Below are 137,500 nucleotides of genomic sequence, written 5' to 3'. Positions count from 1 at the left end.
CGGTCTATTTATAACTGCGGCAGAGAGTACATTGACCAATTCACCCACTGGTTAATCCACGCTGGGTCAAACGCTGCATTCCTATGGAGATTACACATATAGCTACAGGCCAGAAGGCCTGTTAAATCGAGAGCACAGAGAGTCTGGAGTATTGGGGAGAGTGTGTAGAGAGTAAGGCTGTCCTGGTAGCACAATAGCAACTGTGCCCTGGGTTCATATACCGTGCGTAATTCTCATTCACTGAAAGAGACAGTCAATGGCATGACATGATTCTAATGAGATGCATCATACGTATCTCCTCAAAGTGGTACAAATGGGACAGGAGAGCTCTGAGCTCAAGGCCTTTTCCGTCTGGTTGAAATTCAGGTATTCAGGATTCAGGAAATTGTTTTGTCTCAATAATTCCCCATCCTGAATCAAGTTAAGACTTAGAACAGAGGTTGACTTAGGTTGACATAAAATAAAATCAGTCTTTAAAAAAAAAAAAAAAAAAAACAGGTATTTCATCAAAGTTTACAGGTAGAGCAGAAATCAGAGACACAAAAAATCCAGACCAAAACCATTCAGTTCTGGCATGCAATGGTGACTTTAACATGCTAAATGAATCCATATGCTCTTATATATCGTTCTGTGCTGGTAGTGTTATTCCAACTAAACAAATCAAGCACTATGCCAACAACAAGCTGTGGGTTAGCACTATGCCAACAACAAGCTGTGGGTAAAATGCCCACGCCCTGTCGCCTTTGCTGAAGACACCTTCTATGCCAGATTCAACAGACCTGATTCTGTGGAGGAATGGGTCACATAGCTTTACCAGTCTCCATTCTACGAAAGCTCCTAGATGGACTGATGGGACGGATATTGAGGGAGTGGGCAACTCAGATGGTATGATGGCACAACTCTTCCAGATTTTTCTGGATGCCTGCTCTGTTCCCAGGGCATGGAAGGAGACTACCCTCATTACTGTTGCCAAGGCCTCATGCCAAAGTCCTGAATGATTTCAGACTTGTGGCAGTGGCACTCACCTCTACTCTCTAAAATGCATGTTGCAGAAGAACTCACTACCATAGTTGGAGAGGGTCTGGATCCGCAGTCCGCTTACAAACCAAGACGGGATGTGGAGGATGCCAGTCTAACTCCCTGGACACTGTGACTGTGCCACCTTAAATCTCAACATTCCTCAGGATTTCAAATCAAATCAAATTTCATTTGTCAGGATCCCTCCCACCCCTCCACTGATGTTTTGAGCTGCTACCATTAGGCAGAAGATACAGATTGCCTCTGGCCAAAAAGTCCCTACACAAAATGTTTCATACCAATACACACACACACACGCACACACACACACACACACACACACACACACACACACACACACACACACACACACACACACACACACACACACACACACACACACACAGACATGTTCTTCAATAAAGAAGATCAAAGGACATGTTGGCAATGAACAAAACTACATGATTGACAGATACCCTTTGTGCACTTGCCATTCCTTTCACCCAGGTTTCATTCCCAGCCTCGCAGGTCCTCTACAGCGCTGTTGAAAAATAAATAGAACACACACTGGAACACTCCCCTGTTGGGTTTCTGGATCAGACAGGTAGCTGTAAAGTAAACAAGCACTATGGAACATTAAAGAATGACAATTAAACAATGAAACACAGAGCTGCAATATTTATTTGCATTTCATTTGGCCTCCCAGTCCAGTATGATAGAAGAGGGCAATTTCCCATAATTGTCTGGTGTGAGCCACACATCTGTAGCTCCGTCACAGGCAGTAGATCCCAGCACCACCCCACCTGCAGACCCGATTAGATTTGTGAGATTAGGATTAAAGTTGTGTGGTGACCCTAACAGAACAGAGAGCGGAAACCCAGTGCATCCAGTCAAAACAATAGAACAAGGACTTGAGCAGGACGTCAATATCCCAGGCTCAGCATACAATAGCAGGCTTGTCAGGCATCTGTCAAAACATGACACCAGACAAAGGACTTATTATTGCCCCAGGCGAGGTCAGGCTTAATGGTCTCCAGGGTGGATTTTGTCCACCAGAGTGGGGTATTACGCAGAATGGGGCCAACACATGCACATTTTGCCCTGGTGTTTTGACAACGTTTGTGCAGATACCCAAACAGCTTACAACATGATTTTGAGTTAGCTGATTCCACCCCCAAGCTGTATGAGTTGATCACGTGGAGAGACAGAGGCAGTGAAGCCTCCATATGGCTTTATTGACCAATTCAATGAGAAGATTTACCACCTGCAGTAGATTCATTTACTCAGATTTATCTCTAAACCATATATTCAGAAAAGTCCCTAAATAATTGAAGAGTGTAGGACTAGTTGGATACACAATTACCAATCCCCTTGCTATATACAGTAACATATAAAATGGCCTTGTCAAGTCTCTCAGTGGTGACATTTCAGTTTTGCTCTGGGGTTAACCAGGAAGTGAAGGAGTGTAGACGATTCTTCCCCTGTGATGTTAACCCTTGCCTCCTATTGACATGACTTTCAGTCGTGCGAGTGAACCCAGAGTAACTGATTAGGAAATGAGGCCATGCTGACTCCCCAACTGCTCACCTAGTTCAAAATTCAAGAAGCACTGGCTAGAATTGTCTGTGTGTATTCAGTCATAATGTAAACATGAACTGTCTGGAGAGGAACAAACATACTACGAAAGCTTGTGGTCATATCCTGAGAACAGGAAAATCAATGCATTGATATAGATATTTTACCTACGCACTTCATGCAGCTTTGTCTATGTGTGTGTTCTCTACCAGATGTTTCCACGTGGCAAACTTCACTCCTTATCTGTGCCTTGTTTTCACAGATTAGATCAGTGGACCTTCATTCACAGGAGGACATTTTTGCCTATAGAATGGAGCAAGAGACAGTCATTGGGGAGTAATTTATTCTGTCCAACAAACAGTGAATGCTGCACATGTAAAACTAAGGCTGGAGCCCCCCCCCCCCCCAAACACACACACACACACACACACACACACACACACTCTCTCTCTCTCTCTATCTCTCTCTCTCTCTCTCTCTCTCTCTTCATCTGCAGTTTTCTCCAGTCAACAACAAAACACATACTGTATGCTTCGGTAATGCTTGTAAGATGTGTACAGAAACAGTGTAGCAGCATTGTTTTAAAAATAAAAGATGTTCCTCGCACTCAAATCTGAACATTTTCTATCGTCAATGCATGCGTTTATGAACTACATATATGTCTATACATTCACAGTGCGAGAGGTTAACGGGTTCATACAGCCACCCTCCCCCCCATGGCCAGCTAACAGCTGATGTAACCGACCTCCATTGCGGATCTGTGTTCTGCCTCGTTCCTTGAGGTCAGAGAGTACAAGGCTCGCCCATCCCCCATCCTCACACACACATACAACGCATGCACACGTCCCCTCCCTCCTGCGCCAGAGCACATACCATTGCCATACATTCAACTCAGTCCTGAGACTGACTGACTCTCCACAGTCAGCAGATTTCTCAGTGAATGTTGGTCTGCTGTTTCCCTTACCCTGTTAAATCCCCCAAGAAGGCCTGGCCTCTCTAGGCACCCTGTTGATGAAGTATTGTATGCATTGTCAGGGGATAACATTAAGATGTGTTTGGAGAGAATTAGTGGACAAAACAATTATGTGTTTAGCAACTGGTGGGTATGACACTTAGTTGTTGCGTAAGGTTCACAGAAGACTCAAGTGTCGGGTCGGCAGCATATACTGAGAGCTTCACTGAAACATCTTGTTCCTTGTTGAGAACACAGAGTGTCGCTTGCACATGACACCTGGGCTTTAGAGGGCTTTTCCGAGCCCTAGGTCTTCACCATTCAGTGCTAACTCCGCCTCTCCTCAAATACAGGGACACACGTACACACGGCATGTTACACCGGTCACACACCCATCTGAGGATGCTGTTGTTACGTGACACAACAGTAGTACATTGCCTGAAGTGTTGAACTTCATGTATGCAATACAGAGCTGAAGATTATACCTGAGCTGAGGATCTGTCATGACGATCTACTGCCGTAGGGGTCACATTTTACAGCAGGATTACATGGGAAGTGACCCCTATTGTTTAGCAAAGAGGACTTGTGAGGTTAACAAGCGTGTAGAACACTGAAGCATACCGTTTTATGGGGGGCCATTACAATGGGGACTTTTCAATGGACTAATGGGGAAGTAAAAACCCTTGCTCCCACCCACTGAAGTGACTACATGCAAATCACATGCGTTTGTCTCCTGGTTTTCCGTGTTCAAAACCTCATGGACATGCTACTCCTGAAAACCATGGCAGGGTGTTTTTAAAGTTCGGCTCATTGAGAAAGGAACATTATGTTCCATTCTGTAATAACTGTATTGTGATGAAGCAAAGGGCAGGTTCCCTCCGGCTAGTTTTCTTGTTTTCAAAAGGGATGATCCTGTCAAAGCCAATAACCATGACATGCCAACTGGTGCTAGAGCGGTACCGGGCCAAATAAAACAAGTACAGACAGTGGCTCGCTGGACAGTGCCAAACCCACACTGAGAGAATGAAATTGGTCACAGCAGGCTTATCCCAGTGCACACAGAGGCATCCTCCAACGAAGCATTTCTCTCCCTTTCTCATCACATTAGCCCATGCGAGAGATTCATTCATCTCTGCCATTGTAGTACAAACACAGACAAGACCAGTGATCATGATTTCGGAGGAGTTTATTGAAAGAAAAAAATCAAAACAAAAAGTTATCCATTGCTTACAATAACGGCAACATAATTCACTGAAGGGTCTATCAGCTCAGTGAACTCTATGACAAATAACTGTACATGTCATTGAGAACAGGATATATTCACATTACTCAAAGCCATAGCCTCCCTCTCCGTGCCAAATCCAGTACAGAAGAGAAAAACAAGAGGACACGTTCTTAACAGTGAAATGCAGAAGTAGAGAAGTACTACCTGGCCAGGTGTGCAGAGTAGGTAGGGTTGCATAGAGAAGAGGTTGGTTACAAGTGTTCAAGTGGAGTGTTATTTTTTTTTTTTGTAACAACCCAATGCCAAAATGGCAGAACTCCGCCCAGAACGAAATGATTCACAGATCAAATAAAGTCACAGACGAGTCTTTCCTCTAGCTGTACTGAAGCCATTACCAAAGAAAAATGATGAACGATGTCTACCTTTAAATTGTTCATTACTGAACTGCAATAACTGAGCAGAGACACCCCCCTGACAATATACACAATCTTGTCTCACACTTAACTTAAGTGTTTTCAACAGATCCTGTTACGTTCCTTCTTAACACGTGAAAGATGGGGTACATTTAATTTTGTTGTGTTGGTGCACATTATGCAGTAATGGTGAACACGTGTTGTAAACTGTGAGGAATTGATTACCAGACTATTCATAGGGCTTTAGGTCACAACTAAAACATAACGTGTCACAAATTAAACGTCTAAAAATATTACTAAGCCACTATGCCTTACAGGGTTCATGAGTGGTTTAGATTCCAAGGTAGCTAAGACGAATTGGATTTCACTTAGCAAGAACATATAAAATACTGGGATTAAAAAACATTTAAAAAATATTTAATACAAAATAAACGTTCCACATGCATCATCCATGAAAAACCACAATGAAACACGCATAAAGCTTGTTTTTGACCATGTCCATCTGCATCACATTTCAAAAGCTTAATCCCTAAATAATAAAAATAAAAAAAAATCAATTTAATATCAAGCGCATAATTTCCACACACAAGAACTAAAGTAATGGTCCCTTCAGCTCCCAGAAACAATGGAATCGCCAGTTGAGCAAACATGTAACTTGTTTCAAAGGCTCACTGCAAACAGAATGAAAACAGGTGAAACATGAGGTACTTACAGTGTATTTGCAGCTTACTCAGTATCAACATGACAGGGAAAAAAAGAAACATCACAAGAATGTTAGCACTACATAATTATATTACATTTAAATAAAACACTAAGTGTGCTTCAACTGAAGAGTTATTGTTATTCATGTTCGACTAACCGGAACTCTACCACTCTCACTATAACGGTCTCTCCTGATCACAAACAAATCTTTAAAAATGGTGGTCAAGAACAAGAATCTGTTTTGAAATCACCATGTTCTATGGTAAAACAAAAACATACTTTCAGCACTGGTCAACCTGGTTGAGGTTCAGCGGTAAACATAACCCGAAATATAGTTCTTAACCAAAGGAAAACACTGGTGTAAAGAAAAACAACAGAGCCTTCCCCAAAGAAAAGTATAAACGACTAAAACCGTGTGAAATTCAATATGCAACAAGTTTTAGGTAGTATTTTACACAAAAAAAGGAATACTGAAGTGAAATCCACCCATTCCCTTTCCAAAGCCGTTCTGGTCCATTTCGAACACATCTACCCATCTGGTTCCAAGAACAAATCACACATGGTCACGTGCAAGTAGATCAGGAGGGCATTCCCAGAATGTGGTTTAGTGAAAGCCCTGGCTACATGAACTCAAAGTAAGTGGTAAACCCTCTAATAGCAGAACACTGACTTTGAGCTAACTTTTTTCACTAAACCAAATACTTAAAATAACCCAATGAAGTTTATGGAGACAGCAAGCAAAAACACTGAGGTAGAACTACACAGACAACTAAAACTGACTGCAGACACAGGCACTGGTCATGATTAGTGACTTACACTGATGACAATCTGCACAATGGAATTATACACCGATGTGACATGTGCACATATTTTTTGTAGATAATGTCCATATTTGTAGTTGCAACCGTCAACACTAATATGAGGTATCTATAATGGAACCTTGATGCACTAGGGCCGAAGCAAAGCCAGAGTGAAAGTAATGAGAATGGTTGTAGAAATGGTTGTAGAAAGTCTACTGGTCTAAGCTGATAGCTAAGGGGAAATTTTGTGACTCATACATCCGTGTTCACACCATAAAAGTAGTATCTATGCAACAGATGATTTTTGCGATTGAAATTGCAATTAATCAGATTTAGGATGTGAAGTGAAATACTCCTATTTAAAAACAATAATAATCACAAATATTTCAAAATTGCGGGATGAAAGGAAATTGAAAGGGAACACGATTGTAGACATTTTAGACTGACATTAGGTAGAGATAATTATCTAGTTATGGTATTTAATGATTTGGGGCTAATCTTTGGCACTATATTTGAGACTCCTATGACAAGACAACTTCCCAGGACATCTGCTCAAAAATATGAGAAAAAAGACTTCTTATGAAATTGACTAAACGTTGATTTGTGTGCAGCTGACTTGATTAATTCACTCTGCCCTGTAACACTGAACACCAGAACCAACTGATTAGATCAGTCTTGAATGACAACTGATTTCAATTGGAGATCTTTGTCTCATTTGAGGCTGATCATTGATTCTGCTAATCTCCTTCGGAGCAATGACTCAATCAGCAGGACACAGAACGGGCGCGGGGCTGGGTATACTTCAAAGAAGGGAAAAAAAGAAGTTCTACACTCATTTACAATCCTTTAAAAAAAATCTCTTTGACATTTTAATATAAGGTCAACTGGCATCATTCGAAGGGATATTTCTTTGGGTGCCGAGATGAGGGTATCTCAGCTCAGAATAATCTCGTGATATCAGCTGTGGCAACCTTTGACCAACTGCATCTAAAAAATAAAAGGGTGTCTAGGAGTAACAAAAAAATGTGAATTTTTACTGCAAAAAGTTATCTGATTGGAGAAATGAATCAAAACGGCTAATTCACTTCCAAAGCAAGGTTAAAATGCAAGGCACGCAGGCTGTACGAAAAACGGGACAATTATGTGTTGATGTTGGGCGCTGATAAGAAAACATTCTGACACTGCAATTTTTGTCTTTACTGAATTTAAGGGAGGAAGAAAGATAAAAAAGAATCTCATGCTTCCTCTGATGGAAACAGTCAAAACATAAACCATAAATGGCTAATAATCAATTATGTCTGAGTTAAAAAAGGAGCTAATTTAACGCATGTATGTTTGTGTGTGTGTGTGTGTGTGTGTGTTGGGGGTGAGGTGAGATTCGTAAAGCTGTTAATAGAGCAAACAGCAGGGCGTGAGTTCTAAGCAAGGAAGCAGGTCTGACTACACAGAACGCCGCTGGCAAAACAGCCCAACCTGACATGCACCTGGCACATTCCTATGAATTCCACCACCAAACACAGCAGCAGGTATCACACGATCAAAATTAAATGGAAAAAAGATTTACATAAGACAGCCTCCGCAAAGCATTCACTGACCGTCAGGAAAAAAAATACAACAAAACAAAAACAAAAGTCTACAAGGTAAACCTCCAAACATTCCTCGAGTCAAAGAAAGATTAAAAAAAAAAAAAAAAAACTATCTGATAGCATAACAATAAAAACGGAAAAAGAAGATCCGTGGAATCTCTCATTTCGGAGGATGCTGAACCTCTTTTCTTCACATTATATCGATGGTGGTGATGGGGCTTCACAGTTTCAAAACAATAATAGCAGTCCCTTTGAAGAACAGGGCTCAGACAGGGAGGATCTATGGAGAGAGACAAAGAGAGAGAGAAGTAGACATGAGCATACCGTAGATTAAAGCATACAGTACACAAAATGCACATAACTTGATCATATTCACAAATGTATTGGTTGGAGGCGATGTATACAAAACATCAGTGACTTCAACAAAACTCTTTTTACTCCTTCTTACGCGATTTTAACTCCTGGATAATGCTTAGGTTCTGAAACTTTGCTTAATTATGTTATAGGTTTAGGTTATGATCGTTCCTTTGAACTGTTATTTCACACGGATTTCTCAATAAATCATAAGGCTATAATGATATGCAAACCAAAACAGTAAATGTGATACAAACATTCATGATGATTCAAGACATAACCACGATACACACCCCTCTCCAACCCCAGCAAGTGTCATCCTAAAAGATAAAGCCCCTTGAGTTCTCAGTGAAACAAAACTTCTTTTCGTTTCCCTATTCGCATTATAATACATGCAATCACAAAATTCTACTGTTCTATTTCACCGCATCCCCTTTCTTATGAGCCGAACCGTGGCTCAAAAATCAAACTAAAGTGTGGGTTAGGTGTAATCACATCCCTAATAAATCATGTCAAAAACATTGCAAAGTAGGATGTCTCACTGCAACACAAATCGTTGCCTTCCAAATAGAAGTATCTCACTCTAGGGCACAGCCACTCTAGGGGCAAACTAGCAAACTAGCAAATGTGAGCAGTGTGAGTGTGTGTGAGTGAGAGAGAGAGAGACAGAGACAGACACAGAGAGAGAGAGAGAGAGAGAGAGAGAGAGAGAGAGAGAGAGAGAAAGAGAAGGCATGGCCTCTGCCACCTCCACCATTTTGTGTGCCTGGTTGTGCGAGTTCCTCCTGATTTGCAGTGGCTGTGTTTTGGGAGGCTAGCGGGTGGGGGAGGGAGGGGGAGGGTGGCTAAATAAAGAGTGCACTGATGCAGGGATGGCGTGTGAGTGAGCGCGAGTGCTGCTCTCCATTGCATAACCCAGGCCACTGCTGCTGCTGTGGCTTAGGCTCAAATGGGTCACTTTGAGATATGAGGATGACGACCACACACAGTCACACACACACACACACGCGCAAAACACACCAGCAGAGGAGCCTGGGTAATGTAAACAGTGACCCGTGTGTGAGGACAAGGCTGACAACAAGTAAACAAACAAATAAGCCACCCCTGTGGAGTGGCATGACGTAATGCTGAAGCTGCAGCGCCGAGAGCAGCACCTCAGCCCGATGCCCGCAGCAGCCCCATCATGCATCTGCAGAGAGCCGCGGGCGCTGAGCGCTGAACGCTGGCCAGGAGAGGACGGGAGAGGAGCCAGAACACAGCGGACTGATCTGTCCCGCATGAGACTTCTCCAGGACATACAGATGGAACGGGGGAGAGAGAGACACAGACAGCGAAAATACTTCAAGTATGTGCTGAGTAAGATGCAGTAGAACTCTCTCCTGCAGTCTAATAATGGCGAGCGGCTGCCTGCACCACCCCCTAAAAGGGACACAGACATACACACATACATATACGCACACACACACACACACGCTCCCTGCAGCGAAAGCAGTAGCCCAGAGTGCATCTATGTCCACAGAGCGCACCCCCACCCCCGTCCCGAGAGCCTCCTAATGGCCCTAATGGCAACTCCCTCCTCAGACTGCACTTCTGAGGGAAAAGTCCTGCGGATTCCTCTACTGCTGAACAGGGAGTACTGCAACACACCGAGCATCTGCTTATGTTAAAGGCCATATCATGTGACACAGCAAACATGACAGGGGTCAGGGAGTTCAGACGCCCCCCCCCCCCATCCCACCCACGGTGCCATCATAGAAACATATCCCCTCTGGCACACACAGTATGCACACCAAGCACACTTATGCACCCAAACAGTCAGTTTCAAAATGTTTCCTCTTTTCACACACACATCGGTGAAAGTAACGCTTGTGAATAGAAAACACAAGCGGGGGTCATTGGGTTCATCTGTCCACTAATCCCGTTCATCTGTCCACTAAAGCCTCTGGCATACATGTCTTTTCTTACCTCTTCCACACGCACATTACAAACACACCCGCACCTCATCCTGTATTTGCCCAAGCCACAGTAGCAGTAGTAGTAATAGTCATTTTGGTCTGATGCCATATTAGCATCCATGGCTAAATGACAGGAAAAAGGCCCAGGGTATATACACAGTGTCCTGACACACCCAGCGCTGCTCCAATGGAACACTGTGTGCTGAACAGCTGCGCATTGACCTCCCTCATGTGCTGACCCTGTTCTGAGGACCTCCTTGTTGTTGCCCCCTGAGGATGTGTCTGTTTCTGTACCATTCCCCAACCTACATTTTCGCTGCCCTTTCTGGGGAGCTGCACAGTCCTTCGCTGTGCGCTTTCTGCACTCTGCGCGCTTCTTGTATTTCCTGGTTTTTCGCCTGTTCAGGACAGGTTCTAGAGAGCCGTAAAATCTGGTGTGATACATTCTGAGGAATATGCCGGTTCAGTGTCCTTGGTTATGAGGATGCAATCAGCTAAAGCAACTTCTTCTTTGACACTGAACCTCACCAATGTGTAAGATGACAGTGTGTGGAGGGCTACTTTAGAGCAGTATGCTGTGATTTATTTCCAAAATGGATAAATATCAAGTTTCATATCTAAAAATAGCCAAGATAAAGACAGCTGTTGGTATGAGTAAAAAAACAACAACAAAAAACAAATACATTTTCTTGCATGTTACCCAATGATCCACAGAAATGCATGGCACTTTGCCTTTCCTAGGAAACCACCAAAAAAGAAACTGTCTTTGTGTTTATCAGACAAGTCTGACGACGCCAGACAAGCAGACAGAGGCAGAGTGGGGGGAGGACAGAGACAGACACAGAGAGCGAGCGAGCGAGCGAGCGAGCGCCTCGTCTGAGCCAGTGAGCGGGAGAAATGGGGGGATGGTTGTGGAGGACGTGAAGAGCGATTCAGGGGAGCAGGCTTCAGACAGCTGTAATGTCCTCATTAGAGGAGAGCTGCTACCCCACCCCCTGTCAAGACAAAGGCATTCCTCAAGAAAGGCGCCTTTGCCCTCTCTTTCTCCCGCTCTCCAGTCAAACACTGACCTACGCATGCACATCTATATGTGTGGACAAACCACACTTTCTGCTGGGTTATACTATGCATTCAAATTCATTAAACAGACTAACATTTGTAACATTTGACATTGTAAACACAAGCTCACTATGAATAGGTATCTCTGTCTGATACATCTGAATTCCCTGCTGACTTTGCACTCAACATTCCACTAACTCTGCTTTGTTTACCCCTCTTAGCCAAAACCACTATTTCAGAGGAATTCAGATCACACAGCTGCTAAAAAAAAAAACAGATCCTCTTGCTGCCAAGCACATGCTGATTCATGGGATCCCACTTAATCTCTATTAAGACTCTGTCCAGGTGAATGACCTAACAATAAGGGATTCCCACTGAGCCACAAGGGACATCATGGTGAGATTTGGCTGCCTAAACACCTCACCAAGACCCTGTCGTGTGGCAGATCGTGCATTCTGATTCTCCCAAAGGTTGCAGGGAACCAAGCTAGAGAAGAGGCTGGGGGATGCGGGGGAGGGGGGAGGGCAACGAGTGCAGTTGTGTAACAGCTTTCCCAGCATGCAGTCGGGTAAACAAAAGGACCTCAGCTCAGGCAGTCATGCACACAGACAAGGGGAATGAAGGAACCCTACATTTGTGTGAAGCTTTCCTTATATTCAAATATAGTTTTTTTTGCAGTTCACCTTGGATTAATAACTCTAACGGACAATTGTGCACTGACTGAAAAATATTTTTCTTAGCATATGCGGTTTCAGTGTCTTGATTGGTACAACACAAAATAAGGCTACAATAACATGTGTCTGCATAATGTGTAACGATACAGTATGATCCATATCAATACCAGTCAACATTGACATGTCAAAGATTGATAGAATTTATATCAGGTTAGAATAAAGTTCATGGTTTTTGTAAGCATGTTAGTTAGATTTATCAATTCCAGCTGCGCTGCTGTAAAGCAAATCCTGAATGGACCTGAGCTGGTCTGCGTGCTCAAAAACGACATCAAACGAACACACGCACAGAAGCAGCTAGCCGGACCGATTAACGGACTACCTTCCCAGGTTTTCCATTTCCACCCAGTGATGCTATAGCCCACATCAGTGAGCATGCCCCCAACCTTCTCTGGTGCTCCAGGAAAATGTTTAATAACTTCCGCCATGCAGATTTCAAGTCAAATTTCATGTTAATCGTAAGCTAGATAGTTCCATAGTTTCAAACACGCAAACAAACCTAAAATCAAATGTCTCTTTACAGAGCATTGTATGGCAGATCCCAGCCAGTGGTTAATTAACAACATTATTGTGCAGTATTTTCTTTATCTGCAGTGCTGCTGCTAATACACTAGGATGGTAGTCACACCAACAACACTGACATGCAGACTTGTCTGAATGTGGCTGATCTCACCGTGGGTCAAAAAGGCTAGACTACCAATAAATGAATAATACACAATCCCATAACTAAGTCCAGAGCAGTACTAAAGCCTCAGCATGTCAAAACAGTACTTTCTTTATCTGCTGTTCAATTGCAGATAAAGAAACAAGGATGGCACACAAATCAGTTACACCAGTATTACATCACCTGACTTATGCAAGTTCAGCAGCATGATCCACTCCCACAGAGCAGAGCGCTCTTACCACTGACTGACAAGCCCCAACATATAGCCCTCTTCCCTCTGACTGACAAGCCCTAACGCATATTTGACTTAGGAGTTCCAGGTGGACGCTATAAAAAAACACACTTTTGACCTTTTGACAAGCTTTAGTGCAACATGCATACCATTTGAAGCAATATTACAGTGTTGATTGTGTATAAACCTCTTGTCAAAGCAGAAAACGGACTTTCCTTCATTACACATTCAAGTGGTTAAAGCTTGACACCTGGTCCTAAATGAAGCACTACTGATATCTCTACTTTTAGAAACACAAGGACAGAAGCAGGCTCCAATTTGTGACCTTGCAAAGCGAAACCAGTCGTTTCGGTAAAGTTTCCAAAATTATGTTATTGTGCTCACGTGAACGGCCATAAACTAAGCTTTCCAACAATATGTATATCGAGGGTATTACACACCTATCGCTAAGATAACCGCATCCAAAGTTGACATGGTTTTCCTGTCACGATATACCAGAAGAGGAGAAATCACGTTTTTCCGTGAAATTAGTTCACGATATGAAACTGTAGACTGTATACTGTCGAATTATGCGAAAACGTGAAATTCAACATTTTGTTTATTGTGGATTCTCTCAAAATAACGTCGAGCGCAAAGCAACTGATTTCGCTTTGAAGAGTCACATTTGTCTTTTTTTGCTATTCTCAGAGTGGTGGACTGAACTTATGACTCGGTCACAAGTAGAAAAACAAGGCCAAAACACATCTGTGAAAAAAAGACGTTATAATAAAAGAACATTGGCAAAGCGCTGAATTTCTTTTTCTTGTCTTTCTAAGCCATGTAACTGGCCACAAGAACTAGCAGGCATCCAAGAGCACAGTTAGAGTTTTGGACACATCACTAAGGTTAGCGCAAGTACCTGAGAGAGTCTTGGGGAAAGGCTGCGTAGCTGGGTAGGGGTCAGAGGTCAAGCTGCGCAGGTGACCTGCCCCACACGGCTGTGCAGCTCGAGCGCGTCCGGCCGGTCCTGCGGGTTGACGGCGAGCATGTCGCGCAGCAGCTGCCGCACGCCGTCCGACATGTGCGAGCGCCGGCGCTGCGGGATGCTCAGCACCATCTTGGGGTTGCCCAGCAGGGCCTCGCCCACGGGCACGATCTCGCTGCCCTGCCGCACGTAGGTGCCCAGCAGCTCGCGCTTGGACTCGGCGTCGATGAACGTGATGCGCTCGACCATGGCCCAGATGATGATGCCCAGCGCAAAGATGTCCGCCTTGGCCGTGTAGTGGCCCTCCCACACCTCGGGCGCCATGTAGAAGTCGGAGCCGCACGCCGACGACAGCCAGCACTTGTTGACGTTCACGCCGCTCTTGTTGACGCAGGTGGCGGCCGTGCCCGCCTGGCGCCCGGCGCCCCCCGCAGCGTCCCTCTCGTGCCCCGCCACTGCGCCCTGTCCGGCGGCGGTCAGCCCCGCGCACACCTTGCTGAGGCCAAAGTCAGCCACCTTGAGCACGGGCGTGCCCGAGCGCTCGGAGATGAGGATGTTGTCCGGCTTGAGGTCGCGGTGCACGATGCTGTTCTGGTGGAGGAAGGCAACGGCGCTGCTCAGCTGACGCATGAAGCTGGAGTTGGTGTGCGGGTCGGGCCTCCGCGACAAGATGAACTGGTTCAAGTCGCCGCCTTCACAAAACTCCATCACAAACCACAGGTAACAGGGCTCCTCTGGATAGCCCAAGACCCGCTCTCCTATATGGAAAAGCAGGTGAATGTTTTTAAATACATCGATACATTGATTAATCTATTAAACAGTTCTTTAAAGTGACCCGTGTAACATTCTATGTATTCCTGTAAAACCTCCGAACAGAAATGCATTTTACTTTAAACACACACTTGAGATCACACAGATATACTGTACGATGAACAGACCCAATACTCAATGGCTGCCGTAACGGCAAATCCACACACAGTCTTTCACTCAGATAAGTTAGAAGAACAGTCAAGAATGAAGGACTAAATGAACCCTGTGCAATGGTGATGACAAACACACATTCATCTGAGCCAAACAGCAACAGAAAGTGAACAGGAATAAGTACAGAGAACTATTTCAAAGAAAGTGCTCAGCACTCTCTATCCTTTGCCATGAGACATGAGAATACACAGGCATGCCATTTATTGCACAGCGCCCTGGGAGATTTTGGTGAAAAACCTGCTTGGGGCTGAGCTGAACGTGTTTTCAGATGGTGTTCTCATTCCAAACAATTATAGTCCATGATGAATGTGCACCGTTCCAAATCCCTGTACCTTTACACATGAATACAGTCACGGCAAATATGTGTGCCCGATTAGACCACTGGTCAAAAAGCTAGTCTACCAAGGATACAACAGCACGGAGTTCAAATAACTAACAAAACCTGGGCACATCCAAATAAACAATAAAAGTCAAACAAATGTGCAAACATGTTGGTCACTTGTTTCACATATTCCACCTGGAAGTCCATACATCAAGGTCACAGAGACCAAGATGATTCCATGAATCCAAGGATGATCAGAGCATCCTGACTACTGATTAAGCAATGATAACTCTTACATCATATGTTTATATCTTTGAATATTCCCATGTTTCAACCATTGATTGTCAATAACCACATTGCATCATGGCTTAGTGTCACACGTTCCAAGACAGATTCATTTGATTGTTTATACCCTGATACACATCATTATGGTGCATATTTTCAGTTAAATTTAAACTGTTCAAAGACGACATGGTCTGGAAAACAGACCACTGGGATAATGCAACAGTCATGCTGTTAGCTTAAATATCAGACATATACTTGGAGACAACTTTCCATATTAACATGATCGACAGGTCACTGTATGAGAAATGCTGAGCTCAACACATTGTCATGTATCATGACAAGGGAATGCTGACACTCAATTCAAAAACTCAAACGTGTGTTGTTTCGGGGAAATAACAGCATAGAGAAGTTCCTCGTCGTGTCAAAGCCACCGGAATACTGACTTTTTCATAAAAGAAAACGAGCAAAACAGGGTCAGACAGCCATTTTAGGCGGAGAAACACCCCTCATCTCACATACCGCTGGCTATGCGTCCATCTTAAAATGTCTAAATTACACCTACAGAAAAGGCCCTGCCAGCACCCCCATCCACGACTTATTCAGTTTAGTAAAACGTGGACTTTTAGGACACATTAACGATATTCGTTGGTTATATGCATGGCTACAAAATAGTAGACATATACTATCTGACCATACATCAATGCGAAATTTCAACAAAGAAGCGTCTTCAGACAACAAAGTAGCTATTCGACCATAACAATGCGCGCACTAGTATCAAAAATACTTTGTATCTAGCCCACACAAACATAGATCACATAACGCATGTCGTACAATTAGCAATGGATAAACAACAGAAGCTCAGTTTCCAGCTATTTGGAAGAAATCCTGACGAATAGTTTCGCTAAGCTCACTGTTCCTTAGCCTGACGTCAGATACAGCTAGGACATTCCATTTTGTAATTCCCTTTCAAATCTAAACTGCATAAACTAGTACCCTATAACAATAAAGTGTAGCTAGATAATCATAGATTGCATGTACTCTTGTATTATAATAGATCCTTGCCTTTCAATGAAGTCTCCACCAGCCGCAAATATTGCTTGGAATGCTTGTTCCCATGACTCATCTTTTGGGCCATGCCATTCCTTTGAAGTACACATTCTTCCAACTGGACCACATTCTCGTGTCGTTTTTCCAAACTTGTCAGTGCCCAAAATTCGGCCAATGCAAGCTCAACATTTTCTGGGGCATCACAACGAAGTTTCTTGATGGCCACTCTCGTACCAGACCTTCTGGCTATGGCCTCGTACACCACGCCATAACTTCCCCGTCCAACCTCACGGAGTAAGCTATAGCGCGGGGACATGACTCTTCGCTCCAAGTTCCCATTTTTCAGGTGTTCCAGATCTTCCCCCATTACATCGTTGTCATTTATATTTCCAACGCTCAACGACCGAAGCACGCTGGCGCTTTCCCTTTTCGTTGTTGCATCTTGGGAACCGGTTCTTTTACAGGCTCTCCGCGTTCGCCTGGGCGCATTGTCGAATGTATCCATGATGATTGCCTTTACGTTATGAACGACGGCTTTGAAAAACCGTCTCGCTCTGCTTTCATAACTCTTCGGTGGAGGGCAGCTTTGCCTTTGCACTGAGCCTTTCCCACAATGTATAGGCCTATATTTCTTCGAGTTTGATTGACAAAACCCCGCACTACACGTTTTAGGCCTGAAGCGCATGAAGATACTGTTCCGAGTAAACACTGAATGAAGGAGAGCTCGGCTACGACGAAACCATTTGATTATCCATGGGGGTATCTCCTAAGTGTGTAGCATTTTACTAGGTTTACGTAAGGCATACATTACGGTGTGCGACCACCAACCAACCACAATTGACTTCAACATACATTGCGTTTTACATTTCAAGACCCATATAACCTATTCAGAAGACCCTAAGCACTCACAAGAAGATAATATAAGGTTATGGCTAAAGATACTCATTTCAGAACATCTACTGGGAAATGGACAGCATGTACAGAGTGGTAGCCTACCCTTAAGTACTGATTCTAAACATGCAAACATAACAAAAAAATAACATAATGGACAATTATTTAGATTTGTATTTTAATCTATTTGTGGGTTTTTTGTATTATTTTAATGTTGATGAAAACACACATAGAATTGATGTACTTAAACAAACTAAAAAGCCAAGTTGGAAACAACACTCCACCGACAGAGATAAACCCCCGTACACTTATTCCGAATGGTTTGTCCAGTTCAGCATGGGTATTCACGTGCGCGCTGTGCTCGTCGGGGGCACGTGGATGAGCACGCAGTCTTTGCTGGAACACAGTGTACACTGACTTGAGAGGGTAAAATAAGTCCTGTCAGCCTACAGACAGAGTAGGAAAATTAAATAGTAATGGCCACCCTAACAAAATGTATATCTGTCTGTCTGTCACTGTTATCCTGAAGACATTTCTTGAACTGACAAAATAAAATAAAATAAAATAGAATAAAATAAAATAACATAAAAAAAAAAAAAAAAAATAGTCATAGAGGTTGCAAAAACATAGCTCATATAGCCATGATAAACTAGATGTAGCCTACCGCAAAGCGATACAAAATATGACCACCGCTCATTCCCGCACATTCTCTCTGCAAAAATAAATCACTCTAATCAATCCCCTTGCAACTTTTGTGTAAGTAAACTGGTGCATGCATGTGAGTGCTTGCTTTGTGTATATGTGTGCCTCTCTCTGTGTGTGAGTTTTTGCTTGTGAGTGTGTGTGGGGGGGGTAATTGTGTGTGTGTGTGTGTGTGTGTGTGTGTGTGTGTGTGTGTGTGTGTGTGTGTGTGTGTGTGTGTGTGTGTGTGTGTGTGTGTGTGCTTACCTGCATTAATGTGTGTGTTTTATGTGCGTTGGTGCATGTGCGTGAGTATGCCTGCATATCTTTGTGTGTGTGTTGATACGTGTGTGTGCGTGTACCTGTGTGCGTGTGTCTGTTTATGTGTGTGTCTGTGTCTGTGCTTGAGTGTGTGTGTGCGTTTATGTGTGCGTGTGTTTATGTGTATGTGCATGTATCTGTATGTGTGGGTTCGCATGTGTGTGTGTGTGCATGAATAGTGTACAGTCACTAGATGTACATAATTATTTATTGTATGGTCCCCCATAAACCCAAATGACACAAAATTTGCCATGAATTCAAAGGGTGTCATAATGATCATATACTTCAAATTTCATGCAGTTTTGACCATGTCAGCCAGAGAAACCTGTGATTACAACACCTGGGGTTGACAGATCGAAACAAAAAACATTGGTTCCATGTCATCCTTGTGGGCTGAAAAAAGAGACATGATGTGACAGATTAAATTGATGTCAATGCGATGTCACCTTTGTGTATGTGTACTGTGTTTGAGTGTTTATGTTTATGGAAGTGAGGCGACACTTAGCATGAGATATAAGTGGGGTTTATTAGAGCTATGATGGTGTTCCAGTGCATTTAAGGATTATCTTAAACATACTGTAGCTACTACTGCAGACAGTATACAGAGTATCAATCTGAGAATGGCAACTTTATAAACGGCAATTCACAAAATCCCAGAAGTCTCTGTTAAAGCATTGTAGTATATATTTATATACTTTTAAATAGGAAAACATCTCTGTAATATAACCACTGTGCTAAAATAACTGATATAAAATATATTACTTTTATAGGCACAGTAAATAAATAAACCAGGTGGCAACTCACTCACTCACTTACTCACTCTCACACTCACTCTCTCATTCACACACACACACACACACACACACACACACGCACACAAGACTGTTTCATCCATTAAGTATGTCAAATTTATTTAATTTAGAATGTTAATGGAATATAATGTCAAGTAGTCTAGTCAGAAGGCAGCTGAGGAGTTGAGTGGTAGTAGATAGCCAGTTGCTTGGCTGTCAGTTGAAGACGATGGTGTATGGACGACTGTCCTCCTCCTCGCACTCTACCCCACTCGTCAGGTGGTCAAAGGCCCATTTAGATGTAGATGGGACAACGTCATGACAAAAAATGATGATGACAAATGTCATCACCGTTAGGTGGCCAATTATACCATTCAATGGCCACTATCAGGTATCACTATTGTAGACAATAACTCCTCCTCCGTGTCTGTGACCTCAGTCCGATAATAATTATTCTAATTATGGTTTTATGATTGTGATATATTTTTGCTATGGTGGCCATTGAATGGTGTGATTGATCACCTAACGGTGATGACATTTGTCAAAGATTGATCTAGGCTTGATGTGATTAAAGCTGTTCCAATGATCATTTCCTAGTTCTAGCAAGGTCATACTTTGGTCTCCCTCTTCCTTATTTGCTGATGACTTCAGATTCTCCATGAGGTGTTCAAGGGTCCAGTCAGATGGGTCGGGGTAACTGGAGTCAGGGCCAGCTGAGACAATTACAACAACACTCAAGTCAAATGACATTCAATAGTCACTATTGTCTATCAATCACTATCAATGTCGGTTTCTGTTTGCAATTTAAGCACAATTAATAACAATGGCAGATGATCAAAGACTTGGTTTCCTTTACATAGCAGGTTGATCTGACTCGTACACTTGATCTCCATTGGAAATTGAGCCTTTAGTGCAAAACAACAACCAAATAGGCCTAGCCGCTACAATTTATTCAGTTTACTGAGTTTACTGCTAATTTTCATCCGCTGTCCCAGGCAAGTGACACAAACATAGCTTATCCACACACACACACACACACATATTACAACTATACATTTACTAGGACCAGAAAAAAAAGGGGAAAAGTAATTAGACACTTAAGAGATTATGTAGGAGGTGTTGCATATTAGAGGTGATTGCAGTTCAGCAGGGTTGAGATCCTCTCCAGCATGAGTGTTCTCCATCTTTGCCTCTGCCTGATAGCGACTGTTATTAATAGCAAGGATTTAAAATGCATTAGAATGATTAACATCTGCTGGCATTATCCCTATACCACAGCTACTGCCAAATCCTGCAACTTATGTGAATATCTTAAAACCTTATTGATAATACTCTTCTCCTCTTCTACCAAGTTTTTGTTTTGTTAACTTCATTCATCATCAGTCATTGATTCACGATTTTACAGAGAAATTTGGAATCTGAGACCAGACATTCGATTAGATGTTCACAGTGGGAAACAAAAAATGTCTTCCATGAGACTTGTGCAGTTGGCTAAACGTTTCTTCTATGTAGCTGAGAGACTTGCTTCTACCCTCCATATTTGTGTTTCATGTTGCTGTCGGCCTGTTCAATGGAAACAGGTACGATTTCATATGGAAGGGCATGAAATACATACAGTATTGGGGAACATTAATCCACTTGCTCCCTCTAGTGGTGACTGTATATTTGTTGTTGCTGTTAGCACACAACTGGCTTGCCGCTGATAGTTGTGTATTTGTGTGTATGTGTGTAAATGATTAAACCAAATTGAAGCAGAATAAGCTATTCATATTGATTCAGAATTAGTTATTCAAATACCATTGCCCTCATAAGTCTTAATCTGGGTGGACAAAATATGTAAAGATAATAGTTTTGCCTAATTCTGAAGGTATAACAAAGTTTAAAAGCACATTTGGATATCACCCCATCACAATAACTGAGCCTTTCAAGTTATACTTAGTGTCTATTTATCGTCCTCCATGCAGGAACACGGCTGCTTGGTCCTGGAGTAGGACATTCTTGTCTCTACACACTTTACACTTCTTCCTACTTGCAAAGCAGTAGCTTGGGTGAGCCCAGACGAACCTGGAAAGGAAAGGATCCCATTGATGCACATTTTGAACTTTCCATTTTTTACAGGTGTGCAACCGGCTGTAAAAGTAAACATAATTTGGTGCATTAAATTATTACCAAATCATTTTTAAATGCAGCAAACACATAAATCTTGTGTCTAGCCGTCATCATCAGCGTGACAGTGATTAGATCCTGTTTTTTGGTGATTTGGAAACGAGCGTCAATGGGACCCTATCCAGACTGACCTGCAGAGCAATTTCAATTTGCTGGGTTCACCCAGACTATTAAAGAAAATTGTATGGTTAAGCTATGTATCTGATCATTAATTTTGTCGATTTTCTGAGCGCCTGAAGGAAAATCCAGCTGTTTCTCATGGAGGACTCTTTACATCCAGGCTCCGCCCTCTTCCAAATGCTCCCCTCTGGGAGAAGGCTACAGCTCCCGAGAGCAGTGAAGTCCAGGCATCGCCTGAGCTTCTTCCCTGCAGCTGCCAGGCTTTTCAATCACAGCTCAAACTCTCTCTAGGACTGAATGCACTGTTTGCACCTTTACGGTTTGTCCACTGCACTTTACTTTACTTAACTGCTCTCTGCCTGCATATCATCAGCACTTTCAACATTACTACCTCAGCTTCTATTGTCACTATTGTCATGTCTATGTCTATTTTATGTCTGTTGCTGTCAACCATATTTATACGTGAATGGCTGTAAAACATTCCTATTGTGTATCTTCACCATATGGCAATAAATCTAACCTTGACCTTGACCTTGGCATGATCTCAGAATCATATCGTAATCATTTTACCATCTTGGTGGCATATGCCCTACCTGCTCTGTCATTAGGAGTTGCTATATAAACACTCTTTGATCTTGTCTGAACACTGTATGTCTTCTTTCCACAAAACCCACTCCCTCTAAACCCGGTCACCCATGGCTTTTTAACCGTGTCCATATACAAGGAGAAAGAAAATGGTATAGGCTATAAATCCAGAGAGATACCAATGATCTATGTTTCAGGAGGAAGAACGCTGTTTTGATGATATGATGTGTGAATAGCAGTCGACTATGACACCAAGGTTTCTTAGCTCAGAAGTGGTGGTGAAGTATTTAAGAATGGCTAGCTGGGAATGTGCCATTTTTTTCAGAATAACAGGGATGGAAATGATGAAGATGGCTTCTGTCTCGTCTTGGTTGAGTTTTTATAGTCTTTGTACAGATATTTATGCAATTGAGGCAGGCAATCATGTTGGAGGGAAGTATGTCATAGGACTTAGGACTATAGGCCTCTAGGCCTGCATAACTAGTCAGCAGCCCATTGCATAAAGTTAGAATCTGTTAATGGTCCAATCGATTGTTGATGGGACATTCAATGTTGTAACACCATCCCGATACCAACACTTAATTTAAATGCAAGGTTAAGAAACCGGTAAAACTGGGTTTGTTCTTTCCAGGCACTGTGTGGCTTGATTAGAATTAAATTCATTGTCAAAACTAATGTCATAAATATCCAAACTTGATCTTGGGTGTGGGCATTTCTAAAACACAAGAAACACAAAATCTGATGATTAAACCTTTGGGCTCTGAAAGCATTCCATTTGTCTATGAGGTTAGAGACACAGGCTGTTCTCAGTGCAGGGGTCTCAAGCATCGCACATTGACACACACAATTGACACATCTCACACCACATTATAACTTCTTTGCTTCCTTCTAATGTGATTTGATTATTAAATGTAAGTTGAACTGGTGACAGAATCCATTCATCTTGTACAGTTAGCAGGTTACACATTCACAAAACCCATTTTCCCCTTTGCCCATGGCATTTAGCCTTACTCTCTGCCTTATATATTGACACATTAATTCACACAACCTGTCAGAGACTGTCTGGACAAAGTTAACCTAAGATTGAACTGAAGAAGAAAGGAATAATGGCATACACTTAAATTGATTACAATTTCAACCATTACTGGATGGGTTAACGATAACCTTATTAACTAAAATAACCTTATTATAACCCACCTGTCAGTCAGGCCCACCCAACTCTGCGTAACAAACACAAGAACTTTCGTTTTACTAACTCAAAACTATCCCTGACTGGTTGTCAACCATTTTATCTTATGAACTACCATTTTTTTTTAAATTTCAACTGTCACTGTGAAAATGTAGTCTCAGCTGATTTTCGAATAGCTTTTAGTTCAAATGATTTTTGTGGGCCTTTCTTAGCAAAAACACATTTTTTCTTCCCATGTGCTCATTCATGTGTTTACTAGCTCCACCAGACCACCAACAAATCAAAGTATTCTCATAAGCGTAGAATCTGCCATTCAGAATAGGCCTACACATGAATGAGTCGCCGACAGCCATGTTTTGGCCTTTATCTTTAGAATACATTAGTCAAGAAGGGACATACCTGACATTCTAGCTCTGCCCTACGCGTTTGTTAGTCAGTTCCCGAACGATTAAATTATCTCTTCACTGTCTCTTATGAATAGACCTCTGAAGTTCGCCTACAAAAAGCAACCATCTTTGCCCATATAAGGACATCCGGTATCTTGAGATTTTTTCTATGGGAAAATAACATGGGATTTTCAATTATCGCACCTGTTAAACTCTCGCGGGGATGAAGAAATTGGAAATGCAGATGTTTTGCATTACAAATCTTTGCCTTTGAGTGGATACTGTGATCTTTGGTAGGTGAAGACGGCACACTTTGATCTTTGCTACCCCAGACCTAACTTACAATGCAACTTGCCATAGGCAGTTACGGTAGCTTCAATTACTGTAACAACCGGATCTCCTTACGTGGGCAAAGATGGGCAGCTTTGGATCCTTTTTGTATGCAAACTTTTTGTAGGCGAACTTTGGTAGGTTCAACAAACTGCAAAGTTCCCCTTTAAAGATGTATATTTTTGGAGTTTACAATTACTGCCTAATATGTTTGGTAAAACCTATAGCCTGTGCAAAACAATGAATGTAGCCTCTGTCTGGTGCTGACTTAGTAATTTTAGACTTCTTGTGATCATAATATTGTGATTGAGGAAGATGATCCAGTGCAAGATGAGTTACTGTAACTGTGTAATTGTGTTGCTCTCTCTCTCTCTCACACACACACACACACACACACACACACACACACACACACACACCCAATACACACCCTCATACCAACCTCAAGCTTCTTGGGAACTTTAATGATCAGTTTTTTGAGAACTTTAGTCATCCAATCGGAGCATATCGAACTGGTTATGTGGTTGCCCTGCAACATTGCTCAAACTGGGCACGCATTGATAATGTCAATTATCATGGTAATTGTCTCCACTTTGTACCGCTTGATAAGCTCACTTGTGACTTTTTGAGTGCATCTTGTGAGGGGAAAATTATACCAAGATGGAATTTAACCTTTGATTTGATACTTATGTTTCTGTAAGATCGTACACTCTTGAACACTCTTCTGTTAAAGCTTACCCTAGTTCATAATGTTTCTTATAATTGATACTTCTATTGCCTTGTGACTTCATTCTGTGGTGGGAAACTAACCCAGTTCTTCTTATTTGATACTTCTGTTTCAGTAACTGGTGTGAAACGGCAAATCATGTGTTGTATGACGACAGAAATGTTCTTAATGTCCTTGATGCTTAATCAACTCATTGTACTGACCAAGTCATGTGAGTGTGCAGAGATGATGTAATAATGCAATGATACAATGATATTATGATACCATGCAAGGTATAAATGTGTGTGTGAGAAACAACTCATGGTCTCTTGGGTGCACAGACTTTGTTTCTGTATCCTGATTGACCTCTTTGCGCAGAGATTAGCAAACTACTAACAAGAAAGACCAAACCTTATTTCAGACTCTCAGTTTTTGTGGACCTTTAAGCTAAATTTCTTCCACATAAATGGTGACGAGGATGTTTTGAGTGCATCTCTAAATCTCTAAAGTATTTAGGTCTACCAGATGTAACAGGTAGGTCTTAAAATTAGACAAATCAGATATTCTATTTTAAAATATTTGTTTTGATGTACTTGAAAAATGAGTTCAGGATGGGGGTTTGCCTAACACACATACCACTACATAGGCCTACTGCACACGTATGTGACTTGTAACCATTACACTCAACATCATTTGAGTACATCCAAACTGGGTTTGAGGCTGCACACTGTGCAGTTGCACAACTGAATAAAAATGTGTCATGTCACTCACAGTCGTTTAGGATTACCGGAGACAGTCTAGCCAAGTTATCAGTTTCCTGTGTTTTCTGCCTCCTGTCGGCCTATGCAGTCAGGGCCGGGGCCTTACTCTGCGTTTTATTATCCAGCCATACCGGAGTTCCGAGGATATGAGACGTGGTCTGGCAACCAGACGTTCATTTTCTCGTATTTGAAAAAATGCCCAGATCCGTTCATTGGGTGCCACGGATGTCTATCAAATGAGTCTGTGCATAGCTTATCATTAGCCGTGTTCAAGTTCAACTCCAAATGACCTTTTGCAGCAATGAGAGCTGCCGGTGGCAGCAGGGGCGGGGATGCAAACGCTGCTATGAAGTTGTACACTCTCTACTTCCCGTAGTGTAGACTTGGCTAGACTTGACCATGTGACGAATCACGAGGCACGGACCCGCACGGACTCTTGTGGATATGGGGAGGCATCTAAACACCTGCACACACGTCAGGGATGTAAAAGCCAATTAGGGCAAAGACCTGACGTCATGAAGGCAGGGTCTAGGCTCTGCTGCTCTCCGCAGTACCTCCAGACCGGCTGCTCTTTTGCGGAGCAGCCGCCTGGCCACGCCTTGCTCCCGCGATAAGTTGAGGCCATGTGATACCGACTGCCGAGTCGAAAACACGCCCATCTAGACCATCGTGGACAGATTTTTAACCACGTGCATCTTGTGCTGCGCAGTTTTTGTGCTGCGCAGCCAACTTGAACGCGCCTATAGTCTTGTTTCCCCCCCTGTTCTGTGATTGGTCTCCTATCTCAGGCAATAATTAGGGCGGTAGTTTCCAGACTGAATCAAATCACTGCGCAGGGCAGGATGGGAACACCAAAGATCATTAAGGGCGGAGCAAGATACTTCATGAGAAGCCACTTCCTGGAACCCGAATCGCAAGAGGGAGGGGGGGCTAAATCCCCCTTTATGCAGAGCTGTTCCATTGGGCACGTTCAAGTTCAACTCCAAATGACCTCTTGCAGCAACGAGAGCTGCCGGTGACAGCAGGGGAGGGGATACAAACGCTGCTATGAAGTTGTACACTCTCTACTTCCCCTGGTCTAGACTTGACCATGTGACGAAACATGAGGGACGGACCCGCATGGACCCTTACGGATATGAAGAGGCATCTAAACACCTGCACATACGTCAGGGATGTAAAAGCCAATTAGGGCAAAGACCTGAAGTCATGAAGGCAGGGTCTAGGCTCCGCAGTAGAGGGCTGCTGCGCTGCTGCTGAGCAGCCGCCTTGCCACGCCTTGCATCTTGAACGTGCCTATTGAAGTCTATGGACATGACACACATGACACACACCCTTTATGCAGAGAAAGTGATCCCCGTTTTGCGCCCATAGACCTGAACTATGATGACGTATCTTGCTCCGCCTTAAGGATCTTTGGGAACACCCAGGCTAGTGGCACGCACCAACACGCCCCCTTTACTCGGACGGCAAACAATAGGCGCGTTCAAGATGGCAGCGCAGCACAAAAACTGCGCAGCACAAGATGCACGTGGTTAAAAATCTGTCCATGATGGTCTAGATGGGTGTGTTTTCGACTCGGCAGTCGGTATCACACGGCCTCAACTTATCGCGGGAGCAAGGCGTGGCAAGGCGGCTGCTGAGCAAGACTAACAAGCCATCACATGGAACTGTGTGATGAATCGGGGTTGCAGGACCACTTCTGCTCTGAAATGGTCTTAGAAGTAGGAGAACCTTTTGTGGAGGTCAAATCTGTTGAGAAAGGGGAGACAACAACCATTCTTGCTGCATTCAATGCAGCAGTACATATACAGTCACACCCTGATACTCTGAGCTTAAGAAATGAATGGCTGAATGGGTGTCCAGACAATAACCTGTGACGATGGATGGATAAATGCAGTACTGTTTTTTGAGTGGACTGAAGTGTTTGTTCAGTCCCTCCTTAAAGATTACCCCAGGCCTCACCTTTTACTCTTCAATGGGCACAGCTGCCATACATACAATGTACCATTTCTGCATTTGATGAGGAAGAGAATTCTGCATATACTTTGCTTGCCTCCCCAAACAACTCGCACACGATGCAGCCAGCCGACTATATTCAGGAGCCTTAAACACCACTGGCACAAGGAGGGGAAGATGTGGACACGCAGGGCAGTTTGCACCTAGCGTGGGGCCTGCCACTGCCACTGCCAGGCAAGGAACCTTTTTCTCCAAGTACACTTGCCCCAGCAGCAACAGCAAGCCCTGCCGCTGGCAGACATTACGTAATGCCCCAGTTACCAGTTTTCCCCTATCAAGTCTGATGCTCTGCAGACTCCATAAACATCCAGGAAACATCCACCTGCCATGCCTTTACTCCAGAAGAGGATAGACAGCACAGCACAGCACAACACGGCAAAGATGATGCACAGCCATCAACGTCAAAGGTTTGTGATTGATTGGGCAACCACCACTAAATGGAAAATGTTTTGTAATTATGCTATGGCCTACTGATATGGTTTCAAAACAGTTCACATCCAAACTCAAAAACAGTAGACTAATATTCAATAAAAGTGGTCAGAGCAGCACAAAATACCAAAATCCATGCCGAGTGTCCTTTTCGCACTTAAAACTTTCTGTCACATTTAGTGCATCTACCTAGCCACTTTGTGACTGTTCGTTCTCTAGTTTAATGAACATTTTGAGCAATCACATAGCCTGCGGGAAATGTTGCACAGGCATTAAGAGTCAGTAAGTGCAATTTCCTTTTGATCAGGATCTTACAAGAACATTTCTGAATGAATGAAATGGGAATTTGCTGGAGTGGTGGTGAAGGTGTCGATGGCACTAGCTGAAACAGTGAGTATGCAGAATCTCTCTTCATTGCACAGTTTGAGCACACAATCCACAGTAGGATAGGCCTAGTTGACGCAAGCGTCAGTCTGTGTTATTATGACCACCGTGCACAAAACAGTGGTCAAACAGGTTAAGTCAGAGCTTTTTTTTCTTCCGGATTGTTTTCTATAAATATCTAGGGCCTAGGAGGACCACATGGGTTTTTTGTATGTTGGCATTATGGGGCCATATCAACGCATCCCATACCCACTCATTTAATGTATAGTGACACATAAAAATGAAAAGGCAAAAATGAGATGCAATCGGAGGTATCTCTGGCTGGTCAAAACTGCACGAAATTGGAGGTATATGATCACTACGACACCCTCAGTGTTGTGGTATTCTGTTCATGGGAGGCCATACAATAAATTAATTTATGTGTACATTTAGTGACTGTACACCAACTGACCTGTAGATGACCAGACACGGTTTTCGGTGAATATCTCGAGAACCATAGGGCCTAGGATGACCAAATGTTTTTCATATGTTGGCCTCCAGGGATCATGTCAACCCATCCCGTTTGCTGCACTCATTTTGATGCATGGCACCACCTAGTCAAAAATGAAAAAGCAAAAATGCAAGCCAAGTTTTAGTAGGGAGTGAGGCTGTTTGGGAAGTGGAACAGATGCAGGTCATTACATCTGTTCATCATGCAAGTTAGATCTGGGGTAGCAAAGATCAAAGTGTGCTGTCTTCACGTACTAAAGATCACAGTATCCACTCGAAGACACGAGGACGAGGACCGTGGAAGGAAGGGAGGATGTATAAAAGACGAATGAGAGGCACCCCTAGTGTGACTGTGACAACTGTGACTGTGTGTATGTGTCTGCTTGCCTGCATTTGTGTGTGTGTGTTTCATGTGTGTATGTGTGTGTGTGTGTGTGTGTGTGTGTGTGTGTGTGTGTGTATGTTCGCTTGCGAGTGTGTGTGTGTGTGTGTGTGTGTGGCGGTACTGGGGTGTGTGTCTGTTTGTTTATCTGTGTGTGTGCATGTGACTGCTTGCCTGGATGTGTGTTTTATGTAAGTGTATGTGTTTGTGTGTGTGCATGCCTGCGTGTACGTGCTTGTTTTTATGTGTGTTTGTGAGTCTGTGCATACATGCCTGTGCGTGTGTGTGTCATGCCTGCATGTCTACTGTGAGTGTGTGTGTGTGTGTGTGTGTGTGTGTGTGTGTGTACATGAATGTGTGTGAGTATGCGTACCTCTGTATGTGCTTGTGTGTGTGTGTGCGTGTGTGTGTACTAATTTACCCAAAAGTTGCAAGAATGGGGATGGAGTAAGAGATGGAAACAAATTGACAAGCAAGGGGGGTTCGCCATCATTCCCGCCCTTGGTGACATCACGAATCCAGCGGTAGACTATGCACAGTCCATTTCCTTAACACTTTTGGCAACAGGTTGAACCAGCTATAAACTGTCATGACATTACTGAAATGATCAGCGATTAGGCTGCCTGGGGTGGGGACTGATGAAAACGTAGGCTACGGCGCAGAATGAGGTGCTTCATGTTTCAATGTTTGAGGTAGGTTAATAAGTAAGTTGATTTAATACATGTCATAGTTAATAGTTGTAGCCTACTTTATTGCCATATTTCCCGTTATTATTTGTGTTTATTTTCAAATGACTAGACAGGGAAGCTACACCGGGTGCGTAACTGAAGCGTTCTGGTCGCCCCGCGTAAAAACAATTTAAAAGAGAGAGGTCTACTTTCTTCGAATGTACGCACCGCTATCACATCTGGTGGAGCTGCTTCCATTAATTATAGTGGAAGCTATTGTCGCATCAGATGTAACGCGAACGAAACGCTACGGTTATGCTCCCGGTGTAACTTCCCTGTTATGGCGTAGGCTACTCATACTGTCATCCGTACAAGTAGGCTTCGTTTGACCCCCAAAGTCTGGTTCGTTTGACCAGTGCGATTGTTCTGTATGTACCTCATGCTCCTTAGAACATTTACTGCTTTCCACAATCACATACTTTTTTGCATGATTGTTTAATGGATGCTAAACAGGTCATAGGCAAATGTCTAATGGCTGGATGAATGAAACAGCTAGTATCAGTAGGCTAAATCATGTGTTCTAAGTAGGCCTACATGCACAAATAGCTGTGTTTATTCTATATTTTATGCAGGTGAGACATGGAAAAGCAGTTTAGAAAGGTGTGAATATATGTGAGGCTATCAGGGGATCAGGTTTTGCCATGTTAACCCATATGGAGATGAGCTGGGGGTGCATGACGGGCACAGTATTTGCGTGTAGTGCCTAACTTACTTAAGTAACATTTTGCACTAGGCCTATAGAATCATGAGTTGGGAACACATCAAAAACAAAAAGCTATTGTCCATAATGGTCAACGTCTGCAGTAAAATAATTGGCATGGAACAGGAAACCTTGCGGGTTATATGCAATAAAAGGTTGTAAAAGCTAAATTTATCCTGTCTATCCCACCCACTAGGCCTATACCACAATGTGAGCTTCCTTCTGGTTCCCTTTTCAGACTTCCACCAATCAAAACTAACAGATATAAACAATGTTTCATCCCCTCTGCTGGCTCCCTCCTCAACTCTAAGAGAAAGAGGTAGCTTATTTCACAGTGCACTTTAGTCTAATGAGCACTTTGGCCAGTACAGTGTGTGTATTTTTATACATCTTGTCAATTATGTTGCCTTTGACTGTCATCTGTGATCTGTCCATTGTTTATGTGAGTGGTATATGTTGTTGTGTTATGCTCCTCACTCCTGCAAATGAATTGCCCCATGGGGGACAAATAAAGTTGAAAGTTGAACACTTCCATCTAGCTATTAAAATGGCAGGATGATCAATTTCCATAACTGCGAGATAGCTTACACACCTCACGGCAAGAAGCACAGGCAGAAACATAGCGATAATCAAAAACCATGATTATGTAGTTGTTAGGATGTATGTCCCTCACTATTGTTTCCAATGGCCATTAGGCCTACTGACTGTCCCATTTTACCTGACGGGCTGTCCCATTTTATGTCATCAGAGTGAGGCAGGGTGTCTTAATGTCTTAGGCCCAAAACTACATATTTTTTTTATAGGAATATAGCAGAGACTCAAATGATGTTAGAAGAAGTATCGCCTGACTTTACCTGTTTCATTCCTTCTGACCAGGAGGGGCGAATGACACAAAGCGCTGTTGGAAATGCAACTGTAGGTTGCTAGTGACAAAATATTAGCTTTCAGTGATACGATGTCTTTGCAAATTACATTAAATTGAAAAGTATTTAATTTGTTCCAGTTCTCCTCCTGCAAAACATAGCTCTACCGTAGGCTACTTCAATTTATGGTGGTTAAAGTTCTTCTTCATGAACAAAATTGTTGTTATATATTGACTAAGTCTACTCAACAAAAGCAATAATGTCATAGGTGAGACTAGGGACAGTTGCAACACCGAGAGACTTTGCACTACAGATCAAACTAATGTTATCTTTTTTGATCTGATCAAATAGCCTATCTGTCTGCTAATTGCCCATTAAAGATTATGCCTGATGAAATAGCCATTCACAATATTTATTTGAATGATCGAAAGACAGATGTTGCAACTGACCATATCCCTCAACATGTTAGCAACATGGATCAGTGATGAGGTTGTTAAATAGCCTATTGATAGCCTAAATACAATTTCACCAGTTAAGTTGGACTTTTAGCCTCAATATACTGTAGTCTAAGCATTCTGAAAATATGCATGCTATTTCAGTATAATGTATAGACTAATATTAATCAGATAGGCCTAATAGTTATTGAGTTTTGTTTAGGTTTAGATATGCCTACCAATGTGCAATCACATGCTATTCAATTTCTCAATTTCAGTGTGAGAAAGGAAGAGTGGGAGAACTTGCTATGCAGAAAAGCATATGTTTCAGTAATGCCACGAATAATGCATTAGTTTAGCCTTCTCACATTTCTAAAACGGGTAATTCCAGTCCTTATGGTTGATGCCATTGTGAAATCATACACAGATTTCATTAGCCTATACTGCACTACCGCAATTCGATACAAACGTTAGAAAAAAGAGTTGTTGCGTCTCAACGTTGTTTTTAACCATCCTGATAGGGAATATTTCTTGGCAGAAGAATGATTGTCTATGAATAAATCGTTACATTTACTTGCCAGGTATGTGGTAAACATTTTAACAATAAGCAATAAGCAACTCAAGTCCTTAGGTTACAGTGATTTTACATCTGAAGAGGTGCGTAGTGTCTAACAATGGCCTCAGGGCTTAGGCTATGGCTTTAATAAACAAATGCCATTCTTCTATTTTCCCCCTCTTTTTTTACGGCCGAGGCATTATTGAAAAGAGCAGCGATTATGCTTGGATTTTTGGCTCCTTTCAGTGGATGTGTGACAGGGATCCTGTTGGTTTATGTGTGTCCTGGCAGATAAACCAACAATTTTTTCCACATTGACTGTTATCATTACCTCCACCAAGGAGGTTATGTTTTCATCTGGGTTGGTTAGTTTGTCTGTCTGTCTGTCTGCTTGTTTGCTTGTTTGTTCGCAAGATAAATCAAAAAGTTATGGATGGATTTCGATGAAATTTTCAGGAAAGGTCTGAAATGACCCAAGGAAGAAATGATTGTTAATCGGTTAAACGGTTATTTTGGGAGTGATCCGTATCACTGTCTGGATCCAGGAGGCGGTTATGTTTTCTCTTGGCGGAGGTCTGCACTCTCTGAGTGCTTTTCTAGTTACTTTGAGTATTTTCTTCTTACTACATCACGATTCAGGGGGTTCACTTTTCAGTGAATTATACAATAGGTCAGGACAATGACAAAAATAGCCTTCAACTCTTCTTCAAAAAACATGTGCAACTCCTAAATGTTATTATTCTTCAATAAATGTAGCAGAGAAGATGTCTTTTTTTTTCCTGGTGGGGGAAGGGTGTAACTTAGCAGGTGTAGCATGAGTGTCATCAATACCATGGTTCTGACTGGAGGAAGACTTGTCCGTCCCGCTTATGTTATAAGGAAACTCAGTTCAGCCAACAGGGGAAAAAACTCACTGTATGAAAAATAACACAAAAAATAACACTGCATAACACAAATCAGTGTGTCACAGTGTACAGCTAATATGTTACTTTAATGTAGTTAACTAAAGTTTCCATATGAAGAGTTTGATTCCAAAACGCTATATCCATTTTTAAAAACATCAAAAAGTCATGTTATTTAATTGTGTATTTCAGGTAATATCAATAAAAATGCAGTTGTTTTGTTTTGATTGAGTAAAGATAAATCAACTAAACATAAACCAATACAGTTCCACTGTAATTACTGGCAAAACAAAATGTAAAAAAAACATTAATGAAAATTCATTAAAATGGTGGATATAGCGTTTTGGAACCAAACTCTTCATATTCAACTCATATCTTTAACTCATTGCATATCTTTTCCTTGCATCTTACAGAGAGTAAGGCATGTGCTGTGACGGTAGCCTCTCATAATGGCTGTCAGTGAAATATCCATTCTTAACGAGGTATTCCAAACAGCTGAGCTGCGGATAGCCTGTTCTATTTGCACCACCAGGGAAAAGGAAATCACATATTCAATAAAGACCATACCACACAGGTGTCAAGAGAATGTGCTCTTAGTTAAACTCAAGAAAGATGGAAAATGCTGGAGGCCAATTTCAAAACGACCAGAATACCCAAATCCAATGCGGTATGATGTGTGTTGGTTCTTTGTAGAGGGTAGTGGATGCACTGTACATGGAAAGAGATGTACCTTTGCAAGGAGTGCTGAGGAAGTTTTGATTTGGAATTTCCTAAAGAGCCAATATCTAGATCTTGAGTCTTTAATCAGTCTGATTAGTGAGTCGGGACAGAATGTCTCCAACCTGGAAGGGGTTTCGGAAAAGATATTTACAGGCTGCGGTGGAGAATTTCAGGAGCTCTGCAGAGAATGTTTCAATGGAATTCCATGTAGGATAACAGAGAGAGAGTCAAGCCATGTTTGTGGCACAGTTTTGGGACATCGCTGGAGGCCAATGATGGTACATTGTTCAGAACAGACTCCGGGCAACCGAGTGTTCAGTGAGATACGACCACTTCCTCCCAAACCCTTGCTGCAACTGTGCTGCTATGATACCAAAGATAAGTCCCCAGGGCACAGTCCTCTGGAGTGCCAGTTTGCCCATAACAAAGTGGAGTTGGCAGTTTGGAAGCAGGAAGTCAACAGTGAGTGGAATCGTAAGGAGCTTCTGTGGCTCTCTCAAAAGAGGAGGCAGCCACAGCACTCAAATGTAGTCCGGTTACCCTCTCGGAACACCACTGCTGGACCGCATGCATCAAACGACAGGTAATAATGACAAGTTATGAAATGCTATAGATATGATCATCATGTTTTCAGAATTTGTATCCAACATCCTGACATGTTTGCATTCCAAATGATAGCAGTGACGCAGGTGTCCAAGGGCCCGTGGAGAATGAGACTTCCTACCAGGATCGTCTACTCAAGGAGTATAGAGACAGTGACAAAGCAGTTGTGATTGTGAGTGAGACACTAAGCAACACACACACACACACACACACACACACACACACACACACACACACACACACACACACACACACACACACACACACACACACACACACACACACACACACACACACACACACACACACACACACACACACCGTAAATGTTAGCACCCATGTTTTTTTGAACCTTCCTTGCTAGCACCAACCACATAATCCAGAACCCAATTTTGTGGGTTCAAGGCTGGGCAGGTACAGGGATGAGCCACTGGTATGAACATGCACAATCAATTTTAGGCAAATCAAGGCTGCTAACTCTCACTCATCTGACTTGACACTCATGTTTTCAGCCTTAATCTCATGCTCGCATGCCGCCCTACAAAAAATCTCACACCAAAACCAATTTGCACATATAGATTTTATAATCCATTCACATTCACAGATTATCCAACATTACACTGTCTTTCTCTGATCTGAGACTTGATTACTGATTCACTGAAACACTTTCCTGCACTGCATCCTTATGTCAGTTGCATTGTGGAAAGTTTTCCCTCATTAAAAATACAGGGCGGACAAACTAACTGAACCAGTTGAATTGTAGGTATGTGTGGGGTAATGCTCAAGTAACTCAGACAACAGACAACATGCTTGGAGGTTGACTGAATCTGTCTAAAAATACATGAAAATGGTGCATTTAGGCATCAATTTATAAAATGTCTCCCTGTAGATACATAGAATAGACTGTCATTTGATGGCACATTATCATCCCAACGATGTTCATAACTATTTTCAGACATACAGTGGGCCTACAATGAACCAATATTTTCTAGACACTACAGTCATTGTCAAAATTGTTGTCACCCCATGCTAAAGTTGACTAAATAGAGGAATATAAAATCATCTTTTGGAAATTGATTTTAATGGCTTATGTAATAAAATTAGGAAAAATCCAACCTTTAAGGACACACCAATTTTCTATGTGAATGAATAATGTATCATATAAATAAATGTTCTTCCCAAAATACTGGGGTCAAAAATCTTGTCACCCCTATGTAACCCTATGTACGGGATAATGGACGACACGCCGTGCGGTTATTCAAAGTTAAAGCACGTTCTAGACGGTGATACGGCCCGACGCGAAGCGGAGGGACGTTCCGTCTAGAAAAGTGCATTAAAGGGATAGTTCGGGTTTTAAGACACGAAGTTATATGGGTTCCCTGTCAGCAACGTTGTGCATCAGCACTGACTTACCCCCCGACAGCGTCCTGTGAGCCGAGATCCAGCCGGTTTTTGATCGTTTTTGATGCCGGACTATTTTCTTCAGCAGGTTTCTGGGGTCACGAAAGTAAAGTGTTTTTCTTCTCAAAACCATATGCGTTCAACAGAGTGATATATTTGCACCACAAAAACGTTGTCCAGCTGTCAGTAGCGCGCAGTGATAGGAATCGCGAAAAATAAGTAAGTGATAACGAGGTTTGAATTTTTCCTGGACAACGTTTTTGTGGTGCAAATATATCACTCTTTTGAACGCATATGGTTTTGAGAAGAAAAACACTTTACTTTCGTGACCCCAGAAACTTGCCGGACTACTTTCTTCAGTATCAAAAACCGGCTGGATCTCGGCTCACAGGACGCTGTTGCGGGGTAAGTCAGTGCTGATGCACAACGTTGCTGACGGGGAACCCATATTACTTTCGTGACCCCAGAAACTTGCCGGACTACTTTCTTCAGTATCAAAAACCGGCTGGATCTCGGCTCACAGGACGCTGTTGCGGGGTAAGTCAGTGCTGATGCACAACGTTGCTGACGGGGAACCCATATAACTTCGTGTCTTAAAACCCAAACTATCCCTTTAACTTTGAATAACCGCACGGCGTGAAGTCCATTATCCCGCTTATTCCACTGTTGCCACTTGCGTTGTGTTCGTTTCCGGTGCTAATTTAATTGTTTTAATCGCTAGAACGGTATTGTTTGTAGAACTACTTTTCCCAGACACATTTCAACTAATTTCTCAAACTGCGGTTACTAGTTCTAAATGGATGGTTGCTATGGCCAAAAGCCAGTCGTTAGTTCTAATCTCTCGTTGTCAAGCTGGCATATCCCAGGATTCTGATGAACGTTAACTTTGAAAGATTGCTATTTTTCTTAGCCTACTGCCACCTAACTAGCTAAATGACACCTCTGTCATATGCTAAACGTTACAATGATCTGAACGTCTGTATTTTACAGCTTCTATGTAACGTGACAGTGCATTTAAACTTCACAACGAGTTTGGCGAATTAATATTCAAGTGTGATACGGTCAAAAACAATGGAACTACTTCATAGCCGTGCGTATATCTAAAGTTAATGCACACCCTTGACAATGGGGAACTCAACCGAGCAGTGGAATAAGTACGGGATAATGGACGACACGCCGTGCGGTTATTCAAAGTTAATGCACGTTCTAGACGGTGATACGGCCCGACGCTAAGCGGAGGGACGTTCCGTCTAGAAAAGTGCATTAACTTTGAATAACCGCACGGCGTGAAGTCCATTATCCCGCTTATTCCACTGTTGCCGTTGTGTTCGTTTCCGGTGCTAATTTAGATGTTTTAATCGCTAGAACTGTTTTGTTTGTAGAACTACTTTTCCCAGACACATTTCAACTAATTTCTCAAACTGCGGTTACTAGTTCTAAATGGTTGGTTGCTATGGCCAAAAGCCAGTCGTTTGTTCTAATCTACCGTTGTCAAGCTGGCATATCCCAAGATTCTGATGAACGTTAACTTTGAAAGATTGCTATTTTTCTTAGCCTACTGCCACCTAACTAGCTAAATGACACGTCTGTCATATGCTAAACGTTACTATGATCTGAACGTCTGTATTTTACAGCTTGTATGTAACGTGACAGTGCATTTAAACTTCACAACAAGTTTGGCGAATTAATATTCAAGTGTGATACGGCCAACAAATTGGAACTACTTCATAGCCGTGCGTATATCTAAAGTTAATGCACACCCTTATAGAACGCAGGACAATGGGGAACTCAACCGAGCAGTGGAATAAAGGAATTTAACACATAGGGTTAACATAGGGGCAGGCAGTTTTTTATTTTTAAAGGCTACTTATTTCATGGATCCAGGATACTATGCATCCTGATAAAGTTCCCTTGGTCTTTAGAACTAAAATTGACCCACATCATCACACACCCTTCACCATACCTAGAGATAGGCATGGTGTTTTGTTCAGTTTCGTTCAGTTAGCCTATTAGCCTGTTTGATGCTCATTGAACTCAATGCAAATCAAACAAGCTAATAGGCTAACTGAACAAAACTGAACAAAACACCATGCCTATCTCTAGGTATGGTGAAGGGTGTGTGATGATGTGGGTCAATTTTAGTTCTAAAGACCAAGGGAACTTTATCAGGATGCATAGTATCCTGGATCCATGAAATAAGTAGCCTTTAAAAATAAAAAACTGCCTGCCCCTATGTTAACCCTATGTGTTAAATTCCCATAGGGTTACATAGGGGTGACAAGATTTTTGACCCCAGTATTTTGGGAAGATGTATTTATTTATTTATTTGTGATACATTATTCATTCACATAGAAAATTGGTGTGTCCTTAAAGGTTGGATTTTTCCTAATTTTATTACATAAGCCATTAAAATCAATTTCCAAAAGATGATTTTATATTCCTCTTTTTAGTCAACTTTAGCATGGGGTGACAACAATTTTGACAATGACTGTATACAGGTGGGCTGTATGAGTGAACATGTTTTTATTTTGACAACATATTATCTTGCATTTGAAATATGGATTTCAAATACATGTATCAACTGCCTATCCCTGTTGGCTGCAGCAACTCAAACTACACTGAACAAAATTATAAACGCATCACTTTTGTTTTTGCCTCTATTTATCATGAACAGGCTCAAAGATCTAAGACTTTCTCTATATCAAATATGGAGAGCCGGTTCACTCCCTATAAACTCCATTGTACCTGCAACCTGTTGCAGTTCCGCTAGGGGTGATGCGAGTAAGTGCGAAAACAATGGGGGTCTGGAGCTAGACAGTTAGATTCGTCTCTTTCACCTGATTGTCCTTGAAAAATCAAACTTTTGATTGTAGTTTCTGCAAGTTCAATATGGATTATAGGTCAAAAGTTGAATGAAAGAGTAGCCTACTTATGGCCTTTTGATTTCTTACAGGTTGGGTCGTTGTTGCCCATAACACACTAGCATTCTGCTAGAAAATGAGGTCGTTGACACAGTTGAAAGGCTTTTAGAACAAATAAGTGACTCATAAAATGTCATACTAACAAGTCTGTATTTTCTTTGCACATCACATATTCTATATTCAATAGAGTAGGCCTAGCAGCTTTGAATAATGTTAGGTCACACCTGTTAAACCCACCTCAACATGACACTTAACTGAAGGTAGAATTAAAAATCTTCTACCTCTACATCCTCTACCTCTAGTCTGTAGGCAAGGCAGGCGTAGCTCACTGTAACCCCTTATGACATGTAAAAGGAGTTTATAAGGGGATTATTATGACCCCTAACGGTGGTAATAATAACCTGCACTCGTCTCATAATGAGGAACTCTGGGCTATTGTAAATGGAAATGTCAATCAGGTTTCTAGGCCAAGTATACTTGCGTATACAAGGAATTTGATCTCTGCATTTATCTGTCAACTAGTGAACACACAGTGAGGTGAAGCACACACTAACCCGGAGCAGTGAGAGGTTGTACTGTAGGTAGTGGTACCTTGAAGGGCTCTTCAGCCATGGATGTGGGCTTGGGAGAGCAGTGTTCAGCCACCAACCCACCAACATTTTTCCTACTGGCAAGTCTTTGTTACAAGCCAGAAGCCCTAACCAATACTGTAATTTTCCGACTATTGGCCGCGGCTTATACATTGATTTTGCAACATATTTCTTCAGCTATGAGGTTAGTACAGGGGGGCAGTTAATATGGTGTTAATATGGTTGTTTCTTTTAACTTGCATAATACACTGTCCTGCGGCTTATACACCATGCGGCTTATATGTGGGAAATTACTGTAGGCCACGACTGCCCCAGGTCGCTAGATACAGTATATAGATACATAGACTTTATTGTCTTTCTCTAACAGTAACAGAAATGGTCCTTTGACAAGGCTCAGAATCACATTTAACACTATGAATGCCGCACTGTTTTTGGCCCCGGGTGCTAGCAATCTAGATCATTGTTGATGATTTTTGTAGAGCCACAGCGTATTCTATGTTATAGTAATAGACACATAATATGGATCGTTTGAAAGGAACACTTCACCGTTTTTCCATATTAAACTACGTTATTCCCTTAAAGCAACACTAAAGAGTTTTTCATACCTTAACATAATGTTTACAACATCATTTCAACAGTTCATCAACTCGTAACAGGGTGAACGGCACTTCTGCATTGACTTAGCGGCCCTCTATCGGCTATAACCACACTATGTAACTTTACCAGATCGGGTAGCGTACCTGTGGTTCGATGAAATGAGACCTAGGAAAACACAAATTTGAATTGCTTCGATGTTGCAATACATCATATTGTCATAAAAACATGCAACATGCTCTACCTTGTCTGTGGACATCGTTGTTTGGTGGATAAACAAATAGCGTGTGTACATCAGAGGAAAAGTGCTTTAGTGTTGCTTTAACTAAGACAAGTTGATACATACTTCTCACGTTTCAATGCGTTCACTCAGCTGGCTCTGGCACGCCGCGCAAATTTGATAGCACTAGCTAACCCAATGCATTCATTAGGATCCAAACAGAGATGAAGTTAGAAGCGACCAAACACCTCCATGTTTTCCCTATTAAAATACAGTTACAGAGTAGTCACACTCACACGACCAAGTATGGTGAGACAACATAAAACGTGGTGCATTTCTAAGCAGGTAAGAGGGATAACTATATTGTGTGGCACAGTAATATCCTCACTCTTGCACTTTCAGTGTCCATGAATGCTAAATTGTTGACACTTATGAATATGGAATAAAACATCAGATCTGGTGTTGTTACACTACAGTTATGCATGTTTACTGATGTCAGGATTTATATACACATTTTAACCCTCTGTACGTGTCTGTTTTGCCCGTGTGGACCCACAATATTTTTTATTTATGTAGGTATTTTCTTATTAAATGTTTCACAGTGGCAAGTCAATCACGCCTCCTCTTGCATCAGTGCTTAGAAAGGTGACCATATCACATGGTTCTAAAACTTTCTGGAAGCAACAAGACAATTTATGTCGGTCTGTAAAGCCTGGAATTTTACAGGGGAGCTACACCATTTGAAGCGCTCCGTTCCCGACGCGTAAAATCCATTTGAGAAGACTGGTCTATTTTTTTCGAATGTACGTGCCACTGTTGCGTCTGGTGTAGCTATTTCCATTGATAAACGGTGATTATTAACTTCTGCAACATACGCGTCGCGAACGGAATGCACGCCAGGTGTAGCTCCCCTATTATTCTGCACAAGCTAGAACAGCAATGACATCATTGGCTGGAATCCCCCATGACATAAAATGATGACCATATTGCATTCCATTTGTGCGTTCCTGTTCTTCATATTGTTGTTTCTTCTTGCCATGTCTCCACAACACTAATAGCAAGTTATCTATTCTAGTTTGAAGAGCATGTTGATGAGGTTGACATCACACATGATGAAGATCTCTATTTGGAGTGTCAAGAAGTAGGCACAGAGATGAAATGGACTTTCCAGATCAAAACAGAGGTGGGTAATATCTCAGACAGCAAGAGGTTGACCTCTGCCATGCTGCCCATCTGGCGGTCCACTGATGTTTTGCTCATCGGTCCAAACACTTTTTAGACTTATTATATTCAGTTAAATTGAAGGTCATGGTGGTCCAACAGTAGACCAGATATCAGCAGATCTAATTTTGCTATGTTGGATGATAACTGTTCCAACAACATCATATCAATAGATATGTTCTGTGTGGTTACCGCTGCTAAGGGGGAAAACATGGAAAACTTTCAGATGGGATTCAGTAGGCTACTGTAGGACAGGAGTGCCTATATGTTAAGTTATATATATATTAAGTGGTAGTACAGTAGAAGAGGTAGAGGAAGGAAGAGAGGATGCTCTGATGGGACTTGGCAGATCACTCCACCATTGGGCGACCACAAATGAAACAAGTCTGGATTGCCATGGGTGTGGGGGCAGCAGTGCCAGATGACGTTCCTTGGAGATCTGCGCCAAGATTGTGACATCAGGCAGGAAGGATAGGTATACTGTAGGCTAGTTGTGTATCATCTGTATAGCGAAGCAATTTGCAATTGAGAATGTAGTCTCAATTGCAAATTCATGTTGGTTTATCCTTTAAAAACATTAGGAAGATCTGGGCCCGTATTCACAAAGCATTTTATCTTACCACTAAGAGTAGCCTACTCCTAAATCACGCTAGAAGATTTTAGCTAGGAGTTTTCCCTTAAAAGTTATTCACAAAGCCTTTCAGACCTACTTTTAGTAAGGAGAAACGCCCACTCCTAAACTAAAAGTGAGTCTTCGTTGCTATGGTTGACGTCATTACTCATGCACGAGCTTGATGAAAGTGACCACCTTGATTGGCTGATGATTATAACGCGGGAATGATGGCAAACCTCCCCTAAGATGACGAGTTGAGTGACAGGTGTTAGGTCATAGCTGGTGAGAATGCGTGCGCTATGTTGGGCTGTGAAGGATGGAAGATGATGAATAAATAGGCATAGCCTAAATGAATAAAGAGTAAAGCACATAGCCTAGGCTTAATGAAACACTACGGACTGGAGCAGTATCTTTGCAACATGTTTTAAATTAATCTGTATGAAAACACGTAGCCTACATTTGCAAAGCGGAGAAACTATTTAATTTAATTAGGCACAATGAGACGTTACATTTAGTTTACATGCAATGGTGGTTTTGGTTGTCGGTTGCATTATTGCATTTGCATCCTTAGTAGCAATGCACATTTATTCCCTTGCATGACAGCTCCTGCACTGCACGTTCATTTCAAAACATTGCGACGTGAAATGCCACTAAAAGCGGGTTGTGAATAGGTCTTAGTGAGTTAGAAGTCCTCTCGAGTTCTTTTACGCTGTCCTTGACTTAGGAGCTACTTTTAGGCTTAAAATGCTTTGTGAATAACTTTTAGTGAAAAAAATTAGGAGTCCTAAAGTTAGGAGTGACACGCCCATTATTTGTAGGAGTTTCTCCTAAATTCGCCAGTTAGGAGCTACTTTTAGCCCTAAAATTCTTTGTGAATACGGGCCCAGACCTTATCTGACACAGACCTTATCTGACACAGATGCCATGGTTATCTCCATGCTGGGCTATTGTAATTCACTGTAGCTGGCCTGCCTGCTTGTGTAGTAAGATCGTTACAACTGATTCAGAATGCTGCAGCACGCCAGGGCCCGTATTCACAAAGCATTTTATCTTACCACTAAGAGTACTCCTAAATCGCGCTAGAAGATTTTAGTTAGGAGTTTTCCTCTAAAAGTTATTCACAAAGCCTTTCAGACCTACTTTTAGTAAGGAGAAACGCCCACTCCTAAACTAAAAGTGAGTCTTCGTTGCTATGGTTGACGTCATTACTCATGCACGAGCTTGATGAAAGTGACCACCTTGATTGGCTGGTGATTATAACGCGGGAATGATGGCAAACCTCCCCTACAATGACGAGTTGAGTGACAGGTGTTAGGTCTTAGCTGGTGAGAATGCGTGCGCTATAGAGCTCCACAGTCCCACCCACAGCCTTGTCCGGAAGTAAAAATCCAATAGAGCTCCCCAGTCCCGCCCCTCCTCCGAGAGAGGTGCTTGTCCGGAAGTAAAATTCTCATTCATTTCTCCCATTGACTTCTGGAAAAATTCGGATATAAAGAGTTTTAGACCATGCCTTAGGCTAACCAGCTACGATGTGACTCATAAGCATATAACTTATAATTTCGAGTGAAAAAATGAACAGAAAATGTAATAAAAGCGAAAGGTACAAGACTGTGTACATATCTTAAATTCCGAGATAGAGAACTCAAATCCCAGGATGCTTTGCAAACGTACACACATTTCCAACATTTGCAGCCTAACGATAGTTTAACATGGTTCCATATTAATCTGAGAAAAGAAGATGATTACTTCCTACCGTTTCCATTGAGTAAATTCAACCTTCAAGATGAGAAAACCGTTATTTTTCGGAAGACCACACATCGGTCCTGATCAGCCCTGCAGCCATTTTAAGTTTTGAAGTTCCAGCGAGACGAAGCTGGACGATAGGCGCGGGAAAAGCTGAGTACAGTTTGTTTGGCATTGCCATGGCAACGGCGATCTCTACCAATCAAAGGCTCTGCTTTCACCAGTTTTACACGTTAGGGTGTCGGGTAGTGTAGTACTCTCTCGTTAAATCGTGAATAAAGCATTGTTTTCTCAAAACAAGGTTGATGCCCCCATTAACTTTTGACATCTATATGAGCAGGTATAATCGCTTAGTCACATCGTAGCTGGTTTTAAGTCTACCATGGACGGTTACGATGTTATGGCTTATTCTCCAATTGTCAATGGAGAAATTGTATTGGATTTTTACTTCCGGACAAGGCTGTGGGCGGGACTGTGGAGCTCTATACAATTTCTCCATTGACAACTGGAGAATAAGCCATAAAATCGTAACCGTCGTGAATATATACGGATTTTTCCAGAAGTCAATGGGAGAAATGAATGAGAAATTTACTTCCGGACAAGCACCTCTCTCGGAGGAGGGGCGGGACTGTGGAGCGCTATGTCGGGCTGTGAAGGATGGAAGATGATGAATAAATAGGCATAGCCTTAATGAATAAAGAGTAAAGCAAGCCTAGGCTTAATGAATCACTATGGACTGGAGCAGTATCTTTGCAACATGTTTTAAATTAATCTGTATGAAAACACGTAGCCTATATTTGCAAAGAGGCCGCGATTTAATTTAATTAGGCACAATGAGACGTTACATTTAGTTTACATGCAATGGTGGTTTTGGTTGTCGGTGGCATTATTGCTTTTCCATCCTTAGTTGCAATGCACATTTATTCCCTTGCATGACAGCGAGCTCCTGCACTGCACGGTCATTTCAAAACATCGCGACGTGAAATGCCACTAAAAGCGGGTTGTGAATAGGTCTTAGCGAGTTAGAAGTCCTCTCGAGTTCTTTTACCCTGTCCTAGACTTAGGAGCTACTTTTAGGCTTAAAATGCTTTGTGAATAACTTTTAGTGAAAAAAATTAGGAGTCATAAAGTTAGGAGTGACACGCCCATTATTTTTTAGGAGTTCCTCCCTAAATTCGCCAGTTAGGAGCTACTTTTAGCCCTAAAATTCTTTGTGAATACGGGCCCTGGTCTTCAGTCAGCCATAGAGGACACATGTAACTCCTCTCCTTGTTGGTGGAATGAGTTGCCCAGTGCTCGCCATTAATGTGATAGTTTCGGGTCTTTAAAGATACCCTATGCAGCTTTTCCATAGTCATAAAATCGCTCAGAGATCGTTGTTTTGCTTGACTGACCAGTTTAATCGAAAACAGTAATATTTCCTCCCGCCCCCAGTGTCCCTATCCGCTATTGCAACCTTGCAACTTTCTGATAAGCAATCGTCATCAGTTTACATCTGGAAGTCAGAGACGCGTAAGGAACAAGAAGAACCACACTTGCAATTTATATATTTATATATAGCCTATATATGTATAAATATACACGCTAAAGCTGCCGGGGAAGCTCTGCAGAGAAATATGCAAGCATAAAACGAGCCAAAACGAAAAACAAAACCGAAACCAGAGATGAAATCGCCAATCCTGCATAATTCCTCTTTAAAGAGGAGTCTAAAGGCACATCTGTTCAACATGCACTTAGTTTATTTAGCGTTTCTTATGCATTTGTTTATTATAGTATTTCGGTATTTTCATTAGGCTATTGATTGATTGAGGCATTGTTATTTGTCATTGCTATTCTCCATAATGTAGTACTACTTTTTAAATTGTTTACTGTAAAAATGAACTATTGTACTGTTGTTATTTGTATGTCGCTTTGGACAAAAGTGTCTGCTAAATATCCTAACCATAGCCATGACCATAACCGTCTTTCTGAATGTTTTGAACTACAACACACTACACATGAGCCCTTTAAACATTAATTTACATGTTGACAGCAAGAAAGAATATTCAAGATGATAGTAAAGACACATTGCCATGTCTGGTTAGTAAACTCATTTATGAGCTGAATATTTCACAGCAGATAGCACTTGGTAGCACTGGACTAATGTTTTACAAGTACTGTATTGTTGGATAACCTTTGCAAATATAGGCCTATGAATCCTAACGGAATCTCTGAATCTCTTTTTTTCTCTCTAGAGATTGCTATCTCATGTGGCCTTGCTGAAGAACGAACCAGGAGCCATATTTAATCTTGGTGACAGCTCTCACAATATGGCATGTACATATTCTGTAGGAAACACTTTTGTGAAGTCTGGACTATGTTATGAAGTTACTGTCACCTTTACATCTTCCCTCCCTGGTCTGTTCGAGCAGTGGCTGGTGTTTGACTTTGACATAAGACCAGTGCTTTTGCAGAAGCTAAAGGTACGAGTAGGGCAATCTCTTTTGGAACCTGAGGGGGCGTTTGAGACTTTTGTGCCCATTTTGGAGCGATGGCACAAAGGAAACCGAGTCATCAACCCTTACATCCCCCACTTACTATCCAAAACTCAAGACGGGCTCCTGAAGACATATGAGCTCCCTCAGAAAAAGCATGGGGCCAGCAAATCAGCTGATGACATAACCACAATCAGTCGTCAGAACTACAAGGAAAGAATGCACCATTTTCTGTTTGAGGAAGAACGTGTTGAAGCAGAAATTGTTAGCAGGTAATGGAGGAGGTAGTTTTTTATTAAATATTTTTTTGTGGAATATCATATATTACAAATGTAATATATGCACTAGTATACATAGACAAAGCAATGAAAAATGGAGTCATTTTGTGTCAAATCAAAGGTTGTTTCTGCACCATCTCAGATGGTGTTGAAACCTATGTCTTCATATATTTGCCCTTGATGTTACTTCAATTTCAGAGCCTGAAAAACACATTATCTAGGCATTAAAATTACTAGTGCAGTGCCCGTTCAAAACATTGTACTAGTCAATGAGCTGGAGTGGCCAAAGTAAAATGCAATTCATATGTGGCATTCTGAAACCATCCTTAATTTTGTAATTGTCACTTGTTTTCGGGATTGTATAATTGTAATTGCTGTTTGTTTATTCAAAGTAAAAATTACAAAGTGTCCGTTTATGAATACATAATACATTGATTTGAATAGCCACTGTATATCCGTGTGGGTTAGTGTCTTGTTGCAAAATCCACAGAATAATTTCATACAAGCAAACCGCATTCAGAGACGGTCTTTAAATTGTTGAGGCCATACATGGCACTGCACTCACTACTGCCAAGTTTGAAATCAGGGTTAGAATTACACCAATTACTTTTATTTAATAACTTTCTCTCATCACAGGCTAGATTTCCGGGGAATCATGAAATTATCAAACAACTTGGCAAGTCCTTACGAAGGGACAGGTTTCTTTGCCCTTCCTGGAGAGCTTTTTGGCACTTTGGCTTTCTCCTTCACGACAACACAAGGTGCTCCAGAGGGGTTCTTGCTGAAACGAGAGGTGGAATCTGTTCTTGTTGGTGAGCTCACTTCCTGTGATCCAAATCAAAAAGTCTATGAGGCTGCCATCATCAGAGATATTGCCAGTGAAAAAGAAATACACCTGCAGCTGTCGAGAAATTGCTGTTCAGACTTGGGCCTTCGAAAGGATCAGGAATGTGACATGGAGGTCCAGTTCCAGCTGAATCGTGTCTCATTCTGTGAGATGCACAAGGCCATTGATCTCCTCCCACGTTTGGATAACGTGCTCCCAGATTTCACAAACAGCTGTGTTCCTTCACATTCAACAAAATATCCAGAGCTCAATGCAAATCAGCAGGCTGCCATGGAGTTCATCCTTGGTGACCTCGATGGGAAAAATGGTGTCGCTCCGCTGCTGATATATGGGCCCTTTGGAACCGGAAAAACATTCACATTGGCCTCAGCTGCAAAAGAGGTAGTCTGCCAGACTGGTGGCCGTGTTCTTATCTGCACACACACAAACAGGTAACTTCGACAAAGACAGATTTCGACTCATTCATTGATTTCAGTTAATTCATGTAAATAATACTTTAATGATAATATGTTTTTGGAGATAATGTAATTGGGAATGCTAACCAAATTTTAACCTCTCACATTTCAGCTCTGCAGACATATATGTCCGTCGCCACTTCCATCAGCACTCCGAAGCTGGGTGTCATGAAGTCAAACCACTTAGAATTAAAAAAACAAAGACAACGACTGCCGTTAGAGCCACAGATCCGATAACACGGAAGTACTGTCTTTTGTCTCCAGATGGCCAAGTGTTCATTTTTCCAAGGAAACATGACTTAGACTCACACCGTATTGTGATAATAACGACCTCATGGGCAAAGAACCTCTATGATCTGAAGCTCCCTGAAAACTACTTCAGCCACATCATGATTGACGAGGCCTCTCAGATGCTGGAGTGTGAAGCCCTGATGGCTCTTGGCCTGGCAGGCCCCAAGACTCGAATCGTTTTGGCTGGAGATCACATGCAGATGGGACCCAAGCTCTTCTCTGTGGAGGATGACAAGCGCTCAGACCACACACTACTCAATCGCCTCTTCTACCACTACCAGTCCGAAAGGAAAAATGTTGCCTTGGAGAGCAGAATCATTTTTAACGAAAACTACCGTTCCAATAAAGAGATTGTGAATTTTGTTTCCACCCACTTCTACACTGGCAAGAGAAATACCATCAAGGCATGTGGAAATGTACCTGCTCATCCCAAACACTATCCACTCAGGTTCCATCATGTTAGAGGGGAATGGCATTTACACCCAAGGAGCCAGTCTTTTTACAATTTGGAAGAGGCTGAGAGAGTTGTAAACATTGTTGGAGAACTTCTTGATGACTGGCCAGCAAAGGAGTGGGGTCCACAAAAAGCAGAAGACATCTGTGTTCTATCGGAGGGTCACCAGGTAAGGATTTGGTGCAGTGGTTGTCTTGTGTAATTAAGTGTTAAAGTTAGGTAATTAAAGGAATTATCCGGAGTAATTGACATTGACATCAAATCATGTAATTCGGATGTGTTTTGAGAGAGTTCTATTTTACCGTTTTTAGACAAAACTTGTTAGCCTGGAAGTGACTCGGGCATGTCCTTTCGCCACTGCAAAACGCTGTTTTTATACCTCTTCTACTGTTCCAAACAACATTACACTTACGTGGTAGTGAGTAGAGGGTCCCTAAAGCCAAACCGAAGTATCCCGAGGTCTTTAAGTGGTCGGATAGAGAGTCCAGAATGAATTTCATCAAGCCAGTACCTTTCCGGAAATGTTGCTGCTGCAGCTGGGGAACATTTTAGCAATCCGACCACATAAAGACCTGGGGATACTTCAGTTTGGCCACCTAAGTGTAATGTTGTTTGGACCTGTAGAAGAGGTATAAAAATAGTGTTTTGTAGCGGCGAAAGGACATGCCCGGTTCACTTCCAGGCTAACGAGTTTTGGATAAAAACGGTAAAATCGAACTCTCTCAAAACACATCCGAATGACCTGATTTGATGTCAACTCAACGTATGTACTCCCAATCATCCGTAAATTGATCTAAAGTGCATTTTACTCCGGATAATTCCATTAAGTAATAAATGGCAGTTTTTTTTCAGATTATCTTAAAATACTCATAGATTAAAAATAATGAGCCCTGAATTTACATGATTATGAGAGTAGTGTCCAAGTACAGTGGGAAAAGTCGGAAAAATGTTCATAAGTACTCATGGTGATAATCATGGATCTGAATCTTGTATCTGAATCATGTTACTTATTCATTAACAGGTTCAAGTCGTGAGAGAAAAACTTAGGAGAAAACGGCTTGGAGTATTAGTGCAAAACTTAGCCAATGTTCAAGGTGAGTCATTAGTTTATTGTAGTCAAAATCATTTTATCATTATATTAATTTTCTGGTTGTCATAATGTCCACTTTCTTCTCAGGTAAGCAGTTCAGGGTGATAGTGATGACTGCAGTTCAGACACGAGATCAATTGCTACAGTCAAATACCAGTTGTCTGGAGTTCTTCAATGATGCCCGTGTCTTGAACACGGCCATGACCAGAGCACAGTCTGAGGTAATAGTAGTGGGAGATGCTGCAGCTCTCTGCTTCTTTGGGAAATGCGCCAAAACATGGAAATGCTACATAGAGCATTGTATCAGGAAAGGGAGTTCCCAACCTGACCACTTCACAGAGGAATTTCTGAGGAAGGAAGTGGAGGAAATTTCAAGATTCCAGAAAGCAGAATGTAATGTTGATGCAGAAGACACTCCATTGGTTGAAAAGGATCAGATGGATCTGATATTGCAACAAATGATCAATGACTATGCAGATGAAAACAGTGACCAATCAGATTCAGAGAGCAAGACACAGACTAACTGTCCATCTCAAGAAAGCACAAGGAGATTGTCTAAGAATACACATGTATACAAAGGACGATCTGAAGATCCCTTTGATGATGAGTCTGATATGGGCAGAGGCATAGGCCATACTACATTGCTTCCGAAATCTGAAAAGGGTAGACCTATTGTAGGTGAGTCCTTTCTCTGCTTTCTTGAAGATGACTTCCAGCACAGAGAGCACAAAAAGGAGAGTAAGTTCATTCAGAAAGAGATGGTGTCCATCAACAAAGATGCACAAAAAATTCGTGTGCTAATACTGAAGCGCTCTAAATGTTGGATGCCGGTTTGGAAGCATGAGGATGGAGACTGGAATATCATAAGGTCTGTACACATTGATGAGCAGCTGAGGCAGAAACATTTGTTCATTGTGCAGGTGATTTGCTGGAAAGATCACTGCCACTTTCCACTAGGGAATGTGATTGATGTTCTTCTCATTGGGACGACTGTAGATGAGGGCATAAGGGTCTTGAATGTAAAGTTCAAACTAGACCAGTTGCATCCTAGTGATTTCACCATTGCTGATGTGGACCCAAGAAATACAAAGGACTTAACGGGATCATTCACTTTTACTATTGATCCGGTTAAGGCTAGACACCTAGATGATGCAATAAGTGTCTGTGAAAATGAAAAAGGTCATTATGAAATTGGAGTTCACATAGTTGATGTTGCAAATGCTTTAAGAAAGGGTGATGTGCTTGATAGAAGTGCTGAGGAGAAGGGAGTCACATACTATCGCACAAGGGGAAAAAAGCCAGAATTCATGTTCCCAGACGAGGTCAGCATGGAAAAATGGAGTCTTTTACCAGGTGAAGAACGAAGAGTTATTTCATTAATCACTGAAGTGGATAAAGAAACTGGTTCAATTATTGACAAGAAATGGCAGTTCTCCCTGATAAATTCGAATGAGAAGCTGTCCTATGAAAAAGTGGAAAATATTCTCAGCAACATATCAGAGAATGGGGAATGGAGAGCAGGGAATGATCAGTTAAAGAGAGTGAAAGACTGCATTCAAGTGGCATACCGATTTTCTCAGATTTGCAGGAAGGACAGACTTCAGAGGGACTGGTTATATTCCCAACCACGCAAATATCAGACTCCAGGGAGAAGGAGAGCCCACCTCATGGTAGAAGAGCTTAGCATAATGTTTAATCATGAAATGTCCAGATATTTGATTAACAACAATGAAACCAAGTCTTGCTGTCCCCTGAGACGCCAGAAACCTCCGGATGTCGAGGAGGTAACAAAACTTAAAGAGAGATACATGGATCTGATACCGATGTCAGCACATTTGAAACATCACTGTGGTGTTGAGGAACAGGATGTAGGAGATGGAGCTTTCACTGTTTTGTCATCTATCTGGAGTAATATAAAAGAAGCTGCCGAAGGAGGCCAATATGACATCTTGGCTGACTTAATTGGAGCTGATGACTGTTATCCACAACTTCTGCCTGTAATTTCAAAATTAAGAGGTATTCAGGATAAAGCCAATTTCATTCGCTCCAACTCTTGTGACGAAGCTAATGTCAGCCATTATTCACTTATGGTTGATACATACACGAAGGCGTCTTCACCCATTAGGCGCTATATCGACATTGTTTTGCAGAGGCTCTTCCATTCAGCTTATTTTCACAGCTGTGTTGAATATTCTGAATTAGATATTGACAAATTGTGTAAACAGTCTGAGAAAAACAACCAAAAGGCCAAGGAGTATGAAAAACAGGTTGAGATCTTAAGTCTCTCCATCAGCCTTAGAGAGAAAAGCTCTTCCAAACTGGCTTGTGTGGTGTTTGTAAACGAACATAAAGATCATTTTATGGTGTCTTTCCTACATAACAATGGTTCGCTGCCTGAAAAGCTGTCTTTACTGTATAGAGACCTGCTATTGGACAACCAACCGAAGTTTGATCAAGATGGAGTAAAACTAAAGTGGAGGAGACGAGTGTACACATTACACAGTGCAAGGGTGCGGGCAGAACTGAGAGAACTGGAAGAAGGCAACCCATGCATCAAGGTCCCACGGAGGACATGGCATGACATTGTAACGGCAGTTCAAAGGAAGGACTGGGCTAAGGCAACCTCTCGCATCACAGCATATGAAAAAAGGAGGGTGGAGAAGTCTGAGGAATCAGAAAGTGAATCTGGTGATGAAATTCTGCCTGAAGATGGGAACTTAGATCTTGGAATTCTGGAGCCTCAACATGATGCATGGCAGGATGAGCACTACACTGTGCATTCCCTTCATTTGGAACATGGCAAAACACTAAAAGTACAGCTAACAGCAGTGACAGCGACTCACAAGGGTTCTTGGATCCCCAGACCTCAGCTCCTGTATGTTAAGCCGAACTTTGTGGTTTGTGTCGAGCATGCTCATCAGCCTACAGATTGTTTCGCCAAACAGGCTGAATGTTACACCAAGAATTCCTTTAAAGACGTTGAGGAATATGTAAGGATCTGGAAACCACTGTGTAAGATGGTGTCTGCTAGCAGTGCAGTAGGGGATGGTGACAGCATAACCATTGAAGATGTTCATATAGCATGGAAACAAACAGAAAGAGGCTATTTAACTGAAGGGAGCTTCTCTTTACCCATGGAGTTCCTCCAAACCAAAAGAATTGAGTGTGACCTGGCCCAGTGTTACCTATGCATTAAGAAAAAGAATCTGAGGTTTAAAACTGGACCGTTAGATGACTACAGTGATCCTTCCACTTCATTTACTTGGGTGGTCCATGGAGTGGTGACCAGATGTGAAAGAAGTGGGAAGAAATCCCGGAATCAATCAAAGACTGTAAAATTCTACATCAACAACAGATCAATGGAACACGTTCCATATGAAGTCCTCAGACTGGATTCAGACTTCTCAATTGAACTTATCCCCAAGCTTCCTCCGGATGTGTAAGTACTCATGAGCTTGTTTTTTTGATTGTAACCTTCTTGCGTACATGCACATAGCAATGTTTTACATACTGTAATGAAATTCATTTATGCATTTTGATAATCTAGACGGACAGAAAATGCTATTAACAACATTGTGAAGGCAAATGATCTTGTCCAGAAAATTGCACTTGGATGGTCTATCAAAGACGGTGAGAATTGTTGTTCATAACATTTGTTTTGGTTATTAACAGCAGTTCAACAATTTCATATTGCATAGGTTATGGCTTATTGTTATCTGCACAAATATTTCCGTTTATGTTTTAAAAAGAGTATTAATTGCTAATTATGTTTAATTATTTAGTTGGAATGGCCCATTTTGATGACAGCAATTCACTTTTAAGTAACAATAACATCATGTTTTGTTTGTGAATCTAAAGACTCTGAGCCCATACCAAAGTTCCGAATCCTGAAACAAATGGAAGAACACATTCTGAAATCACTTCCTGATCTGAATGATAGTCAGCAAAGTGCTGTAGTGCATGCTGTCAACAACAAATTCACTTTAATACAAGGTCCACCAGGTAAGACACTGTTTATAATCTGAAGACTCAATGACTATGATCGTATTTTTCAACAACACACATCCTTAAGGAAAATAAAGTGGTGGAATGATTCATTGCCATTTTCAGCAATAATTAAGTAGCCTAACGTGTCACCTACGTATGCTACTGTATGTATTAAACCATTTTCTGTACAGGTACTGGGAAGACTGTTGTTGGAGCCTACATAGCATATTTATTCTGTAAACGTCTGGCAGTGATTGATCCTGAAGACAAGAAAGAAGTTGTTCTCTACTGCGGTCCATCCCATAAGTCAGTTGATGTTGTCGCTGGTAGGTTAACATTTAGAACATGAACTAAATACATTCAAGCATAAGCATTTCATTAGTATAAATGAACAATGTATTCTTGTTACTTGTTATCTTATCCAGGTATTTGAGACTGATGCACTATGTTTTTTTCTGGCCTGCAGAGTACCTTCTGAAATTTGAAGACAGCCTGAACCCTTTAAGGGTGTACAGCAAACAGACAGAGATGGAGGAATTCCCCTACCCAGGAAGCACCCTGCAACTGTCACGGAAATCATGCCCAGAAAAATCAAGCCCACAGCTCAGGTATTTCGTAGTTTTTATGGAATTATTATGTAATATTGAATTAAGAAGTATGGAATTGTGACATTGTGCACACCTGGAAACTGTGGAAAGCATACAAGTTTGCGTGAAAGTTTTGGGAAAAGTTTTGCTGATAGTAATACCATACATATACAAAAAGTAATTGATGTATGAAAACGTCAAAGATCAAAATAAAAAATAAATATATTTCAAGGCAAAACATCCACAGTTTGGAGAAAGTATGTAAGAAGCTCTATCTATTTAATTTTCAAATATTTATTCATTTTTTCTTTAGGAACATTACTCTGCATTATCGAATTCGGGACAATGAAAACCCTTTCTCAAAGAAAATAAAGGCCTTTGATGAGAGAATCAAAACCGGTGAAATTTCTGAACCATTAACAGAAGCTAAAGAAAAGGAAATAGAAGAGTAAGAATTCATTGCTCTGTTAATGTTTGTTGTTGATGTGCACACAGATCACTTTATCTCGTAGTTACACTGTAGAAGCAGGGTAACTTTTGCAGGTAGCCCATGAAGGTCATAGAAACTCGGGATGATGAAGGCAAACATCAACACCACATTTATGTAATTTTATAGAAGTGTATTGTGTTAAAGAATTCAACTGAGAATGACTTAAATCAAGAAGGATGCATAGAGAAATGTTATAATTTTATGCAAGCCAGGGCACCTGTATTAAAAGTTAGAACTACTACTACAGTAGAATACTCAGTAACACTTTACTTGACGGGTTCATTCATAACACATTCATAACAGCTGTCATGAACTGCACATGAAGCATTCATGACTGATTCATGAAACATGACTCAACATTCATACCAACACTTTCAAGAATGTGGAAGACAAAACGACGAAAACTTGTCAAAATAAAAGTCCAACAATCTAGTAATCCATAAACAGGGTATTATGAATCCTCTCCAGCGTTTTTAAACATCTCATGAATATTTTATGAAGTCTACTTCAAATGTCACTTTACTACACGAGTTGTGAAGCATTCATCATACTGGCCATCTGTGAACCTCTGAATGGTTGGACATTCCTGTTTTATACATCTATACAGTCATTGGTGTAGACAATTATGCATTCTTCAGAGGTTACTATCATAAAACAAACAAACAGACAAACAAAAAACGAAATTCTCCTGGACGCTGGACTTCCCCGTTGACTAAGATGTGACATGATCAGGTTGGCTAAAAAAAAAAAGACAGCAATGCTGCTTTGCGATGGTTGGACTTTTATTTTGACAAGTTTTTGACGTTTTGTCTTCCACATTTATGAAAGGGTTGGTATGAATGTTGAGTCATGTTTCATGAAACAGTCATGAATGCTTCATGTGCATGACAGCTGTTATGAATGTGTTATGAACGAACCCGTCAAGTAAAGTGTTACGAATACTCTAGCTAGCACATCGTGCCTAACAACGTTGTCACAATGTTCTAAAATCAGTGAAACCTACGGCCTCTTGGGGCTTGCTGCTTATATAACTCTTGTCCCAATTTTCCAATGCACCCAGTTTGTTTCTTCTACTTTGAGTTAGTCCTCCACTACTACTCCACTGAACACTTTTTCCTCTCATCTACAGCTACAAAGAACTGCTCAATAAAGCAAGGGAGTATGAGCTAAAGAGACACAACGTTATCCTCTGCACCTGCACAGCAGCGTCCTCTGCAAGCCTCACAAAGTTCATCAGCGCCAAGATGATCCTGATTGATGAATGCGCCATGGCAACAGAGCCGCAAGCTCTGGTTCCACTGGTCAGCTACTACCCCCAGAAGGTATGTAACGTAGAAACAGCATAAGAAATGGAAAGTTAACTGATGTAAGATCAATGTAGATCAGGGAACATTTATGCAATCAGTAAATGTCATTGGTAAATTCTTTATTCAGTTTCTGTATCTTGCTCTATCTGTTACTATTCTGGTTTTATTGTGCAGAAGTTAATTTGTCCATAATCCAAAACATCTAGGTAAAAATGGCATATGTAGTGTTTGCTGTAAAGAAAAACAACAAAATATGTCCAATCAATATATTAAACTATTCTCTGAAACATTTCTAATCGCTCATAAAACGATTCTAGAAGCATGACAAGAGTACACCGCACTCTTAGTATTCTTGTGCCTCTGCTTTTGAGGTATTTAATGACTTTAATTTCTTTCGCCTTTTGGTGACAGAAAACTCCATGTTCCTACTTTTAGAACTACTGTAACTAAGGCAATGTATACTGTTCATTTTAAGACTCTGACAGAACAGGGGATATGAACTGTTGTGAAGTTACATTAGGTATTAGGTAGGTATTTAATGAGTACCCACTGTAAAATATCTCAAATATTAGTACTTTGAGGCCTGTGCTATTTTCAGTGTAATTTTACTATTACTTATTTAGTCATGACACTACAGTATATCATCATCATCATCATCATCAACCATTTTTTATTCAGGGAGAAATTGACTGAGCATCAAGCTCTTCAATGCCCTGAGTGAGAAAACATATAACAACAATAATCAAAATAACAAAACAAGAACAATAAAAGATACAAGAGGTAATTTCCCCAGTAATGCCTTATAAACAAAAATGAGGCAATGCCTTTCCCTCCTATCATAGAGGGAAGACCATCCTACTGTACATTTTGGTACAATTTACAGTGATGAGTTCTAAAACGATCTCCAGTTATAAAACGTAGTGAACTATGTTAAACTGCATCAAGTAATTTAAGAGTGGAAGGAGCTATATATACACAATGTCACCATAATCAAGGACTGACAGTATAGTTGCTTGAATAATGGTCATTCTGTTTTCTAAGGAGAAGCAAGACCTAATCCTGTAAAGTGCACCTAATTTAATTTTGTACCTTTTTTGTGAGATCATGCACATGTGTTCTAAATGAAAGTTTGTTATCTAGCCAAATACCTAGATATTTGTATCGAGAAACTTGCTCAATATGTGTCCCATTTAGGGAACAAATGTTATAAGCATCAAGGTCACACTTTCTAAAGATCATACATTTAGTTTTAGCTTCATTTAGAACCAGTTTTAGATCTTTCAAAGACTTCTGCACACAATCAAATGCACTTTGAAGATATTACACTGCTTGCTCTACGGAAGGTGCATAGGCATAAATGATTGTGTCATCTACATAGAAATGCACTTTACAGTTTTCTATTTAAGCACAGATGTCATTGATATACAATGTAAACAACAGTGGCCCCAAGATTGAGCCCTGTGGAACACCATTATTTAGTCTCAATGACTCTGAGGTTGATCCTGACACATCTACCCACTGTGTTCTATTAGAGAGATCATTTAAAGGAAACTTCATCTAGACCAAAAGAGGTCAGTTTTTCAAGAAGTAACCTGTGATTAACAGTGTCAAACGCCTTGGACAAATCAATAAACAAAGCTGCACAATGATTCTTACTGTCAACAACAGAAGCTATATCATTAACTACAGCAGTTGCTGCTGTAATTGTGCTGTGGCCAGCTCTGAACCCAGATTGATAAGGACTTAATAAAGAATGTGATGACAAAAAGGAACGAAGCTGGTCATTTACAAAGGATTCTAACATCTTTGCTAAACATGGGAGCTTAGAGATTGGCCTATAGTTATTCAAATTATTTGCATCTCCTCCTTTATGTAAAGGGGTGACTAGGTCTGATTTCCAGACTTCTGGAATAGAACCAGAGCAGAATTAAAGTTCAATTAAAAATGTGAGTCAAAGGTTCAGCAATGACAGGGGCTGCAATCTGTAAGAGATCCATAGAGAACCTCAGACTGGCTTACTGGTCTGAGTGAGAAAGAAGGTGCTATTCTATGCTATGCTACTCAAATCTGGGAAAGTATGATGTGCCTGCTGCATATTTCTTATGTCAGCCTTTATATCAAAGCAAATACTTTGTGTCTCATGATTGTTTTGCATTTATGTCTCCTGAAGCATACGGGTAGAAATATCTATTCAAAAGCACAGCTGACCATGCTATGCAGTAAGTCATTATATATGGTGTCATCATTATGCTTGCTGCATGTCAAGAGGAGTCACTTACACCTTGTCATCAGAGATTTTGCAGATTCAGAGTGCAGAGTTTGCAGAGTGTTGATAGATTAGACAGAAGAATAATACAACAGCAAATGTGTGTCATTGGTCTGTGTATTTGGTAATTAGAGCATATAACACAATTATATAAAGTATATTGTAACAGTGGAATGCCTTGTTACCTTTCTGAGCAGCAACATGCCAAGCAAAACCACAAGCCTTTCATGCGGGCACCAACAAATAGCAACAAATTCTTTGATGCCAGCAAACAATCAGCATCACTTCAATGTTCATTTTCATTGCTGTGGCCGTTTATGATCTGATCAGCAACATACCTATTCAACCACTCCAGAAACACAGTGGCAAGATTTCACACATCACAGAGTCAATTTAGGCTACAACATGACCCAAGTAGTCTGTGAGCCCCTCAGCTTTAAAGATAAATTCTATGATATTTACAGATTGATGCATTTTGTATTGTATTAATGCATGATTGTGTGTTTGCGCATGTCATGTTATTTTGTGTTTATATTTATGTTACCATAAATTGTAATAATATTTCTCTGTACATTTTACAGATTGTATTACTGGGTGACCACAAACAATTGCGACCCATTGTGAAAAATGAAAGGGCAAAGAGGATGGGCATGTCAAGGTCTCTCTTTGAGCGCTGTATAACCTCCCATACATATAAAAAGGAAGCTTGTACACTCAACACCCAGTACAGAATGGTAATGCATTGCGATTACTTAAGCACCGGTTGAAGTGTATGTTTCTAGCTGTAACTGGTTATTATCACAACTGATCCGTGAAATCTACTATATCTGTTGATGTATTATACTGAAAGTGTTGACTGCACATTACAATATTGATGTATTAATAACATAGGAATATTAAGATATAGTGGCCGCGTTTCCCAGATTCGATCTTTCTTAAGGACTTCAGAAGGCTCCAAAGAAGGAATCGCTAAGAAGGAGCACTAAGATACTGGTGTTTCCCAGACGCGTTCTTAAAGGAACACTTCACCGTTTTTTCATATTAAACTATGTTATTCCCTTAATTAAGAGCCAGTGAGTGCACGCATTGAAAAGTGAGAGGTATGTATCAACTCGTCTTAGTTAAGGGAATAACGTTGTTTAATATGAAAAAACGGTGAAGTGTTCCTTTAAAGGAACAGTTCGGAATTTTGGACATAGGACCTCATTTCCAACTTAGTGATATAGGTCAGTGAAGACCATTTTCAGTGAATTTCTGCCCTTCCTTGAGTTGCAGCGTTCATCTCGTGCTAACCTGGGGCCGGTTTCCCGATAACGTTCACTCTTAGCGAGCTACGAAGATTCCAAAGGTATAACTTACCAAAATTGTTTACCTTTCTAGTCGTGGTTCCCGAACTATCACTTAGGAGTCTTCTTACGAAAAGCTCCTTACGTCCGACGTATAAGGCACTGTCCACCATGAAGGTGCTGAATTAGGTGACATCGATTGCTCAGAAATCGATTTTTTATTTCACGCGGAGGCTTGACGGACTTATGAAAGCGTTCTTTGCACCAAAAAACATTGCTTATAATAGCCTATCGCCCCCACAACATTCACGCAACTTCAACGTGGATGAACTTATTAGCACACAATGATAAAAAAAAGTAGTCTAGAAATTAAATGATCTACGTCCGCCAAGTAGGTTATGTTTTCATCTGGGTTTGTTTGTTGGTGTGTTAGTTTGTTTCCCGCATGGATAAAAAGATTTGAACGCTTCATGTTTGAAAGCAGAGGTCTGAGTGCTTTTCTAGTTAGTTTGTTTGTTTGTCCGTTTGTTTGCAAGATAGGCTAACTCTAAAAGTTAAAGATGGATTTCGATTAAATTTCCAGGGAAGAACTGAAATGACCCAAGGAAGAAACTTTTTAATTTTGTGAGTGATTCGTATCACTGTCTGGATGCAGGAGGCGTAGGCTACATGTGTTTGCTTGGGGGAGGTTTGTGCTTTTCTAGTTGAAATAGGCTATGTAGACTTTTTTTTTAATCACAGCTGATTGACCAACATCCTCATTCAGTATTGTGTGCCTTTGGTTAACAATAAACATGACAGCAAGCCCGCACATTAGGCCTAAACATTGTAGGACGGTGGGGGGAAGCAAAAAATAAAGCGCTTTTAACTATTTTCTAATGCGTGCACGTTTCATATTTGTATGAAAACATTTCCAGATACTATTTTCTAAATTAGCATACTTACATAAAATCATTGGCGAACCACAATAGTGATTTTGTATCATATGAGTTGCATGCGTAACGGAAATTGCTGTAGGGTACAGTGGCGGCGACTAGCGTCGCGAGTCGAAACATTGCTAAGGTGCAGCTAAGAGAGATCTGAGAGTGCTCCAGACCACTCTTACCAACGAACGACGTGCGAAAGACATTCGTTGCAAAGAAGGTTTCGGGAAATGCGTGAGGTACTTAAGGTAGAGCTAAAGATAGAGGTTACGAACTACGTAGCGTTAAGAAGGCTTCGGGAAACCGGCCCCTGGTGCCGAGATAACGCAAGTCAACAGTAACATCCAGCCTGCCACTGAAAACACTCCACAGAACACCCGAAACAAATAAATTATAACGTCAGACTATCGATGCACATGCCTGTGTTAGAACAATGTTAGAAATAAAACTAACCTTGCATCGCATTGCAATAGCCTACTTTGTTCCCTGTATGGCAGTGGCGGATTGATATTGAGAAACTAGTCCCTCAAAATGTAATAAATCATTGAGTTGCAAGGTTAGTTTTATTTCTAAAATGATTCTGTCAACACGGACATGTATATCGATAGTCTGACGTTTTAATTGACTTGTCTCGGGTGTGCTGTGGTGTGAGTAAGACTGTTTTGGATGTTACCGTTGAAATGCGTTAGCTCAGAACCAGCGTTATCAAAGGGGAGCACTGCAACTGAAGGAAGGGGTTAAACGTGATAAAAAACGGTCTCCACTGACCTATATCACCTCGGTAAAGTTGGAAATGAGGTCCTATGTCCAAAATCCTGAACTATTCCTATAACTGCCTTCTTAGGAGAAGCTTAAGATCAAGCCAAAGAAGCTTCTTAAGAAGCTCTTAACGAGAGCTGTTCACCACGGTGGTGCTGAAACTGAATCAATCAATGCCAGGCAAATCGATCACCCACCCCTTTATCAGCGCACAAGTCACACACAGCACCCCGTGTTCCCCCTACAGGTGCAGTAAGCCTATGCATGTATCGTGTGTGCGTGCGTGTGTGTGTATGTGTGCAGGCACGGGTGGCTAATCGAGAGATTCGGGAGGATTCCCGGTGGGCCGTTAACGTTTTGGGCCGGTGTGAATATCGTGAGCTTAAATATATTGTTTCTGAAGATAATTTGCTGCGCCCTTGCGGCACTTTTGCAGCCTGGGCTGTGCGGTCACGGCTCCTTACACCTCGGCTATAGTCTGCCAAAAAAATTAAACTAACTGATCGAACAGGGTGATTATCAATATAGAGACCTATTTCTTATTAGCTCATGCCATTCATATGTTAACTCATGCAAGATGCATCCCATCTCTCTTATAGATAGTGTGGTAGTAGGCATGTGGTGTAGGCTAGTCTACTTTAATATAGCCGAGAAAATGTAACCCTCCAGCCCATGTGGCCTGCGAGTGGGGTGCACGTATGCATTAATGTTTCAAATATGTTTATTGGGAAACATTTTCATTCAACTTGGGAATTGACATGACAATGACATGTTTCTTTTAAAATAATCATAACAAAAATCAGCAACAGACATCAAATGACAACAGAGACAGTGACATACCTTATACAATTATACAAAAGTACAAGAAAAGAAAAAAAAATAACATAGTTCACCAGTCACCACCCCCTCCCCTAAACCATTCCCCAAGTCCCAACCTACAATCACCCACCCCTCCCACCCCAGGAGTGTATCCTAACTCATGTCTTAATGGCCTTCTCCGTCAAGATAAGAGACCAATGGAAGCCAAACCTTCTCAAAGGCCCTAAGCTTGTCCTTCAGGATGAATCTAATTCTCTCCAAGTGTAGGGTGTCTGTCAGCTCTGTCAGCCAATGTTTGAAGGAGGGTACCTCTTTCTTTTTCCAAGATAATAAGATCAGTTTTTTTGCAATCATAACACCATAAGCCAGAAGACTCTGATGTGCTACACTTAGCTTCCTTAACTCTTCAGATATACCCAGAATTATTAAAACAGGATCGGGCTCTATCTGGACCTCCAAGATCATAGAAAGAAAACGGAATATATCACACCAAAACTCCTGCAGTTTGGAACATAGAGCATAGCTATGGGTTAAGGTAGCGTCCATACATTCACATTTCTCACAAAGAGGTGAAACTTCAGGAAATATTTTATGCAGTTTTGCCTTGGAATAGTGAAGTCTGTGCAGAATTTTAAACTGTATTAAACAGTGTCTAGCATTAATGGAACATTCATGGACATATTCCAAACTCTCCTCCCAAACATCCGGTTGTATTGAGACACCCATTTCCTTTTCCCATTCTTCTTTTAAATGGTTCATATCGGGTAGGCTCATACCTTGTAAAGTCTCATATATTTGAGAAATGATGAAGCGTGATCTAGCAAACAGTTTTATGCAAAATTCTAATTTATCTGGCTGTGCCCTTTCAAAATTAGGAAGATGAGCTCTGACATAGTCCCTAGTCTGGAGATATCTGAAAAAATTATTCTTAGGCAAACCAAATTTCTCCTGAAGTTGTTGGAAAGATGCAAATGTCCCTCCCACATAGAGGTCACCAACATTTTCAATGCCCAATGGTTTCCAAACATTAAAGGTACCATCCAAAGTGGAGGGGGTAAAGGAAGGATTAGCTGCAATCGGAACTAAAAGAGATAGCACACTCAGCTTGAAATGCTTTCTCAGTTGTTTCCATATCCTTATTGTGTCATAAATGATAGGATTATGTTTAAAGCATTTTCTATTGAGTGGCACAGGTGACAGTATAACTGCCCTAATAGAATATGGCCTACAGTCCTCACGCTCCATCTCCAACCCATCATATGGCGACTGGGTGTCATCCAACCAATGAGCAACAGAGCGTACGCCAGTGGCCCAATAATATAACATAAAATTAGGGAGTGCAAGCCCCCCATTGGCCCTGTGCTTGCAGAGATGATCCTTTTTAATTCTGTGAGATTTATAATTCCATATAAAAGGAAGAATGATAGAGTCCAGCCTCTTAAAGAAGGATTTAGTAAGGTATATAGGTAAATTTTGAAAAAGATACAGAATTTGAGGCAGAAAAATCATCTTAATAGCATTAACTCTACCCAACAAAGAGATTGGGAGTGTTTTCCAGAATTGAATATTGCCTTGAAGCTTATTTAATAAGGAGGGGAAGTTAGCTTTATAAAGATCACTGTATTTCTTGGTGACCACTACCCCCAAGTAAGTTAAGTTGTCTGATGTAACTCGGAAGGAAAGCTGACTGAGCCATTCTTGATCCTCAACTCGTATTGGAAGTAGCTCACTTTTGTTCCAATTTATTTTGTACCCAGAGAAAGTGCCAAATAGATGAAATACCTCTAATATTGCAGGAATTGTTAGCTGTGGTTGGGTACAATATAGCAAAATATCATCTGCGTACAAGGAAATTTTATTCACTGTGCATTCTGTACTATAGCCATGGATCCCAGCATGTGATCTAATAGTTTCTGCAAGAGGCTCTATGGCTAAAGCAAACAGTAGGGGGCTAAGTGGGCATCCCTGCCTTGTTCCCCTACCAAGCTGAAATTGTGTGGAAAGAGTTTGATTAGTAAGTATCCTTGCACATGGGTTATTGTATAACAAGTTAGTCCAGGACATAAACCTATCTCCAAAATTAAATTTCTCTAAAACTGCAAATAAAAATGGCCACTCAACCCGGTCGAATGCCTTTTCGGCATCCAGACTAAGGATGACTAGGTCTTGCTTAGGGAGTCTAGGAGAGTGGATGATATTAAAAAGACGTCTGAAATTGTGAAAAGAGTTCCTATTGGGGATGAACCCAGTCTGATCAGGGTGTACCAGCTTTCCCATTAAGGCATTAAGTCTCCTGGCCAGCGTCTTTGCCAGAATTTTTTGGTCTGTATTCAATAATGATATAGGCCTGTATGAGCCCACTTCTTCTAAATCTTTCCCTTTTTTGGGAAGTAAAGTGATAGTGGCTTCCGTCAGAGTCTGAGGCAGAGTGCCATTCTCAAACGATTGGGAATATAATTTACATAAATAAGGAGCAAGCAGTCCCCCAAACTTTTTGTAAATCTCATTGCTTAACCCATCGGGACCTGGACTTTTGCCATTCTTCAATGACCCAATGGTCGCCAGCAATTCCTCACACGTGATGTCTGCATCCAAGGCGCTGCGGTCCACTTGACTTAAAACTGGCAGCTCACAATCATCTAAGAATGACTGCATTGTTTCTGGTGCATATGATTCAGATGTATATAATGCCTCATAGAACTGTCTAAATCTATCATTAATGTCCTTAGGAGACACAAGCATATTACCGGAGCTTGATTTAATTTGGTGGATGGTCCTATCATTTTCAATTTTCCGCAGTTGCCTCGCTAGTAGTTTATGGGGTTTGTCACCAAATTCAAAATATTTCTGTTTTGTAAACATAAAGGCTCTGGCAATTTTATTTGATAATATGTCATTGAGTTTGTATTTAAGTGCAGATATTTTAGTGTGCTTATCTAAAGAGGGTTGCTGGGCATTTTCCAAATCTAACTGACGTATTTTTTCTTCTAGTTCCAGCTGCTTAGCTTTGTTGCGCTTTTTAAGGGAGGACTGAAAAGAAATAACACATCCTCTCAGATAAGCCTTGAAAGCTTCCCACAATAGAGTAGGTGAGATGTCATCTTTATCATTGGTCTCAAAAAACAACTTAATGTGCAATTCTAAATATTCACAAAACTTCACATCTGTGATAAGTTGAGGATTAAATCTCCAGTTTCTCTGGGTTGAAGTATTTTCGCAGAGTCTCAGAGAAAATGAAACCGGACTGTGATCAGAAATAATAATGTTGTGGTATTTGGCATTATAAGAAAAAGGCAGTAGCTTGCCATCAACTAGGAAATAATCAATCCTAGTGTAGACATTGTGCACTTTAGAGTGAAAGGAATACTCTCTACCAGAAGCATTGGAAATCCGCCATATGTCAAATAGGTTCATATTATCAATATATGATTTCAAAAGGTTGCATGCCTTTGACGGTTCCACCCTGAGTGTAGAAGACCTATCCAAATAAGTGTCTAAGACTAAGTTAAAGTCGCCCCCAATGATTAGATTTGTATTAGAGATGTCTGGTATTACATTAAGAACCTTCCTGAAAAATTCAGGGTCATCACCATTTGGACCATATATATTCAGCAAAGTTATTGGTGTTGAGTGGATTTCCCCCACAACAATGACATACCTCCCATCTCTGTCTGCAATTGTGGAGAGGTGTTTAAAAGAAACTCCTCTGCGGATCAGAATGGCCGCCCCTCTAGCCTTCACTGAAAAGTTGGAGTGATATATCTGTTGAATCCATCTACACCTAAGTTTGGTATGGGCATCATTCTTCAGATGCGTTTCTTGTAAGAAAATAATGTCAGCTTGGAGGGATCTAAGATGGGCAAGCACCTTGCCTCTCTTGACTGGTTCGTTAATACCATTTACGTTCCATGAGCACAATGTTATATCATCCCTCCTCATCCCCTTCTGTGTGTTGTTATACATTACGTAGACTGATTAAAGACTACTATCCTTCTTGACCTCCTCTTTCTTTCTGTCAGGGATATGTAACCATAAGTTGAATAACACTCCAGCCACCCCGCCTCCCAACCCTCCCCACCCCCCCTTAGTACAACATACAAAGAAAAACATAACATTGTAATAATTACACGTAGACAGATCTCTCTAGGCAGAGAATAAACTCCAACTCTACCAACCAACTGGTTGAACTTCTTGATCTAAATGTATCCAACTAGTAGTCCTACAGCAAGTATAGAACTAACAACCAAACCTATGTGGTCTCAGAACATGGATTATGTATCCCCATCAAGTAAAGGAAAAAACAACTCCAAAATTTTGGTAATCGTTGTGAAAATAAACAAGAGATTATAAAGCCTATTCAGTTAGATGAAATCCTCTGATTGTTTGGGCCCCCTCAACAGTTGAGTGAGGCTTCATTGTTAATTATAGCCTATATGTAAATAGTTGCTTTAACTAACATTCTCCTATTTATTCAGGAAACCTGCATCTCAGAAAATATTTACCAAATGATAGCAGGTTAACAAAATACTGATTCTAAAGTGATAGCATTAAAGCGAAAGTGCCCTGAGGTAGACTGACGTAAACAAAAAATGAATAAGTGAGGCACTATTCCTAAATAAGGTCAAATCACACTAATCCTAAAAATGAATAAGTGCACGTTTCCACGTGAATGGTTGTGGGTGATTCTTCACACTGGTTAGCCTTGCCTCAACAATGTGTCTAATTGTTATTACCTGCAGCCTCTTAAACAAATGAGCAAGTCTGGTCAATGAAATGTCTATGAATCCCTGCCTTGTCCAAAGTGTTGTTCAGCATACAGACGGGCCTCCTCCGGGTCTGTGAATGTGGTCTCGTTCCCATTGTGTGTCACCCGTAGCTTGGCTGGGTATAAGAGGCCGAATTTAACGCCGGGCTTGTCTCGCAGCAAACTCCTGGCTGGTGTAAAAGCTGCCCGGCGTTTAACTACGGCGGATGGGAAGTCTCTGAAAATCTGAATCCGCTGCCCTTCATACGTGAGGCCTTTGGACTTCATAACCCTCTGTAGTATGTCATCAAACACATGGCAGTAGTGTATTCTCAGGATCAAATGTCGTGGTGGTTCTTCATCACCGGAACGTGCCCGCAGAGCCCTATGTGCTCGGTCTATCACTGGTCTCTCATCCAGATTCAAGACATCAGCCAAGAGTTGCGCTGCAAAGTCCCTTGTTTTCCGCCCATGTTCACTCCCTTCTTTCACTCCAGCAATTCTTAAATTCTGTCGCTTCGACCGACCCTCCAGATCTAAGCACTTGTCAGACAGTTGTGTTACCTGGCTATGTAATTGCTTCACCTTAGCCTCAAGTTCCACTACGATATCAGAGGTAGCGCTAGCCGACTCCCCTAAACTTTTCAGCGTCTCGCTATTGGAGTCTATTCGGACATTTAGTGCAAGAAATGTTGAGTCATTTTCTGATTTCAGAGCGGCCAGTTCACCTCTCAAAGTCGTACTCACTTCAGCAATCCTTTCGTCAATTTTGTCGCATATGTCGGACTTAGCTTGCGATAGTTCAGCTTTTAAGGATGCTATGGCGGCTAATACCGCTTGGTTGTCTGCACTTTGCGCCCCCACGACCGTTCTCTCCTTTCCACTCTGGTTCGGGGGTTCAGTTGGGCCTCCTTCTTCGCTGGACTTGGTTTTCAAATTCACTCTTTGTCTCGACATTCTAAACCGCAGGTCCTGAACTACAGGTGGTATGAGTGTTTTAGGTACAAAATCTCCTTAGTATTTCGGTTAAATTTGCATAGGTTTAGTTTAACATGTAATTTTAATATGAAATCTGCAGGAGCTACAGCCAGGCGCGTCTTATCTCCTCATTGCTCAGCAGCGCCCCCCGAAATGTGCAAACTGTACTGTATCCTAACACGTACGTCCGTATGCATTAATGTAAACCGGACTTTTACATCGCGGACTTTGGCAACGCAGGTGAAGGTGAAGCCTCATTGGATTAGGTTCAGCTGAGTTCAATTACATCTGTTTCCTTGATCTGTGAAATGCCATAGGGTTGTTGATGTTTTTTGTATGTGTAGTACTATGAACTCATTCTTGCGCCAGTGGTCCACAGCCACGAGTGCATTGCAACATTGAAAATTGTTTCATTGTTTAAAAAAGTGGAGGACATACATTTCCCTGACGCAACTTGATCACTAAAGCCTAGAAATCTACACGCCCCTAGCGGCAGGCTATGCTCACTGAGCATTTGATCGCTAAGATGGCTGTTAAGAGTGGGTCAGCTCGATCTTACGTTTCCTAGTTCTTAGTGAAAGATCTTCTTAAGCTAAGAGCGACTCTGGGAAACATTCTTCTTTCACAGCGTTCTTAAGAGCGCTCCAAAGAAGATATTGCCGTTAAGAGCTTCTTAATGAATCTGGGAAACGCGGCCAATATCAGTAACATACTAATGTAAAAAATAAATTGATCATTGTTTTCATAGCATGAAGATATTTGTAAGTTCCCATCAAGAGCTTACTATGAAGACAAACTGAAAACAGCTGCCAAAAACTCAAGGAGTGTCCTACAGATAAAAAGGCCTGGTGTGACACGACCAACTCGGACAGTCTTTGTGGACATTAAGGGGAAAGAGATCAGTCAGTTTGTTTCCACAAAAAAAGGAAATGAAAAATCTGTTAGAAACTGTGAGGAGAGCATCGAAGCCGTAAGTAATACATGTAGATCCAATTGCTTCACATATATTAATTTAGTTTGTTTTTACCCTGATCTTTGAATTGGTTATTTTCATATTCATAGTTATGTATGTGTTTTCTTTTTCATTTGTAACAGACACAAATAGCTGCCTCGTTGGTTAAAAAGGGTCACATCAATCAGGAAGACATTGCTATCCTGTCTCCGTACAATGCTCAAGTGTCCGATATTAAAAGACGGCTGAATGAAGAGAAGCTTACTCAAATCACCGTCTGCACTATCACAAAAAGCCAAGGTAAGAGGCTGTAGCTTCTCTCCTGCATTTTTATCTGTATCAGCTTCAGCTCGGTACTGTATATCTGAAGCCTTTCTCTTCCACTTGCTTCCTGTCAATCTCCACTACACTGCTTTAATATACACTAATGTATATTCACCTTCTCTCATCCAGGCAGTGAGTGGCCCTATGTGATAATGTCTGTGGTGCGTTCAAGCCCCAGCCCCATTACAGAGGCAAACACAAGGGAGTGGCGATCTAAGCATATAGGCTTTGTGGGGGACGCAAACCAGATCAATGTGGGCATCACCAGGGCTAAAGATGGCCTCTGCATTTTAGGTGAGAGAAGTTGACCATAAAGTGCCAAGCGACCATAAACCATCTAGATTAAAAATAGAACAAATGTTTGTTGATGTTGTTTAGACTGTTGAGATCTTGAATGGTTAAAGCATAACTCCAGTTCTCTTTCAGTTGAGTTCACTCAGTGTTACCCAATGGGAAGTCTGGTGACGTCATCAATCTGAGCCAATCTCTAACAACCTTTTTAGGACCTGCATTCTCAACTGTCATCACACACTTGGTAACAGGGGGTCAAGACCGTGTAGATTAGCTTTGGCATGTTAGTGTATATATACAGTATATACAGTATATAGATAGATAGATGGATAGATAGATAAGTATGTTAGCATATGCCATAAAAGGGAATCTTTCAAATATTCTATCTAGATTCATTAGATAGAAAGGGAAATATTTCAAGCCATTTTTTTGTTTTAATTTTGACGATTACGGCTTACAGCTCATGAAAACCAAAAATCAGTATCTCAAAATATTATAAAGAGGAGGGCTGCTTTTGCACTAATGACTGCATTACTGTGGCTTGATATGCACCGCTGAGGTAGCCTAGCACGCCCTCCCAGTGACGTAACACCTTCGGCGTTGCTGTCGCTGGTCTGGCCAATTGCTGATCGGGCAGGATTTCTGAATTCTGCAAAACTGCGGAACTGCCCCCTTTGGTCGAGAACCAATCAACTTTGAGCAGCTCCAACGGCTCTGGGTAGAGGCGTGTTCAAGGCAGTGACGCAGCAGAACTGCGACCATAACACATGGATTGAACCATGGAGGTATTATAAGAACTGGAGAAAGTGAACAAGTCCTGCCCCCATTCATTTCAATGGGAATGCTCGGCTAGTGAAAATTGGCAAAAGTTTTTTCAGGCTTCAACATGGCGTTTTAAGGGGCTTGTTTCCAGTGACGTTTTACTTAGCCAATTAAGTGCCAGGCTACTGATTAACGTAAGGTACAGAAGGAGAGCTTGTGCCCACACTAAGCTCGTGCATGAGCTGAGAGTGGAACAGCCACCAATCAACATGAGGAGAATGGCACCGGACATGATGTATTTCTGGAAAATGGCGAGGAGGAAGTGCCTTGCTAATCAGCGAAGCTAATCAGTCAAATCCTGACACCCTGGATTGAACGGAAGCGCTTCATTAATTTTCAGAGGAAAGAGTGTTGTGATTGGTTTAAACTCGGCAAACCCCTTTCTGACATCGACCAGTAGTAAATCGAGGCACTTGAAGGAGGCGGGTCAACCATGCGCTTGGAGAAACCGTTGAGCACAGGCTCTTGGTCAGACCAAAGTCTCGCAGAGCTTTGAAAGTCGATGGCAATCAGGCTACCGCTGAGGGACTATGGAAGTCTAGGTTGCCTGCGGTCTTAAAGGAATAGTTCGGTATTTTACACTTTAAGCCCGTTTTCTGCATTGCCTAGGATGCAAACGAGTGTTTGACACTGAAATCTCGACGATTGATCCTGTTTCTGCAATTTGGCTGCTTTAGAATGTTCTCTGTATGGCTTCAGCTTTGCTCGCTATGAGCCAGGATGATTCTGTCCTTAAAACACCCCTAAACGTTCGTTTTAAAAAATGTGCAACTCACCGAGTGGTTGCTGGTCTACAACGATTTTCTATAGCAATTTCGCAGCGAAATACAGCTTCTGTCGTCTTTTATCAGGGAATTTCTGTAACTCTGGAGTGAAAACAGCCTAGGGTCTATTTGCGATAGTTAACAACTTGAAACTTTTGTTTGAGAACAAAATTACGTTAATTGGTGCCGTTTTGAGCAAGACTTTATTTGCATTATCACTGAATGGGCTTTACAGGGCATAGTGCCATTTTATACCACTAACAAAGCTCAAAATATAGTTATATTTCTGTGGTAGTGTCGTTAAGGTTTCTACAGACAAACCAAAGTATTATAAACATTGAAAGTGTGCTTCCTGGTCTGGTATTGTCAAATCAGCTGGCATGCTCGATCGAGTCAGCACTGCACAGATGTGGCTAATCGCAAGGCATGTTTGTATTGAAATATTCAGCCAGATTTGTGCAGCTCTGTAAGATCCGGAGTTACACTTTAAGCACAAAGCACCCATATTATATACATATTACATTTTAAAACAGCATGTTCACTTTTTATGTTTTATCTCATTTAGGTAATCAAGAATTGTTGACACGCAGTAAAGCTTGGGAACAACTTCTGAAATTTTACACAGAGAACAACTGTGTTGCTAAGGAGGTTGATGTCAAACGTGAGTCATTAAGCTGTACTTTTAATGCTGTACTCTACTTTGAGTTTGAGTTTGCAGTGGACATTTGCTTAGTGTATACATATGGGTGTTGTAAGGGTTGAGATTGGGAGGTTAGGACAATTCCAAGTGGCCTGCATTGACATAAGTCCCTAATAGAACAATATTATTCTTTCATAGGGCCTACAACTTCTAGCTGCTCCTCTGTGACACAAGCATGAAGAGAGTTCAATGTTTTTCCCTCTGCATAGGGGGAGCCTTCAAGGTGGTGGGTGAGTGTTGGATTTACTGTAGGACAGGCTGCCTCAGAGATGGTTTTAGATGTACTGTACAGTTTAACAAACATCAACATAAATAATCATATAAATGACAATTGTACAAATACATAAAAAGTTAAATTGCGTTTTGACCTCCAACCAGGGCCTGCAAGTAAGAATGAGCTAGAATATATGATGGGCTAAATTAAAGGTAGGGTATAGAATTTGCCTTTTTTTTCAAAATCATTTGAAATCCTATTCCTAACCCACTTACAGAGTTGGCTGTAAGTATGGACATTTCAGTGCTCCGACCGACCCTTTCGTTCGGCAATCCTTCGAACCTTCGAACATTACATTTTACCGTGACTCGAAGTGTATTGTTAACCGCTTGGAGCTACAGTGGAATAGGCGAACCAACGGGCCAGCACTAAACTCGGATATTTCAGGAGGTAAAAGAACCAAACCAGATTCTGTTCAAATATACACACCTATGGCTACTGAAAAATGTATGGTTAATTTATCAAATATTAATTTGGTGTATTAAAAAGCATTGTTGTTTTAGAATTTCCAAACGAAAGGGCGGGTAGCCTAATTGGTGCTTTACGATAATGTATAAAATCATCTACCTTGTTGTCTGATTTGTGGAACTATTACCTACAAGCCTTTGGAGGTGAATAAAGAAAGTAAATCTAGTTAGCTAAGTAACCTGCTTGGGGAAGTTGATATGAGCGATTATATGGAGACTAGAGCTCATACTGTAAGCGCTGTACAGACGCCAGGGCTGGCATTTCATTTTGTACAGCTCCAGAGTGCCTAGCCTGGCTCGCTCTCGCGCATCTGAATTCTCGCTCTGCGTGAATGCGCGTCCATGGAGGGAGGGACTTGAGTGTATTTTCAAAATCTGCCGGCTGTTTTGGGAATTCCATACCCAACCTTTAAGGGTTTTTTTTCTTTTTTTTTTATCAGCAAGTTATGTTTTGTAATTTTTAGAACATTGTATACAACTGATTGTTTTTCTTGTCTTTATTTCTAAAAGGTCTTATTACAATGAAGTTTCTGTATAGGCTATCATAACATGAAAGAGACATACAATTCCTTATTCTCAGCTGTGGCTTTAAAGGTAAACTATGCAATGTTTTTCAGTTAATAAATTCGTTCCATACTGTTATATATGATTAAATGAGACATTACCAGTCGAACAATGTTTTTTTTCGCCCGCCCTAGTGGTCTGTAGCGGTAGAACCACGCTTGCAATTTCAGGAGCCCTCGGGCACGCACCCATGCTCTACTCCAGGAAGTGTCATGTAAAGTCTCATGAAAAGGCACTGCAGACTGACCGATTGAGGAGTTTTGTAAAATATACACGCTAAAGCTGTAGGGGAAGCTCTGCAGAGAAATATGCAAGCATAAAACGAGCGAAAACGAAAACCGAAAGCGAAACCGGCGATGAAATCGCCAAATCCTGCATAGTTTTCCTTTAAATGCAATTTTACATCTTTGCTGCTAGTGTCCACTTGTATGGACAGTTGAATGACTTTTAAATAAAATTGAATTATGTGAAATTTGTAGGTCTCTTTTGAGTAATCACAATCTTTAAAATATTATCTAAATAATTATTTTAATTTTTTTTGTTTAAGCAATAACCCACTCCGCTTCTCGTCGTGCCTAACAACGCCTTAGCTGTTCGATTATACAGTATAACGCACGGCCTCTCGGGGCTTATCGCTTAAACAAAAAAACCACTGCATTTAGAATGTTTGTCACAAACATTTATATATTTGTATCATATTTGTATTAAATATATTTGTATAGACAAAGGGTATATTGTGCTTTTGTTTTATTTGTCTATTGTGTGTTTCCCTGTGTATCCTCATTCTGTAAGTCGCTTTGAAAAAAAATGTGAACTCAACATTAAGAATCAACAACAATCACAATAAAAGAAGATCATATTTACTTAGATGTCATGTCATCAATCGTAATACACAGTATTATGGGTGTGTAGAAACAAGTAAACTTTAGGTACAAAGTTCATCTGGAAAAACAGATGTTTTTCATTCAGGTAATATCAATCATACCTAGATTTACAAACATTTTCTTATTTATTTTGCATGCCCTTGGAATGCTCAAAGTTGCCCCCAGGAGGTGGCCTCCAAAAGTGGCAAAACAAAATGCTAAATATTGTGCTACAGTTAAACAACATTAATCTTTCAAAACAATTGATCTATTACATGCTCAATTTCCTAATATTAAAAGCACAAGAGACATCATGTAATGTAAAAAAATATCTCAAAATGTATCAGTATTTACAATCTGTACATAGGTATTTATACATAAAAAATACTTATCAATTATTACTTAATACTCAGTAAATAATTTGTTTTTGATTCAGGTGGTCCATGTCCACGAATTTCATTGATTACAGATGCAGTGAGAGCATCATTTTTAAGTAGAATGGTTTTGAATACTTTATTAGTTCCAAGTTGTTAGTTGCTTTTTTTTTTCTGCACGTGGATGCTTTGAGCAGGATTGACAACACAGCCCTTTTCATGGTAGTGATTCAGTAGCTTCTTCCAGAGGTAGCTACACTGCAGAAGAGTCTGATTTCCTACAAAGCCCACAAAATAAGGTCATGTGAATACTGTTTAAAGCAGCAGTTTGTTGATTGGGTCTAGGACTAGTGAGCTAGCTGCCTATCGACCTACATGGTAAGCAAAACTAGCTGAAAATAACAGCACCATTAGCAGAGTTTGCAAGCATGCAGTATGGTCTATTTTAGCTGCTGAGAAGGCTTTTATTATGTTGTTGTTGTTGGTGGTGTTGGGGCTTCTGTCCTGTAGTGTATAGCCTTGTGCATTATTACAGGGAACGAAAGGTGTGTTTGTCTGTCTTTTTGAATTTGAAGATTAAAACAAAATGTGTTGTTCATAGACATACAGTATATATGCACATACACCCCTGCATATTGTTGTGTCCCAATGTTTATAACAGGATAGATTAAAACCATTGGGCAACTGAAATCAAAATGAATGTCATGGATTGAGTGTAAATTGTTGAAAATCAGTAGCGTAGTAAAATAGTTATATTTCAATTAAGGGTACATACCAATGATGCAAAGGCCTTCCTGTGCCCTTGTGATTCCCACATTAACCTGATTGGGATCCATAACAAATCCAAGCTTTTTCATTAGCCAGGATTTAGTTGGTCTACTGTCAATCTCGATTTTGGGACAGGATCGCACAGTGGACAGGATAATATACCTCCATTCACTTCCTGCCAATAAAATATGGGATGCATGCCAGTTTAAAATTTTGATGAAATTCACTGAAATAGTAGTGTGATATTGCATTTTAAAACATCAGCAGGAGCAATTATGTAAGAATGTGAAACCTGAGACAGAAACCACATCTTAAGGTCATGATTAGTCAAAGTATGAGAAAGTATGAACATCCTATGACTATCAGATAGCTTGAATGTGGGTCAGCGTCAGGTGGTGCAACCAGGTAAAATACTAATTTAAACCAAGACATAGTTGATTAAAATGAACAAATGGTTATAAAACGTGATGTGCCTAATTATTATATTACAAAATATCCTTTTTAAATTTGTAAAGTATTCATTAACATTTAATAAAGTATTAAAATGTGAATAAATAAAGTACACAATAAAGTATTCATAAGTTACTTTTAATACCAAGGTCACCTACAAAATAATAATGTAAGCACTAAACACTCTCAGATGTGCTTACAAACAATGAAAGAAGTGTTAAGACTTGATTTTAAACACAGTCTTCCAACTTAAAAATGTATTCTGTCCATTTTTTAAATATTTAAATAAAAAATACATTTCTAAAAGCCTTATTTGCCAATGACCCATGCATACCTTGACTCTTCATGATGGTGCTGACCGTGACTTGATAGATGCCTCTCTTTGAGAGAGTCTCTCTGATCTTGGCCACTTGTGCATTGTAGGGTGTGAGAATGGCAATCTGTTCTTCATCTATTCCTGACTGCTTTATCAGTAGAGTTGCAAGCCGGGCCTGAAATTAAATAACAAAGAACAATAGTAAGTAAGTTAGTAAGTAATGTTTATTTATATAGCGCATTTCACGTGCACAGAGTGCAACCCAAAGCGCTTTACATACAAACAGTGCCGAGCGGAATGGCGTAGTCGTCAGCGCACCTGTGACGACATGAAACAAACAAATTTACAAAATAACAACATCATGAGACAAGACAAAAGATGACGGACGGAGTGGCGTAATCGCCAGCGTACCCGTGACACCAAGACATACAAGACACAAAACAAACAAACAGCAAACAAATAATAAAAACGAACAAAACCAGAAAAGTCCACACCAATCTAGTCCAAATTTACTGCATCCAAGCCAGACGGCCGAGAAAAGTCCCAGTAAGGGCAATGACGATGCACAGCTTTGTAGCCTAGACCAACCCGGAGGTATCAAGGGCGCTAGGCAGGCCAGTGGGAGAGCAGCAGAAGCTAATCATAATAGTGTTTACCCACAATGCATATGATGTGCACAGTGTATACCAAACATTGTTAGGCAAAGGCTTTATAGTATACTACAATTCATTGCAGCTACACAACAGGATCGGTTTAAAATATTCTACTTTCTGCTGTTTCACATTGAATGGGTCATGGGATTATTGCATAGAACGGTGTTCTCCGTGGTGTAGTTTAATAACAGCAGTTCTGTATGTAAAATGGACAGAGAACCACAAAATCTCAGTCACTTTCATATGTAAATCTCACAACTTGAAACTGCCACTGAAAAACGGATGAACCTCAACGTAGAAACACTGACGAAATATTTCAAGACTACACCCCCAAAATTTACATACACCAGCCCACCACTTTGTATGCTAAACGAAGCAAACTAACAAACAAAATCCCTCATTAATTGGACCTTTTAAAATGAAATGGTGCTTCTTTGAAGTAACTTCGATATACATCTGAGGTTACTGTACATAGCCCGCATGTATAATGATTGTATAAGAGCATGCCGAGTCTCCCACCATCTCCAAAGTTTGAAGCAGCTCCCAGTTCACTACAACCTGATTTATAATGAGAGACCCAGGTTGTAATAATAAATGGTAGATTTTATGAATTACTGTATGTGTTTTTTTCCGGAGAGTTATAGGCCTACTGGTAGTATAGTGAGTGTCTGGGGTATGGTTATGCTTTGTGTCTAGGCTGAAGTGCCAGAGAGAACATACAAAATAACAATACTTGACACTGAGAAACATTTTTAAACTCCAATCTTTGAGGGACTGGATTTTTCCTCAGTAGCCGCTATCTGATTCCTTCTCTGATTTTGGCTCAATCACACAGAACTCTCCATGTGTATTTCCATAGGACTATGCTAGAGTATTGTGGCTTTTGAGCATAACAAAAAGCTAAAACCTAAAGTGAGTAGGCTAGTCATTGGCAGCAAGGTAATTAATTATTCATGTGGATGTCCAGAAAAGTACGAGTGGGTGATAAATCTGCTTGTAAAACAACGTCTGAGCATTCTTGGACAGACCAAAGTTGCATACCTTCTTAACATCACAGAACAAGATAAAAAAATACCTTCTATGACTACTTTAAAGCATATAGTCTCATCACCTGTCTGAACCATTATGAATATATCTTCATTGCATACTAAAGCTTTACCAATATTTTCATGTTCTGCATAGCTTACCGTTTGTTCAGCTTCTTCAACGTTAGCCTTTGAATTTTCATTCCCCCTCTCTGTTGCCACCATCAGACTGACTTCCTTGCCTTCAACATGGCCAAACAAGATAGGGGTTGGCTGCTGTGATGCTGTCAGCAGTACACTCGGCTTTGCTTTAGGGCGTTTTCCAGTTTTTAAGATGCCACCATAGAACTGCTGCGAAGGAAACTCACAGATGGCTTCATGCTGAAACAGATTATAAATAGAGAATATTGTTAACATTGGGTTTCAAATAAAACAAGAGCAGTCAAGCAACTGCAGAAATCTGCATGCTATCTCACAGTGTTAACGAAAGTGAAACCAAATTCTAGCAACTGCAATCTGATCTGGATCTGGATGATGATGAACAAACTTAGAGCTATGACATTGACCACCTATCTTGTCTGAAGATTTTAAAGTTAAATTTATATCAAACCAGTACTTAAAGTTGCGAACACACACACACACCTGGACCATTTCTACACACTTTTCTGGACCATATACGCACTTTTCAGTCAATCTGTACCTGCAAAGCCCATCCCCGCCTAACCTTCAACAAACAGAATCATGCCTCAGTTCTGCTGCCACCAGACTATAGGCAGATGCTGAAGCCTGAGCAGCCTGTGATTTGTTCAATAGAATGTGGTAACTATACGATCTTAGTAACTATACAATCTTTGGTTTAAATCTTCTCATTTGCACTTCAGAATTAATTTAATTACTATTCAATATTTCTACTTAATTATTACTATTTCTCTTATTCTGTGAAGTTGATCAATGTTTATGAGTACATCAAGACAATACACTTGAAACACAAACAGAGAGAGAGAGAGAGACTTGATTCCATCAGTAGACATAAACCTGACATTACTGTTAATTAAAATCTCTGCTTTGAATAACTGTTACAATTCTGACAATAACCCTTTCTTTCCAAGGCCACCATGATACAATCCAATCTTAAGGGCTGAAAATAATGTGGAAACTTTGGATTTGAACATAAATATTTTACAGGCCTAGATTTTGGGACCTATTCTTGATATAGGCACGGTTTGAACAAAATCTGAGACAGCCCTGCTGAAAAAACCAGCAAGAAACCAGCTTAGGCTGGTAGCTGGTTTTAGCTGGTTTTAGCTGGTCTTTGCCCAAAACACAGTTCTTATTGCTGGTCTTGCTGGTGTAGCTGGTTAGGCCACCAGCTAGACATGCTGGCGTGACCATCTGAGGAAGCTGGTCGTGCTGGTGTGACCAGCCTGTCGTTTGGGATACAGCTGGTTTAAGATGGTCATGCTGGTGACCAGCCTGTCCAGCTTGACAAAGATGGTCAAGCTGGTTTTCTAGAATGACCAACATAAGCTGGCGTGGCCAGTAAAAACCAGCAATGTAGACCAGCAACACCAACTAAAATGACCAGCTTAAGGTGGTACGACAATCAAAACCAGCTGAATTACCATCATAAGCTGGGTAAACCAGCTGAAGGTGTGTTTTCGCGAGAGTTTTGCTGGTCTAGCTGGTTAACCATCAAAGGGTGGTCAAACAAGCTGGTTAACAAGCTGGTCAACCAGCAAACCACCTTTAGCTGGTCAGGCTGGTTTTTTCAGCAGGGAGTACAGCAACAACCTTATCTGATTTGACACGGAATGACTCATCTGATCTTCTGAATTGTACTCACCATTCTGTACTGGATGTCAAGCATAATGGCTTTCCTCATATACCGTTCAAAGAGAGACTTGCTCATACCTAGTCTTTCCACCACATCAGAAGTGACTACAGGCTTCAACTGTTTGTGGTCGCCAATAAGGACAATCTAGGGATACACAACATCCTTTAGAACCCATTATCATTGCATGTACATATAGGGTACATTGTTTACTTTACATACATACATATATATGTTTGTGTATACACACACACACACAAACACACACGCAAACACACACACACACACACACACACACACACACACACACACACACACACACACACACACACACACACTACAGTATATAGTGAAATTATGACTGGTGTGAATTGCAATCAACATTGGAAGTACTAAAGGGCATTTACGGGAAGGAAACCTTAAACCTTTTTTGGAGGATGAAATCCAGTAACTACTAGGCAAGTTGTATACATTTGATGTAGAAGATGACCTCATATGCACAGATATTAACACACAAATGTACAAGCCCTGTTGTTTTTCCTTATTTGTTTTTCATCGTTGTGCTGTTTTCACTGGGAAATATCGCCTTGTCAGTCCCTTGTTATCACGCCCAATTACCTGTTCAGGCTGATGGGTGACTAAGGGGATGAAAGCCTCCGGCTCCGTTGCCATGGCACACTCGTCTATGATGATCTGCTGCATCTTGAGCAACTTTTCAAAGTTTGGGTTGGATGCAGCGGTGCACGTGCACAGAATGACATCATGCTTCAACAGTTCATGCTTCCTGGCTGCCCTTAGTAGACTTTTGTAGCTATAATAATAACACATAAGAATCACATTATTTTAAGTAAATACATTCTGGTGCAGGAAATACGTGATGTTATGTTAAATGTACATTAAAAAGGCACAAGAAGTGAAATGAAAGAATGAAATCACAAAGTTGCACTGATTGTGGAGCTGAATTAGAGAGCACTGCTCACTTAAAGGAATATTTCGGTATTTTACACAATAAGTCCGTTTTCTGTATTGCCTAGCATGAAAATGAGTGTTTGACACTGAAATCTCGACGATTGAGCCTGTTTGTGGAATTTGGCAGATTTAGAATGGAGCTCTGTATGGCTTTAACAAAGCGGAATACAGCGGCTGTCATCTGTTATCAGGATTTTCGAAATCCCGGAAGTACTTTTTCAACCGTGTGTGCCTAATATAACACAACAGAATTTGAATTTCACTGTGAAACTTGCTATAGAAGATCGTTGAAGACCAGTAACCACTCGGTGAGCTGCACATTTCCGGAAATGTCGCTGCTGCAGCTGAGAAACATTTTAGCAACACTTCAGCAACATTTCCGGAAAGGTATTGACTCAATTAAATTCATTCTGGACTCTATCCAACCACATAAAGACCTGGGGATACTATGTGTGTTCACTAATTCAGTTAAATTGGGTTAAATGCAGAGAAGTGAATTTCCCTCGCGGGATCAAAAAAGTATATATTCTATTCTATTCTATTCTAATGTTGTTTGGTACAGTAGAAGAGGTATAAAAATAGCGTTTTGTAGCAGCGAAAGGACGTGCCCCGTTCACTTCCAGGCTAACGAGTTTTGGCTAAAAACGGTAAAAATCGAACTTTCTCAAAACACATTCGAATGACCTGATTTGATGTCAACTCAACGTATGTACTCCCAATCATCCGTAAATTGATCTAAAGTGCATTTTACTCCGGATTTATCCCTTTAGTATCACCTTTTCTATAAATATCACAATAGCATTGCTATTGTGAGTTCTTTTGGCCACCATCATTGTGACGGCCCCAATCGGACAGAATAAGATGGCACAAACAAGACTGCATCTTCAAGTTGGGAGAAAGCTGAATTGGACCTTAGCAGCATAATGTCTAAACAAACCTTTTAATTTCACCCTCACTAAGGTTTTCTCCTCTTTTAATCCGTGCATCAAAGGCTCGTATCTCTGATGAGTGTGGATTATCTGGCATCCGCATCCGATGATGCAAGGTTATGGATCTGCAGAAGACATAATGGAACATTGTACACTACAAATTATACATATCAACTAACAGTAAAACTTCGATATATTGTACATTGGTATATTTGAGGTATATCTAACACTACAGCCAATCAAATATCTGGCCCTTCACACTTGTAGGCCATTGGTAAGTCCTGACGACTAGACCACCACTCCTTACCTGAGCTCTTCGTTGGGTTTCCCCTCCCTGAGCGAATGGCGGGAGAGCTTCAGCCTGCTGCCTGGGTAGGGGTACTCCATCACCTCCATCTGCTCACTGTAAACCCTCAACGGCCGCAGCACAGCACTCAGTTTCAGGAGTTGACCTTTAAGAAAACATGACCAGTACAGGGGCTCAATGACCTTGACAGAGTGTTTCTCCGTGTGGTGCACATGATAGTGATTAGATAGTGATTATGATAGGGATAGCAAGCTTAGACCTTAGAAATAATACAAATCACACACCATTGGTTCTTTTGCATAAGTATTTTCAAGCATTTTGTAATTAATGCAAGCTTGGCATTATGTAATGAGCTCAACTGATCAAAAGTAGAAAAATAAATAATGTACTGTGCACCAAAATAGGTCTTATACTAAGATTTTTAATAAACATGTTTACCTGCAACTACATCAACAGACTTATTAGACGGGCCACAATACAGAATACATCTCTTCTTTTGTGTCTCCTCACTTTGCCTTTGCATTTTACTCTGCTTCAAGAACCAATAAACAATGTGGACTCCAACAACAGTTTTACCAGTTCCTGGGGAAAATGAAAACGAGTTAAATGTTAGTTTGATTTGCAGTCACACATTCAATGTGTGAAACATGTCCTGTAGTGCTTTGGAGTGCATACAGATTTCTCCTGATTTCATTTTTAATGAGCAAATACACCAAATTTGTATAGACTTCAACCAATATATTGTGAGCTTTTTCTTTTGAGAACACAGAACACACATTAACACACAACAATTATCTGGATGTGTGTATTCATGTACTATAATGGCAAATGGATGAAATACACACGCATTGTTACCTGGGGGTCCTTGTATAAGGGTGAAGCGGTTCTGAAGTGTCTCTCTTATGGCTTTATTCTGGCTTGTGTTCAAAGGAGGGAAACCAAAGGAACGATGATTCTCCATGTCAAATGTCCCCCTTTTGCTCGCCATGAATTTAATGCCTGCAAGAAAAGACAAGACAAAACAAAATGATCAGTACACCAAGAACAAAATGACATATAGCTCAGATTGGGTTTTGTGTTTGATGGTTTAATGGTTGAGTTACATTTTTCACAGAACATCAAATCATCCAACTGTGAGACTTACCATCTGAATGTTTTTTCCCAACTGCAATGTCCTTCACTAGTTGATTTGCCTTTGTTAGTCGCTTAATTGCTTCCTCTTTCCTCCTTAACAAATAGACAACACATTTTAATTAATAACATTTAGGCTTCTTTATAATTATATCATTGATGTTGTAAGATGTCCAACTTACACATCTGGGAGGAGTTTAGGAATCAACTCTACAGTGAATCTTGTACTCTCCAAAAAGATTCTCTGAGGTTTACTGGCCATGGGTAAGTGATTGATGCGGAAGTGTATCTTGATGCTCTTCTCATCCTTGTCCTCCTCCTCCTCTTCCACTTCAGTCGTTACACCATGAGCAATCCAGATGACATTGGTCATACTTGTGAGGTCTAGGTATTTAGCCTCTTTTAGTCTGTGATCACCATGCTGTTTCTCTGGTTTGAAATCATTGTATGGTCGTCTCATACGGATACACAAGAAACACTTTGTGAAGTCGCATTCGATAGACCACTGTTTCTTCTTTTCAAGGGGAAGCTGGAAGAATCCTTGCAGATTAGGATCTTTTTTAATGTTGTCCTTGTCTCTTTTTGTCCATGTAAGCTCAACATCTTCCAAGACAATGCTTTCATTTTCTGCGACAGCGTTGCAAGCAGACTCCATTTCACACAAGGGTGCCCATATTTTTTGGTATTCGTTGTACGTGGAATATACGTCCTTGGAGGCACGAAGAGCATACCTGGAGAAACATTCGATTGGGTTCTTGGTGTGTTCCAAGCAAATCTCAAAGTTTGGGTTCACAATCAGGAGCTGGACAGCTGGAACTAGCAGTCCCCTAACTGTGTCTGTTCCCAGTTGTACCTCGATGGTGTCACCTTGCTTGAGCTGCAGTGACAACTCAACAAAATGTCCTTTCATGAAATCTGCTTTTCTGGACATTACTGTGTCTTCACATGACTCTGTGGAACTGAAAGTGCCCCCCTGCCATACTTCTGAGGTGACGTCCTGAAGATGTTGCAGCATATCCTCCCACTTTTCCTCCCTAATGGTGGACAACAAACGTGCCCATGCCTCTTTCGGCACGTGTGTGATTAAAGAATTGGGAACTTGTCTTTCCAGCTCAGAGTGGATGTCATCCCGCACCAGTGAGTACACCCTTCGAATCCATTTAATGACATGACAATTTCGCTCTCTATCAAACACTGGTTGATCTGCTAGCTGAAGGTACCGGTACATGATAGCCACATCCTCACACATTGACTTTCGTTGCAGTGGAAATGACAGTCGAAAACTGTTGCTGTTTGGTGAGATATCAATGATGTAAGCAATCTTCCTTGCACTTTGTTCATTTAACTCAGAAGCAAAATTTAGGCTGTTGGATGTCCTCTTATACTTGGACTCCTTGTCATACTGTAGAGAAAAGCTGACACAGGACTGATCAATTTCAATGGGTGAATATGTCATTTCTTTGCTTTCTAGAACAGAGTGGAGAATCCTGTGGGTAATGATATCCACATAACGGCGAATTGGGGAAGAGGCCCAGATGTAGCAGTCTAGATCAAGATCAAAGTGCCCGACTCTAGAGGTGAGAGTTGAGTTGGAGCGGATAACATAGGCTCTGCGAATGTGCTTTCCCAACGCACGGATGATGGGCAGCAATTGTGGGTGTACGTCATCAGTTGTGATGAGATCAACTATTCTCTGGATGTCTCCTTCTCTGGCTGCCGTTTGAAGATTCTCAAGAAGCGATGTCAGTATTGAAAAGGTGTCAGGTTCCAAACTAGCATACCTAAGAAACGCTGTGCTGTCTGCATCACATTGCTGACGTGCACCGCCTCCAGAGTTGCACAAGCTTCTGCTAGCCTCTGGAAGACTCATGAGACCGCCTTCATCCTCCATAAGGTGAGACAGATGAATGGACAGAGGGAGCCATGGACTGCAGCACTCTCGGAGCTTCCCCAGGCCGGTCATGTCTGGCCTTTCTTGACATCTCAGTGGCACACAGCTCTTTGTCTTCTCGATGTTGAGTAGCAGCTGGGCAACACTGTGATTAAACAGGATCATCAGCTCCTCCACCACCCTGTGGGATTGACGGTTGCCAATGATTGTGTCTTCATCCGGTGACTTGTAGCACCAGTCGTCCTGCTTCCTGTCCTTCCTGTGAACTTCTGAAAAGTGGGATGCCATCAGTAGGCAGCCTTCCACTGTGTTAAAGCATGGCTCACCACTTGAATCCTTGGTCCTGGAATTTTTAAGGATGTCCTCTGCTTCATCGTAGGATAATTTTCTGTCAGAGCGAATGACGGAGAGGTGAAAATCGGCTGATTTTATGCGGTGCGTTTTCTTATCAATGACCACCATAAGCGAAATGGTGTGTCGATCATGATCAGGAAGAAGACTGAACATATCTTCACTGAGCTCTCTCGGGAATATGTACACAGGTGCAGTTTCAGATGGGTTCCTTTCAGGTGGGTAAAAAACAAGTCCTTGCTTCTTAGCATATTCATCCAGTCCACTTCCCTTGGGCACAAAGTGTGCAACATCAGCTATATGAACCCCTATTTCATAATCTGGGCCAAGATCTCTTACACTGATTGCATCATCGTGGTCTCGAGAGTGTGAAGGATCTATTGTGAATGTTATGATGCTGCGGAAATCTTTCCGTCCGCGGAAATCTTTTGAGCATTCCTGAAGCCTGATCATTTCTTGGTCACGGAGTGAAGGACTCTTTGAGAGTTGATTTTCTATGCTTAATACCTGCAGACCAGCTTCCAAAGATGTCACTTTTGGAAGGACTTTCACAACAATACCTAGGGGATAGCGGAAATTCTCTCCCCACTTCAATACTTGGACAACAAAAAGAAGATTTCTCTTAGATTCCTCATTAATCTTCACAAATTCCTCTGGTCTAAAATCATCTAGTCCTTTTCGCACAGCAATATGATGAGGCTTATCCTTCCAAAATGGAGTGTACAATTTTGATATGCACTTATTTATCGGGGTCATCACTTGGTGGTCAGTTTTTTCAATGGTGCACACAAACTGTTTGTCGAATAGAGAGGTTGTCCCAACTCTTCTGTGCACTCTTCCATTGGGTGGTGTACTTTCTTCACTTAACACTTCAACAAACACCTCATCACCAGGAAAACAGCAGCGGACATTTTCCCTCCCATTAATGTTAATCCTTGTAGTTGGTTCATCGAGTGGTATAGCATGTGCTGAGTCATATCTTTCCATCACAATTATGCAGCGTTTGAGTATAACATTTGCATCTGGATTGCTTGGAAACCCATTTTCTTCTCCATTCCATTGGAAGAATGTAGAATCACTTTGGTCCCCATGTTGATTCTCTTCATTGTCATCAGCTGTCTTGTCAGGGTGGTCATTTTTGAAAATATGCAACAAGCCTTCCTCTGTTACGTTAACTTTCAAATCATTGCTCTCATCAAGCAGCTCTTGCAGAATTGGGTCAATGTCAGATATCTCTGATGTTGTTGAATCGGTATCACTGGTATCCTCTTCCTGTGTTGGTACAAATCTGGAGATCTCCATCACCTCTTGATTTAGAAAATCCTTGTTCAGATGCTCAGGCATAGCACTGCCATTTTCAATGCAGTGCTCTATGTAGCATCTCCATGTTTTGGCACATTTCCCAAAGAAGCAGAGCGCAGCAGCGTCTCCCACCACTATCACCTGAGACTGTGCTCTGGTCATGGCTGTGTTAAGAACACGGGCATCATTGAAGAACTCCAGGCAGCTGGAAGCCAGTGGCTTTAAGGTGTCTCTTGTATGCACTGTGACGATTATGATCACTCTGAATTGTTTGCCTATGAAAGACACAGGACCTTTTATTACTTTTATGTTTTTTTGAAAACATGGTAAAGGCCTTATATACAGTACATTAAATCCCACTGGTGCATCATACGTTACCTTGAACATTTTCAGCATTCTCCACTGTGACCCAGTTCAAATGTACTTGTTTTAATATTGTCCTGAGGTGGTAAACCTGTTGTGGGTTGAAAAGGAATTAGGATAGTTAAAAAATATTATTAGTTGCAAATTAGTTGAAAATATTAACTAACTCATTCACAATTCTATTGCTCTATTGTTAGAACATTAATCATTCAAAAATGATCAGGTGGAATACCTGGGTGCCCTGTGAGAGAATACAGATAGTTGAAGGATCTGGTTGGTTCCACTCTACCGGCCAGTTGCACAGAAGATCTTGAACAATCTGAACAACATCTGCTATTTGCTCAGGGTTGTACCACGACATGGTTGTTGTGTCTAGATGGCATTCCCCACGGACATGACTGAACATTAGCGGGTGCAGTGTAGGGTGCGCAGCAACATTTCCACTGGCCTTGATGCCATTTGTTGTTTGTTGTTTCTTTTGACATTTGTCAAAGTAGAAGTAAGTAGACACAAAGTCTACAATCCCCTTGGTAGATCGGTAGTTTTCATTGAAAATGATTCTGCTCTCCAAGGCAACATTTTTCTTTTCGGACTGGTAGTAGTAGAAGAGGCGATTGAGCAGCGTGTGGTCTGAGCGCTTGTCATCCTCCACAGAGAAGAGCTTGGGTCCCATCTGCATGTGATCTCCAGCCAAAACGATTCGAGTCTTGGGGCCTGCCAGGCCAAGAGCCATCAGGGCTTCACACTCCAGCATCTGAGAAGCCTCGTCAATCATGATGTGGCTGAAGTAGTCTTTGGGGAGCTTCAGGTCATGGAGAAGCCGAGCCACTCCAGTGGTTGTTATGACAATCCTTGTCAAGTTCACTGTGTCTTTGTCAGGGAATTTGAAATGGCCATCTTCCGTTAGAAGGCAGTAGGCCCTTGTGATGAGATCAGTGCTTAGTGGAGATACTTCCTTGGCTTTTATTCGCAGAGGTTTTGTTTTTAGATTTCCGGCATTAATGTGTTTATGAAAATGATCCTTCACATACAGATCAGCAGAACTAGAAAAGAGGAAAATACAATAATATAAAATAGTCAAATGTTTTTTCATCATTTTAATATGATAACAATGATATCTACAATAAAGAGTACAATAATAATGTAGACATACCTGTTTGTGTGTGTGCAGATTAAGACTCTGTTATTCTCCTCTTTCATTAGTTCCACTGTAGCTTCTGCAAGAGTAAATGTTTTCCCAGTGCCAAAGGGCCCATATATCAGCAGTGGGGCGACACTGTTTCTGCCATCAGGGTCTCCAAGAATGAAGCTCATGGCTGCCTGTTGCTTTCCATTGAGCAAGGGGTATTTGGTTGGATGTGCAGGAACGCATGTCTTACTAAAGTCTGGCAGCACATATTGAAGGTCTGGAAGGAGATCAATGGCCTTGTGCATCTCGCAGAACCAGAGACGGTTCAGCTGGAACTGGACCTCCATCTCGCGTGTCTGATTCTTTTGAAGGCCCAAGTCTGAACAGCACTCTCTTGACAGCCTCAGGTGTATCTCCTTTACATTGGCTGTGTCTTTGAGGATGACTGCCTCGTAGACTCTTTGGCCTTGATCATTTGCAGTGACCTCGCCCACGAGGACGGACTCCACCCCTCGTCTCAGCATGAACCCCTCTGGGGTGTCGGGGGTAAGTGCATGGCAGACTGGAAGGGTGCCAAAGAGCTCTCCATCGCAAGCTATTTTCAGCCCAAAGCGTATGTCGTTCAATGTATTGGACAATGTAATGGTTCCTTGAAGATTGAGTCTGAAAAAATGAATACAATATAAGTTTAGAATGTTACAAGTTATGCATGTCATTACTGTAATAACAACATTAAATATCCAATTACACTACCTGCAAACAATTTCCTCCTCAGCTTGTTCCTCTTGGTATAAGAAACTGTGCATTCTCTCCTTGTAGTTGCGATGATTAATGGGAACACAGTCCTGAAGCTGGTAATACTGAGGGTTCATGGCAGGTGGCTTAAACTCTTTCAGGAGCTTTATCTCCGCCTCAGCACGGCTGAAGTATGGAACAATGACCCTGGTTCCTCTGTTCCAAAGCCTCAGATTTGGAGATTCAGAGTGTGTTGGTACTAGGGATGCTTCACTGATCTCTAGATGGGAAGAGGGTGGCATACCCACTCTAACTAAGAGCTTGTGTAAAAGAACTGGCCGAGTGTCAAAGTCAAACACTAGCCACTGTTCATACACGCCAGGGAGGGTAGACACGAAGGACACAGTCACTTCATAGGAATACTTTGACCGTATATCAGCTGTCCTGTACCAGTCACCTGTGGAGTATGTTCGATGTTCATTGATGTTGTCACCTAAGGTGAATGAAGCCCCTGGCTCCTGTTTGATCAATGCAATCGTATGCAGTTCATTCTGAAAGGAGAAATAGAAAATAACTAATAAATAATAAAGGAAAGTATGAGTAATTTGTGAACAAATCTCAATAAATACAGTCACAGCATTCATATAAGCAGATGTATTTAAATCAAATAAAATATAATACATTTCAAATATCATTTTAAAACTTACTTCAGACACAACTTTAAATTTCCATATCACTGGAACCCTCTCCTTGTGGACATATGTGGAAAGGTCTGAATCACAGTTGGTTGAAACTCCTTGTACACTTTCAGATATCTACACAATACACCAGAGTTGACATTGTTAACCATCACCTTAAAGCCAGGTCATATGTGCTATAATCAATTAAATTTACTTATTTGAAATGCACATGAAAATATAACAAAAGATGGTAACAGATCAGTATAAATAGGATATACAGAGGCTTGTTTATTAGTCAGTTGCACTGTTTAAATTAACAGTGGATCACAGATGAGAAATGAAAAAAAAAAAAATTGTCTCCGGTGCATTTTTTCCTTTTCACATTGAGAGAAAGTAAATAAGGCTTTAAAGAAGGGTTCAGACCAAAGATTCCCGACGAGACGAGACGAGACGAGCTGAGCCGCGACGTTCTAAAACCTTGCGACTGCGACTCAACGTGTTTAATGCTCTGCGACGGCTTGCAACTACAGTACATGCAACTTCTAATTCACACCGCTGCAACTCAGTCTCGTCGTGTCGGGAATCTTTGGTGTGAATTGGGTTTAAGATTAAGATCTCCTCACTATGTGGCCGGGCCTGGCGCTGGTCCTGTACTCCTCCAGCAGGCGGTCCTGGTAAGACAGCAGGCCCTGCTCCTCGGCGGCACTGGCCTTCTTCCTGGCTGCACGCGCTCTCGAGCGCCACTCCTGCAGCTCCTCTTCACAGTGGGCCTCCAAGCATCTGGCGCCGTGCTCACAGCTGTACGGTCTGCAGAGGAACAATGCCTGCCATTTGCTTAATCTGACCAAGAAAATCATGACCTGTGCCTTTTATTGCAATAGGTTAAACGACAGTGAGCATCTTTGCTTTCATTTCTGTTTGTAAAAGTGATCTCAAAATACTGTATATTGAATGCCTTGAAATTCAGAACTACTATCCACTATGCATTTTCAGCACCAGTAGGGTTGTTTTACCTTTGACACAATTTGAAGGAATGACAAGTTTGTGGTGGGTTTCTGTATCGTCCCTCTCTGCATCCATCTTCAAAGATGAGTTGGCGATGTTCTCTGGTGAAGCAGTGGTTCATGTATTCTTCCCGTGAGCGGAACTTGCGCCGGCAGACCTTGCAGTAGTGTTCCTCCAAGCTCTGCGATTGCTTCTGCTGTTTCACTGGTGACGCTGAATTAGCCACGGCTTTCTGTGACTTATGCACATCATTGCCCAGCAATCTGGAGCGATCAAACCGCCCCTTGCTTTGCTCTGTCCACACCGCCATCTCCACCTTACTGTGAGCAAACCAGCAGCGCTTAGCGCCATGCCAACATGGCTGTCCACTCTCTACATACCTACAGTATCGCCACTTAGAGTAAGCTTTATTGGGCAACAGTCTTATTTCATGGTATTCCACCATCTTTTGCTGAGTCTCCTGACAGTGAACCAGTAGAGGTTTCCAGTGATGCTTGGAGGTGCAACATGGTGGATGTTCAACAACATTTTTTCTGGATATCCGCTGTGGACTGCTATGGAAGCAGATCTCACACAATTCTAAGAACTTTCCTGGAAACTTACTTAGAATCCTGTCTGTGCCTCCAGATTGATCTACTGATTGGGATCGAGACTTTGTGCCAGACTTTAACATGCTGATCAGTGCCTCGTAACGCAGACTGGAGTTTTTCAAGAAGTTCCACACGGTTGCTTCCTCTGAGCTTCTTGCAAATGAACACCTTTTACCATGGGACATGCAACCAGATCCTTCCTTAAAATGCCAACACACCGCATATTTCACTGGTATGGGAAATGGAGGAAGAGGGTTGACTGGCCTCCACTGGTCTGTACCTATCTGCCTTGCCAGTAAAATGTTTCTTTGGCATTGGTGGCTACACTCAACTAGACAAAATGTGATCTCTGCTTTCTTCTTGCAGCAAGACGGGCAGGCAGCGTGCAGCTCATGTGTCCTCAGTAGTAGGCTTAAGTCTGAGTGCCCGGCATCTTTAGAGGCCGCCATTGTACAATATCACTGGACCTATATCAACCAAATAAAAGAAACAAAAAGGTACACAAATTTGAATACAGTTTGCACAGTCTACACACAGCACAGATACATTTTCCTTTCATAATTTAACATTTAGTCTTAGAAAAATAACCTTTCTTCAAATGAATGTGAAGTTGATGACAATTGTTATTTTCATGGTAGAAACACTAATTCTTGAAGTACAAGAGTTTCTGCTCTGTCTGCTCAAAGTGAGAACTGTCCATCCGTAATGGTGAGTGTGTCAAGAGCAGTGTGCACCAATGGACCGTGGCACTGCTCTCTCACTGCCACAAGAAAACCAGTGTGGAGTTAAAGGAGCTGTGTGGAATTCTGTAGGCTTTGAGTTGTCTTGAACACAGCACACTTCCATTGACTACATTGTATTTAATATAGCGATAGTGGCCACTTGTGGTACAATGTGGTGTTGCAAGCAAGTGGGCCCAGCACTAGCTGGTTTGCATTTTAGGGGATGTCTTGATAATACAAGAGTAGGTGGTTTTGACATTATGTCAAAACAATTCTTCACATTCTGTTGCCAGGTCATTTGAGGAAGTTTTAAACTAAAAACAGCTCCACATAGCACCTTGCCACCTTCATAGATGCTGTAAGCGATTGTAGATGACGTCATGTTTGTTTATATTTTAATCAAACACTATCTTACAGAGGATTTTATTTGGAGCTCTGATTCTGAATGCTGACCAGTTTCTCCTAACTTCAAAATAAAGATCAATCTAACATCAGTGCATAAGAAAACCTCAACTGCGGCGTCGGGTCCTTATTACCACTTCGAACGTGCATTATTTTCCTATAAACGCACGGCGCGTCGTTGATTAGGCTATCCCTTACATAATATATAGAAGAAATAGGTTACAAAAAGAGATCTTAACACTAATCAATGAACAAACAACCAATAAGATCATTAGACGAGGTTGACTCATGCCTGAAAAGTACTGTATATCAGTTCTGAATTAATTCCAAATTAGAGTAAATTTGACTTATTTTAACTGTATCTGATATGTCAGAATGTTTTGTTGACTGTCTTCTTTTGAACGGTTTTGGAATTGCTGTTGTGATTAGCCTTATTGGAGATGCAATTTTGCAGATTAGTTTATTTTGGTCAAATGAATCACTATCCACACAAATGAAGATCCACTTTGCTTTGGTTTGAGCTCTCTGTGAACACATTGTTAAGCTCATGTTGTTTCAGTAGGCCTGGCTTAGTGCCAGTGTTTGTAAAGGAGGCAACCAAGTCTGAGAAGCACCTGCACAAGGGCAGTATTTTCATGATGCCAAGCCAAAGTGTCTGAATATTATGACAATGTAACAATGAACAATTGTTGATCAATTGCATTAAATAACAATTATGATATATCGTCTACATGATGATACAAGTTTATGCATGCCACACAAATCTAGACTAAACACGCCCTATAGGCTACATGTACACAAGGCAGCCTAAATAGGCTCATTCAAAAGGGATGGCAGTTTGCTACTTGCATATTATATCTGTCCAGGCACTGTCAAAAGCTTTGAACTGGCAACGGGCTTAGGCTATATAAAAACACCATTATTAGGCTACAATACTAGATTTTAGCCTGCTTTAAATGTTTATAAAAGTAGGCTACTCACCTAAGCTTTCAGATTGATCTTTGAAGAGAAAATAGGAGCCACATAGCTCTGACTTCGCTGTAGTCTACTGAATGCACTGTGCTCGCCAACTGATGGTTTTATTGCGGTCTGATCAGCTGATTTCCTTAGTAACGCTACTTCAACACGGGCGTGTGTTTCAGTTTACTCCGAAAACGAAACTTACCTCCGACGGCACGGTAGAAACCCATGTTTTGCGATGATGCCGCAGCAACATGCCGTTTGGAAAAGGTGCGGCAAACAATACCATGGTTCGGGATTTGGGATAGGGATAGGCTAGATTATTGTAGGGTAGCCTACCCCAGCAGTGCCCTGAGGATTCCTGCTTGTTATCATGAGGAGTCATAAGTCAGCCGCTCGGCAATTAGCCTTTGATTACAGCTGTATTAACGTTAGGGTTATCTTAGAAAAACATGTCTCAGCGTATAACTTGTGAAAAACTTATCTCAGGGTATGACTGGTTTTGTCGAAAAAGCGTCATTGACCTTAGTCATTGACCTTAGACTAGCCACGCAGCTGTAGTCTGGTATTATCCAGACCATAAATCCTACTCACTAATGATGCATTTCAAATTATGCATTTTAAAATAATGGCATTTTAAAATAAAGTATTTTTTTCTTCAGAAAACACAAAAAGGGTAAACAGAAATTGAATGATGATGATGATGATGATTTAGGCAAAAAACAAACAAACAAACCAAAAAAATTGTTTTCTCAAATTATTATAGCCTAAGGTTATTATTCCTATTATTCTAGGAAGGTGGCAATTTAGAAATGGAATTGCAGTTAGGTATAGGCCTGAAAGTAACCTAAATGTTGCGGTGCAGTAGCCTGCTCAGAAATGAAAGTAATTTGTGAAATGAACCTGAAGGTTTCGGTTTGCTCTAAGTTTTGATAACAGTCATGTCCTTTGTGAAGAAACTGCTGTAGCAATCTGTTTTTTTCCATGACCATTTAAACACTGCATAATCCCTAAGGGCTATAAAGCCATAACATGACTAGGCTAGCTATTACAGTAGGCTGCTTGAAGTCTATCAACACATTTCAGTTCACATTAAACCATAAACAACTTTATGGTTTTGTGGATGGAAATCCTCTAGTGGCCAGTGTCATTTCGGCTAAAATAAAAATATGTTGTGTTTACACTGGCATGACAATAATATTTGTGTTGTGTCCAGTATAGGCCTACTGTAACCTACATGTCCTACATGAACAGACCTTCACTAGCCTATAGGAATGAATATGTGGTGAACATATTTTCTCAATTTACAGAACACTTAAATCAAATCACAGTAGATACAGTATGGTACATTTCAACCATATTTATTATCATTCATCAAACCTCATTTGAGATCAGCAATCTGTGGACAGTTCAACATGGACACTGTGTTCAAAGTGAGAATTTGCAAAATATGTGTTCAAACACCTGCGTCTCATGTGTTACATTCGGATTGCTTGTCCAGTAACAGTATACAGATTGATGTCATTGTGTGTTGGCACAACTGGATTATGTTACTGTGACAAAACAGATATTTTGGAGGTAAACCAGCCCTAGGTAACACATGTACATGAAAAGCACCGAACAAGATGTACAGGCTGAATAAGACTGTTTATGTGCACTTCTCTTGGAGGTGCAAAATGATGACATTTTCAGACTTTTTTACCTTCTTTTTTAAGTACAGTTTATCAGATGAAATGTCAGTGAGATTGCTGACAAGTTCAAGACTTGTCATATACTGACAGTATTCAGGTGATTGTAAAATAAAGAGAGGAAAAAAAACAATGCTAACACAATCCACAGCAAATTAACCTATCATTATCTTATGCTACTGACAATTGGCTATCGTGAATCACTGTGCTTCATGTGTTTCAGGTGTCTCATTTCAACATTCTGTGATATCCATGTTATACAGCTGTGGTTCATCACAAGTTACAGTCAACATAGGGATTAATAACATGGTGTAATTACCTCAGGAAGGCGGTGAAATGGATTGAACCAGAGTGGGGACACTGTTACACAGTTGTATCCTCACCCTTTTACTTTCGTATTACTGTTGCAGAAGGCGTAGTTTGAGTGTGATTACAGACTTTATGTGAAGGACATGATGCAATTTTTGATGTGATGTGCAGAATGACAACCGCAAATTTGAATCACAGAAAACCTGTTTGATTTTTGTTTTGTTTTTTTAAGACAAAGTGGCTTTGGAAGCAGCATTTCCCCCAATGAAAACTCAATTTGACAGATGAGACAGAACGGTAGAGGGCTGCACTGGGTATGCTCAGCCAGAGAGATCGGCCTGCATCTCCTTGTTCCTGCGGACTTCTGCGGCATGGATCTCCTAAAAGGGGGAGAGAGGAAGGGGATTATTTATTATTAATCCTGTTTTTTTACTGGCTGAGTCATAGTAGACTGGCTCAGCCAAGGACACATCCACTGCAGCCATTGTGGTTTGGGGCTAATTCATTTGGAATAAAAGTGTCCTAGGGCCTTAGCCACTGTCAGGATCAATCCAACATAAAAGGGTATGTTGTGTTGTGAACACTGAAATCATGGCAGCGCTAGTGTAGTTCTATAGAGATTAGCAAGTAAATTGATAAATTGACCAGACTCAGTTCAAAATTCACCATTCACCATTCATCATTCACCACGAGCTTCCTATGTCCTATCTTAATATATATATATATATATATATAGAGAGAGAGAGAGAGAGAGAGAGAGAGAGAGAGAGATAGAGAGTGAGTGAGTGAGAGAGAGAGAGTTTTTCACCCTCTGAACTTCTGTAAAACTGATCAAAATCTTTGCCAAACCCTGTGACATGCAACCATATTGGCAGTCCCATGTCCACATGTATTATGGCCACTTTTCCTCATTTGTCCACTTTGAGTGTCTGGATGGATAAGAACTAATGTAGGCTTGTCACAGCATGCCCGATGAGCAGTTGCAAATGAATGGCTCATATCCCAACCAGACAAATCAGCTATTACATGCGTAATAGCCTACATTAAAAAATGTGTGAAGATGTGAGAAGAAGGACTTGCCTTCTCACGGAGACGCTGTTTGAGGGCATTGAGTTGCGCGTTGCGGTTCTCTTTGATGATCTCCATCTTGTGGTTCAGCTTCTCCTCTGTCTTCTTGCTGAAGTGGTTGTTTCCTTCCTGGGCCTTGTGGAGCACTTTCTTCTCATGCTCCCTCTTCCCTTCTAGTTGCTTGAGCACCTTGGCCTCCTGAGACTGCGGAGCACAGAGCAGAATGCTATGGAAAAGCACCGACACAAAGATCATCACATGGCCTCTTGTTTACATGAGGTTTTGGTAAACAGCTTTTGCTGACTTATTAGTGTGTGCTGTGATCCTTCACTAAATCATCCTTAACACTGTACAGTATATTATAGACAAATGTTGCTTTTTATGTTATAACTGTAACACTGTTGTGACACTGAAACACTGCTGTGTCAGCAGCAGTAGCATCACAGCCTGACACTTCAATTCCTGTTGCAAGTCTGTATCCCTTTGGATAAAAGAATCTGTTATATGTAAGTGACTTTGCTTTTACTTAAACTACTGTTGTGATTTATCAGGAATTTACATGAAACATTGAACAATTACTCCACTATCTCCTTGTATTTGGATGTGAGCGGAAATGATTGGCCCGTACAGTACAGTACCTTCCTCCTCTCCTCAGCAGCCTCCTGTCTTTGCTTCAGCTCGGTCAGAGAGACGTCCTTTTTCTGGGGCAGAGCCAGACTCTGAGGCCGGTCCGGAGACAAGTCGGTCGGACTTTTCAGAATGACCTCGAAGGCCTGGCCCGAGGCCCGCTTATTCAGCGCCTTCACCTCCATATCTGCGCACACAGACAGACCAACACAGAGACAGGGGAGCTAAACAGCCATATCTCTCAGACATAAATGTCCCGTGTCCCGTACAGGGATTAAACTCATTTCTAAAAAAAGAGGACCAGAAGAAAATGTGAAAACTAAATAATTAAAATCTGGTTTAATCCATACAGGACCCCGCCTCATATAATACCTTGGCTTTCTTGTAATGCAGAGTCCTTTTTGGGGGGAACTGCATCTATGGTTTGGGTTGGTTGGACCTATTGTATATCCAGTAATTAAAGGGCACATATTGTTTTGGTCGATTTGGTAGAGGGTTTCTGATCATTACTGACAGGTCTAGACAGAAAGATTCAGATTCAATACAGGCCATGTAAAATGACATGTGAATCCACAGACCCAGTGAAGCATGCTTGCGTTGAGCACTCACCTTCATAGTGGGCGAGGGTATTTGGGTGAGGGTGTGTGTGGAAGCAGGAACAGATGAGAGACACCAGAGACATCTCTCTGATCTTGTCTGAATACGCTAGAAGAAGAAAGCGAGAGAGAGAGAGAGAGGCCTTGTTTATAAACACAGACAGATTAAAAAACATGATGAAGAAGATTGGCCTTGTTTCTTAGAAGTCATATCTGATAACACGACTCTGCGAGATTGTGCTTTTCTCGGAGAATAGTTCATTTGAAAGAACAGTATGTCAGTCCCTGGTCTTTTAAAATGAGAGGAAATGATGACATAGTCAACCAGTTCCTGTTGCCAGGCTGCAGCCGCCGACTTCCTTCCTCATTGTGTCATGTAGGGAGGAGCCAATCGGTGGCCAGCATCCTCATCTAACCTGACTCATCTATTATTGACCTACAAGTTTCAGGCACGGAGTGTACCTTTAGCAGTAACATGGTGGGGGTGCAGGCCATAGGGAGGGGCATGCAAATGCAATATTTTTAGAATGCCGCGTCAGAATGCCGCCCTTTAAAAACTGTGTGTGTCTGGACAAAGAAACGCAGTACTAGAGAGAGACAGAAAGAGGGAGAGAGAGTCCTCATAAAATACAGCAGGTGAGATATGCCCTCTGTGTATATGGGAGCATGTTTGCATATGTAAGCGAATGCCACTGTGTGCACCAGCCTGCGTTTGCTCCTCCCGTAATGAGTTTAAATGAATTACCCAGCTGGGGCATCTGTGCTGACGCTGCAGGATACAGGCCACACAGGGAAGGAGGGAAGAGGAGCTACAGTAATACAGCATGGCTCACCCATGCAGAGTACACACACAATGAGGAAGTCAACGGACTGTCAATGGTCCCAATGATCTCCCACTTGCTCTCCCACCTGAGCCAATATCATCAGTACCTTGCAGTGGTGGTTTGACAATCAGGATGCATTTCATCAACATTTTTTCAATATTCTCAATGTATTTGGACATTTAAAAAGTAACATAAAAAACGTTTCTACCCCTTTCCATGTGAAAGGTACAGTACAGTATGTGTAGATGTCTGAAAGACTATGCTACATGCTTCTGCACATTCCAATGGAAAGTCACACGGTGTCCCGTGCCATTTCTGATGGGCACTGTAGATGAGCCCCAAGGCCGCTGTGAAAGAACACACAGCATCCACTAAATAATTCAGATGTCTAAATGACTTCCTGCCTGCCCTTATTCTTGTTAAAGTCCCTTCATCACAACTAGAGGAAATGGCTTTTGCACTGGAGGAAATGTGCTATTTTGGTGTAAGCACCCTTTAGACATGCATCAGATACTGCAGCAACTGGTATCAGTTCAAGGGCTAGAAGTTGTTAAATGAAATAGCGGATCAGTGCAGCTGCTGATGATATAGAAGTACAGATCTTCAGAACAAAAGTGAGCCACAAAAGAATTAGATGCAGTGAGCAAACCTACTGTGACATGACAGTTAGTCACTTTTGCGGCTAGTTTCTCACATGCTCCAAAGTGAGTTGCCTCCCTGTCGTATATGAACAACAAAAAGTCTTAATCCTAATTTCTGCTCTCGCGTCGGCCTTGAGAACAGACAGACGAGACGTGTGAGTGGGAGGTGCCGAGGTCTCTTTTTCAGATGTGGTGAATTTTGCTGCAGGGGAGAGTTGAGAGTGATTAATGTAGCTGCAGACCTACTCCTCTGTCAGAAAGCACTTCGGCACACACACACACACACACACACACACACACACACAGGCGAGCCCACAGCCCACAGCGCCTGTTCTGCTCAGTGTTGCTGAGGGGTGTCGGCGGAAGCGGCGATGTGACCCAAACAGGCGCTTTGCCGCACTGCTGGCCTCCCACTGAACCTGGCTGCCTTCTTTTTTTAATCAGCTGCTTCAGATCTGCAGTGCTGAGCAGGCCAAGGCGCACAGCCTTGTTTGATCACGCACAGTCACTGGAGCATACAACATCACCTCAGCATCGGGAGGAGGAAAATGAGAGACAAAGAGAGAGAGAGATACAGAGAGAGAGAGAGACAGAGAGAGAGAGAGAGAGAGAGGTAGAGAAGTCCCAAACAATCACAGCAGACAAATAGGACACTGGTGCAGAGACACGCACCACTTACGCAATACTGTGTACACACACTCCAGTGTACTCTGTGACCTCTGGTAGAATGCCTCACATTATATTGCTGCCATTATCCTGATACCACCCACATTGCAAGCCACCTAAACAAGCCTCCACTTCAGCAACGCAGATCTACCGGCGGGCTATAAATCACTGTTAGGGTGCCGTAACGTTAACGGGTGGGTGATCATCATCATCATCATCATCATCCGTTCATTGCCAAGCTATACCAGCCAAAGAAATCAGAGCCATTTTGGTTTTTGGCAGCATTGGCATTTTGTTTTAGAGAGCGGTCTTACCGGAGACGGTGCTCGTCATGGTGGATCTGGAGCGGGCGCTGGTGCAGGGCGGATGAGGAGAGGAGAGGCAGAGAGATGTGCTGGAGAGGAGTGGAGGCGTGGGAGACACAGACGGAGGGGAGAGAAGGAATGAGAGCGAGAGCGCAGGACCGGCAGGCAGAAGGAGCAACGGGAGGGGAGGGGGGGATGAGGCGAAAGGGACTCGCAGCCCGGCACTGCAGTGATGATGCTCTCTATTGGAGGATGGGAGGGAGGAAGAGAGAGATGGAGGTGGTGGGGGGGAGGGGGGGAGGGGGCGAGGCGGGCTGACGGGCTGACGGGGGGGGCTGCACTGATGCTTATAAACACTCTAACGCACGTGTGGACTAGGATGAGTGCTACTAAAGAAAGCTGTGCGCGCACACACACACACACACACACAACCACACTTACTTCTGTCTCTCTCTCTCCAGCAAAGACTTTTCCATTCTCCCAAGTGATTCCTGAGTCATGGTATTCATATTTTAGAGGAACGTGCCATGCTGCATTTCTCTGTCTGGGCAGTTTTGAGTTCATTTGAAAGACCCTCAGAAACACACACCACCTTATACTCTATATGAAGAATTCACCGCCACACAATTCCTCACTTGAAAACAGCATTTGCTCAGCATGACTCACACAAGAGCCCACCATATGTGATATCATCATGAGAAGGGCTGTTACTCATCTCAAACCCCATAAAAGTTCAGATATGACGTGAGTGTATGATGAGATACTGTAAGTGCAAAGATAAGCCAGTATTGATTGCTCTCTAGGAGGTATTTTAATTGCATACAGCCTCAACATTATCATTTCTAATCAGATATTGATCGACAGTGAAACATGGGTTGAAAACAAAAATGGAGGAAATCATATAACATGTATCAATCTTATTAAGCTTCTTATCTTCACTCAAAAAAGACTAGCTGCCATCGTTTTCCATATTTGCATGTGATTGTTAGATGAGGCTTTGTAAAAATCGATGCTAAGAACAATTTGATTGACTCACATTAATCATGATAAATTAACATGCTTTTTAATTTAAATTAGTCTGAAACCAGTTACAATGTATGGACCTTTTAAGATTTTCAGAGTGATTGCCTTTTTAGAGAGGCTCTTGCACAATTCATTGCAGAGCCTTAATACGATGAAGTGTTGCGTGCTAGTTCCTCATACAACTTTCATGACTGTACCTTCATATGCCGGGTTACATAACGGTGGCTGGTTGCACAGGCCCCAGCCTGGCGAAGCTGCACCAGCAGATGCCTAAGCTCCCAGAGGAGTCCGGGCTTTTAGAGAGGGAGGGAGAAAGTGAGAGCGTCCCGTCCCCCCCCGCACCACATAGGAGAGTCCGTAAATGCAGGACCGGTCCCTATGGGACCATGTCCACTGACCAGGCAGAAAACTGCACCTGCTTACAGATGGTGGATGGGAGGGGAAAAGGGCGGGGGGAGAGAGAGAGTGATAAGAGTGAGAGAGAGAGAAAGAGAGAGAGAGGAGGGCTGCAGACATCCATATGCACGTGTCTGTGTACATGATCCCATGCAGTCGCAGGGTAGATTCTGATGAGCTGTCGTTCTGGTGTGTTTTTGCTCGTTCACATGTGCTCTGCCTGTATGGGATGCAATGAAAGGTTACTCCCTACTTCCTCAAGAGGAGTCAGCAACCGCATACACATACTTACATTAGAGTAATCTGCTGGGACAGGACTGTCTTATCCTCTAGAACTGATTTTCTGATGGATTTGTGTTCACTATTGACCATCTGGGATTGCAAATCAGGGTGATCAATAACTCTAGGAGAGAGCCCTGCCTGGATCCTCAATCCCAAAGGATTCCCTACACAGGAAACACATCCCCCTCCAAAAAAGAGAAAAGAGCAAGAACAGAAACAACCAACGATTTCACAGGTCTGCAAATGGCTGTTTATTACATAATTTCTTGCATACCATGAAAAATCTATGAACATTGTAGAAGGGTAAAGTATACACAAATAGACAAAAGACTAATATAGAAAACAGAATCCCATTGGCCTCAGAGAACAACAGACTATACAGTAGGTTCCACTGTTCACTTTAACTCAGGACATACTGGGACAAATCCTCATTTATGCTGACATTGGAATGGGCAGGTATCTTTTTTGGTGTATGAGGGACTGGTCACTACAGTTTTGTTTTGGCTTGTTGTAAGATAAAGACAGATACAAATAAAGTGTGATTGCAATTTTACACAAGACCTCACTGTAAAGTCAAATTAAATTCCAATAAAGAGCTTAAAGAATTGTCAGGTTAAATATGTCGTCAGTAAATCAGAGTTTACAAAGACTGTGTTCATCTCCGGCTGTGGTATTCAAAATCAACAAAAGGCTCTGGAACCTCCCCGTCATAACTGTAATCAGCTCTGTACGTGCTGTGTCCAGGAACACAGCAGGCGATGGAGAAGCACCAGGTCAGTTCCAATACCACTCATACCACAGCTTCCAACTTCACTCACTCAAAGGAATGGACACAGCATATTCCTTGCTGTCATCAGAACTACCTGAAAATTGTTTTTAAAATCAGCTGGGCCTCATTTTACCAACCGAAAAAACATCGGGCTTAATTCTTTCTCAGACCAAGGTGAATGTTAACTTTTAGCATAGCAAGACCGTACTGGACAATAAAAAATGCAATTTATTCAGACCATCGAGAATTTAGATTGACAGGACTGAATCGAGATACCACTGCAGAATACAAAGTGCAAATTCAGATTCATGGAGATATCAATAGGGTCACACCACCACCATCCCAAAAGCCACCAAACAGGATCTCTCATCTCATTACTGTGATGTAAATGACCGGAGTGGACAAGGAAGCTGGAGGACCACTGTGTCTCCAGGTTTTCACGTCTCCCACCACCTTAGACTGACATCATTTGTCTCATCATTTGTGTTTTTTAACTTTCACAAAACTGTCTGCCGAGAATGTCACAGTTAAAAAGCCATATGAATGTGAAGGAGGAAGTCTGAATTCCTGTAGCAGTGGCCACAGACTACAGACCAGCTGATCTCAGACACACAAACAGATAAACCTGCAAGTCCAGATTTCTGTTATATTGTTCTTTCCACAGACTCACTATCACAAGCCCACACACACATTCACACTAACGGTGAGATCACGGGAGTGGTGCTTATGTGATGTCCTTTTGTCTTGGAGGCCGATGAATGTTCCGGATGACGCACTTTACCATCCATTCAATGCCTTCGTTCACTCCATCCCTGTGAAAACAAACATAAGTGTTCATATCCAATGTTTTGACAGGCTGCTTAACAGAGGAGAAAATGTTTGTTTGTTCAGCCCCAAAGATACTGTCTAACCAAATTTTTTTTTTTAGTTTCGGTATTGGTGCTATTTTAGTCTCACTTCATAGCACAACTTTGCAGACAGTAGCATACATATAAGCTGCTTTCAGACCTAGGTGTAAGTCCACATGTTCTGCGGATGTCAAGCAGTTGGGCCCCATATCTGAACAACATAACCGACTATTTGGAATTCCGAACTTAGCCAGCTCTTATACTACTCCCCTCCTAGTATTTCCAACGGCCATTATATAAATGAGCTTGTGTCTGAACGAAGCGAAGAACATGCAGAGATTCTGATCATGTGTGTGGTAAACCACGCAGAGATTCTGTTCATATGCGTCGATGCCGTTAACACACTATATTGCCAAAAGTATTGGGTCATCTGCCTTGACTCAGATATGAATCTAAGGGACATCCCATTCTTAATCTATAGGGTTTAATATGACGTTGGTTAACCCTTTGCAGCTATAACAGCTTCAACTCATCTGAGAAGGCTCTCCACAAGGTTTAGGAGTGTGTTTTTGACCATTCTTCCAGAAGCGCATTTGTGAGGTTACACACTGATGTTGGATGAGGAGACTGCATCTCAGTCTCTGCTCTAATTCATCCCAAAGGTGTTCTATTGGGTTGAGATCAGAACTCTGTGCAGGCCAGTCATGTTCATCCACACCCAACTTTGTCATTCAAGTCTTCGTGGACCTTGTTTTGTGCACTGGTGCACAGTCATGTTGGAACAGGAAATGGCCATTCTCAAACTGTTCCCACAAATTTGGGAGCATTGAATTGTCCAAAATCTCTTGGTAAATGCTGAGTTCCTTTCATTGGAGCTAATGGGCTAAGCCCAGCTCAGGGATGGCCTCTTCCTGTTCCAACATGACCGTGCACCATAATAAGCACGGTCATAAGCTCTGCATATACTGTCTGGAAGCAGCTATGCAGAGTGATAAAGTAACAATCAGCAGTGAACACTTGGGCAACTTCCTCTATTACAGTGACTCTCACAAAACAAACAAAGAGCTGCTCATAACCATAATGGCACAAGTCCAAATTTCATCACACTGGGAACTAAATGAGAAAATGTTACCTAGAAATGGTGTACTTCCTAAATCTGTGAGTAAAAAAGTGGAAGTGGGTGTGTCAATCCATAAATTGTGAATATCAGCATTCAGACACCATCTTCAAACATTAAATTCAGTGATCTTTCAATGAGTTTCCAAGCCAAATTCCCTTGGCTTGAAGGACCCACACTGAATAGTTTGAGACACAGATCATGGTAATTATAGTTCTAACACAGCGGATATTTATAGTGTGAGCTATTTGGTTTTCCAAAAGATCACAGATAACACAGATCTAACTAGAAAAGCACTCAGAGAGCGCAAACCTCCGCCAAGCGAAAACATAACCTCACAAAATTTAATTGTTTCTTCCTTGGGTCATTTCATCCTGAAAATTTAATCGAAATCCATCCATAACTTTTTGAGTTATCTTGCGAACAGACAGACAAACAGACAGACAGACAAACAAGCCCTGATGAAAACAATCTCCGTGGTGGAGGTAACAATGCCAAGAAGCAGGCTTTCTGTATGAAAATTTGTTCTGTTATCATGCTGAAATTCAGAGGTATGTAGACTGATGTAAGACTATGTGGTTGCTTGCCTTTCCTTGAACACAATTATTTTTGAGAGAGTATTTCAAGGACATTTCAAGCATTTCAAGGACGGCTGGGAACACTGGGATATTTCTGCCATATTTGTACTTATAACATGGGCACATAGCATGGTGGGCTGAGGGGATGTAACAACTGGTCAGTTTGCATTCTTACCCTGTTAAAGCAGTGCAGGGCTGAACGAGACAGTCCCGTTTCCCAATCTTTGGGGCACAGTCACTGAAAGCCGTCTTAATGTCAGGGACAGACAGGCAGTTCTAAGGAAAACAGATATTTAACAAAAAAAAGCAGAATATATAGTTACTGTTAGTAGTGGAAAATAAAATGATTGCCAGCAAAATTCAACAGTACTGGCCTCCACCAGACATAGTTCCCCTCTAAAAATCCCAAAGATTTCATTTAACAGGGAATGCGGCTCCCTCTACTGACCAAACTGAAGTATTACAGGTTAACTTCACTGACACCAGCAAATGCAAACATCAAACATCAACTGCAATCTCCTATGCCTTAAGCCTTAGCTTAAGGTATTTGTGTAGGTATAAATATGTGCTTACCTCTACATCTTGTTTATTGGCTAGCACAAGAAGCGGTACTCCTTCCAAAACCTCACTGCTGATCATTTTTTCTGAGAAATAGAGACAAATAATTTGACAATTCAGAAAAACCTGTTCATTCTTAACTTCTTTCAACGACTCATACTTCATAGCTTGGGCTTGCATAGACTGTTACAAACAGCAGTCATAATAACCAGAAATAAACAAACACCTGAATATAACCTGGATTCAGGTGTAACCAGCTGTGGGGATGTAAGAGTATTGAAAGCTCTGCAGTTAAGTACCTAGACATTCTTCTTCATTTACATGAGCACTCACCAAATGCATTCTTGGATTCAGTCAGTCGTTCTTCATCAGTTGAGTCAATAACATAGATCACGCCATGAGACTCTGCATAATACTAAATGGCAGTGGAAAAACAAACATCCTCATTTTTACACAGCATAACCTTATTTACATTACAGGGAATTCATGCAAATTGCATAGGGGTTGCATAATTGTTCTCATTATGACATTGCCATCTGAATTCTATATGTAAGGGTAGGCTATGCACTTCAACTAGGATTGTATCTTTATGCTACTGGTTATAGATAAGGAAAACAGATGTCTGGTAAGAAATGTAAATAGGAAGTGATACATACTTTGTCCCACAATGACTGCAACTCTTCTTGGCCGCCAAGATCCCAAAACATCAGACGAGCTTTCCCGACGTCAATGGTGCCAACTGTATGGTCAGGAAATAAGATGCCATATTGAGTCACATTGCATAGGGAAGAGTTCGATGTAAAGCCATGTACAGTATGAGCAACAATTATGAAATTGCGACCAGAGGCTAAGCTAACACAACAGATGCGTACTTACTGTTTAGACCGACTGTTGTCGTGATCTTCGAGAGACTCATTCCTTTGTAATTTTTACTAAACTTAGTCTTGGTTTGCTCCAAGAAGGTCTGGAAAAAATATAATAGTCACACTGCAGGTGAGGCTGATAAACCAGCTGACTGTCAGCTAAGTTAAAAGTTGAGCAAAAGTGGCTAATGTTAATGTTCCTCATCGCTTCCATCAACCAAGGCCATTTCAAATTACTTAAATATCACCAACGGCCAAAATATATAGTCAACCTAATGCTGATGAAGATACACATTTATTCACACACTAACGTTAGTGCTTTAACAGACAAATTCGTTTTCTGTGAATACTGAATAGCAATCAAGTTAGCAGGCTAACGCTATACTATCTAAGGCCAAGTTCTCAAACTGTGTCGAACTGGATATAGATAATCTTACCGTTTTTCCTGCATTGTCCAGTCCGAGAATCAAGATGCAGTACTCGTCCTTCTGAAACATGTATTTATACAAACCCGACAATAGCGTATACATTTTGGCTTCTAGGGAAAATAACTGTTTACCTAGACATTTAACGTCAGCCTGCTGCTGACGACTGGCTGGCTGGCAGGCTAGTTTTGCTAGCTAGGTTGGCTAGCTAATCTTGGCTACGTAATTCACATTATTAATAAGACATGAGCTTTTTGGTTCATGAAGCCATTGAAGCGATACTGTTACCACAGTCCTAAATATGAAACTATTCTTTGATCAAGTCGATAGGACTTGTATTGACAACAGGCGATATATTCTGTGCTGACTTCGGCTAAAGTTACTGTATGTGTTTGCTTTGCTGCTCAGACGGAAGTAGTTGGCATAATGCAGTGTATTGTGGGAGTAGAAGTTTTCCTTGACTCAAATACTCCTGCACCTGCACAGGGACCAGGTAGCCACCCTGGCGTAGGCTACGTGGGCTACCCGATAGGTCCAGGTTAAAATACTTGAAAACAATGAACCCCTATAAAATGCAATTTTATCCACCACTATTTGTAAAACATGCTCAAGGTAAGCTTTACCAAATGCGGCTGTTGCCTATTTCAATGTTGCTCGACTAAAATGTTAGGCTATATAGCCTAGCCTACAAAATGGATTTCACCCATATTATGACATAAGAACGCAGTCAATGGTTTTACCATTTGTTCCTACCTGTGCATCAATGAATGAGTGCTACATGCTGTGTGTCAAATTGTTCATTTGTTTCATATGTCTAGCCTACTGTGTCATGAGAGTTTTCATATAGGCCTACACTGGTTGTCTATATGCTGGCGTCTCTCAACAGTCTGGATGTGTGGAGTGCTTGACTAGGCTTACATTGACCGTAGAACAATATGAGAACTTATGTCTATGGTTCTTACCTGTCATTACCACAACCGTTGTGAAGACTACATTTTGCAAAAACAACCATATAAAAAGAATACGAATATGGCAAGGATATGTAAGAAATAATTCAAAAGAATACATGGCCTTGCTTTTTCAAAATTTTGAACCTAAACACTTTGACAACTAAGCGAATAGGCCTAGTTGTGGATTTGAGAAGGAGGACCGACACCAATGTCCCAGTTATGTGTGATCAGAACCTGACAGTCTCCTTCCTTGGCTCATACATCAGCAAAGCTATATGAATTGGGAAATAAACACCACTCTCTTAGCCTAATCAAAAAGGCACAACAAGGACTGCACTTTCTTAGGCAACTGAAAACATTTGATGTGAGCAAACACCTGTTGGTGCACTTATATAAAGCCATCATAGAGAGCACCACCACCTTATTCACCAGCTCAGGCAGCACCAAAAGGAAGGGTTCGGTTTTAGTGTTCGCAGTTGTATTGAAAAGTAATTCATATTTAGGCTACTTTATTATAAGATATATCCTATATTTATAGCCAGTGAGCCTAGACTAATCGATAGACTTCTTTATTTGTATATGATTCCAAAATTAGGCCAAGCTTATTAAGAAAGTAGCTTACCTAGCTTAGGTCTAAACATATTTTATTGTCAATGTCTGGTGTTGTTTGAACGTTTGCCTGCAAGTAAGTGAAACACACAAAAAAGCATAAATCATCAGACCATATGGTTTATTGCATTAGTCATAAAAACAGACAGAGAGACGCATGCACGCACACACACATACTGTAGCCTACACACTGACACAAACATTCAGAAAAAAAATTGAAAAGCTGGACAAAATATACAATTTCTTGTTAAGGGAACACACTGACTTTTTGGGACTTGATCTATTCACCATATTCCGCAGAGTTTGGTAAATAGTATACACACCCCTTTCTCAGTGTGTGTAGTTACTTGGTCTGGCGCACCCACTGCTAGCCTATAGCTTAGCACAAGGGTTTTGAAGTGGCCAGTTTCATTAGCCTACACCTACCAATAGTGACAAACGAATTCCAACATTTTCCTATTTACTGTACATACTGTGATTTGTATATGTTGTAACGTTGTAAGGTTGTAAATCCTCTTGCCATAAGAAGCTGTGTGGGAATCCTTGGCTAACAAACAAAGCCAGGTGTAAGGAAGGTCTATCACCTAATAAAACCCAAATTGTTGCATTATTGACAATCGCTGCTGCAGTTGAGCCAGTTGGTTGACTGCCATTGGCGTGACTGTTTCAATGTTGTAAATCCTCTTGTCATAGGCTGTGAGGGGAATCATTGTCTTACAAACAAATGCAGGTGTAAGGTAGGCCTATCACTTAAACCCTGAATTGTTGCGTTATAGAGTGGACTGACGTTGGTGTGACAGTGTTTCAACGCTGCAAATCCCATCTCAAAGTTGACATTGCAATTAGCCGTTGGCATTGTTGCAGAATTTGACTATACATGTCATGTTCTGTGTTTCTATACAAAAGTCCACCTCCGACACTTCCAACCAATGGCAATGTTGTTCCAACGTCTGCTTGCTATTTGGGTTGGTATATGTTCACATTCACAACCTAGCTACTGTATTTGGGCGAAGTGATTTGCAGGCAGCACCTGAAAAGCCCCAGTGTTACTTCTTCAAACCCCAAGGATGAGCATTGATTTCCCTGAATGAATATAGTCCCAAGTATGTGTGCTTACAAAAGGGCTGTGAGTGCGTCAGACTAAGTACCGTAACTACACGCATGGAGACGAGAAGGGTGAGGTATCGACTTATCGAACTCTGAGGAATACGGTGAATGAGCCCCCAAAAAGTCAGTGTGTTCCTTTAGGAGACAAGAATTCTGTGGTTAGTGTATCAGGGCCAATCTTCTTCATCTTCTTATTTTCATCTGAACCAAACTGTATCACAATGATTAATTAACAGAAAGGAATTCTTTATACTATTTCATTGAAATGATCTTAAACTATATCATTCCAGACCACCAGGGAGGGAGAAAGAGCCCTGCTGTACCCATAATGCACACCAATATGAACATCCACAGGAAGATCCGATCAATGACCATCGCCACATACATCCACTCTCCTTTCACCTGGAAAATAGAACAGGTATGGATACATCATGGACTCATTTGGAATCATACACCATGGAATCACACAAAATATTAAATATATTTTATCAGTGTGTCTGTGTGTAGGCTAATACATACGATTAACAATTAGGGAGAGGTCTGCTAGACAGTATTTACCAGTTGTAATTCATCTACTGAAGGTGAGTGGTCATTTGTTTCGGTTTAAAAGAGTGCATATTTTTGTCCTATAACATCGCATCATGAAGGTATGAACACTTACTGAGAAATCGGCATGTTCTGCTCTGAGGTGGTCAGCAATGTATTGCACACTCTCGATGGCCACTTTCATGGCAGGAGACAAGGTGGGCTGGGGCTCCTTCTTGGCACCCAGAGAAAGAGCTGACTTGGACTTTGGCATCCTCCACTTCCATGCTGACGGTCTGCTGTTTGTCAGGGGTCGGGGTTCCTGGGCCAGCGTCAAGGGTGGAGGCTTGGCGCCAATACCTGCTGTGTCTTCTTCCTCGTGGATGCAGCAGTACTGGATGCTTCTGGAGCGGTGCCGAGTGCTGGCACGGACCGCCTCGTGATCCCTCTCCCGCAGGCCGTACTGGACACTGAGGGAGCGCATTTTGGCCCGGGCGTAAGGTCTCCGCTCCCCAGCAAACCCTGGCTGCGACACCGGGCGAGTGGGCGAAGAGGCCTCCTCGTGAAGGGCCAGGTACTGGCTGGAAGTGGACTGGAGGGAGGGGTGCCTCTGTGGCAGCGGACCCAGTCCCAGAGACGACGAGCTGCCTCTGGGCACGAGGCTGGCTCTGGGGGAGCGCGAAGAAGCCAGATCCAGCTCCGTTTCTTGCCCCGCAAACAAGGGCGTACTGCTCATCCTTTTTCGTGGCGGGGGGGCGCCTGTCGGCTTCTGACTCGGCCGCCGTATGAACAGGAAGTGGGGCACCACGTCCAGGAAGAGCCGACGTACCCACGGCGGCATGGAGTGAGTGTGCGGGGCGCGGTGGTGCACGTTCAACACAAACACGGTGATGATGATGGAGAGCGTGACGAAGATCATGATGAAGAGCAGGTACTCGCCAATGAGCGGGATGACCAGCGAGGTGGATGGGATGATCTCGGTGATGAGCAGGAGGAAGACGGTGAGGGAGAGGAGCACGGAGATGCACAGCTGGACCTTCTCGCCGCTGGCCGACGGGAGGTAGAAGACCAGCACGGTCAAGCAGGAGATAAGGAGACACGGCATGATGAGATTGATGGTGTAGAACAGTGGCAGCCTTTTAATCAGGAAGGAATACGTGATGTCTGAGTAGATCTCCGAACAGCACTTGTACTTCTTGATGTTGTAAGTGGCCACGGCGTTCACAATCACCCACTCCCCGCTTTCCCAGTAGTCCTTCTGGTCTACATAGTCGGACATGCTGACCAGGTCGATCTTGCCACGGTCATAGGTCCAGGAGCCGAACTTCATGGTACAGTTCTGCCGGTCAAAGGGGAAGAAGGTAACATCGATGCTGCATGAACTTTTGTAGATGGCAGGCGGCACCCACTTGATCCTGCCATCATGAAACAAATGGGCCTTGGTCAAGTGAGTCACAGTGAAATCTCCATCTGCGCTGGAAAGAGAAAGGACAGAAGAACGGTTTCAGTTGTGTGGGGCTCAATGGGAGCCACAGTTCTAAATAGTTAGATAGCTAATAGAATGGTTCTTTGATCAAAGGAAGTCACAACATTTCAGTGGTGTTCACTTAAAACTGCTAAGATTATTTCATTTGGGTAACAAAATGTATGGGTATTTCACTGTCAGACATAGAAAGGTGAATAGGCCATCTGTGGCTTAGCAGGAATAACATTTTCCATGGGAATCATCCATCGAAACAACAATACGATATTTCAGTCAAAATACTTTTTAATATTAACATACTTATTGTAGAGAACAATATCTGGCCTCCATATGAACTGAGATGGAATTCGCATGGAAGTAACATTGTCGTAATCAGCAGGGTCCCATCGCAGCTTGTAATCATACCATTCCTGGTGAAAAAAACATCAGAGGTCATTTTCAGACTTTCTTTATAAATTTCCCCTCATAGATGTTCAGTTTATTTCCTAGTGCTTTACAGACAGACACATAGCACTAACTTCTTTTAAGTGGCTTATTGATGACAGTATGACAATGGCCAGTCTAATAGCATGGTCTGACAGCGTGATAATAACCCCAATATCCCACAGAGATTTTCATTTGCTATGCTTCAGATATGACAAACTTCCATGGCAACAGAAGGAAATGATAAAGTCAGCTCTCAAAATAACGTTATCTGTCGGATCTGTTCTGTGCATCAAGTGATTAGGCTGTTCAGAACAATCATGCTCACCTCATGATAGCAATCATAATAATGTCAGCTTACAACAGGGGAGTGTAGAGTTGTTGCTCAGTTGAATAAAATGGATTTTTACAACGAATAAATCATACAATTATTATGATCTAAAAGCCACTCACTTGTTTCAGCCAGACATTAGTGGTCATCATTTGATTTTTCTCATCCTGTTTTCGAAACCAAAAATAAAACACCTGTCCACTCACTGATATGAAAGCCATGTTATTAGTTCATAAATTGTGCTTTTGAAAAGTCAAAGACATTTGCTTCAAGTTAAACAAGTCTCTCACATTACTCCGCACTAAAAAACAGACAGCATAAGGAAAAGCAATGGGGACTTTTACCACATCAATGAGCTGAGCAATTGACAGGCCAAAGCTAACACGCACGGCCTCTGACATGTTGGCCACAGGGCGAGCCAGTTTATTATAGCCAGTGAACAACGTCTGCAGCAGTCTCCCTTCCGCCTGAGCCCTGGACATGCTCAAGGTAGCAGCTAGAAAGAGAGAGATGGAAAGAGACAAGAGAGAGATTTTACCTTTTAAAAACCCTTGACGTAAAATGAAAAATAAATGAAACATCATCCATCAGTGATGCTTAACTGGTATGACCACATATGTTAAACACCAAACCACCATACCCCAACCATCACAAAGCTATAACACACCATGCCTTCTTGTAGCTGTCCATTGCCTTGTAAAGATATATCACTGTAATATGTATTTTTGTCAGCACATAAACGAAAGACAGAGCGTGAAAGAAGGAGGTAAAGAATGAAGTCAAGGATGATGTGAAGATGTGAAATAAGAAGAGATGTGGAGGTGAAAGGAACACAGACAGCCATATTCAGTATTTAGGAATGCTCACATAGCTTTTGGGTGACAATTATTCAATTATAGTTTCTGAATTTGTTCATCACATGGCAGCTCTTTAGAGTATAATTCAAAATACATGATGGATTTCTGTGACGTAATATGCTTATGTCCATCCTTTATTTTACATAAACAATTTGTTTATGATTAGATATTTGAATCTGAGGCTGTAGTTTGGACTCAAATTACAAATGACAACAAGAGCATCTTTAGAATGTTAACACATAACAGAAGAGACACCAAGGGCACAGATTGAAAAAATCCTTGAAAATGCTACATTACCTGTAGGTGGTTGGAAACAGACGATAAGTGCAAGACAGAGACATCTGGCATGTGGCATTTTCCTCCAGCACTTCAGTCTTCTATGCATCCTGTTTGATTTTGGTTCTTCCACCTCCAATTATGCTGGTCTTGAATTGTGTTTGTTGAGATCGTTCAGATTTCCATCATTACTTCAAGCAAACTTTAGTGTCCCGGTCTGTCGCTGACACTCACCAGCTCACTCAGCGTATAGTGCCAGTTGCTGTCAGACCGGTCTTGACATCTGGTTTTCCTATAGCATGGATGTGCGTTGTCTCAAATCCCTTGCCGTTTATAACATCCACCAATGTTTCACATGAATGACACAGAATGACTTGAATGCCCCCCCCCCTTCTGAAAAGATAACTGAAGCGCAATGATGCCCCCCAAACCCCAACCATTCTGTCTCTCTCTGTCTCCGTCTCTTATGCTCTCACTCACTCTCTGGACGAGGATGACTTTTGCCGGAGGAGAAAAGGGGGGCAGCCATTCACTCGGACGCATAATGAAAACACTCAGCATCCATTCAATCCATCTGGGGACGCTGCAAGCCTTCGGCCATTCAATACAATTCTCTGTGACTTTCGTGCCTTGTGTAGTTACCGTCATCAGCCCTCAGAATCTATTACATCCTTCACCACCACTATGATTTGTGTGTGTGTGTGAGTGTGTGTGTGTGCGGGGTGGGTCTTGTTTATGTACCTCCAAAAATTTAATCATGGCCACGGTCGTCTATCTTGATGATCACCTGTCAGATTTGTTTTGAAATGTGTCCAGATCTGTAGCCCAGTCAGAACTTGTCTTCCAGTGAAATCATCATAGCTCATGTCTGACTTGGGACATGGGAAAGTGAAAATGGGGGATAGCACTTGCCAAACAAGTTTTCACACACACATAAAGACATATACACATACGTTACATGATTTGCTCAGATTTCTCATGCAACATGCAACAAATAATTAATATGTTTTCAATTATCCTTTTGTCTACTAATCAATTCCTTGTTTTGAAATAATGATGGCAAGAGCTCAGTACTTCTAATCATTCCCGTCACTACAATTCAATTTAGGTCATTACTAACAAATCATTGTTAGTAATTATCAGTAGTTGCACAGGTATCCTCAACCCCTCGACCAATAAGACACTACCAATGCTGGTTCTTTGATGCCTCAACCAAACTCAGGCCTGTGGGACCACTGGGCTCAATGAAGCAGAAAAGTGAACATCAATAATACCACTCATGTTGTCCAGAGGGCATACAATGCATTTATGTGGCCATGTGGAAACATTTGAGGTGTCTTCTTCAAGGACACTCTAAGGATTTGTCTACTGACTTAAAAAAGGGATGACAATGGCAAACTATTCTTCCCTGATGTCAGAAAAAAACATGAAGAAAACAGTGATGAAATCGACAATCACAAGTCAACCATCCACAAACTTAGCAAAATTAAACTGGCAATATAGGAGTAAGGAGGACCGCAAGCACATGGTCAATGTTTCTATCAGTTTCTGTTAAACGGATGATGGGCCTTTTGGTAAGAGAGAAAGAGAGTGGAATGTATGTCAACACCTTGTCCCCTAACCCCTTGTCTTTTTGTTGCTTTTTTTCTTCAAAGATGAGGAGTCCGATCATGAGTCATGCTGTGACTTGGACAGGATATGACATTTGCATGTTTTCCGCCCCCTAGTGAATGTGTTCGGTAATGACAAAGCCACATGCTTCACCATGAGTCAGTATTTGTGTCATCTGACATTATGACATGCCAGTTCCAGCCCATTAGCAGTCAGAGCAATAGGCTATACCGAGCCATTATTGTATTGATTTTGAAAAGAGCTGTACAGTCTGACAGACATAGGCTAAGGCCTTTGACAACCACTGCAAGATTTGAATGGAAAGGCCCAGTGTACTGATAGCCTACCACCCCGAGAGTAAAATCAGGTAGACCTGTTCAATCAAGAGATGAAGGTAACATTAATGAACACACGTAAGCATACCTTGACAATGCAGTGAGTACAAGCCTGTAATGGGTCTCCCTGTAAGAGCTATACTTTCTTTGCCCCTTCAGACTCATAATCTGCCTGTCGGTGGAGTGGCAGTAGTTAATCACCTAAGGATGTGACTGTTAATTACCCTCTCCTGCTCCAGCGAGGGAAGAAGCGGCGTAGCGACACGGCCGACGGCAGCAGAGGGCACTGCGGCGCCTTTAGGGCCGCCTTTCCCACTCAGCTCCCCTGGCAGACGAGGGCTTTACAAAGCGCCACGCGCTGTTTCATTACTGTAACAACTCCAAGCATCGGTTTTTAGCTGCTGACGTTTAAGCATGGCTTAACATCTGCTGCTGGTGTTCAATTTTAATGGCCATTTTAATTAGAGCAGGTATCAAGAAAAACTGCCAGGAGAATTGTCTCTGGCAATTTGCACCGAACAAACACGAACACCACAATGTTATGATATACAAAGTTTATTATACAGTCTCCATGGTGTCATGGATTTGAGTGTCTTACTACACAACAGATATGCTACATAATAGGTAAAAGCTATATCATGGCATTCAGCTGTTCAAGACATGCTGGCAAGCAGTGGTTTAAAAAAGAAGTGTTTTTTATTTATTGTTTTTTTAAAAAACAAAAAACAAATCATGGATGAAATAAGATAATGTTAAGGTAAAAAATAACATTGCCATGGCAGCTTTGGAGTTCAAATAGTGGATGTTTAGATTTTTGTCAGTTTGTCTGTTTGTTTACATGTTTGCTAATGCAAGCATTGCTGTTGACCAAAACATATTGGCTGTAAACATAAATAAGAACAAGTGTCACTCTACAAAGGAAACTTAAGGCTTGCAGGGCTTCCACGACATGCATGTGATCTGTGTGGTATTGCTCTCTATCTGATTCTCACTCCTTCACGTGTTGGCCAACAGGGGGTGGGGAGAGCAGCCTTGTTCCTGGGGTTGCTTAATCTTCACACCATCTTTTGAACCGTCTCTGTATAGGCCTGGTATACAAAACAGGTTGTACAGCGATACAAACATGATACGCCTATGAGAATGGTCAAGCCATTTAGCTTTGTAGCTGATCTGATTAGAGGTCTGATTTGCACAAAAGCAAGCAAAATTATTTCAAACGAAAACTCCTAACAAGACAATTGGGACTCGAGAAACTAGGCTGCCTGGGGCGACTGCTCTCACAATCAAATCATGTGACGAAAATCATGTGACGTCTTTTCTGGCCTTGGTGAAAGTCTACAGTGTGCATGCTGTGTGTTGGTTACTGACTGGGGGACAGGAAGGCTCGCACATGACAACAGGACAGCTAGAATGAGACAGCATTCAAGAGTACGGTACATTCACAAGCAAATATTGTGTTGTCAAGGAGAGAGCATAGTGCCATAATGGATACCAGAGAACAGAACAGACACATGGACAAAGCAAAGCATCCGAGACACAATAGTAACATCCAAGGCAATTTGTTTTCTTTCCTTTTTTTTTTAGCAAAATACAGTATCATCTTTGGAAAAATGAAGTCTTTACCAAGCAAAGGCAGCTGTGATGAACAATATCCATGAAATTACCCATAAAGATTTGAAAGAAGAAAACAAACAAACAAAATTTAATTCACCATTACGAGCATTCTTCATTGTGCACTGTGCCAGGATTCATTCCAAAAACATTATGTTCCCTGATTGAACAGGTTGCACCTAAGGTTTCATTCCCATTCTGAAATGAGAAGACTTCCTGTTATGAGAGGACCCCTTGTCCAAGACTGCCAATTCAGTGACACCATCAGTGCCACTTTAAAGGTCTGCGAAAGGCATGCCACTGGTGTACTGACAGAATCACTGGTCATTTGAATGCCTCAGACTATGAAGTTCTTGCCCCAAAGTTAATTTCTTTCAACCACAAGTACACTTGGTGAATGGCACATTTGATTCTGCCATTATATGCTGGGCCTTGTGTATGTACAGTGATTCGTTTTTCGGAGGTGGCACTGATATCAGTATTAGAGTCTTTCTCATAGACTGGGCAGGAGATGTATGACTTCCCACCCCCGATTTGTAAGTGGTCCCTTTTGGCATTGGCCTAAGGTGGCGGTCCTTCGAGGCATGGTGTGAAAAGCATCTAAAGAGAGGTGGGAAGTCACTCAGCAAAGATGATGCAACTCTGAACAGATAGAAGGAAGACTAAAAATAATCTTTGTAGTAAAACGATTCTGTGCGTGTCAGTCATAGCATGGGCTTCAGATGCGGCCCAGTCAAAATTATTCCATAGATTTTGGTCCATGGCAAAACGTATATCATGGACAGGAAAACTAGGAGGCCCTTTTGCTATAATAGTTTTGTAAGATGTAGTACAAATGCCAGTAATCGAAGAGAGTACATGGCAGAGAATCACACAGCTGGACTAAGAAAACAATTGTGAGTTGAGTACTACGTTTAAATCTTATAGTAAGTGACTGCTGGCATTCATCTCTGAACATTAGACTTAGACTTTAAGCTGCAAAAACTGAACATAAACTGTCTTGAAGATAATAGAATATTACAGTTTGTCTTCTCTCCTTCCTAAGGACCACAAAGGCATTCTTATAGTGGGTTGCAGGATCCCTCTACATTTGCAAGATCAAATGTAGGCTAGGAGTAAATCAGCTAACTAAAGAGCAATAAGATATCTGATTGCTCAGACAAATATTGAGCTTTGGTGCAATGTAAATAACAGAAAACAGTAATTTCATCAGATCCAGATACCTCAGTTAAGAATTATAACCACCATGATCCCTGCCGTGCCGAGCTCCCTTCCTCTCTGGTATGATTCTGACCAATATAACATAACTATTTAATATCTCCTATAGTACAGTATGTAAAGCATGCAGTTACACTGTTTTTTTATGATTATTGTTGTTATGTGAAAGAAAATAATTGAGAATTCTTGCTTTGAAAATGGTCACCGAGGAGTGTCAAATGAAGACGGTGAGACTGAGATTTGGTGTAGGCATTGTACAATGCATGTCCAGATGGCTTCGAGTGAATACAGCAGTAAAACAACTTTAAAAAAATTACCAGCACAGTGTTTTAAAACGCAAAGGAATGAGTTTTAGTGCCTTTAATACAACGGGTATTTCAAAAAGCAAATTCATTGGTCAGTCAGACAGATAGCCCTGGCGACAATTTAGCATAAAAATGTGCTTCACTAGCTTGTTTGCCGGTCCTCGGTATGTAGATGATTTGTGTTTAAGCGCGGCCTTCAGTTTGATATCTCACTCCCATCTTTCACTGTGGTGCGGAACAGAACAGACTGTACTTCTGCTGACCGATGCCAAAGGTGTTTACGAGGAGTACCTACTGTACTGTACCTATAGGCAAATGGGAACCCATTTAGAAACACTAGGTTGCCTTCAGCAGAAGGGGAGAGGCTACTAACTTGGCGTAGTGCTCCATTCTTCTCTCTCCTTGTCAGCGATGTTGTTTTTGTACAGTCCATCTTGGCTGTTAAGGTTGTTTCTGTCTTGTTGTCATTGTCTCACATCAGGTTTGATTTCTTGCCATCATATTACCACTGGCCTGGGTGTTGTTAAGGCTGAGAGTGTAGTGATATTGACAATATTGTACTTAGACATGTGTGGCTTGCTGTTTACCCAACAAGACCACTTAAAGGGCAGGGCACAAGAAATGGCCTATTAGTACTACTAGTAGGCCTATTTCACTCAATGAAATACCCTTGTGCTTGTATTAAAGATAATGTTGACTGACTGTAAAAATAACAGTAACAAACATCCACCTCCTGTTCATGTTTTAGAACTGATTGAATAGTGACAATGGATTTGTGGATGATGGATTACACAGTTATGTATACTGTATGTATTTGTGCATGTGTGTTACATGTATGAATGTGTGCATGGATGTGAGTTTGTGTGAGAGTGTGCACGTGTGCACAAGTGCATGTGTGTGTGTGTGTGTGTGTGTGTGTGTGTGTGTGTGTGTGTGTGTGTGTGTGTGTGTGTGTGTGTGTGTGTGTGTGTGTGTGTGTGTGTGTTGATAGTGCATGTGTGTGCATGCGGGCACGCAAGCGTGCAAGTGTCCAGTGAGGAGACGTTGGTGTTGTATGAAGGTGTAGTAATTCTCAGCAATTTCTATATAGTTTGAGTATACACTAAAAAAGAGATAGACCAATTTGCCTTCAAAAGGTTATCAGCAAAATATTATGTTTCTTAACCTCTGCCAATATTCTTAATAAATTAATTTCAAAGATACATTCTATTTGAAATAGCTGTTCTAATCCTCATGCAAATTTTAGAAAATTGTGTTAACTCAAGGATAGTTTGCATTTTCAAGTGTATCCAAGTGAATCTGTGTTAGAAAATAATAATGAGAACATGGACATCATCAACAGTGGACAGAAAAAACTCCTTCTCCTACAATGTCACATATACATTCACATGGAGATAGAGGTGATGAGTTTACCTTGAAATGGTTTAAAAAACAATCAGTTGTGAACATTTTCAGATGAGTATGTGTGTGTGAGTTTGTTTGTTATGTGTGTGAATGCAGACAGACAAACACATGTTTTGTTTTGTGTCAGGTGGATAAAGACTTTCCCATTATGATAAGCAGACACCTCTTGTCCATAAAAAAAACTGTTTTTTTTTTTTTATCTTCCTGTCCGTCAAAGTCCAGAGCAGAGGCCAGTTGATTTCTGTTGCAGAAACTGCACACTGGCCTCCGTGGCTGGAACGCTTCTTGACCCACAGACATGTCTGAGCAGAGTCACAGAGTCACTGAGCTGAGGTCAGCCCTGGACAGTTTACAGACATCGGTAACATGCAGGTCAGCGTACCAACCGGTCACATTTGGACTTTGGTGTCCTTTGCCGATCTTCTCCCATCCCACGGATCTGTCTGGGCAGCCTACTTGGGAGCGGTCCAGCCACTGTCCCCGTACGCCCCGTCTTCCCCTGTGGCCGAGTGTGGCGAGGGGGCGCCGAGGTCCGAGTCGGTGTCCGACTCGCCCTCGGCGATGTACGGCCGTGCCTTGGTGCAGCGGGCGGCGCTGCTGAAGTAGTCGTTGTTGAGGAATTCCAGGTTCTCCTTGGACTGGGAGATGCTGAAGCCGCTGAAGGAGCGCTCCAGCTCCTCGTGGTCTACGGACGGGATGGAGATGGAGGTGTCGCTCTCTGCTCCCGCCTGCGCCAAGCCTCCCTGGGCCTCCCTGGCCTTGGCCTCCTCTCCCCCTCCTCCTCCTTTTCCTCCAGACCCTCGGGAGTGGTGGCCGCCCTTGTGGCCATTGTGGCCCCCAGAGGAGCGCTCATTGGCGGGGGGCGGTGGGATGCGCACCAGGGAGGGGTCGCCCACAGGCGAGGCGCCCTGGCTGCGACGGGGGCCGTCCGAGTGGGGGTGTGGGTGAGGGTGCCAGGACGTGGAGGGGGGGCAGTGAGACTGGTTGAGGCAGGTGGTGGGAGGCGCGTCGAAGTTCTTCTGGCCGGAGCTGCTGGAGCGGATGATTTTGGTGATGGAGCCAGTCTTCTCCAGGTGCTCCACCGGACTGTGGTAGGGAGGCGCGGGGTCCGGCTCTTTGGAGCTGAAATAGGCGTCTGTCTCCGACTGTGGTATGCCCATTCTCTGGACATAGATATTCACCAGGAAGTCAAGCTTTCTCTCCATTGACATCACCTGTCATGAGGAAAATCAACCATTCAGCTCCACCACTCAGCTGACCCCAAAGTACATGCTCAACCATAGAGCTCTGAAGTTCGCCTACAAAAAAGCTACCATCTTTGCCCAAATAAGGAGATCCGGTATCTTGACATTTTTTCTATGGGAAAATAACATGAGGACTTTGAATTATCACACCTACTAAACTCTCACAGGGACGAAGAAATCGGAAATGCAGACGTTTAGCTCTACACAGTTTTGTCCTCTGCCTTAGAGTGTATACTCTGATCTTCGATATGTGAAGACGGCACACTTTGATCTTTGCTACCCCAGAGCTAACTTACAATGCAACTTGCCATAGGCGGTTAGCTTCAATTAACTCTCAGATCTCCTTATATGGTCAAAGATGGCAGCTTTAGGTCCTTTTTATAGGCGAACTTCAGAGGTCTATTCTGGCCAACCTCACTGACTCAAGCGTGGCCAAAGGCAAGTCCATCTTCACAGACTTTACAGATGGTTTGTTGAGATTTCAGTCGTTAAAATTGCTCTTCAACAATTACAAAACACAGACTTAACCAAACCAAAACCCCTAACCATAATGTTTGTAAATAGTGTCAATAGATAGTTTGCTTATAGTCTTAGTATTTGTAGATAGTCTAGGAAATCATAGTTGTTTTTCAAGAAAGTACAACTTATGCTGCATAAGCACCATACATTGGCCGGGTTTCCCAGATTCGTTAAGAAGCTCTTAAGTGCTAAGAACTTCTTAGGAACGTTCTTAGAACGTTCTCAGAACGCTCCTAAGAAGTTCTTAGCACTTAAGAGCTTCTTAGTAAATCTGGGAAACGCGGCCATTGTCAGCATATGAGAGGAGAACATTCAGCTCATAATCCACGTCCTCCATACCTGCTTCTCCACTTTCAGCAATCTTCCCATCATGCTGGGATCTTCTTGACTCTCCGCGTCGGTGGTCCCTTTCGGACGGTCCTTATCTGCGACTGGAGGACCTCTACCAACAATCTGGTCAACTCTACCAATCAGAGCAAAGACAGGCAACATCTAGAATAAAGAAAATACTCAAGAAACTTTTTTTTTTTTTTTTTTTTCAGGCCAGTAAGTTCCCTCGGTAAATCAGGTCATTGTCGCTACTGTTTTGCATCCAAACACAAAGCTTTTCTTATTGGAAATGTGTACAGCAAAGGTGACAAAAGCTTGCAGTTATTAATGTGTTCTATCATAGGTTCATTAGGTATGTGTAATGGCTGTGACGACTGAGGCATTTACTGTCTTCTGCAGAGTGATTAAGGAGATTACATGTGATGAAGGGAACATCATTCATCAGTGACTGCCATTATGTATAATACAACTTCTATTTAATGTAGAATTAGATAAAAAAACTGTGGCAGCCCAAAAGCACACCGACCCCCTTCAGATCATTTACCGAGAAAGACAGAGAGATGAGGTCCATCAATCTCCAAGCTAGTCTGTTAATGTGCTCCATGAAAACACGGATAGGTATGATCTCAAGATGAGGACAAACCTACAGTGACAGTTACGGGTCACAGGAAGTGTTCTCATTCTTGCACTCATCAGCTCATTGTGATGGCAGCGTTCCTCGTATGAATATCCTGTGTCGTGATGTTTTACAGTGTAGAGTGACGTTAAGGAGAGGACTCACTCCCACTCAGGCACACTTTTCACCTTTACGAGCACAGTGCAAAAGGTATGGCGATGGGTAATGGGTGCATCATGCATTGTGTTGATGAGTGAGTTCAGTGCAGACACAGAGAGAGAGAGAGAGAGAGGAGAGAAAGAGAGTACAGATCAGGAAACTGGAGCGTCAAGAGATAGAGAACAAGGTCATCGCCATATAACCAGATCTTCTTATTTGAACTGCACTGAAGTGCTGGACACACGTGTCACTGAGGGCACATAATGTTTTCACATTAGCAATATACCGGCGGCACTTGTTATAACCACTCCCACGATAACTTGACAGACCGCTTAATTGGCCTATAGCTGTTATAGAGTCTTTTCTACTTCTCTAGCCGAAAAAGTTTCGTCATCAGTCCTTCTCATGCTAGGAATGGTTATATAAGCGGTTCCATTTTCTGGTTATGAAAACATTATGATCGCACAACAATTTCATGGTCTTGGTCTTACCTAAAGCCAGTGGTGTGCTATGATGGAAAATATACCCCTTCACAAGGTTAGTGTGCTATTATAAGAAAAGTATAGCACAACTTCATATTCAGATTAACTCATATTTGACATGTGCTATTATTGGGCATTATAATTGTTGTGTGATGAAATTATGCAGAATCAACGTAGGCAATGTCTTTTTTTCAGATTTTCTGAACTACTAGTACAATGCTTTTTAATAAACTGGCAAGATATATAATCATTTTAATGTGGACAGCATTTAGAACGTGGTTGGATTCCATAAAAGTAGAGAGGATGATTGCAGAAAGGTCTAATGATCTAGGCACAGTGGCATAGTGCACTAGTGGCATGCATTCCTACAGTATTTCACATGCCAGCGTGCAGAGGAGACATGAGACAGTTATATTTCTGTCATAGGAGCCTCCACAATTGCTGATGCCTTTTGGCACCTTGTTGATAGACATATTGCTGAGGTTTTCTTTTTTGAAGCATTGCAAGCAATCGAGCACAACCTTTTTTTATTCAGCTATTTGACTGGCTATACCTGCACATTTCTTGTATGTATTCTGAAAATACAATTCACCAATTTGCTTGCTCACAGCTCACAAAGGTTTATCTTGGGGCAGAATCTCAGCTAGCAAATATAATTTATTTACCACAATAACTGCATCATGGAAAATGGAAACAGTGATACAGTTTAATTTTCACGTCCATTTCCAAACAATTAATACTCTATCCCCACCAAACAATAAGCTAATCTAGGTGATCAATGCTTATCCAGTTATTTGAATCCAGAGCTGCTTTTCCATTTCTGAGGCCCCTTTGGAGCTGATAGAGAGCTCCTGCAGGCTCAGATGCACCAAATTCAATTCAGGAAGTAAATTACAGATCCATTAGACAGATTTGGCTAAATTACTTTGGACCCTGAGATTGAATTTTCCGCATTGGTGAAATAATGGTTGTTTTTCTCACTTTTACGGTTATGGAGGGAATCTTCCAGAGGCAGCTGTTGCTGTGGATACAGATGAGATTAACAGTGTTTATGCCCTACAATGAGTAGTGGAACAAGGCTTATGAAATGTCTCCGTTACTATCGTCAATTAGATTAGCAGCCTAGGTAGGGTCTGATTTGTTTAATTTACCACCATCAGACGAGCTCTGTTGTTTCGCAACTGAGCTGCAGAGTGAGTCAAAATGACAGCTCTCACACTCCATCAGTCACATAGCTCGAATCAAAAAAAGGTTGCAAGCCATTTTCTTTTAGTCTCTCCATCAGCAGTGAAGAGAGATAGAGAGAGGGAGAGAGCGAGAGGCTCCAGTGCGAGGGCGAGAGATGCAGTCTAGTGGGGTCCTAACCTAGGAGAGTACTGAGGTGACTCTTTGGCTCCTTTGGTTGCATACTTCTTATGGCGGGGGGTGGAGGGCCCTGGGGGACCCAAAATCATATCTATCCTGGCAAAGCAAATAGAGAAGACACCGGCACATGGGCAGGTTGACCCAACACAGACCAGAGCAGAGGAGAGGGTCAGATGCACATCAAATAATGACGGAGAGACACAAGGAGGAGGTATAGAGGGGGGGGGGGGGGAGGGGTCGGTAATGGGGGAAGAGAGACATAGGACAGAGAAGTGAAAATATATTCCAGATATGTCAAATTCCAACAGCAGAATCACTGTTCTCCTGCTACATTTCTATTGTCGACATTGTCATCAACCAATCATAAAATGTTTGCCGTTATTTTGTGTGGTTGGTTATTCCATAAAGCATATTATATTGCTTTCTGCATATGACTTGGAAAAGTAGGAATATATTTGCATATATGTGGAACAATCTACAGTATATGCAAAAGGGTAATAGCTGGGTTTTACCAGTAAAATTACTGATTATTCAATCATGATGGTAAAACATCTAAAAGCCTATGTGTCTTCATAAGATTGCTTAGCCTTGCTTTCTGCAAAATGAACTCCCCTTGCTAGTATGAATGGGCTTATTTCATATCTTTCATACAGTATCTTTTTCTCAGCGAAAACAGATGTTGTCTAGTGTACATGTACATTGGAATGACTTTTGCAGAATGTGTCAGAGTGAACTTTGTCACTCTAGGATGTTTGTGACAATAAAAAAACACCACAAAATGGCTGTGACCACAGCACTTCACAACATGAGCATCGTGGGAAATGTAGTTTGTGCCACCAGTGGTTAAGGAGGACGACACGCGGGGTGGAGAATGTAGGGCATCACTGTTGAGAACAAACATCATGGATACCAGACAGGAGTGTGGGAGCGGTACGTGGCACATGCCATGTTAGAAATACTCTGTGTGAGACTGAGTGCTGTAACCAGTGTTCCAAAGAGTGAGGGTGAGAATAGAGAAGAAATATAACAGTAGCCATAGAAACAGGGGGGGAAACTGGAAGTGGGCACAAGTAGTACAGGGCCTGTGTGGATAAGTGTCTTGCCTGGACTGCAGGTTTTTAATCCTGGCCAGCATGTCCAAGTGGCCGGCCGAGTACTGCTCTATAACGTCCATCACGTCGTACGGCCTTAGACTCTCCTTGAACTTTCGCTTAGAGACCATAAACCTCATTATGCTGGAGGGAAAGAGATTTTACATTCATTAACTCAATCGCAGACTGGTAATCCAAATGATGTAGCCTGAAATTAAATGTAGCACAATAGAACATAATGTTACACTGTAATGTGATTTTGCAGAGACAATTACCGAGGAGGGATGTGGAAAATACATTTCACAAGTGAAAAAAAGAAAGCTTGCAGATCCATCAGTTTTACTTACCACACAGCCCTTATGGTGACTTTGAGTCCAGGCGTTAAATCCTGAGACACAAACTCACAGTGGCAACTTTTGTTGTCGTCCACAACATCCTCCCCGGGAAGGCTCGCCTCTAGAAAACACGACACGAACACAGCAGGGCTCCAGAGTTAGTGCACACACGCACCGCCCTCCCCGTTGCTCTCTATCACTCTCACTAACTCAGTCGGTTATCAGAGGGGGTGGGCAGGGGGGCGTCTGGCATGAAACCAAGCAGAGGCCAGCCACAGCCATTAACTTGCATATAGCCCAGTCCAGTAAGAGAGAGCGTCACTGGACACCAGGTGAGATCAGGGCAGGTTAATGGGCCGTGCCGTGTGATCTCATTGGCTACGGGTGATGCCGCTACGGTTTGATGCAGGAAAGGAAGGGAGGAGAGAAGGCAGGAAGACGGCCGACCCTCAGCAGAGGCTCGAGGGTCGACTAAAGGGGTGGTCACTGTGGCCCAAAAGTAAAGCGTCATACACTTGCTCTGCCCATGCGATCACGACTGAAGCTGAGGCCGGCGGTCCTTGTCTAGTCAAGTCGGAGAGATACTGTATGTCAATATCACGAGAATACAACTGATAATGGTTGTAGGGATTCCTCTGACAAGTTCTGAAAGTATAAACGGTTAGATGAATGTTTTATCTAAGAGACTTCTGAGCAATGTGCCAAGCTATTCTTGACTCTGAGATATGAGACTCCTGTATTATGTGAATGAGTAAGCCCCAGTTTGATGTGAATAGTGTTCTCTTTGACCTAAGCTTGCTGAAATCTTCAATGAAGAGGCAGAAAATAGCTGTCTGTTTCATTAACATTGTGTCATAATGAGTTAAACAATGGCACTTCCTGCCAATACTCAAATCTGGAGGCTAATAGAGAATTCCCTGAGATAATAAATTAATTCAAGCAATTAATAATTGATAAATGAATGTTTGTACTTGCTCTTTGAATCCTTCAAAATAACTGTTGTATAGAAATAACATAAAGTCTGTTGAACTATTGAACAAGCATGTTTTTAGTTCAGTACTGTCAATTTACATGTGACGTACATAGTTGTGTCTATCTGCATGCGTACATGTGTTTTGTAAGTGCATTTAATGCCGTTCCATGTGAGACATGCAAATACCTGTTGTAAAGGGGGTTATACCTGGCTTGTGTTGCCCAGTTTTGGACCACAGTGTCCACCTGCAGTGCCAAATTTAGTCTCCGGATGCCATCCCACGTGGCATGGGAGAGTGGCATATATTGATCGTGCTCTCAATGACGCAAAGAACCGCAGGGCCCTGAGACTGCCATCAACCTGCACCCACGGGTGCAGACACAGGTGGAGTCTGGAATTGGCGGATGCACAGTCTCAGGGGCCGGTGGCTCTGGCTTAATTAAAGGGATCTACTTTGGGTTCAGAGGAGGACCATCGAGAAAAACTGATTGCCTTTCCTGTCATGCAAGTTAGAGTGCAGGCCCAGCAGCCATGTTGGTTTACAGTGCACAGCTTTTTTTGCTTTCTGTGTTTTGATACTTGCCGGGGTCTTAAGATCCAGATTCATGGAATGATGGTCCCTGCCATGTGCTTATGGAATGGTTCTAGAACTGAAACATGCATTCTCTATCAGTTCTACCGGCTCTATGGGTTCACATATAGGCTTGCTTAGGTGGCCATAACCCCCAGCAGATAATGTGATATTCTCTTACTGATCAACCCTTCAATTGCTGCAAAGAGTTGAGAGGAGAAGAGAGATGAAAGTAAAAGGCTGGTTAACAGAGGCTGATCAAAATTATAACAACAACTAAAAAACAGGGTCTTTGGAAAAAAATGTAATAACTACCAAACAGAAAGTATAAAACAAAACCAAAAAGCAAAGAAACAAATGAAAAAAATAAGTGCAGCAATGCCACTGAGCGGACTCTTCTATTGAATATCTGAAGCCGTTGAACTCTCACTGAAGGCACAGGAGAGCTTCGCCTATATTCTCTGCACTGACTAAGGCACAAGCGGATAGATGAGTGTTGCTGGTCCTTTGGCAATTATGGGGTTTCTGATGAAATGCATCTCTTTCCAAAGACAGCCATTAGCCTTGAGTGGAAAGGGCCTTCTGAGGCAGTACGAAAAGCTTTGGTAAAAGACATTAGCCTTGTTTTTGCAGGCGGTTTGCATTAACGCGGATTTAACCCTTACAGCATGCACTACTGATTGGAGACCAGGAATGTACTCCAGTCTATAAGGGTGGATGGACAGTTTGACTGTGCTTGATTGTAGAGGTGGTCATTATAAACCCTAGCTGTACCTTCAGGAGAGGAATATACCATATACTGACATCTGCAAGTAAAACAAACAAAAAACAAACTAAAGACATAAAATATATAAGATTAAGACATTCAGGCATCAAACATAATATGCATTGATGGAGAGAACATTTTCACTGTGTCAATTAAATGCACACAACATTTGCCTTTCAAAATCATGGTTAATGAAATACCACAGAAAACCACAATGATAAATCCATTACCCCATACACTTGCAAACAGATTTAACTCATGTCCCATACTATGAAATGTAAGCCTTCAGTCTTTAATACTTAACTTCATTTGTTTTTCGAAAAATAATTCATGATTTTGAAAAACGCTTTATGTTACCGCATCGTTTTATCATCTAATGTATACAGTTCATACTATATGGCTGACATCAATGAGACAATAATAAAAGTAAGCATGCTCTGTGCATCCATTTAGAGTGTAAAATAAATCAACTAAAGCACATGTCCATATCTTACTGCTCGAGCATTGAGTGAGTATGCATGACATAATGGCAAAAGGTTCCATGCTTGACTGATGTAAAGGACATACACAACTTTATACATATTATAAACATGTTTTGGCACAAGACTCTGAAGTGAACACATCTGAAAATGTAAATGCAGTTTGTAAATAAATGATAATAAGAAGATACAAGAGATGAGTTACTGGTGTTGGTTGTGATGGGACAGTGCTTATTACAAGGGAACATTGTGCCAGTTCCCCATATCCTCTTGTAGCAATCATACGCATAATGTTCTCTATCAATAACGTGACGTATCTCAAGTCAGTAATAGTATTCACAAACTCAGAGAACAAAGGCAGAACAGATTATATAGTTCACTGAGTGCATTGGCTTGCAAATGGGATTGAACTTTAAGATTTTGTTTTTAACAGTACCCATGTTTTATGTTGTCAGCATGAAGATATGAAAGCAGCACGTTATCAAGCACTCAGTGTTCATACTAAACGTACTATTTGCTGCAAAAGAGGTCAAGATAATAGCAATACGGGGCCCGAGACTGTTGAGGCGACTGTGCTGCTGAGAGGATGGACTGGTTGCCTCTGAGTGCAGTAGATGTCTTAAAAAACAGCCTGCACTAGATGCGACACAAGTCTCCAGTAGGGGTCTCTATACTGATTCCTGTTCTATAGGAACCCAACCGGACAGACATCAGAAGACTCTGGCACAAAGTGGGCACTGATCCAGATCTGGACCCGAGTGAGCTGCAGTCTGACTCAGCGGATATGTTTTAGGGCGCCCAAAAAGAAGAGCGATGCACTAGCACTACAGTGAGCACGGACACATGAGCAAATCAATGCATGTGAATAATGATGGGTATACACACACATGATATCACACGCCGCATGACAAATGCTCCTCAGCACTTCAGAAATGACAGAGAGATGAAAGAAGGCATGCAGAGGTTGGTAATGCAGTGACTAAAGTTTTATTTATCAAATAAATATTTTAAAACATGGCAAAAATACTAAAGAAAATACAAAAAACTTGTTTAACATAACCTGCAAAGTAACAATACAGAAAGAAAACAACATAATCTCACAAAATGTTATTGGCTTTGTTCATTCCAACAAATAAAGCATATTTCAATGTTTTACAAATGATGATATTAACAATAAATCATAAAAACACAAAAAAACAAACTCATTCTCCTCTGAAAAGAAACCAGAAGATGATAGCATATCTGCATGATACTAGTTATGCTATGCTGTTGTAATTTTTGGTGGATGCCATTTCTACAGGTTGAGGTTGCATGGGCCGGGCCCGTTGTTTTTGCCTGACCTGGAGAGCTCTTCTGCCTTAAATCTTCTGTTTGCATCTCAATCAGGACTTTAGTACAGCACCAAACAGAGAAATGAAGAGAAATGTCAGGATCCAGTATCACCTCATCATGAGATATCAATGTGACACAAATGCACATGACTATAATAGGTTAAACCTAATTGGACACGCTAATTGTATAATGATAAAAAAAGATAATGGTCATTACAATGATACTGAATCACTGAACTACAGACTGATAATGCAAGAGGCAAACCATAACACACATGACAACACCACACACAAAACTGAGCACAAAGACAACATGCAGAACACAAGATCTACCACAGCTACCAAACAAATGAAGCTGTACAAAACACACTTGTTTTCAAAACATCTTATGTTATATGTTGACTATATCTACTCTCATAGTCTTAAAACTGAGCTGAATAAACTATCTATATCTATATGAACTGTGACTATTTGAGACACTCAATTTCCATAGACCCCAGCTAGCTAACCTAAATTTCACCAGATAGCAACAATTCCACAATAGCTACATATGACAGATATTGCTGGATTCCTGAAGAGGAAATAGGACATAGGGATAGTATCGAGGGCCATATCCTCTCTAAACCTAAAACACACTCTACACTGAAAGTGGCCTGGAATTGATCATTTTTACATGAAAGGAGCAAAGTACAGCATTGCTTTAAGATCACACATCCATGTGAGATTGAAACTCATTCAATCATCATCATCAGCAAATAACTAGTGGCTACAAACACTCAATCACGGGTCAAAACAGGAAGGAATCAAAATTCACATCACAGACACAAACACGGAGTGAACCACTATTGCTTCTGACAACCAGACATCCATCAAAGCAAAAAACACTACACAGCTATAGCAGCAAACAGTGTGCTGGACACATCCAGGCCTTACCTTCGGAGTTCTGTCGGGAGGCCGCCCCTTTGAAGCGGAAGGCCTGTCGGGCCCGGCTGCGGTCGCCGAAGCTAAAGCTCTTGGGCACTTTGGAGGGGCTGTCCTCGATGCTGTTCTGGTCCGCGCTCGGGGAGCGGCGCAGGGGCTGCTGGGCCTGCTGGGCCTGCGGAGAGCCCTTGCCTTTGGTCCCGGAGCTCCGCGGGCTGGAGAACACCCTCTCCTTCAGACTCACCTTCTGACTGGGAGTGGGAGAGGACAAGGAAGAGGGATTTAACAGCTCGCCCTCTCACGGAGGCTCAATAACCACAAGACACCGGACCCCTGGGTGATTCCCAAAGCTTAACCCACATGTCTCTTTAACACAATTGTGTTTGTGTAACAGATTGTGTATTTGAAGACAAGCTTTTGAAGCACAGAGTTCTTGTGTACCGGAAGCTCAATAAACTTTCTATCTATGCTCTCCAGCACTTTGACTGAATGGGGTCTGCTACAGAATTGTAAACTAATTAATGACTTTCGTACTTGTTCAGAATGCTAATTAGGACAAGTCAAAGAACATTTTGGTTAAGATTTAAGGGATTGGCAGGATGGATCTAATTGGTCTTATCATGTCGCTGACAACATTTTTTGTTGTGCCATAAAAATACATAAGCACATTTCTTTTCTGGGTTTGATTATCTCCTATATGGATTTTTTGATACTACAGCTTTGCACTCCATGTGATTACTGTTCCTATGTAAAGATGTGAAAGCCAGACACATGTACAGCACATCCTCGGCTTATCATTCCATCAGTAGCTGTGCTGATAAGAATTCTTCTGAATTTTCACAGAGATGGTCATCAAATCTCTTTTGAACCCGCTGCAGTCAAAGCCACAGCCAAGAGAGGCTCAAAGCAGCTCTTGACACACACGGCTGCTGGAGGTGCTTGGTTCTTGTTTATTACTGAGACTGAAATCACTCCTGGCACAGACCCAATCTTCATGGATCAGAGGCATATTTCATTTCATCAAGCTGAAGGAAATCGGGTGCACCCTGAGTGGCTCTCTGATGAGAAACAGGAATTCATGGTTTGGGGGGGATTTTACTGAGCATGTCAAGAGCAAATAACTTTCTATTGTTCCATTGCGTACTCATAACATCAGTATTATTATTCAGAAAGATAAGGTCAGATTGTGTGTGGTTTTGGTGGTTTTGTATTGTACAAATGCCATCTACTGTGTAGCTTGGATATCATTACTGTTTTGAGAACTTGCAATGAATAAAACTGTAGAACCCAAAAAGGGTATAACTCAGTTTAGCTCCTTTCTGAACTTTTCAAAACCAAAGAACGAATAATGAGATAAGTAATACCAATAACCCTTTTTGGCCATTGGCAGTCCAATCATCTACAAAGAATAAAGTAAGCTGTGTATCTGAGCAGCAGTCGAACACGTTCCTGCCGGCCTGGGAGTGAACTACTGTAAGTTATGTGGACCGTTGCAGAGAGCCATACGGAACCCACCACATCCATCCACATGTGGGCAAGGTCAACTCATAGGGCCTGGCGTCACACACATAAATATCCCTCTCACTGACGTCAGGCTATCACACATGGTTAGGTGGGAAATTGCACAGGCCATAAGGAATACCCTGACATGTCCTTGTGGACAAGGCTGGAGCGAGAGGAGGAGGGGGAACATGACGTTAACTTACAGCAAACTGTAATCAAAGATTCATTTCTATGGAGGCGGTATATGCACAGTATGTTCAGGCAGAGAGGTAAACCTTCCACATTAGCATGTTCAAAGCGCTATTACTCAACGTAGGTAGCACATAAATTAATCTGATTTTCGAAAAAAATGAACTTCAGTATACTGTCTTCTCTTTCAAAGAAGACTAACACCACATATTTACTCTAAATGGTTCAAGAACAGCTTTAAATCTACTTTCAGTATGCCTTGGATAGGCATTTAGGCCAATTCTACAGCGACATTTAGAGATTTGATGGTAAGGTTCTTAGAAGAGCAATGTAAAAAATCAAGACTTAAGTCTGAGGAAGGGCTATAGCCTGAAACGTTACTAAATAAATGAAATATATATATTTTGGAGCTCTTTGGTGTGCGTATTTCTATGTTTCTATGTTTCTTTGTTGTTTTGGATCTCACACCCGACATAATTTACTGATGTGCGTGATTTTACTTTGTATTTTCTACCTACGGTTCTTAGAAGAGTCTTCATGCATATTATAATGTAATCATATCTCATATCACAATGTAATGGTATGTCAAATCATAATGTAATTGTATGTCATATTATAATATAATGGCATGTCATATTATAATGTAATAGTATGTGTCATATATTATAATGCAATAGCATAGATGGGGCTGTTGTGTGGAAGAGACAAGAGAGAGAAATAAGCTACAGGGTGTTTACTCTGACCTGGGAGAAGGCTCTGGCTGTGGCTCCTTTCTGCAGAGAGGAAATGAGTGATCAGTAAATCTATTGGACTAACAGACAGGAAGAGCATTCTGAGAATTGTGCCTCCCCACTGCATGGACCAGGCAGTGATAAAAAAGCACTCTTCTTATTAGACACTATAGTGTGAGGGAAAGCATAGCCATCTATTTCAATATTTGAGAGAATATGACCATGTGTTACTATACCTGAAGGAGAGTCCAGATTTGCTTTTCAGGTTGCGAAGCAAATCCAACTGATTCAGTGGAGGAATGAGCCTACAAAAGAGAAACGTTCACAAAATAAAACAAGACAGCAGGAACATTCTTAATCACTTTCACTATTGAATTGTCACTGTACATATTCATTTTAGATACAAAAGCTTACAAAATTATCTGGCAGAACATTTATTTTTCTCAGAACTCCATAACACCATGTTCCATAAATTCTCAACAGCTCTGCCCTACAAAGGCTAAGAGCAGTATCTGCACTTTTTCCAAAAAAAATTTTTTGCACTAATAAGAAGTGCCGGATCTGCTCTTCGATCTGTTAAAATTTCATATGGCTACCTAATACATTTCTTAGATTAATTTGCATTTTTAGTTTGCAGTTTGTACAGAAAAGTAGAGTGAAACCAAGGCAGATTGCAGTATCCACATAAATTGCATTGATTTCACTTGCCATTACTGCATTCTGCCTTGGTTTCACTTGCCTTTGCCATTACTGCATTCTGCCTTGGTTTCACTTGCCTTTGTTCTATTTTTACATAAATGTGTATAAATGACAGAGTTATACCATTGTTAAGGCATCAAGAAGCATATCTTCACTAAAAATGTAGTAAATACCTCCTCAATTAATATAAAAACTGAGTGATTATGATCACTTGCTACACTTACTGCAAAATGTTATTGAATGGCCATGCAAGTATAAGCAGTAATGCAAAGGCAAAGCGCAGTATAGCCTATAACACTACCAAATTTTGCATGAATGTCAAAAAACAAATGGTTTAATATTCAGCTCACTTTGATCTATCTAATGATACCCTTTGCTGTTGAATATAATTGTATGCTTATACTTGATGTAAGAAAAACACAAAAAGCTGTTTTTCTCAGTTTGCCATTTTTGCTGATACTGCTCTTAGCCTTTGTAGGGCAGAGCTGTGCCATCTGTTTGGACACAACACTTTGAAACATAGTCTTGAAGGATGATGATCCTTTTTTATTCCAGCAGCATGGAGTTGTTCCATTGAAAAAAAAAAAAAAAAAAACACAACATCACCGAGCTACACTAAAGTGCATCCTGCTCGGTCAAGCACACTGCCACTGCCGAACCAGTGGGAGCCTTCGCAGGAGCTTGCTGACAGTGCAGCCCCATTAAGGGCATGCTCCAGTGGGGATCCTGCACGATGCTGCCAGCCCCTGATCCTCCTGCTGCTGCTGCTGCTGCTGCTACTGCCGCTACTGCACCGGAGCATTGGGGGAACACAACGGACAACTCACAACTCACCGCCACTAGTCTACAGAAGGCATATAAAGACACGCTGCTGTCGTCAACGGAAGTAGCCAAGACACAAGATGTGCTCAAGGGCAAACACTTTTACTAAGCGCCTTGGGTAATGTGTCCTTTGGCAAGGCCTGTGCTTTTAGAGCAACAAAAACAACACTCTGATAAAACAGCACACCTTGTATTTTTTCCCCACTGGCAACCTGATGTGACTTAAACAATGTGCCCCCATATTAAATTTAGACTCAGTGGGACACTCAGCGGGCTAATGCTCATCACTCCGTCTCCACCCCACAACATTCTTTTATTCTGCTTCATGGAGTGGATTTTTGTGAGCTATGTTGAGCTATGATGCGAACAGCAAATGGGCCATTATTACAATGGGCATTCTCTACAATAGATATGCTTTGACCTTACCTTTACAATGTACGGTACATGCGCAAGACAGCATCTTCATTTTGCATAATGACTCAATTCCATTTATGATAACCTTCAGGAGATCGACATTTACAGAGCACGACTGCCTTTCTAGAATGCAGATTTGCATTTATGTTTCAAAACGAAAAGAGCAAAATATAAACAAGCGCGATGCCAGGTGTTGTGCAGCAGTGCTTTTTAGACCTTTCAAACGGAACATATCTGAGTCCACATATAAGGTTAGGCAGCAGCACACAGGAGTTCTAGTCGGCTCCCTGCTGTAGTTTCACTTGCCCTATAAACTTTAAAGGTCCTCCCCTGCATAACGCCAAAGCAGCGAAGGTCAAACATCAGTCAACCTCTATCAAAGAAGATGAAATGAGCTGTTCTGCCAAAGCTTACAGGATGACAGAGATAGAGAGAGAAAACAGAGAGAGAGAGAGAGGGAGAGAGAGAGAGAGGGAGAGAGGGAGAAAGAAAGAGAGGGAGAGATAATCAAAAGAGAGAAAGAGAGAGCGAGAGAGAGAGAACTAAGGCCATGTCATTGTCAAAATGAGCCTCCACTAACTGCCAGCAATCTTTCATTTCCGAAATGAAGTCTGTACACTTTAAAACCTTGTGACTGAGATACCAGGGTTTTGGCAGGGGGGCAGAGGGAGCACTCCAATCAGGAGGCTCTGTTTAGACGCTTCATGCTCAGGTCCTGCCAGGGCATCGACCTTCACAAGCCCCCCAAAAACATTAAAGGTCAATCGATCTGGTGATGTCTGAATCCTCCTCCATCGCCACTTGGGAGAAACAGAGTGATAGTGGTGGAGCAAATAAACGAGGATGAGAGAGAGAATGAGAGAGAGAGACAGACAGAGAGAATAAGAGAAAGAGAGAGAATGTAAATCTGGTATCTTGAGTTATTCTGGATCAATACCTGTACATTGGGACAGATATAGTTCTTTCGTAATAGTCCCAAGTCGACTGCATGTCTGTGCGGTTGAGATTGGTGGCATAAAACCTCCAGGCCGCCTGCGGATAAGAGAATGAAATAAATAAAATAGTCCATGAATAATGCATACGCTGCAACACATACTACTCGGAGTGTGTGTAATTAAGACACAGGAGGTCTGTCGGCATGGCCAACGGCTTCAAAGCAGCAAACGCAAGAAGCCAGTCTGCTCATTTGGCTTCACTTAGTATGCATTATTTGGCAATCCAAGGACAGAGAACGAAAGGTTAATTATCTAACACGTGCCATCACAGATTCTGTTGTCCACCCACACACTATTGACCTATATATGGAGTTTATTATGGTGTACTACCATGAGTGTAAACATGTGCATCAGCATCAACCTGATATGACCCATCAATTGCTTTTTGCTAGTTTGCTTTTTTTGCAGTTAGATTTTTAGGGGTTCCATTATGAATGCACTACGTGTGTATATTGTCATCATCTGATATGGATAAACACAAGAATTCTACATTTCTCTGATAGATGAGTTATCAATGATATGGATATCATTTTGGATAAATGAGTCCTTTTCTGGCAAATTTTCAGTGTAGAGGCCAAAACTGTACCTGTGTATCTATCAGCATGTGCACAAATGTTCAGTATGTTACTCACCTGGATGAGACCAGCTGCAGGATTGCGCCGTTTCTCAAAGTGTTTTTGTCGATGTTGTTCTTGCACTTTCAAGGCAAACCCGGAGCCCAAGATTCCCTTTGAGAGAAGAAAGACGATTACATTCATGCAATACCACTCATCTTCATCATACACAATCTGTCATTTCTGTTGTGACACTGCTGGTTTTGAATGAGCTGTGCACTCACCATTCCAATATTGTGCTACCTTTACCATTTGGTCTCTTCTACTACCCATGTTTGTGCACTGACCTAAAAGTGAGTATTTAACGGAGCCTTATCCCATTAGGAGTGGAAGACCTACCGCTGGGAGAGCGAAGAATGACACGCCAATGAGTGTAAATGTTGCAGCCAAAAGACGCCCGTTCCATGTTGTCGGATACTTATCCCCGTAGCCAATGGTGGTCAGGGTTATCTGAAAATGTAGAGTGGGGAAATGTGACATGTTA

General features: G+C 41.7%; 8 protein-coding genes across 9 annotated transcripts in view; 2 read left to right on the top strand and 6 right to left on the bottom strand.

Moving 5' to 3' along the window:
- Positions 1–4,712: 4,712 nt before the first annotated feature.
- On the bottom strand, positions 4,713–17,530 carry stk35l (serine/threonine kinase 35, like). Its single transcript, XM_062545639.1, has 3 exons — positions 16,880–17,530; positions 14,164–14,987; positions 4,713–8,550 (listed from the first exon to the last, which is right to left on the bottom strand). Exons 1-2 carry the CDS (start codon positions 17,367–17,369, stop codon positions 14,212–14,214), a joined length of 1,266 nt encoding a protein of 421 aa, XP_062401623.1. The 5' UTR covers positions 17,370–17,530; the 3' UTR covers positions 4,713–8,550; positions 14,164–14,211.
- A 12,569-nt stretch (positions 17,531–30,099) lies between these two features.
- LOC134092142 (helicase with zinc finger domain 2-like) lies at positions 30,100–35,515 on the top strand. The gene is made up of 4 exons (XM_062544936.1): positions 30,100–30,183; positions 34,088–34,977; positions 35,073–35,169; positions 35,510–35,515. Exons 2-4 carry the CDS (start codon positions 34,124–34,126, stop codon positions 35,513–35,515), a joined length of 957 nt encoding a protein of 318 aa, XP_062400920.1. The 5' UTR covers positions 30,100–30,183; positions 34,088–34,123.
- Positions 35,516–41,805: 6,290 nt separating this feature from the next.
- LOC134092623 (helicase with zinc finger domain 2-like) lies at positions 41,806–74,340 on the top strand. Its single transcript, XM_062545637.1, has 18 exons — positions 41,806–41,906; positions 46,535–47,046; positions 47,689–48,330; positions 48,467–49,268; positions 50,121–50,193; positions 50,277–53,628; positions 53,737–53,819; positions 54,048–54,191; positions 54,368–54,502; positions 54,643–54,784; positions 55,077–55,211; positions 56,383–56,575; positions 59,408–59,560; positions 69,084–69,305; positions 69,431–69,587; positions 69,741–69,905; positions 72,054–72,149; positions 72,327–74,340. Exons 1-18 carry the CDS (start codon positions 41,877–41,879, stop codon positions 72,365–72,367), a joined length of 7,077 nt encoding a protein of 2,358 aa, XP_062401621.1. The 5' UTR covers positions 41,806–41,876; the 3' UTR covers positions 72,368–74,340.
- On the bottom strand, positions 74,257–89,231 carry helz2a (helicase with zinc finger 2a). Its single transcript, XM_062545638.1, has 16 exons — positions 88,899–89,231; positions 88,170–88,808; positions 87,249–88,059; positions 87,032–87,107; positions 83,292–86,928; positions 83,123–83,205; positions 82,834–82,977; positions 82,417–82,560; positions 81,979–82,123; positions 81,680–81,796; positions 80,392–80,584; positions 79,786–79,920; positions 78,105–78,323; positions 76,283–76,439; positions 75,506–75,673; positions 74,257–75,008 (listed from the first exon to the last, which is right to left on the bottom strand). Exons 1-16 carry the CDS (start codon positions 89,180–89,182, stop codon positions 74,887–74,889), a joined length of 7,074 nt encoding a protein of 2,357 aa, XP_062401622.1. The 5' UTR covers positions 89,183–89,231; the 3' UTR covers positions 74,257–74,886.
- A 5,353-nt stretch (positions 89,232–94,584) lies between these two features.
- Positions 94,585–101,202, bottom strand: stmn3 (stathmin-like 3). 2 transcript variants are annotated; one of them, XM_062545636.1, is made up of 6 exons: positions 101,184–101,202; positions 99,973–100,052; positions 97,541–97,636; positions 96,943–97,118; positions 96,317–96,508; positions 94,585–95,616 (listed from the first exon to the last, which is right to left on the bottom strand). In XM_062545636.1, the coding sequence occupies exons 2-6, from the start codon at positions 99,989–99,991 to the stop codon at positions 95,557–95,559; spliced, it is 543 nt and encodes a 180-aa protein (XP_062401620.1). In that variant the 5' UTR covers positions 99,992–100,052; positions 101,184–101,202; the 3' UTR covers positions 94,585–95,556. The 2 variants fall into 2 exon arrangements, with proteins under 2 accessions (XP_062401620.1, XP_062401619.1); XM_062545635.1 differs by lacking the exon at positions 101,184–101,202 and having other exon boundaries at positions 99,973–100,124.
- Positions 101,203–101,891: 689 nt separating this feature from the next.
- Positions 101,892–107,222, bottom strand: arfrp1 (ADP-ribosylation factor related protein 1). Its single transcript, XM_062545634.1, has 7 exons — positions 106,835–107,222; positions 106,411–106,498; positions 106,191–106,273; positions 105,868–105,949; positions 105,550–105,620; positions 105,152–105,252; positions 101,892–103,245 (listed from the first exon to the last, which is right to left on the bottom strand). Exons 1-7 carry the CDS (start codon positions 106,925–106,927, stop codon positions 103,158–103,160), a joined length of 606 nt encoding a protein of 201 aa, XP_062401618.1. The 5' UTR covers positions 106,928–107,222; the 3' UTR covers positions 101,892–103,157.
- A 2,542-nt stretch (positions 107,223–109,764) lies between these two features.
- Positions 109,765–112,735, bottom strand: LOC134092070 (neuronal acetylcholine receptor subunit alpha-4). Its single transcript, XM_062544873.1, has 6 exons — positions 112,595–112,735; positions 112,373–112,417; positions 111,797–111,906; positions 110,638–111,488; positions 110,150–110,211; positions 109,765–109,890 (listed from the first exon to the last, which is right to left on the bottom strand). The coding sequence occupies exons 1-6, from the start codon at positions 112,730–112,732 to the stop codon at positions 109,765–109,767; spliced, it is 1,332 nt and encodes a 443-aa protein (XP_062400857.1). The 5' UTR covers positions 112,733–112,735.
- A 7,147-nt stretch (positions 112,736–119,882) lies between these two features.
- Positions 119,883–137,500, bottom strand: part of LOC134092069 (potassium voltage-gated channel subfamily KQT member 2) — a 48,244-nt gene continuing 30,626 nt past the window's right edge. Inside the window, exons 6-16 of the mRNA XM_062544872.1 lie at positions 137,356–137,466; positions 137,035–137,130; positions 136,345–136,439; positions 133,709–133,777; positions 133,485–133,514; positions 131,062–131,300; positions 126,021–126,129; positions 125,686–125,817; positions 124,583–124,678; positions 121,970–122,093; positions 119,883–121,081 (exon numbers count right to left, since the gene is read on the bottom strand). Of these exons, the coding sequence (XP_062400856.1) occupies positions 120,320–121,081; positions 121,970–122,093; positions 124,583–124,678; positions 125,686–125,817; positions 126,021–126,129; positions 131,062–131,300; positions 133,485–133,514; positions 133,709–133,777; positions 136,345–136,439; positions 137,035–137,130; positions 137,356–137,466 (1,863 nt within the window). The 3' untranslated portion in view covers positions 119,883–120,319. The remainder of the gene's footprint in view (positions 121,082–121,969; positions 122,094–124,582; positions 124,679–125,685; positions 125,818–126,020; positions 126,130–131,061; positions 131,301–133,484; positions 133,515–133,708; positions 133,778–136,344; positions 136,440–137,034; positions 137,131–137,355; positions 137,467–137,500) is intronic.

Source organism: Sardina pilchardus, chromosome 9, assembly GCF_963854185.1.
Source record: "Sardina pilchardus chromosome 9, fSarPil1.1, whole genome shotgun sequence".
Lineage (NCBI taxonomy): Eukaryota > Metazoa > Chordata > Actinopteri > Clupeiformes > Clupeidae > Sardina > Sardina pilchardus.
Note: the sequence above shows the minus strand (reverse complement) of the source record. Positions and strands in the feature narration are given on the sequence as shown.

Coding starts and splice junctions, on each gene's coding strand:
- LOC134092142 (XM_062544936.1), top strand. CDS start 34,124: ATGGCTGTCAGTGAAATATCCATTCTTAACGAGGTATTCCAAACAGCT. Junction 34,978..35,072: donor CCGCATGCATCAAACGACAG/GTAATAATGACA, acceptor TCCAAATGATAG/CAGTGACGCAGGTGTCCAAG.
- stmn3 (XM_062545636.1), bottom strand. Junction 97,119..97,540: donor TACCCTCGCCCACTATGAAG/GTGAGTGCTCAA, acceptor CTGTGTGCGCAG/ATATGGAGGTGAAGGCGCTG. Junction 95,617..96,316: donor AACAGCGTCTCCGTGAGAAG/GCAAGTCCTTCT, acceptor TCCCCCTTTTAG/GAGATCCATGCCGCAGAAGT.
- LOC134092070 (XM_062544873.1), bottom strand. CDS start 112,732: ATGTCCAGGGCTCAGGCGGAAGGGAGACTGCTGCAGACGTTGTTCACT. Junction 112,418..112,594: donor TTGCTCAGCTCATTGATGTG/GTAAAAGTCCCC, acceptor TTTCGAAAACAG/GATGAGAAAAATCAAATGAT. Junction 111,489..111,796: donor GATATTGTTCTCTACAATAA/GTATGTTAATAT, acceptor TTCTCTTTCCAG/CGCAGATGGAGATTTCACTG.
- stk35l (XM_062545639.1), bottom strand. CDS start 17,369: ATGGATACATTCGACAATGCGCCCAGGCGAACGCGGAGAGCCTGTAAA. Junction 14,988..16,879: donor GGTGGAGACTTCATTGAAAG/GCAAGGATCTAT, acceptor TTTTCCATATAG/GAGAGCGGGTCTTGGGCTAT.
- arfrp1 (XM_062545634.1), bottom strand. CDS start 106,927: ATGTATACGCTATTGTCGGGTTTGTATAAATACATGTTTCAGAAGGAC. Junction 106,274..106,410: donor GACAACAGTCGGTCTAAACA/GTAAGTACGCAT, acceptor CTGACCATACAG/TTGGCACCATTGACGTCGGG. Junction 103,246..105,151: donor CCCTGCACTGCTTTAACAGG/GTAAGAATGCAA, acceptor TTGTTTTCACAG/GGATGGAGTGAACGAAGGCA.
- LOC134092623 (XM_062545637.1), top strand. CDS start 41,877: ATGAAATGGACTTTCCAGATCAAAACAGAG. Junction 49,269..50,120: donor TTCTATCGGAGGGTCACCAG/GTAAGGATTTGG, acceptor ATTCATTAACAG/GTTCAAGTCGTGAGAGAAAA. Junction 69,906..72,053: donor AGATGGCCTCTGCATTTTAG/GTGAGAGAAGTT, acceptor TATCTCATTTAG/GTAATCAAGAATTGTTGACA.
- helz2a (XM_062545638.1), bottom strand. CDS start 89,182: ATGCCACCCTCTTCCCATCTAGAGATCAGTGAAGCATCCCTAGTACCA. Junction 88,060..88,169: donor ATCTGCACACACACAAACAG/GTATGTCTACAT, acceptor CCTCTTTTCTAG/TTCTGCTGATCTGTATGTGA. Junction 79,921..80,391: donor TCACCCATCAGCCTGAACAG/GTAATTGGGCGT, acceptor GTGTATCCCTAG/ATTGTCCTTATTGGCGACCA.